The 144,179-nt window shown below is 32.4% G+C and overlaps 1 protein-coding gene and 5 non-coding genes across 11 annotated transcripts; 2 read left to right on the forward strand and 4 right to left on the reverse strand.

The window, feature by feature from the left end:
* Nucleotides 1–33,827: 33,827 nt before the first annotated feature.
* LOC126780880 (uncharacterized) lies at nt 33,828–115,485 on the reverse strand. 6 transcript variants are annotated; one of them, XM_050505567.1, is made up of 9 exons: nt 115,388–115,462; nt 114,767–114,822; nt 114,334–114,436; nt 113,238–113,315; nt 73,521–73,701; nt 42,468–42,656; nt 41,659–41,888; nt 37,026–37,835; nt 33,828–36,940 (listed from the first exon to the last, which is right to left on the reverse strand). In XM_050505567.1, exons 4-9 carry the CDS (start codon nt 113,307–113,309, stop codon nt 36,275–36,277), a joined length of 2,148 nt encoding a protein of 715 aa, XP_050361524.1. In that variant the 5' UTR covers nt 113,310–113,315; nt 114,334–114,436; nt 114,767–114,822; nt 115,388–115,462; the 3' UTR covers nt 33,828–36,274. The 6 variants fall into 6 exon arrangements, with proteins under 6 accessions (XP_050361524.1, XP_050361541.1, XP_050361548.1 ...); XM_050505584.1 differs by lacking the exons at nt 114,334–114,436; nt 114,767–114,822; nt 115,388–115,462 and adding an exon at nt 115,469–115,485; XM_050505591.1 differs by lacking the exons at nt 114,334–114,436; nt 114,767–114,822.
* A 9,258-nt stretch (nt 115,486–124,743) lies between these two features.
* On the reverse strand, nt 124,744–124,815 carry Trnap-ugg (transfer RNA proline (anticodon UGG)). The gene has a single exon. It is a non-coding gene; the product is annotated as a tRNA-Pro (tRNA).
* A 2,929-nt stretch (nt 124,816–127,744) lies between these two features.
* Nucleotides 127,745–127,816, forward strand: Trnap-ugg (transfer RNA proline (anticodon UGG)). The gene has a single exon. It is a non-coding gene; the product is annotated as a tRNA-Pro (tRNA).
* A 1,425-nt stretch (nt 127,817–129,241) lies between these two features.
* Trnap-ugg (transfer RNA proline (anticodon UGG)) lies at nt 129,242–129,313 on the forward strand. Its single transcript has one exon. It is a non-coding gene; the product is annotated as a tRNA-Pro (tRNA).
* Nucleotides 129,314–129,930: 617 nt separating this feature from the next.
* Trnap-ugg (transfer RNA proline (anticodon UGG)) lies at nt 129,931–130,002 on the reverse strand. The gene has a single exon. It is a non-coding gene; the product is annotated as a tRNA-Pro (tRNA).
* A 6,121-nt stretch (nt 130,003–136,123) lies between these two features.
* On the reverse strand, nt 136,124–136,195 carry Trnap-ugg (transfer RNA proline (anticodon UGG)). The gene has a single exon. It is a non-coding gene; the product is annotated as a tRNA-Pro (tRNA).
* Nucleotides 136,196–144,179: the final 7,984 nt, after the last annotated feature.

Below are 144,179 nucleotides of genomic sequence, written 5' to 3' on the forward strand. Positions count from 1 at the left end.
TGGATGTAATTTAGAATAGTTAGGAAAATACATTTCTATAGTTTTATATCATTGAGTTTATTATTCAAAGTGTATAGACAAACATCGTAATACTTTTGAGGATACATTTACCATACAGAAGTGTTCTTAGTAATGGTAAGTAACAGTGGTAGGGCTTTAGCAGGACTGATTGAATATCAATATCAACCGTGGAACAACAATACATTGTTATTGCTATGTTTCTGTTTGAATAACGAGTAATCCAGTGTAATTACAGATACAAGGGTCATTATATTTAAATTAATATTCAGATAAAATTTCGACATGAAACAATGTTATTTCGTTAATACGGAATTAAATTAATAATGACGTTAATTTGATAATAAAGTAAATGTAAAGTAACAGTCTGCTAATATCCCACTGCTGGGCTCAGGACTCCTCTCTTCTATAAACACAAATTAAGCTCATGAAAACCCAGAGGTGTTTGCTTGAAGCGGCATTCATCATTTAAGATTCACGTGTTCGAACCACTGGGCCATCCCGACTCTTGATATTATGTTAAAAATTAAAAGCTTTTATTTGTAAGTATCTATTTTCATTATTCGTATGTATAGATAGTTTAAACCAGCAAGCCGTTTGCCAAAGGAGGCGGAATGCAAACGAGATGCAACTGCACATTAGCACAACGAATAACCTCTGTCGGGCGACTATCGCGTGCGACATAAACTACCCCCACATTACCAGAGTGTACACACGGCCCTAAAAATATACTAGATTCATATTTACTAAATTACAAATAAAATTAAATATATATTGTATTATATATTTAAATATCTATACAAATAAAGTGTCTGAATGTGATTGCAACTTTTTTCAGTTAATATGACTATAATTATTACGCGAGTTACTAAAACATGTATGTTTTTTATATAAGACTATCGCTACTGCCTAATAATTAAATTATTTTATATCTGTAATTCAAATACGAGTAGGCTCGTGCTTTAAAATGAAATTTGAAGGTTTTTGCGTCGCGGGTTTTGCTATAATCAAGTAAAATTAATAATTAGTAAATATTCCACTACAGGACCAAGGTGTCTAGTTATTTATTAAAGATTACTAAAGATCAATGTGCTTTGACAAAGGAACATTTGATATATATTTGTATTATTTCCCCCTTTATATTAAAATACCAAGCCCACCCGAAGAGGTCATAATTCAGTCATTAGATATGAATAACTACAGAAGAAGAGTATCGGCAGAAGCCGCCAAATAGCAAGACCTAGGTATTCCGGTTTAAAGAGTTAGTGAGCCAGAAAAATAGTTCCCAATGTTGGTGACGCATTGCCGATGTTATATCATATCGGCGAAACTAATAAAGTAGGTACTTTAATAGTGTTATATTATGTAATAACTATTTCCTAAAAAAAAAACATTTTTCTTTTTTAATTATTAACTGACGTCTGTGTGTAAAAGCGCCATCAAGACCACACTATCATAAGGCTAATGTTCCATGATCGCTGCCTCGTAGCTTATAAACTTCCCTGAAATACTTTATACCATTCTATAACATTGCCGGTATATTTATATGTAGGTCAAATTTCAGTTACGACTTATGAGACTGCGCGGATCGATCGATTCAGAATGTCGGATAATACATTTTAGCTCTATATTAATGTTCTTTAAAATGACGTGACAGAGAAATGGCGAGTTTGTTTAAATTCTACACATCATAAATTAATCAAAAGCAGTGCTTTTCCAACACTTTTGTAACGTAATTTAAGAAAATTAATCAATAATACAGCTACCAGATTTGTTCTACTGACCACAGAAAGAAACTCAGTTCCAACGTTTTCAAACAGATGATTACATGGATAATAATCATAATTCCATTTTAATTTTTATTTACCGTACATACATTTACACGCTTCTTATCGCCTATATGAATTTTACTCCATATTACTACTGCTCAATTTACTTCCTTACAGATGATAATCATTTAATGTATATGATATTATTACACACATTTAAAACATAAGTACATATATAGAGAATCGTATGTAACAAAAACTTAAGTTGTTCATTATGTGGTAACGCTTTGGTTAAACATACGTCTGTAATATGGAACCCTGATAATACAATACATAGATATTATATACATTTGGTCAATTAAAAAATCTATAAATTTATAATACTTTGGTGAATAATTATTTGTAATATTTAATAATAACTGCTACTTATACTATTAATAGTAAAATCTAAAAATTTTAATCGGTAATTAAACGGTATTATGCTGTTTCTGGCATCAAAAGACCGAGAGATTGGAATCGATCTTGAAATGTGTTTGTTAAATTGCCGCTTACAAACCTAATGTCTATGGGCGTTGGTGACCACTTAGCATCATCGTACATTGTACGGGCGTACTTGTACGCCTATCTAATCTATATAAAAAAACTTTTACTGTCAGTGCGTTTCAATATTTAATAACACATTTTTTCTTATATAACCAGTTCAAATATTTGCTGATGTCTCATTATTAATCAAAATTATAATACAATTCAAGCATTATAATCATTAAAGAAAGTATAGAATTAATTTTGACAGCTAAATAAATCTTACGTTATATAAAGTATAACGTAAAAGTGTTCAAGTCTATTGACATTATAATGTATAAACATTACTTAAGCCATTTTAAAAAGGGGTTTGTAACCAAAAGATTTTCTCTCATCTCCATATTGAATATTTTTATAAATATACTACGCGTACAAAACTTTGAATAATATAACAGTCATTAGTCATTTAAAGTAACGACGATACGACTGTATCAAAATTGTTTATCGCTATACCTAAGTGTCGCGCATTGGCGACGGTCCATCTTCTGGCAATTAGGGAGGCAAGACGCCTTCAAACATTTATATTTACTCAGGCTATATACAGCTTGAAATGACGTGAGCGATTTGAACTATATCTATCTATTTCATCTATTTAGTTCTGTTTTGTTGACGTTACTCTGTTATAAATATTATTTCCAAAAGTTCATACTTTCATATATTTTATATGTTTGTTTTAATTAGAATGTGCTCGTATAAATATATGCTTAAGTTTTGCTTATAGTACAGCTTTTTCGCAGACGCATCTGGGTGTACTGGTTCATTCCGGTTTGAATGGCGAGCGCGGCAGTGTAATTACAGAATAAAATAAATTAATATTAATAATATTATATATACTGTAACATGATACGATGTAACAACGTCTGAAACGAATATGAACCTAATTCATGTTTATCGTTAAGTACTTTTTTTACCTCCACGAATCGTGGACCGTCTTGGGCAAAAATGTTCTTATCCACATTAGCGCCACTAGAAGTTATTAAAATTTAAAAGAGAAAACCATTTTTATGGTGACACGTTATGTAATATGGGTACTTCTAGTCGGTAGGGCTTATTTTGAGCCCATCTGGGTAGATACCACCGACTCATCAAATATTCTAGCGCTCAACAGCTATACTAAATATTGTTGCGTTTCAATTTGAAGGGCGAGTCAGTGCAACTGCAGGTACAAGGGACATAACATCTTAGTTCCCAAGGTTGGTAGCAAATTGGCGATGTAAGGTTAGTTAGTATTTCTTACCATGTAACCAACTACCATTAGATGGCCCATTTGCCCGTCTGCCTACCTGTAACATAAAAAAACATAATGTTATGAAATGTCTTTAAAATAATATGCAAATTTTTACGCAACACGTGCCAATTAAGAAACATGTTTTACTTAGAATTAATTAGCTTCAAAGCTACTCAAAGCATCTTAAGTCTTTTGGATAAGTAATGACTGTATTCCTGACCAATAACACGAGCAAACTTCACTGCGTAACTCATAAGACATTGAAGAAATAACATTAATCAATATTAGTTCTTTATTTGTATATCATTAAGGATGAAAATCGATTGCAGATACAGTTTTCTATAAGCAAAAGCAGTGTCGTCGATTTATGTAGGACGTTAGAGGCACAATGCACTAATTATATCAGTATCTTAGAAAGCCCCTAACCAGCCCCTTAACAGTTTTCCACAGTATCGGAGGGGCATTAGTGCATTTCCCAGTAATGCTTCTAAAGACGGTTGGTGCACGATGACCAAGGAAACCGTACGGTAGCACCGTATTTATTTAAAATATATATTTTAGATGGTGTATAAAATTTTAATGATTATATTTCATATTTAAATAAATTGTACTTTTTAATACATTAAAACTTTATCATATTATATTAAATAAGTCTTTATATTTGATTTATAAATATTTTTTAAGATAGACATTAAATGTTCCATGACAATAACTAGAATACTGAGGAAATCACTAATAAATCATTAATAATAACTTCAATCTTATTTAATTTACTGGTGTAATGGTGCAAAGGACAATTTAAAGGATTAAGCAACACGTAGCCCAGAAATTGAAATTGCGATTCAACAATAAAATGCTGTTCTCTTTCCTTTGTGGTCATAATTTTCGCAATAGCTATGTTTAACTTAATTTAACTTAATTTATATTATTACCACTTTTATTTAAATGATATGAAGTGATGTCCTTCGAAGCCTTCGTCCAGTTACATTTTAATCTACGTTTAGTTTCAGTGGGACTGGTCCCCTCAGCTAATTTAGAACCATCGGCAAGCAAAGTGCTCCGTCTTGTGTCCGAAGCGGACCGCGTGCTTCAGAGCGAACTTGCCAGAGTTTTGGTCTCCACTCAAACCGAAACTTAATATCAATATGTGATCCTTTGATGAAGTTACTTGTGGCATTAAACGACTGATAAGTAATGGAATGGTCGAGTAACAATAATAATAAAAATCTTGTGAAAAAATTATTGGTTTTAGACGATGATGAGTTTTTCAACTGATGGTAAGTATTGACATTACTTGATGTTATTTTTTTTTACTTGGTTGTATGTATGTTAACAGGGTGCCCTGAACATATTTCTTATCCATAATAATAATTAATGAATAAATAAGCTTCTCCTCAAAAAAAGGAGGCTGTTACTTACTTATCCATAAACACCAATAGCAATACAACAAATTGAACTTCAACAAACGTAACGTTAACAATGAACAACATTAAAATATCAACTTCAGCAAATTAGACATAGGAACAAAAGGTCGAATCTTACCCGTTCTCTTATCTTAATTGGTGAATATCGTCTCACAAGGGATCTCAACTAAACCGTTAAAAGGATCTGTTACTCTTAAGTGCTGGATCGGGGGTTCGATTCCCCGTTGTAATTCGATTTACCAATTAGCAGTTTAGTTGTCCTCGGTTGAACTTCGTCTTAAAGGTGCGGGGTTACTTAGATTCCATTTCGACCCTTTGTGCGAATTTAAGGTTGCCTAAGAAATATATTGGTAGGTTCAATTAATTAGTGCTTAGGCTATATTCCGCCCTGTTGTAAAGTCGTGTATTAAATTACTATAAGCCGATAAAATTAAGTAGGTCAAAGAAAAAACATGTTTTTTTAAGAATATCATTCCACGTTCAAAAATTAGAGCAAAATCATTACCAAGTTTCGTGATATAAATATGCAATTTATCGATTCAAACAATAACAAAACATACAAATGTACCATTTCTTAACATCCACAATTCTCCTTTCTCATATTACATATTTAAATTCAAATTTATTTATTCAATGTTGAAGAATTATACTTATAAGTCAAAGTAAAACAACCATCAGTATGGATTTGGATAACAAAAAATAAACCGGCGAAAGTACAACGACGAATGTTATATCTAAAATTGTTAATAATCACAATTTTGAATACGATATTGTATTTTCCAAGGTGTGCTTTCATTTATCGAACTATCCACACATAAGCGTTCCTTTACATATTATTATATATATTAAAATACCAGTAACAAATAATACAGAAAAGTCGTTTCTCTAATTCGAATTATTACTTATCATTCTAAGAAAGTTCTTATTTTTTTCGCAAAACTGTACATTGTAGGCGTGGCGATCGGATATAAGCGGCGAATCCGTATATCCGCATATAGCTATATCCGGGCATATCCGCGCGGGGGCGGATCAGCCGGATCACCAACAGGTGGGGGATGAGCCGACGTAGAACCGCCCACCGAATGCCACGTGCTAAACACTGACTTTTATTTGTAAATCCCTGTTGTACAACAAATTCAAATTTGAATACAAACTCTTTGGTTAACAAGGTTGGTACGTATATTATTTATGTTCCATTTTTAAATCTTATTTGCAGATTAATTAAATATTATTTTATTACTTATTACATACATTCATTTAAATTGTATATAAATATTGTAATGATACAATAATTAGTTAAGTTTAAAAATAGTATAAAGAGCTGTTATATATATTAAATGTGGCTATTAGGTAGGCTGTTGTTAATTTATAATTACTAAAATTGAAACAAATACTAAACACAATTTTCTTTAAGCCTCGAATAACTAAAGTTACTTATAATTTATTAAGGGTTTTCAGTAACATATAAAACAAACGGCTTCTCTGATATTGCTAGAAGATAGGGAAATTATGAGCCAATTTAATCACTAATGTGAATTTATTACACTAATTTACAATTTAATGGTTAAATTGATGAAAACATTTCGCTTAGAAAGTTTCTTGTGTCATTAATAATGAATCAATCTGTTTCGAAATAATGTAGTTGTAATACCCAGGGTACAGGTATTACTGTGGCATAGTAATATATTTATTTTATGGTAATCACTCGAATACGCACTGAGGACTTTCATTGTATTAATAAGATGTTTCAGTCTTAAATATAGTTGAATTTATGACTAAAGTTAATGTAACCCTATTGTTGCTGTTTATAAATACATTTTAGAGGTGAAACGATCGCCTTCCGGATGTTACTGTATTCTAATGAACATTGTAAACAATTACAAAATTTGGCAAGTAATACTTCGCTGAATGTAATTGATGGTAATACTTACTTTGACTATTAATAAGTCTAATGCTATCACAATTTATTATAATACAACGTCCCTCCGCCGCGTTTTTCTGTCTGTATGCCTGTACGGGTTGAACTCAAAAACCACCGAACGGTTTTCTACACGGTTTTCACCAATGGACGAACTTCATGAAGAAAGTTTAGGGGTATATGAAGATGATTATTGAAGATGTTGGAAAAAATCACACCGACTGGCGTGCGTCGCGTATATGCAGACCAATAATAATAATAATACTACCAATGCGAAGCCGGGACGATTAGCTAGTATTGAATAAAGAAATTTGAATTTATAGTTTCAGTGATAACAGTTTTACTTATTTGCATTAAAATAAATATATTTGTATTTATACTTCGCTTCATAATATACGGTAACAACGGAGATGGCCGATGGAGCCTACACGTGTTAGAGTGGAGTCCACGCTTAGGCAAACGTAGTGTAGGATGCCCCGCGGCAAGGTGGACGGACGATTTGAAAAAGGTGGCATGTACGGGATGGATGTGGGCTGCCCAAGATCGGGATAGTTAGCGTTCTATGGGGAAGGAATTCGTTCAGAAGTGGACGGCGATAAGTTGAAAAAAAAATACCAGTAGAAACACGAACCTTAACCGAAGAACAAGGGTTCAAGTCCGGGCAACCGCCTTTGAATTTTCACGTACTTGATTTGCGTTTTTAATTCATTTCGCTTCCGATGATAATGTAAATCATGGTCAAGAAACCTGAATCTGTCTGAAATTGCCATATGTAATATGTTAGTATAATTTACAGTGGAGCAGATTGTATAAGCTTATAAACTCGCTTTTTTGCCCAGCTGTGGGATAAAGGGCTATTTATGACCGGTATTAATCAAATCAATTCAGTCGACTCTTAAACATATATTTATTTAATGAATGTTTATAACATAATTGTTGTGATCGTAAATATAATTATGTATTCGACGATTTCATTTTAAACGTCTAATCTATATCTGACTTATATTAGTTACTTATAGTTTTTCGTTAAAACCTTTAATTCATTCTAATTTTCATAGATTTTTTGATTTTTTTATGATTTTTATTATATTCCAGCCTAAAAGTTTAGCAAACTGTTTACGAATACGGTTCAATGATGTATATGTATGCAATGTAACGATATCGCGAAGGCAACATTTAATTATATTCAAAATCAATATAATACACGTATCCCGGTTATTTGTCGGCATAAGAACCAAATTAATAGTCCAAACTTCGTGAATCCCGCACGCCTTACTCGCAACTTAGACGCCAATTAATTTATTGCGCGAACTTTACTTTCAGTTCTTTATACAAACATTTATACGTTATACGTAATGTTGCCAGTTTCATATGAATAACCTTAAATTCGAAAAAAATATTTATTGAATATATCGCTAAAACAATATTATATATAGTAATATTTTTTTCTTATAGTAGGAAGGCGGACAATCAAAGGTGCAACGGGATATTAAGCTTACCCTCTGGTCATAGGCGTAAACCGGATATAATTAATTATGTACCTATGCTTATAATTACATCGGCTCACTTATCTTTAAAGCAGGAACACTGAAATGTTTTAATTAATATATAATAATTGATGAGGTGGTTCCTACACAAAGCGACTTGTAAGAAGCCCTATCATTGAAATTAAGTACCTAAATAATAAAGTTAGGCAGATAATTATTAATGCATAGATACTTTTTATAATTCATGTAAATAAAATATATCGGGCAACACACATCATCCATGCGACGCTGCGATAACCACACACAAGAGATTTATTTGGCGAACTTGTTAGAACTTTATAATTTGCCCGTATTATCAGCACAGAGTGTATACCGTCTTTAGACACAACATATTTCAAATGTTTTAATATGATAAGCTGGTTTTACTTAATATTGTAACCAAAACCATAAATTAATTATTTTATTTATAAAGAAAAATAAGTGGTAAATTGTTATTTTTTGTCCTCCTGAGAGCTTACAGCTACGGCGGCCATTTTTAAGATGCTGCACGGGAAGTATTATAACGCACAATTATGTACGCAAACCCAAGTGCACTTTCTATTCGCTCACTCTTATTATCGTGGTTTTACGTACTTTCTGGGACATGGGACTGTAAACACTGCCATCATCCAGACTCTGGGTCAGTACTGAGGATTTATCGACAAAAAATCCTAAAAACTCGGGGCTTGAACCCAGGACCTCGGGGTTATTATTTGAAGGCCACGTAAATGGATTACCCGAAGCTTTACTATGGACAACAAGAAGCGTAAATCGCTTCTCATAAGATATTAAACCCTCCCTCAACAGCCTTCAGACATAAAGAATAATAATTCTCGCGAGTGATTTAGGTCGAGTGTTACAATTGTTATAAGTCTTATATATTAAACCTGGTAATATGCATTATTTTTAAATATATCATTCTTTGAATTTCCATGTTTCTAAACAATTACATAAGGATCGAAGACGAGCAGTAAGTATTTGTTGATTGTCAGGAAGAATGTTTTTTTTTAAGTTATAGGCAGGTGGACGGGCAAATGGACCTCATAGTAAGTGGTTACCACCACCCATATACATTGGTGATGAAAGAAATAATAACATCGCCAATGCCCCATTAACCTTCGGGACTAAGATGTAATGTCGCCTGTGCCTGCCTACATTTGCTCACTCGCCCGTCAAACCGGAACGCAACAGTAGTACAATTTGGCTGTAGAATATCTGATAAGTGGCTACCTACCCAGACGGGCTTGCACAAAGCCCTACAACTAGGTATGATATAGAAATTTAATTTATATTAAAATACCGATGTTATTTCTTTGCCGGAAAAGAGTACGTACCAATTGAGATTCTTCACGGTTGTGTTTTGTGGAACCTACATTTCGAACCGGTAGCTTTACTATTCATATAATCCTGTAAAATGTTGATTCAAATCCTACATTTTTACAATTTTGAATTAAAATTTATATTATTTAGTATCGCTTGACACTTTAATGGCACCAAGCATTGTGAACTTGTACTATTTGAATCCAATATAAGCTTTTACCATTATGAGCCTTCATAATAGTTAAAACATTTAAAAGCAATTATCAGACCATACAGATTTGCTTATTAAAAAAAGCAACAATCACGAAAAACGCCTTTAAAGGAAATTATAGCTAGCGTCTCGTCTACCACTAAAGTATATCACGTGCGAGTAATACTGCATGGCAATTCTAATTAGCCCTTCCTTATTTATGATTCATAAGCCAATGAACAATAAATTCTCGCGGAATCTTTCCGTCCCACATGTGCTACTAAGCCTTGGCATTAGCGAATGTTGAATGTTGGTTCTCGCCTAATAAGAGACGGGATGTAAGGAATCGCACTGATTACTATATTATTTATTACGTTACGTGCCGCCCGTGTAAACGCTTCCTAATACTCCAATCTACGCTACCATCTTGGAACCTTGTCTCTTTAATGCGCAATAACTTTCCTCGACGTCTCTAAAGTATATTTGTTGCTGGGTAATTCGAGAAGGTTCTACCATATGAGATATACGCCATCTATCAAATGGGGTAACGATTAACTGAGAGGCAGAAGCGAAGCGCTCGCGCCGCTAAAATTTTTAATTACTGCTGCATTACCTGTGATAAATGTAAGCTAATGCTTTATGTTCTTAAAGGTTCTTTATTTAAAAATATATGTTACCAAGTGTAATATTATTTAATTAAATAAAGTATTAAGCAATCTTTAATCAGATTAACATGTTTTAAGCTAATCCGTTGCAATACAAACCTTTAAACATAGCTTAGCATTTCTTTTACGAGCTATTTAAATTCCAAGGCATAAATTAAATTTATTTTCTTTTATCATCATTTCTGTATCAACTGCCAGTACTAACATTTAAGAAAATATTCAATTATTGTATAAAAAATATTTTATAATTGTTCTATTATATTCATGAAAAGTTATAAATTTGATTGATTGATTGATTGATTATTATTCAATATCAAAATAGACTTGATAAACACATAAATAGTAAAAATATAGTTCGTCTCCAATGTTAGTTGCAAAAAGAAACAATTAAAAAATACGACGCATAAGGCGTTTATTTTCTTAGATGCAATTTAAAGTATGAGAAGCAAGATAAAATAGTTGGCTACCCGACATTAATGCGCTGTTGTATTAACGAATCGTTCTTAAAAATAGCTCAATCAGTATAACCCGGCCAATATGAATTCATCATACAACATTGACAAAGCACCGTTGAATAATGACTCTCATATTTTGCCGTATCTCTTGTTATTGCCGAAGGGGATAAATGTTTAGAAGAGTGACTGTACTAGAAGTGTTATACTGTCAACTATTTTTTTTATCTAACATAAATAAATCAAAGTTTTCTGGTGCTACAGTATAGTATGTAATAATGTTATAAGTTTCATTCGAATCGGTTCAGAAGTTTTGAAATGATTGAGTTTTTTTTACGGAATAGGAAGGCGAACGAGCATATGGGCCACCTGATGGTAAGTGGTCACCAACTCCCATAGACATTGGCATTGTAAGAAATGTTAACCATCGCTTACATCACCAATGTGCCACCAGCTTTGGTAACTAAGATGTTATGTCCCTTGTGCCTTTAATTACATTGGCTCACTCGCCCTTCAAACCGAAACACAACAATACCAAGTACTGCTGTTTTGTGGTAGAATATCTGATGAATGGGTAGTACTTACCCAGACGAGCTTGCACAAAGCTCTACCACTAGTCATACATCAGAAGACATAAAATTGTAAAAGTGCTAAATATATTATGAATGTGTGATTGTGATGTTTTCCAGGCCGATTACGGTCAGAGCGGCTATCCTGAAGGCAAATAGTCGACTGTGCAGGAGACATTATAGTATATAAGTATGTATGGTACTGGTGGTAGAGCTTTGTGCAAGCTCGTCTGGGTAGGTACCACCCACCCATCAGATATTCTACCGCAAAACAGCAGTACTTGTTATTGTTGTGTTCCGGTTTGAAAGTTGAGTGAGCCAGTGTAATTACAGGCACAAGGGACGTAAAATCTTAGTTCCCAAGGTTAGTGGCGCATTGGTTATATAAGCGATTTGTTGACATTTCTTACAATACCAATGTCTAAGGGCGTTTGGTGACCACTTACCATCAGGTGGCCCATTTGCTCGTCAGCCTTCCTATTCTATAAAAAAAAATGCAAGCACAAGTGTACTCTCGACCATCTCGGCTTGACGTGCATTGACGGGGATGTAACAAAATGAAACTTCGGGCTACTGAGAATTTTGTGCCAGTTGACTCAATAAATTTTTATCGGCCCGATTTTGAGCTTGTACCAACACACGCTGGGCATCCATTAGAAATAAATGCCTGTTACCATTTTCGATAAACTTTTTTTTCTAAGTTAAGGACATAGAAATTTTGCTTTATACGCTTCCTTTGAGCTTACGCTTTCCGACCGCTTTATGCGATAATTTTAATGAATATTTATATTGTTTGTGCATTTACTTTAACTCGAGATGAAAACTGTATAAGATCGTTAACGTGTGTGTAAGTAACATAAAGTTTAAATTGGATGGCGTGACAGAGTTTAGAGTAAATCTTTATTAACTTTCAATCTAATGAAAGTTGAAGTAAATAGACATTGATTAAGTTTAAATTTTAAAAAAGGAATAATTTTTCGTATAATATTTTTTTTCTTTTTTTATGTATTTATATTTCCTAATGATGTTTTTATTGATATAATTGCTTTCGCTTACAATATTGTGAACTCTTCTCCTCAAATTCTCAATGACTCATATTGTTGTGTGTTGTTGTGCAATTTGCCTCAATAATTCTGAACGAAGATATTGGTGTTGGTAATTATCAGTGCCAGCTCGTATATATAAACACCACCCAAACAACTTTACTTTGGGATAATATCTTAGATGTCATAGTTGGGTAACCAGTGATTTCTACAACTTAAAGTGCCAGGATGCTAATGGATCGCGGTTGCAATTAGCAAAAGGGACCCTTCCTATCGAATAGCCTATTTGCTCGTCAACCTTTTTAGTATAATTTGAAAGAATAGCCAGTGCTCCCATGGTACGTTTTAGTGACATCAGTATCAGCTGTTAGCATTAAGATAATGTTTATGATAACCTAAATAATAAGATAGATAATTAATCCTTGTAATATTTAATTTAATAGTTAGCTTAAGTTAAAATATTTGCATGTTATAAATATAGTGACTAAACATGTATATTATGTTTAAATTAAATAAATGTAATTGAATTAAATAAATAACAATATCACTTATATAATAATATGTAACTGAAAATGGTGGATTGATGTTTCTTTGGAATTAAACCCGTGTCTCTGATGACTATGTATTCCATCTACACGAGCTCTTGCGTCTTTCATTCTAACAGTAATCTACGGCACAATGAATTATTATTTATAAGGTTATTACAAAAACACTCTCACGCACGCTATCGCTAATGTTATTTATGCGAGGATAAACGCCGATGGGTAATTTTTGCATATCGTCCCCCATCCCCCGTCATATCGCAGAAATTGAATGATAAGAACGTCTTGAAGAACACATTATACGGAATAAGGTTAAGGAAATGATGATAGATTTGTCTTGGGAAACATTAGCTATGAGATTTTGGCGTCTGGTCTGTAGGGCTTATTGAAATTTACTGTTATATACCTTTTAATATTTTAAAAATGTTATACCGAGAAAGAAACCATCACATCTGTTATATTTAACTAATAATAGTAATTAATTTTTGTAATTTTTTTGTAATGAATTATATTATAAGGTAATATAAAAGTAAAAAAAAATTGATGATGTTTGATTACAAAAAAAAAATCTAGATGCATTTTTATTGGTGCTTGGATGTCATAAAAATCCACATGAACTCTGTACGGAATGTTTTTTTTTCTTAATGCAAAATATTCGACCGGCGAAGGTGAATAAAAAGCAATTTAAAAAATGGAATAATCATGGAACCAGTTTGGTCAGAAATGACAAGATTCTGTTAATGTAATTAGCCCCGGATTTATGCCTAGGCCTACAAGATGCTGGCCGAGGGGTCTCGCCAGTTGAGAGGTCCCACCCAGCCAAAAATAATTTAATTTTACTGTCAAAGTGCGAAATAATCGAATAAAAATAGTAAGCAAATCGATTATTATACATACATCGCTGTCGAATAATTACGATTATATAAAAGACGCAACTTTTGAGCTGTCAATAAAATTAAAATTCATATTTCTGGCAGCATGTGAAAGTTTATTATCGGTTTTCGCTAAACGTATCCGAAGTTATTTTGCATGTAGCCGAGATAGCGTGTGTTGCAGTTCTGAAAGAAAGTCATGAATTATGGCGCCCTGCCTACATATCTGCCTTCGAACCTGGGATATAGAAAACTGGAAACGACTCATGATAATAATTCAATCTCAAAACATACGAGCTCACTTTTATGATAAAATATAAACAGCAAAAGATCCAACTTAATCTTTTGAACTTTTTATTCAACAAAATGAAACCAATGAAATATTTCAATTTGTTTTATTTATTGAATATCTTATGTCAAGTTTATTGATGAAAAATTAATTAATTATGTTCAATTGAATACAGAATGTTAATTACGTATAATACAAAACGTATTAAGCTGAAAGATTGTATTTGATAGTGATTTGGGTCCATATAAATTATAAATAGCTATAGAAGAGACACGGCATTATGCTAAAACGTTGAATATTTACTCACAAGCAAGCAAGAATAATAGCCCTTTGACACTAAATACCTCTTATGGGAACTACATCCACTCCTTGAAGAAAATCATATTCATAGAGACGATAAATTCCCATCCGAGCAACGCACACCTCTTTAACCGTATTATTTTAATATACGTAAACCAAGTATTGTATGCTGTCCTTATTCCACTCATATTAACCACAATATCTCTCACCTACTCATTTTTCGGAGGATATCTTAATAAGATTCATGAAAGGACCCCATATTTTATATCCGACTCTGTCCTCTATCTTCTTATATTATCCGGGCAAGAAGAGCGCCTTTTTGAAATATGTGCTTGCTTGAGAATTTCCGATCTTTCAATTACACCTTTGTTGGAGTTTCATTGAGATATTTTGAAAGTTGTTGCAGTAGAGACAAAATCGTTTTAATAAAATCTAAGACGTTTCACAGAATTTTCTGGTATGAACATTTTTTTTTTATTTGTTGGTGAATTTGACTACATACTAATATATGAATATAGTCTATACTTAATTGTTACATTAAACCTTAAGCAATTTTGTTATGATTTGATTTTGAGATAGTTTAAGTAATAAAATGATTATAATTTATTGATAACTTGCGAACAAAGTTTCGTAAAGATAGTATAACTATAAGTTGCCAAATTAAAAAGACGTAACTACCTAACACTATTTGTTTTAAATAAGACCTTAATATGTGGTTTATATAGTTCATATGTTTAACAGATATCCAACGGACCTTATCAATGAAAACAACGAAATATTAAATATTTAAATGTCTATAACGTAGTGTAAGTGGGTGTATATTACACGTGTATGCAATTATGATTTCTTAGAATATATAAGGTACAAATATTTTTATTAAGTTTTCATCAAGTCTTCCCATCAATATGGATATTACACGGCTAAGGCTCTGCGTAGCTTAAAAGTTTTGTACGCGAGGCGCGCAAACCCGATATTAAATAAAGTTACGGCTATAAATATTTCTTCAGTTCAGTCTGAAACAAGATACATTCGAATGTGAGAATGTCTATAATATACCAATATTATGATTACAATAAAGTGTTTTTGGAAAAACATTACGGCCTTCCTTAAAAACGATGTTTAGTTAAACATTGATTTCTCACATTCTGTCTTCATTGATTTGTCATTGTTAATAAGATACGATGTTATAAAATTATATAACTTATACTTAATTAAAGCAAGTTAGTCTCGACTATGAAGGAAATGAAGGAAAACATCCTGAGGAAACCTACTGATGCTGGAAAGGTCTTGCAATGGAGCATCATGGTAGTGCGAGTACCAAAACGTGTCACTAAAATGAGAAGGAGACCTTTGCCCAGCAGTGGGACTTTTACGGGCTGTTACCTTCATGAATGTTTAGAAAAACACATTAAAACAATTCCCCCTAACTTCATCCTAACTATATATGCATGCGAAGTTTTTTCATTGACTCCAGCTTATACCGAGGGCGCGGTAATTCCTTCGGTCGTAAATCTTAACTTTTAGAGAAACCAGGGGGGATTAAAGATCAGTAATCTTACGTTCAGATGAGTTATGGCCGTCGCACCGCGATCCTCTTTATTGTGACTTTAAGAAACTAAGAGGAGATTTTGTTAAACGTTCGAAATTAATTTAGATAATGATTAATGGTATCTCCTGTAAGCGTGAAGCTCCCGTGGAACCCTGTGTTTGCATAATTATAACTATAGATATATAATCGTGTTGAAAATTATTTACTATAGTTACTTAAAAAAATTTATTATAGAAATACAGTAAAACGAGAATAATATCTCAATTGGGTTTTTTATAAAGGATATATTTAATGAGAGTCGCTGTTTGCTTTTATCTGTATCTCAGCTTACTTCTTATAACCACGCATCGGATTTTGATACAGTTTTCACTAACAGAATGAGCGTTAAGCAAAGAATGTTTCTGTATATACTTTGTCAATATTTTGTTCAAAATGCCTGATGATTAGAAGTACATCGAAACAATCTACTAGACAATTGTAGATCTTAAAAAGGCCTAAAGAAAAGTCAACGGTAGCGTGAATTTATGTATTTTATATGATATGCTCACAATAACTACTTTTAACTCTTACAGATTAGTAAATAAATATAAGTTGTTTGTGAAGGCTGGACAAAATGTCCAATTAATTATTAATACTTATTTTAATAAATATGTTAGTTACTTTGGGCATTTAATATAGATTAAAATTGTCTTTTACATTATATAACTCGAATAAATAAGAAGAAAAAAAAGACAAATTACGTACAACAAAAAAAAAACGTTTGCAGCAATACGGATAAAATTTTAACGTTGGCAGTTAATATTACCCCAATCTATAAGCCGTAGACAAAGTTTGATCTATGTTCCACAATAAATTTACGATTCAAACCAATTTTGATATTAGTCACATTTCTCATTTATACACATACCTATTTAAACGAACAAATAAATACGTATATATATAGTTACTTCATATTTTGTTGTGTTAAAGCATAAAATTAAAATTTTAAAATCTTTGATTCAAACTTTAGTTATATTTCGATAGATCACAACCAAATATCATTTAAACTGATAAGTCTGAATATTATATTGTTATGTCAAATATTTCGATCATTTTGTAACACAAATACAAATTAGGAAGGAGCCTACACAAATTAAGTGTACCAAGAAATTTGTCATAGAATGCTTTATCACAACAATCATCCAAACAGAGGCGCTTATTCATAAATCTCGCGGCATTATTCCGAAGGTGAAACAACAAACATTACCGGTATAAATCTGCAACGTATCTCAGTTGAGAGTAATGCGCCTTACACACCTTACTTTAAAATGATAAACAATATTTGTGTTCTATTTTTAAATAATGTCTTGTGATAAATCTAATTTACTTAAGGAAATTCAGGCTTTTGAAGAACAGTTCCCGAGCTATCTGAATCTGGAATACTGTCCACCCTGGGCACTGTCCTCTCGTCCCAAAGACGCTCCTGAACCACATCTTATCGTCGTGTCGAGATCGCTGTACTATTGACTGCGGGCGTAGGCTCCCTGCGCCCCGTTACGGACTGCTTCGTATATCCAGCCAGCTCTTTCGCGCCCGTCACGTAGCAGCTGCTACTAATGCTATGTAAAACAGGTATATATTACGTGAAATTACACTACAAAATAAAAGCCAAAAGGGTTGCAGCTATGGTTCATTTATAAAAGTGCACATTATAATACAAGTTGATTATGCAGTGAATTATATTATCTAAAATATATTTAATAAAAATAGTACTAAGATATATTTAATAAAAAAAATATTTGTGAGTCCATATTAAAGAACCGTGTGTCGCCGCCGTTATCTGCCACCGTCGCGCCATAAGACAATAGTAACGCAATAATAAAAATGTTGAATAGCCCCCGTAATGATATTGTTACTGGCAATGCATTGTCCGTGATAACGGATAAACTGTACCCAGAAGACTATATACTATCTCTTTGCTTAAATTATGGCGGTTTTATCTTGAAATATTTGTGGATATGCCAAAGATTATATTTATTTCTTTTTAAATGTGCCAATATAATTTTATAAATAATATAATTTCATAACATTATAGATATCACTCACTCACCAGTAATTCTACCGCCAAACAGCAATATTTGGAATTTATTTATTTATTTGTAAAAGCACACTTCATGTAAAGCATTGAAAAAATGAATTTATAAAACAATAATATTATAACTAACTGCACAAATGCACGTCAATTACAAGTGTACACAGTACTTCCAGATTCAATTTAATCAAATTAAAATTATTATTTAATTGTATAGTTGTGTTCTGGTTTGACGGTTAAATGAGCCATCATAATTGCGTAGAGGCACAAAACACATTACATAGTAGTACAAAGTTAGAGGCGCATTAGCAATGTAAACTATGGTTGATATTTTTTTAGTGCACATATTTATGGGCAGTAGTCACTTACCATCCCTGTGGTCCATTTGCCCGTCCATCTATCTATATCACATTAAAAAAAAAAACATTTTTAATACAATCGGTAATAATAATAAAATCAAAATAAAATGAAATACAAACTTGTATTTTTTTACTATACAAATAAATATATATTATGTATACACCTCTTCATTTTAAAACATAAATTAAAACAATGAATTGATAGCTATCTGTGTTGCCAGTTTATTTCCAAATATAATAATAACAAATCAATCAATGTTAGTATTTAATTAAATGAACATTATTAGTTAATAGTATTTTGGTAATAACTCTCCACATATTCTCTTTAAAATAGTCCATTGACAAGCTATTACAACTTAATTACTGCATAAGTAAAATAAAATACAAGTGTCTTTATTTAAAGATGATTAGGTAGCAAATTTATACCGATGGCAATGAAGAAAATAAATTAATTCAATTAAAATATCACTTTTGTAATTTAAAAAATGTAAAAAAATATAAGGCTGATAAAGTTTTGGTCTTTATGACGTTTGACGTTAAGATCTTTGACGTTTCCTCGAAAAAAAAACACATATTTTCATCGTTTATTATCCACACCGACCTTACTTATCTCGTGGTATTGTTAAAGAGCGTGATGACTTAGGAACTGAAAGTCCCATTAAGCGCGTCTCTATTCATGTGGTAACTCGAGGGTGGTGGGGGTAGATACAAATAAAAAGGAGTTGTTTAAAAAAATATAACAAGCGAGTATTCACAGAGATAAGGCTGCGTTTCCGGCGTCTTCCCCGTCATGGAATTATTTCAACGATTCGACGAAACACGACGTCGTGTCTCTCTCGCATTCAACACTCTATCTTTAAAAATGTTTAGTGATGTGCTCGATGTTTAAATGTGTTCTTTTTTTAAATTACTCAAATGAAATTTAATTAAAATATTAAATACTAAATAATCATTCGTAACATATTTCTTCTATACTCATCCAAAGTAAACTTATGCTGATTCATGAGCCGATATTATAAAACGTATTTTACGCTTATGTCGATTCAATACAATATGAATAAGTAAAAATCAACAATTGATTTCTATAATTTTGTGAATAAATTACTAAATCTGAATATTCAAAAACCAATAGTAAAGTAATAACCAGTTATTAACCCACTGTTGGGCCTGTCTGTCGATGTCTTCCTCTCCTTGAGAAGGTATAGAACTTTTTCCACTATGCTGCTTTAATGCAGATTGGTAAATGTGGGAGGTTTTAACATAAATGATGACATGAAAACTGTGATTCTTCCCCGGATTGGAATCCTAACCTTCTCTTTTACTTATAGCTTTAGTTAATACCCGATAGTATCGTGTGTACAATATACGTACGACGTAAAAAGAGGGGTGTTAAAAGTTTAAACTATGTATGTCTGGGGCATCGTAGCTCCTAAACGATTGGACCGATTTGTTATTTTTTAAACCTAATGTGATCGATGGTTCTTAGCTATAAATTATTATTTGTTCTGGCGTTTGAAGATCATCAGCTCATTTCCTAGCTGACAAAAGGTGATCAACTTCCACAGGTCCTATTGATTTGAAATTGCGGACGCGACAACGTTTGTATTAAAATATTACTCGGTACTTACTTACTAAGTTAAAGGACTGACAAACAAGTGATTTTTTACATTTTTAGTTCGTGATGATAAATACATTCTATCGACACATTTTCAACAACAAGAGTGCTGTAACTATACACAGATCTGTAAAGAGCGACCGTGTCAGATGCCCGTCGCTGTTTCTTAATTTCCTTTCGCCGAGATAAGATTGGCTTTTAGCTTTTTATTGAATTTTCTATGTTATAGGAAGACTTTACAACTCACTTCGAAACGGCACTTATTTCTTAACAGATAGGCGACAGAAGTTTTTCACTTAAATTATTTACGGAGAGTACATATAAGAGTATTTATAATTAATTTTGAATCACAGTATTCATACTCAAATTTATAGATCTGTCCTATTAGGTTCTAGAAAGTTTTTTTATTATCATTAAGTTGCCTTGTATCTTATTGCTAATATTAATGTTTTTACTTGTGGGTCGATTTCTCGCCACCAAACGGGCAGTTAAGGCACTTATGTGGGCAATGGTTGAGACGGGACATCGGGATAACATGGCTCCTATCATAATAATAACTGATCCAGAGTGGAGATACTAGTGCAGGACTAGTCTGCTGCTGGTACTGGACATATTAATTGGTTAATAAATGATTTCATACATAATTTAATTTAATAATTGAATACAATTAATTAGTTTTCTTTTTCGTTCACAATATAATAGTGATAATAACTTTATAGAGATTTTTTTATCTGTGCACGAGCAAAATAATATCGAATATATTTACGTTATCTATGGCATAAACCGTCTTAGCTACGACTCTACATTTCCGTAGACTGTATTTTCGTATTTGACATGATAACGCTTTTTTCCGTTGCACTTTTATCTTGAATTTAGTGATCTTTGCCGGATATTCTTATATTATAAGTACATTTTACTGTACATAGTGTATTTTGATATACTTATCTCTTACAATCGTTACTTAATAACATGAAAAAAAAAATTGAAGCTATAAAGACATTTTTACTTTACTACTCAAAATCATATTCATATTTGTTGTCAGTCATATTTGTTTTTTTATCTTTGTATTTTAAAAAATATAATAATATTTATGAATGCTATGATATTGAAAATAGAAGATGGTTAGAATATATCAACCTTACCCGTAGAGTGTGGGTTCAATTTTCGAAGGATTAGTGAGATTTAATGAGCTCAAATATCCAGATTGTGAAGGAAATATTCACATGACTATATGTACATCCACCAGCCAGTAGTGTAATAGAGCGGTGGAATAAGCTCCAAACAATATAGAAGAGTATTTATGGACTACATTAAACTAATAATTATATGAAAATAATAAAATATAACAATAAAAAAAATCCGTTAATTACTATATTTCGTTAAGGGTACATATCACTTTTTATATTATAAATGAATAAACAAAAGAGGATGCCCCGTCTCCGTCTTCCAAATCCTGGAACAATCGAGTAAATTCAAGACAGACGTTTTAATTTAGAAAAAGTTCCTAAAAATTATCTTTTAATTGTTCAATGCGGTGTGGTGAGAGACGTCGAATTAGAAACGATAATCGTGTTACAGTTGACACCTCACTGTTAAAATTGCGAGGGGATGGAATTAGGGTTCCGTAAATATATTACAAACTTTTTTTTTTAAATATTTTTAAAGAGATACTGTACGATAGAATTGACATCGTATGCAAGTGATGCCAATAGACTGCTAACTAAATCATTATCCCATGCTTCTCATTTGTTATATAAACTTTTAAAACTTTGCAAATTAAATATACAAATAAATGAAACGGTATATGCACCCGTAGCCTCTATATTCAAGGTCTTGATGATTTTATTTTTATGTTATGGGTAGGTGGACTAAGGGGCCGCCTGATGGTAAGTGGTCATCACCGTCCTTAGAAATTGGCAATGTAAGAAATATTAACCATCCCTCACATTGCCAATGCGCCACCAACTTTTGGAACTAAGATGTTACGTTCCTTGTGCCTTTAGTTACTCTGGCTCACTCACCCTTCGAACCAGAACGCAACAATACTAAACAAGTATTGCTGATAAGCGTTAGAATATCTGATGAGTGACGTAGTACCAACTCAGACGGTTTTGCTCAAAGTAGGCTTTGTGCAAACCCGTCTGAGGTTAGTAGAGTATGTTTGTATTTGGTATATTTTCCTAAGACATATTTTAGGAATATTTTATTATTTACTAATATTCTTTACATTCTAGTAACACTTATGTTATTTTATAGGTGCTAATATACAAATACAACTATGTCAAAAGAGAACTAAGATTAAAATGGAAAAATATGTTCAGAAAATTGACAGAAAATAAGGTATTATAGTATCAAAAGGATTTCATTTATAATATAGGTAACAATAATAATATAAATTTATATATATTTTAACAATAATAATATAAATTTACATATTTTTTATACATAAATTTATATTATTATTGTTACCTATATTATAAATGAATTCCTTTTGATACCATGACCGATTCGCACTTGACAATTTTTTAAAGAAGTAATTTCCTGACGTGGTCGTTTCCTATTAATGATTCTAGCTGTTATCTGTGTAAGCGTCCATTTTAACACAGTTGATTAGCCTTCCCTCTACGCTTAGTCTTCCTGAGGGATGTAATTAAACAATTTTGACGAGTGCTCGTTAAGTATTAACTTGTTTGTGCTTAAAGGGATCACTCATTATAACAATGGGTGTTTTATTTTTCATTTTATTCTTCATTGAGATTTTGATAATTAATTATATTTATTATTACGTTAATTTTTAATGATAAAATTAAATTTTAAATATTGTTTTTAAGGATTTATGCACTTTATATAATAGATATAGATCATGTTATATATACAGGATATAGAAATTATTTATGAAATTAAATTCAACAATTGAATCGCAATCTAAATAATATTCATAGCACAAAATAAAAGGATAAAATTGAAAACTTACTTTATCTATTATTATATAATAAAATACAATTAAACATATAATTAAATACTTTATTTTATTACCAATTATTCGGTTTCTTATCAAGATAATGTATTATGTCGACCTTAAATTTATAAAGTCAAGTGTATGAAATATTTATGCAACCCAACCAGCGAAAATAGCAACCACAGGCCGTCACGAACTCAACATTTCATTGTTGTTTTTCAAATTTAAAACTTTTATGTTTTATATAAGCATGCAATTTCGTAAGTAAAATTTAAAAACCAAGAAAATATCCGTAACAGTCTGTGAATGTCTCACTACTGGGTTAAAGGCCTCCTCTCCTCTTTTGAGAAGGTTTGGAGCTTATTCCACCATGCTGCTCCAATGCGGGTTGGTGGAATATAGATGTGGCAGAATTTCAGTGAAATTAGACACATGCAGGTTTCCTCTCGATGTTTTCCTTCACCGTAAAGCACGAGATGAATTATAATCACAAATTAAGCACATGAAAATTGAGTGGTGCTTGCCCGGGTTTGAACCCACGATCATCGGTTAAGATTCACACGTTCTTACCACTGGGCCATCTCGGCTCTCAATAAAATATACACAAATCGAATCTCTTTCTTCTAACATAGTTAATTCATCATATAAATAAATTTTCATATTAATGTCATTGACTTTTAAATTTTAATGGACCAATGGTGATACGTTTTATACCTTATTGTATATTTTTTACTGCGTTATAAATTTTCTTGCGTTATGAAAACTATCCTTACATTTAATGCCCGGTGATCCCTTCAGCTCAGACAATACAGTATACATGTCAGAGGTAGGAAGAGTAAACTGCTAAGCTAGCGGCGCAGACGGTGGGTGAGCGTGGGATCTTTTCACCTGAGGCCGCGGTGAGCACCATGTGAGGAAATTATTTATATATATATAGAGCTGTTGATTTTTATTTTAATATTTGCCAGCTGTTTCTCTACAACGAGGCAAATAATATTTGTCTCTTATTATTAATTAACATATATGGAAATCTAAATAAATTATACATATTAAGGTAATATCATAATTTAAAATTAAAAATAATGAATTAAAAAATTAAGACAAACTTCCGGGAATGGGGCATTCAATAAAGAATATTGAAGAACCTATATGCTTCATTATTAAAAATTTTGATTCATTTTACATATAGTTCAAAGGAATTAATATAGCTTTAACATTGAATATATATATATATATATATATATATATATATATATATATATATATATATATATATATATATATAAGGATATATATATATATATATATTTAATAAATTATAAATTACAACATGAAATCTATATTGTAATGTAATTTTGGTAATATCATCTCTATATAAACACGTGAATGCATAAGCGTGATTTAGCGAGATGTCAGGGTGTGCGGCGTTACTCATGCGTTAATTTCGCGTCGCAACAAATTAATTCGAACACAGATTTAGATGCGAATAAAATGCACGTGCCTTTGTCCCGTTTGCGATAACGTCACATGTTTCATATTTGCTTTGAGTGCAAAATAGTTTTGATATTTTGTATTTAATGTAATAAATTTGATCTGTATAACTTAAATTCATTTCTTAAGTGTTGTCTATTCGCAGTCTTAAATTAATGTAAATCAATTTATAGACAATATATAACAAAGACACAGACTTTGATATTTTGGGTTACATTATTGCAATTTTCGTAAAAATCTCTAATTTTTTTGAAAATAAAATGTAGCCTATCTTACTCGCCGATAATGAATCTTTCTGTAGGTGAAAGAATTTTTAATATCGGTTTATTAGTTGTTGTGTTAATCCTATCGTAGTAAAAACTTATGTCTAGAATATTAGTATAGATAAAAAATATACTATTTAGAGAGCGAGTACAGTCTAATGACTGCCTCGTTGGTCTAGTGGCTATATGTAACGCCGCTGATCCGGTGGTCCTGGGTTCCCAAGTCGGGCATTCAAAATGTTATTATAAGATTATCTGTCGAAAATTCTCAGTAGCAGCCCGGAGTCTGGAAGTTGGAATTATCAGAAAGCACGTAAAGTCGTCGTGTCAGATTGCCGCCCCATCGGGTTATGAGAGTTAGGAAATAGAGAGTGCACCTGTGTTTGCACACACACTTGTGTACTATAATATGTCCTGCGCAGTTGGCTTATCTCTCTTGAGATTGGTCGCCGTGGCCGAAATCCGTCTGGAGGACATTATATGTTATTATTACAGTCTAATGAGATAGATCTACTAGCGCGTTTGGGTAGGACCGACTCTTATGCCGTGACGGCAAACGGAATGACGCTGTCTTACGCTGTGCCCTCTCGGCGCCTCCGATCTTTTTTTCTTGTGTGTGCTTGTCATGTATACTATTACATATCGTTGCTTCATTGGTACAGTAATAAGAAAATTAATATTAGTAACGTAAAGTAAGTTAAGTAAGTATAAGTAAATTCTTTGTTTTTAATTACTTTACTCCATATTTATTTACAAGTTTTCTTTAATCATAATTTCTCTCGACATTTTTTTAATATTATTTTACTTTCCTTCACAATGTTACATAATAAGAAGTTTAAAATAATTTCCAAGTTCCTTCAGTCGACGTGATGTTTTATTTTTGTTTACCGTAGCGGTAAAAATGACAAACCGAATTTCATCTTGATTAAGCTCCGATCACTCTCGAATAAATGATAAAGACGGATAATTGAATATCCCCGATTGGCTCCCAACGCAATGAATAAAAAATAAGCCGAGGTCGAACCTCACAAAAAGAGGGGGAGTAAAAAAATAATATTATCCCATGGAAATGAATTAAGCATCTCGCAGATACTGCGGTTCGGATGAGGTGAGGAGAGAATGAGAGTATGGAGATGGCTTCCGTTGAGATTTTATTTTTTATATACATTTTAAATTCAACTTTGAATTCAATGAGTAAGTATCTATTGAGTTGTAAATCATTTCGCATGACACAATTACTGTATTTTTTTTTTCTTAATTGTGTTAGTAATATTTTTATCTTTAATTATAAGCTTGTTTTGTTTTGTGTTAATTTTATGGGTTGGCAATTTACTCTAAGACTTTTAATGTTAATCACACATTGTGTGGTACCATTTTTTTCATTTTGTGTAGAATGCCATTTGCATAATAACAATACTTGTAAACGAATATCGTACTTATAAATATTTAATAAATGAATACCAGCATATTAACAAATACTTATAAACGAATATCTATTGTTATAAAAATAAATATTTATAGTTAATTACAAAAAAGTAAGTAAGCCAATGATAAATTAATTACCGAAACGGCAGCCATTTCCATCGTAACGTAACCCGAAATCTTCCGATCCTCCGGGTAAGTAGGGAATAAAATTAACCGAGGATGATCGCTAATGAAAATAAATTGGCGGCGGGAGATTTGAGATTACACCGACCGGCGGCTGAGCACCGAACGACCCGCGACAAACAACGTACGTACTACGGGCACCGAGGAAAGTAGCTTGCGGTTCAACTTGAAACGATTTTTTTTTTTGTAAATAGAATAGGATATTAGAAGGAGATTTCATGTAGACATATATTTTTTAATTTATTATAAAATATTGAAAAGTAAAATAAAAAAATAAAAAATTTAAAATTGAAAGAGAAGACATTTTATATATTAACGTATGATTTGTGTCAAATTATCGGTTTTGCGTTTCTATTTTATTTTAAATCGAAAGAGTTTTTATTCTCAAACAGTTTATCAACAAATTAAATACTTCTATTTTATTTTTTGAATCGTATAATTTTTCAAATGGCAAAAAAAATGATTTGTTTTTTTTTTTCCAAAACGTGATTGTGACATGTGATGGATGATAAATTCCTTTTTGATTCGGTACACCTTTGTAATAACTTTGATTATCTGTAAAATATGCGTAGACGGTTAAAATCTTGTACGTAACAGCCGCTTAATACGCTACGTAATCAACGCGTGCAGTAAAGTAGCTAACTTTAGTTCTATAATTTATTATATAATTAAAAAATGTATAATTATGTATGAGTATATATAGTATACATTAGGACAAGTTTCAAGTCTACCGGGCGGATAGTTTAGGAGATCACGTGATGAGGGGTATTTCGCATTATCATCTCTAATGCAGACTTTGTAATAAAAAAACTTTATTTTAATTCTAATTATAAATGTAATTAAAAATAAAATCCTTTACGTACTACTGCTGGGCTATCAAGATTTTTGCTCCTTTTAAGGTTAATAATAATCTTATTATTAATGTAATTAGTTCTAATTATATAATGGTTTTGCGTAGCCTTGTCTAGGTTGCCATGTTTTACTTTACCTTACTGTTCTGCAATTAAAAAAAAAAAAACGTTTAAATGACGTTTATTCGAAATTCAAAAAAAGATAAAAATCGTAAATCACAATCTCAGTCACGTTTCATAATATTTTTTTTTCTATATGTTTAAATTTGGAATCATCTTTTTAACAAATAGGCACACGCAGTTATAGCAGGGTCGGAATATCTCCACTCATTCTCGGCGGTACATCTTCTTAAGTCAATGTGAGATCAAGTCTGAGTTATGGCCGCCTGCATTGCCTTATTAAAGGAAGTAGCTGTGTTTTTATATGACATACAATATATATAATAATCTCTTCGGTTGTATACATACCAGTATAGATTACATTATAGATATATTACTATAGTTTTTTGTTTACATATTGTCTTGCGGTATATTAAACTAATTAACGATTATAAAGTTACAAAGCTCGTCAATAGTTAACAAAACGAAAATTAGTTTATAAAAAGAGGAGAAAATTTATTCAATTGTTTTGTCTTTGCCCATTTATGTATATATAGACAAGAGAAGCGACACGTGAACGCATAGATAACGACCAAGGACAAGTATTATTTTTTTATTTATGATATAACCTAAACACAAAAATTTATCCTACCAAACAAATTTACACCAAGTTAGACAATAATTTGATTCAATTGGATTATTATCATTACATTATATGACAGACACATGTAAATATCATATTATTATACTTATTAATAGCAAAAGTAATTTCACATCTAACTTCTAAGAATATTAGTTACACACAACCTGTGTGACAGATCGGATATCCCATACGACTTCTCAAATGTTAGGTTTTATAAGAAACCTATTTCGACTTAGACCTATTTCGTTTCAGCGATAAAAGCTGTGCGTAAGCAAATAAATATAAAAACCACGGAAAGACTACGGAACTTCCACGATTCTTAATTCAAAAGTAACGAAGCTTAGGAAACAATTGTTCAATAATCCTGTTTAAAAGCGATTGCTGTGCAGAATTGTTTGCCTCTAGATCCACACTGACTTGGATTGTGATATGTGGCAATCAATCGGTGTATGACTTTTATTGAGTAAACTTTATTAAATATTTTAGAATTCATTTATTTTCATAAAAATATTCTCATATACAAACTCTCATTTTTTATAATTTTGTATAAACATCCCTTGTTGCTTTAAATCGAGGATAAAAATGTCATGTCAATTAATAAAGTCTCCTGTAAGACTCGGCTTAGCCGATTCCTTGTTATATCATAACTAAGGTTTGGGCCGGCCGACAGATAGCACAAAGGCTTTACCTTCACATCTCTCTAGCGACTTCATAATATTATAAGATATTATATAATTATTGTAGATAAGATCCATGCCTGCTAATATTCATTCGAATTTATAATTGTTTCCTATATATTTGTTTCTGATAGTCTAATGGATAAAACGCTTGTATAAATAAAAAACAGGTTCATATCCAGGCTGCGAGTGAGTTATTACATGCTTAACATGAGTATGTACTCGTAATCCATATTGTGATATGTGGTGATGAGAACCGACACGTATTGTTTATAAAAATCCAAAATATTAAATAATACTTTAAACAAAAAAAATATTTTTGATTTATCGTGTGTAGCATTTAATTTCGGTATAACTCGAACTCGTTATACTAAATAACTCGAACGCCATATACTATTTGTTCCTTTGATTTCGATGTACAGATATTATTTATGATTTATATACATATACTTTTTGGTAGGGTTTTCTACATCTGTCCATCTGTGTAGGTTAGCCCACTCACCACATGCTCTACCGCCAAACAAAAATACAGCAATACTTCGTATTATTGTGTCCGGTTTGAAAGGAGAGCGAGCTTTGTAACTAGAGGCAAGAGACATGACCTAGTTCCAAAAGTTGATGGCGCATTGGCGATGGAATTTTTAACATTTTAACATTAACATACTATCAAATGGCTTATAAAAATAACTCTCATCTGTCGTTCGCTCTTGACAGAGTGGTCGTGGTTGACGTTGACGCATCGTTTTTGACTAATGTAGCCCCCGCTATGTGTCTCCATTTGATGCGGTCTTCAGCATCTCTAGAACATTGGACTATGGAGGTCTGTGTTGCAGCTTTTATAATTTCTGTCCAACGCTTGGGTACTCGACCGTGCGACCGCTTGCCTTCCACTTGCCCTTGGACTACGAGTCATTCCATGGAGTCTTCATTTCGAACAATGTCTCCGAAATATTTGAGAATTCGTTTGCACAGTCGACGATAGTCTTTTTTTGATTTTTAGTTCAAAAAATAACATTATATAATATATTTTGATTTTAAAGATATATCTTCAATTTTACGCAGCAGTATAGTGAGACAGTTGCTTTACACGATACGACGGTGTATTAAGTCGCTTGAGTAAATCTCCCAAGCAGGCGGGCTTAAGAGTTTTATTGTGCACTGTACGGAACACAGACCACTTGGACGTCCGCTGGCTAGATGACACTTTGTTTAATAACTCTGTTTAAATGTAATTCCTTTAATAATGTAAATAGTTTTAACTAGTAACTAGCATTGTGAACTTGATATGAGTTACTTTTAAAACAATTTAAATTAATTTAATTAAGTCAAAATCAAAATATTTATTCATATATACTTTTATAAGTACTTATGAATAATGATATTTATAAGTACATCGCAATGTGGATTCTACCGAGAAGAACCGGCAAGAAACTCAGTAGTTACACTTTTTTTTACAAAAATACTTTGTATAAATTACATACCTACTACTTACTTATTTCCTGCAAGAGTTCCAGAATTCAATCATTCAGACATGTATTTAATAACAGAGTAATAGATTATACTAATAAGAGTTTTTTTTTAATTTTTATTTAACTATTTGAAGGATGAATCATTTTTTTACTTCAATTTTCATAATAATACTAATAATATAAAAAAACATGTTCTGTACAATGAGTACAATGAATAAACTTTATTTTTGAGGGTTCAGTTACGATTTTGTAAGTTTATTTCCGCAATGGTTTCGGTTACGGAAATCCAAAGCAATTCTATTTTTTTTCACACCTAGCAAGAGTCGAATTATAAACACAGTCTAAACACAATAAAATTCATTGCCACTTACCGGGTGCTAACTCATAGATAAAAAAAAATAGAGACATATATGCACAAAAACAAATTGATACTTAGTTTGAATTGGAACTTCAATCAAACATATTAAATTATATATATCTTCAAGTATTTTCAATAAACAAAATTTAAATAATTTATACAGTATTCCGTCTCTATAAGATCTATGAAGACGTTAATATTTATATTACTTAGCGTATAATAAATTACTTCATTACGGAACATCATAATCCTTGGTTAACTAACATAAATACGCGGCTCCTCTCGCCGCGGCAGTTTGTTTAGATTAAAACTTAATGCCTCCACAATATTAATATATGGTAACAACAATCTGTACCTCCAATTATGTATACATATATTATGTCATATAAATTAAATAACAAACAAACACAATAATATGGAATCCAATTAATAACATGTTTTGAAATCAATCTTTTATTTGTATTATTCTTTGATCGATAAGATGATGTTAATTAATTACGTACATTGTGTTGCAGTTTTTTTTTTATGTCATTGCTTAATAAAACTATTATGTTATTTTGTGATAATATTTTTCATTTACCCACACAGCAATGTAGTAAGTACCTTCTAAATAACAAAATAAAAGTATTTGTTCTTCATTTGTGATTTAATACACTCTGTTAGAAGTAACTTAACTAAATATATTTATAAAAAACAATGTTTGAATAAAATAACGCAGCCTTATATAATAAAATAGCACTAACGCGTATTGAAGGAATTTTTTAAAACGCCTGTTGTTATTTAATACCGAAAGTTTAAAAGGTAATTAATTGAAAAGAAAATGTTTTAGGCGTTTAATAATAATAAGTACACTATATTTATATAATTGTTAGTAATATCTACACGTGTAATTTATATCTGAAGATAAATTAATGAGTTAGAAGAGAGTAAATATCACTAATGCTAAATATTGGTTGATGTTAAGCAGGTAGCAGTGGCGCACAGAGCGTTGCGCATGTTGCGCAAGCGATCCCGTGGCGCTCCTCGTTAAGTCGGAAAGGGTACCGCTGGTTTTTTAGTGGGTATTTCGATGTTGGGGGCACAATCGGCGCTTTGGACATCGGCGAGCCCCACATACAAAACCCACTGTTCCCTTGGGGGAAACGCGTCATGCGTTTTTCCAGCGTTAAAAAAAAAGGTAGCAGTGGCGAAGATAAGAAACGGGGCGGCTTTGTATTAATTGGTACAGATGTCGTTAAATGTGGTATTATGATTTTTTTTCTCTTCAGACTTACTTTCATAATTATTATTTTTAATGGACCTACGCATCACCATACCGTATCAGTTATCGGTTTTCAAAATTCCACAAATGAAATACCTAAATACGCTGACTCCTTATTCTACTCAATAATTATTGTTTAATTGTATGACAACGATAAGGTTCTTTATATCCAAAAAAACTCCTTAAAAGAATATATGTGAGATTCTTAATACTAATTATTGACACCAAAAGTAAGTTTATTGTGAATAATCGATTTATTAAATTTCGCTTTCGATTCTTGGGAGCCATCACCTAATTTTGGTCTATTCCTGCCGAAGTAAGACATCTCAATCCAAACTTAAACCGAAATACCGAGACGTGATAAAGGCGGTCATTCACTGGCGACAAAGACGTCTGCAGATATCGGTTGCGATTACGAATACTTGCAGTTTGACAGGTGATTTGGGTTCCCGTCGCCTCTTCCGCTGTCTGCTGTTGCAGATTCGATAACTATTGGGACATGTTATGTTATTTGTACATCGATATATACTATAATATTTATATATTACAATGTATATTGTATAAAACTTAAAGGAATCGAGAAAGCAATTATTTAATTATTCTTTAAAGCTTGATAGGGTTTTTTTCCATGTTTATGTGATAACATAAATACTTATCACACAGAAAAAAAAATATTCGTAGATTATTCAGTAGATAGCAGTATACACCTTGTGCTTGGCAAAGAAAATTATGGTGAGAAACTGTAAGTCACAGATGACAACAGATGAAATTTTGCCATATGCTTTACCAGCAACCCACAACCCCGCTGCTGGCGTAGCAGAAATGCCATTACTAAATAGCAGTTGCTCACTAGTAAACATTTATGGGTTAGTACTTTTCTTTTCCATGTTATTGTTATTGTATTTTTTAGCTGCAATATTTTCTTATAAAACTGATGAATTAATATCATCGAAGCCTCGTAACAAATATATTTGGATGACTGTGACTATTCTTAAAGTATTTTTTTTAGTATAGTTTATGATTTTTATATCATTTTCATTTATTAACATAATAATAATAAAAAAAAACAAATAATAGTTTAACCTATAAATAAAAATACGTTTCATTATTGAGTTAACATATTATAATATTAGTCGTCTATTATATTATCACAAAAAAATGTAACATAGTTAATAATTATTGCAAACAAATCACAATAAAAAGCGAGAAACGATAATTATTAATTAAGGCTAAACACTAGTAGGCTAAAAACTATTTAATCTTCATTCATGCACTGTAGTGTTCATTTCGTTTTCTAAGGATTTTATTTTAGTTTTAATATATATTTTAATATTATATCTTATATAAATTTTAAAAAAAATGTATTGTAATGAAAAATATATGATACAAGAAAGATGTGAAATAGCGTCAATTACATGTAAGAATTTAGTTTAATTTAGTTTTTGCACTTTTAGTATTTATAAGATTCGTTAACCAAGAAAATTATAATAACTGTGCCGTAGGAATATTTTATTGGCGGGCCGGTTGGCGTGGTTGGTAGATACTTGCCTTTCATGCTGAAGGTTCGATTCCCACCCAGGATAGACATTTGTGTGCATGAACATGTCTGTTTGTCCTTAGACTGGGTATAATTATCTATATAAGTATGTATTTACAAAAGAAAAATAGTATATGTAGAGTATCAGATGTCTGGTTTCCATAGAACAACTCTGCTTAGTTTGGGATCAGATGGCCGTGTGTGAATAATGTCCCAGGGTATTATTATTATTATTTATGATTTGGGATAGATGCATAATAAAAGACATATTAAATATCGTAGATACTATATTCATTAAATTTTTGTTTATATAATCGAATGGAATAAACATTTAGCCAATTATTTTCAATATCTAAGCAATAAATGCTTAATTTTCATGTGAGCCTAGTGACGTAGCTTTATGATAAAAACCTTAATTTAACATTAATAAAATATTTACATTATTTGGATATATCATCACAGCTTCACAAAACAAGCATAACATCGAAACAACAAAACATTTTATAGCGGTTACCACTAGTGATGTGTTTAAAAACTATAAAACAATACAAATTAGAAACCGTAAGAAAAACAGCCTCAATGTGTAAATGCGTAAATACTGTAACATTGTATTTTTATATATATCTAACTAATTTCCGGCATGAGTTGCCTCTGAAAATGTTTCTTTAAACAATTATACCATAGGAGTTGCTCCATCTATTGTATGTTGATAGAACTAAGCGTGAAATGTTTACGCTAGAACAACAATGTACAGAGTTCCAATTCAATCCGATAAATGAAACGCGAACGTATTGAATACAAACAAAAATACGCATTAGTTTTTGTATAAGATCAACTAGTCAGAGAAAGCGGTTACGCAAGATCAAATCAATCATAAATTGTTAATGCAAATAAAAGCAAATGGGTGTGTTTTTACACGACTGTCCGTTAAAGAAGTGTAGTGTATGTAAGACCTAAAATGTGGAGTCAAAATAAATGGCCGGTATATTAACAACATCAGATACGCTGACGATACAGTCCTAATAGCATCATCTCCTGAAGAGTTACAATTAATTATAAGCCGTGTTAATTAGTGCAGTGAAAACGCTGGTCTGCGGATGAACACATCAAAAACGAAGATCATGGTAATATTTAAACATACCTTCGATGACGTTGCTATAATTGTAGCGGGCCAAAAAATTGATAAGGTGCGCAAGTACAAAGGAGCTGTGAACAGGAGATGAAAACTCGCATAGAAATAACTCGAAGTTCCTTCTGCACGTTAAAAAAAGTACTCTGCAATCGAAGACTTAAGATCCCTGTGCGCATACGATTCCTATATTGTTACATCTAGCCTATACTTCTTTACGGATGCGAGGACAATTAAAGAAGACCTCAAGAAAAGTATAGAAGCTTTCGAGGTATGGGCATATAGACGTATGTTGGCCATTAGTTGGACTCAAAAGGTCTCGAGCGTGGAAGTTCTGCGACGTCAAGAAGACTGTCAAGAAGAGAAAAGTTGCATATATCGGACACGTGCTTAGGCATGAAAAATATGAACTTTTGCAACTCATTATGATGGGAAAAGTTGCGGGAAGGAGAGCTGTTGGTCGCAGAAAAAATCTTGGCTGTGCAACATCCGAGAATGGACGGGAATCGCAAGTGCTGGCGAACTCTTTCGCCTCGCGAAGAACAAGAAGGAGTATTCAAAGCTGACTGCTAACCTTCGCTAGTCGAAGTGGCACTCGAAGAAGAAGAAGACTATATATGTATGTTTTTAATGTTAGAACAGATTTGAATGAAAGGGGTTTCGTTAGAATCCTTTCATCATCCCGTGTGACATTGGCTGTAAGTTTTTAAATTTTTTGTTTTTTTTTATGGCAGAAAGTCGTGTTTTTTTTTTAATTTTGGCGTCATCAATTATTCTAATTAAAATATTGGTAGTTATTCTTGCATCACTTTGTTAAACAACTTATCAGACAATACTATTGTACTATGACAATAATTTTGGTAATATCCTATTATTATTTTATATATTCAATCTTTGGATTGAGTACTACATAATCATGTGATAGAGGAATGTGCGTTATCATTATACATTGTAATATCACTTACATTATAATAACATCTACGTAAATACATACAATAAACCTTTAGAGCCCCTATGAGCAAAAAAGTTAGAATATCATATTAATGTATATGTGCAATATTTTATTATCTATATAACTTAATGACTCATATCAATCTATAAGAACGTTGCTTTATTTTAATTAAATTTTTACATGTTATGTAATAACCAATGGAAACTTTGGTATCTCCATTTTATTGTTTGCTAAAATTTACAGCTCATACGTAATAATATCGTAATATTTAATAAATAAAACATAAAGATTATATTAATAATGTACAAAACAACTGTACTAAAAGTACATTTGAGATTCAACTACTACATTGTGAAATTATTCGAAGCGAAGAATAATTATATTTATAATGTATTTATCGGCTTATTTATATAGCTTTAAAGTTTATAAAGCGAATCTATTTTTATTACGTCTTGGAAGAATTATTCTTAAAACTTTTTTTAGACCCTCTATAATGCTCGGTCGCGCTCTTACTGCCATAATATACACTAGAATGGCACTTTTTATACCATAAACGATTCATATTCAGTCTTTCGTCTTAAAATTTCCTTCCAAACACACACATAATTTGAACCCAAACGAAGACAGCAGGTTCGAACTGTTTCGTTTAGTATCTACTTAAGATACAATTAATTGTTCAAACCAATTTCCTCTCGGCAATAGCATGGGGATGTCCAGGATGCGAATAATGTCCAGGAGATGTCGGTTCATAAAGGGACATCTTCAGTCGCTTACACTTTGCTCGACGATTTTTGAACCAGAACTGTACATTTTTCGACTCGAGTCTTGGAAATTTCTGCCTGTAAGGCATTCTGTTTAATTCTTCGGTATATTTGAGAATTAAGTTGTGCGAAGGATGTGTATTCATTGAGAACCATTGTTCAAGAACCGGAACCTCAGAGACTGGATCGATAAATGTACGGTTGCGTTTGCGACGCTCATCAGATGCTCCAGCTAATGCCAAGTTTAAACCACTGGCACCTTCTCCAGGGACACCTCCAACACCAGGAAAACCGCTCATATATTGACTCATGTACATTATGCCATGACCAAACATTGGATGATTTGGTACCATGGGAAAAGGTAAGCGATCGAGGTGAGGGGAAGAGGGTCTGTAATGGCGTTCTTGAACAACTTCATCATCAGAAGCGATGTCTGGATCATCACCAACGCCATTTTCTTCTTCGGTATTGTTATTATTGTTGTTGTGTGAACTATCACTGTTTTTAGTTGGAGATCGTTGTGGAGAAGGCATATGATCAGATTTGCTCAGATCCCTCGGTTCTTGCTTAATATCATGAACCTGTAAGACGAAAACAAATATAGAATATTGAATTACAAACCTTTACACAGGATTTTAGGATAATTAAGTAAATTTGCATCAATACCTTGATTATATCCGGTGGCTTAGGGGATTCCTTAGTAATTTCCTCCCCGTCGTGATGATTATTCTTCCTAGTGGTAATGAGAGAAAGTGGTGCATCTGGACTCTCGGGTCTATCATCTGGATTTAAATCACCACCTTCGTCTTCTAAATCAGAGCCAGCGTTGGATAAATTGTCCTCTGACATTACTGACATTGGATACCTTCCAGGACTTCCTGTCAGTTGCATTGGACTCTTCATAGAATTATGATCTTGAGAACTGTAATTGTCATTGCCAACCATTATTGATCCATTTGTTGGACTGTGGCTTCTACTGTTAAAACCATTTACGCCAAGATGTCCCAGACCACCAATATTGCGCAGTTCTGCCCGTTTTTGAGCTGCTCTAGCATTCTTAAACCAATAAACAACATTATTAACATCTAAGGGTTTACGCCCTCGCCTCGACTCTAAATTATTTAATTCTCGTACATATTGCTGAATTTGCTGTCTGCTTGGATGCTGATTGTCGGAAAACCAGCGCTGTAGCTTTGGTAGTTCTAGTTCTGGGTCAAAGCTAGTCCTCATCCTCGTTTTTTGGGTTGGATACTGATTTTGAACAGTTTGTAATGCTGGGTGTAAATGGTCGGGAAGAGGATTTAAGGTAGGTGAACGGTTTTTTGGGCCAGGAGATGGGTAGCGTCTGGGAGGACGTGGTGAAACTTGTGCGCTCCACCAGGACTCAAATTTACGGCGAGTTTCTTCGCTCGGTTCATGAAAATTATGCGGACCAGAAGATCTATCTTGTCCACGGCAAATCTGGGCAAGTGTCACCTGCAACAAAATATAATAATATTAAACTTCAAACAATATTTACTAACATAAAATAATATATCGAACAAAACAAAAATAAACAATTTTAGTCGATTTTAAAGAGGCCAGTCTAACCAGTAACAGATACAGAGATAATTATTTGAATAAACGAACGGAGCATTGTTTCACAGAACATCGCCATTAGATTATGAAAATATTAGACCGGTAAGGTTGTTAATGTATGTGTCATGAGCGAGCGACCGACGCGATTCTGATGCGAGGAGGTGTTTACACGGTGGTTAGTGCACATCACTCCTTCGCTGCCGCCGAAACTTCAATCATGGCTTGCTCTAAAACAATGAGCGGGAAGGGCGTCTTTGCAATTAGCATCCACCCACAAGCCTTAACAAAGAGCCGGCACACCAATATGGGCTAAGTGGTTGTACTATAATGTTTCGACAGACTTGATGAGAAGAAATCTTTTCTTTTCTGTTCAAAGAAATGATGTTTGTACTTGTTTTTCTTTTATTTTTTCTCTAATTTCACTGTTCAGCGCTAAATTACAAATCTTAATAAAATATAGCGATTAGTAACGAAGTTATTGGAAAATAATTTAATTAAGAAATTAGATATCAGATTATAACTATCGCGTGGTTTGTTTATACTGCAGTTATGCAAGTGACTGCTCATATCACGAGATTACATAGAACAATGCCAGTGATTACATCGTCAAGTGAGATGTCAGCTCCAGCCATTGCCAAATCAAAAGCAAGTAAACTGTAAGTATTACACATCCAGATTGTGCTTATAAATCATGTCAACGCAGAGGCATTAGCGCCTAGCCCGTGTGATACGTTAATCCAGTTCTTTGTTTTATTTTTTTAAATAGTGCGGTCATATTTGTTTTCAGATATTGTCTGCTTCAGTTGCGCGCACGATTTACGAGAGCTGGCATCTGTGTGATAAGTTTGTCACGTGTAATCTGCCTGCGTAATTCAGTATATTATTGCGAACATAGCTCGTTATAAATATAGTTACTAAGGACAAATGAAAAGACAATGTACTTAGTGTTATCTGATATTAACAGTATAGTATTTGTTTACGCTATTTTATGTTACGCTGTTTTTGAAACAATAAAAAGTGGGGGCGATTTTTCTTAAATAAAATTACACTTTAGTAAAAATACTAAAAGTCCATAAGTAGATTTATGGTTCAAAAGTGATCTCTTATTGGCATCTTTATACCCCTTCCGTGAAGTATTTCTCGAATGTCTTAAAAGTTTATTCGGAATTAAAATCGAAGTGGCGCAAGTTGAAGCGCAATAAATTACCATAATATCATAGAAGCGAGTTCATCTGCCGTTTAACCTAACTTCGATGTTCGAGATGTTTGATTATCTAGTCCCAGTGGGACTTCTTTTGATCATTTACTCAAGACTTTACTCACTGTTACTTCGTTTATATCTTTTAAATTGTGTACAATGGAAAAGTTTGTATATATATTTATTGTATTTTTTTTTTTTTATTGTTTAATGTGCTTGAAGATTATTAGGTAAGAGATAACCTAAAACGAATTAAAATATATAACGCCCATTGAGCGCTAACCTCGCGTTTAATAAGATTATACGGCATTATTTTATAGCGATAATAAGATCAAAAGCAGTTCGTACATCTAAAACTCCTTTTAACCCTCTTCAAGTTAGTAAGACGGGGGCAACACAACGAAGCGCTTTTATTTAATGGCGGTAGCGATTTACAATATTACGCTCAAAAAATATTTGATTAATGTACAATAAACTAATACTTCAAAATAATATATGAAAAGTGATATAATATTGAATAGAAAGAATAGCTCTTCGTATTTTTTTTCTAAGAACAGAAAAGTAAAGTTTTCTACATGATAAACTGTTTTATTTACTATAGATCAAAGAAACAAAGTTTTTTATAATACTTTTAGATTATTTATATAATTTATGCTTATCTGCCGTTCTATACGCCTCCGCATTTAATATGATTCCGTACCAACCCTTTCCAACAAGGTGGATATTTAGAAAATATAATAAGATTCTCGAGAGCGGATGAGTCTGAGATTCAATTAAATTTATTATGTATGAAGATCCCGCGTGTGAGGAAGGTGCTCATCGCGTCGACAAATTGCTCTTTCTTACGATACTGATAGGGACGTAGAAATACTATCATTCTATTATTTAGTGAAAAATATAGAAAGTAAAATAAAGAACACGAAGAGTAATTTAAATAACCTGAAATCTGTAATATTGCAATTGCAATACGTGTACAAAAAAAGTAAGTTATAATAATAATATTTAAGTATAAGTACACAATGATTTAGTTTTGGTAACTTACACAGCACATTTCTAGATGCAAACATATGATACAATAAGCCCAGTAATAGTCACACAAATTATCTATATGTCCGTTTATTAATTGGATCATTTAAATAACACTTTTATCAAAATAGCAAGACCTCGAAGCAAAGAAACGAAAATGAATTTCGTCATTGTCAAGAAAATTTCTATTAAACATAATTTCGTAAAGACGCAAATACCTAAACATGAAAACAAATGCTTCCTTAATTCTTCCCTCGTTTGATGATCCTTATTAACAGGGACTTAGACGTAACCTCGCAAATTGTAACGACCTCCTAAATTGTATGTCTACTTAGTGGGAGTTTGATAATCTGTCTTCATCGCGAGTTCTTCAAATCCGACCTGATGAGCACGTTTATGTGATGTTTTGAGAAATACTTAAAAGTCGAAGTGAAGCTTATAAGATGTTTGGCTAATGAATGGAAACGTATAAATAATTCATCCTCTTAAAGGCAAATCTCTTTATAATATACAAATAATATTACATTCATTTGTATTTTTAATTCGTAGGCGTCATAAAACATAATAAAAATAAAATCTATTAAAATTCAAAATAACAATACAAAATAAAGTAAGCTGCTTTTATATAATATATAATATTTAACAACTAGAGATATTAAATGATTTTAGATTATAATAGTTTGTGTAATATTTATAAAATATTTTTATATTTTAATAATAACAATTACACAGTTATTATAAAATAAAATAGCAATAATAGTAATCCCATAGCCAGTGTAAATATTTCAATTGGTAACATTCAGTTAGCAGTTCAGGAGCTTAAATATTGAAAACAATGAGTTCCCGGTAATAAGGGGGGAGGTTTAGTAGGGGTGTATTGTGTACGGGTCGGGGTTACATTCAGGTATTAAAGAACGTAACATTGCCGGGACAGTGGGAATCTGGCTCAGCTCAGTGTACCGAACGCGCTTTGTCACCAAGAATTTAGTTTTAACGCTTCATACCGCGTTACTCGCAAATATTTGTTTTAGTATTACGATTGCGTAGATATATTCAAAGTTATGGGGTATAGCATACAAGGTAATATGTTTTGGGCCCTTGCTTATTCTAAATATGTCTATGAGTTTTCAATTAATTGCTCACGATCGTAAGATGGTACACTTTGCATTCGACTGACATTGATACGAATTGAGCAAAAATAGCACACGTTTTTGATACACTTTTGGAGATTACCGATTTCGTACAAAATAGCTGCTAATTATAAATATATGATACTGTTTTCGAGTCGTATAAATTTTAATTGAAACTAATTCCATTTTCAAATTTTGCTTTGCATTCATTGTTTTTTTATTATTATTAATAATATCCCTACAGAGTTTTGTCCTTTTTGAGTTAAATTCTAATACAAACAGAACCAGAATTTAACTCCCAACTTTTCTTACATACTTTATTATAATTATGTGGCGTTAATTATTGACATATTTTTTATTAAATTACCTCATCTAAAGGGCATCCCGTGGACATTAATAGAGGTCTACTCTGTACCAGCAGCAGTCTGAGCAGCTTGTCTTTGATGTCCTGTAGCGGAGTCAGTCTAGGTCTTAGTAACTGGATTCGAAGAGTTGCTACCGTTGTCAGCTCTCCCAGTACTTCGCCGACGGTCGCTAGTGGTCCATCTGATATACGCTCGAATGGGAGTGGCTTCCAATTGTTTATTACCACTGATCCTGATAACAATGAAATGATATATATACATGGATATATACATTGGTTTTATATAATAAATACACGAATACTGAAATATGAAATTCTTAAAATAATTAACTATTGGGTTTCTTATCGGGCTCTTTTTTTGGACATTTACATATAAAAACGATTATAGATTTGCAGTTATGTTGAAAAAATTATAATTGAAACGTGCTTTTATGAGCTTCCGGGTTTACTGGTGGTAGGGCATTGTGCAAGCTCGTCTGGGTAGATACCACCCACTCATCAGATATTCTACCGCAAAACAGCAGTACTTGGTATTGTTAGGTTCCGGTTTGCAGGGTGAGTGAGCTAGTGTAATTATAGGCACAAGGGAGATAACATCTTAATTCCCAAGGTTGGAGGCGTATTGGCTATGTAAGCGATGGTTAAAATTTCTTACAATTCCAATGTCAATGGGCGTTGGTGGCCACTTACCATCAGGTGGCCCATGTGCCTTTCTATTCTATAAAAAAAAAGTTATAGATCAAGTTATTTTTAAGAAGTTATTTTGTATAAGATTATTTTAACAATGTTTTAATTATTAAGCCTGTATATACCTTTGGCAGAGGCAGCCAATTCATGAGGATATCCCAACCTCATCATAGCAGCTGGTACGAGTTCGTGAAAAGCTGTGGCAGCGGGGATGATCACATAGCTGTCCGTCTCCACGACAGCTCGCCTTCTCCAGGCGCCCTCTTCGAGAGACGCTACACCTTCCACTACACAGTGAACTGGCAGAGTTTTACCTGAAGAAAAATAATAAATATAGTTTTGATTCATAGCAATAATTAATGTCTCCTAAAAATAGTTGTTTTTTATATCAAATATAACTACGCTATGAATTTATATTATAATGTACCTACATATTTGTTCAGTTTTTATATTTTATCACCTTTTAATGATCTAAAACACATCGTTTCCTATTGAAATAGACTTATAAGCTGTATAGATCCAAGTCGAACTGACGGTTGCTGCTCTGGCAAGCCGACTTTTTTTTAAAAAGAAACCATCACATTTTTAAATGTCTTTTAAAATAAATTGATTGTATTTTAAAAGGCCTTTTCTGTTGAGTTTAAAAATAATATGAAGGAAAAACTTCCTCCCTTAGTAGCTGACTGAAAAATCAGAAAATTAAGCGGTAGACGACGAAACGTTGTCGTTAAGAAGGCGTCTTAATTATTTAGCAACTTTTCAAGCGAAAAAGCAATGCTTTTGACTTGCTTGCGAGCGCGGCAAAAAACCGAGGGAAATGTTAAAATAATAATTAATCCTTGTTCTATGTCGGCGCGGCCGTTCCGAGATTGCTTTGTGTCGATGCTTTTACCATCCGTCTTTGTGAGACGCTTCTTTAACACGATATTAAATAGTTTTTGCCTCACTGCTCTTTTTACTCACTGGAGTTAAAGTGTACTATAAAATTAATGAGAAACCCTTTACCTATGATTCTTTTTACAATTCTGTTAAAGGAATTGTTATTATGTTCATTCTAGGTAATTAACTAAAACAATGAAACCCGAAACACCCCAACGTGCTGTAACAATAAGTCATCAAAAGTTTATATAATATGAACAATAGTAATTCGAATATCGAATCTGCATAAGACTATCCGGGCGGTTCAGTAAAACGGTGGCTTTGGAATATTATATATTTCTGCCGCATTAATCTCTTAAATACGTGCGCTTAGTCGGGAAAGTTGTAACCCTTTTAAATAGTCTAAATTTCTCTAGCATAGTAATCGTGTAATGTAACTTTCAATAGTTTTAGTCGGTAAGTTGTTTAGGCGAGATTTCAAGGGTTGTTCGAGGTTAGCACCTATGTTTTAGTTTTGCGCTCGGATCAGTTGAGATTTTGTCGTGGACTCTCCGACGCGGTCCGTGGCCTCTTTAAGCCCAGGCTTTGGTGCTCTGGACTTTATTAATAACCGGAGATACATATCGAATCGGACAAAAGCGAATAATAGCTTAATTAAATTTTAGTTTAACGATGTAAAAGTTTAATCGAAAGAAATATTTTAAAAATATTTTTCATATTTCGGAATACTTTTTTGAGTCGATTGATAAAATAGTAATATAGACTTAAAAAAATTTAATTGGTCTCATAAAAAATTCAGCAACTAGTTCGAACTTGAATTCAGTATTAATTAAATATATTTTAACTGGTTTAGCGAATTAACATAACATTTTATCTCGTGCTTGATTCGTATTTGAATTAATCATGTTTATAAAATATTTGCAGATTATAATATTCTCGAAACGGACTTAAAGGCTAAATATAAAATTTCGTCATTATAACGGATTTGTGGCTATTAATATTCAACATAATTATTCTTTAATGTTTCATTATAAATATATGAACACATCCATATGTATGTATATATATATAAAAGTATACAATTAATACATTAATTTATATGTATGTTAATGCATATAAGTGATATATATATATATATATATATTACATTAATCTTAAAAATATCTTAAATTATATCTTAACTGTTTTATTGGCCTTATAAAAGGTTGCAGATCCCGCGGTCCTAGCTTCATGCCCAGGTCAGGCCAATAAAATGTTATTAAATATTTTACGTAAAAATTCTCAGAAGTAGCCATTTGTTTGGAAGTTGGTTGAGTTACCACTCCCGTAACTCGGAAAGCTGTTAGCCGTTGTATCGAAATGTATTGACATAGCTACGTATCTTTAATTAACTCTATTGGTTTACACCTAAAGCTTCCTCATGACGCTCCGTCCATTGGCGAAAACCGTATAAAAATCCTTACGACAGTTTATGAGTTTTTTGCAGATAGACGGACTGGCGCGGCGGAAGAACTTTGATTTATAATATGTAGTGAAAATGAAAAATCGTCTTGCTCGATAAACATCCAGTCATTTTCTAATAGACAAGATTAGACACTTCTAACTAGGACGCTAATCGCCTGAAGAACTTGTTCTGTAAATTGCGAAGCCGAGTACGATGTTCATTAGCTAACATAAAATAGCAATTAGGTTGATAGAGAGAGAACGATAGATACTTAGCTCCGCTCGAGAGAGGGAGAGGGGGTGAAAGCTTAGCCGATCTAAGCGCTCTTGAAAAGAGTTCAGTTAACAAAGGGTACGATGTCAAGAAGCGTACGAGTAGTGTGAATTTTAACTGTAGACTTTGGGAATTAAGTTTGCTAAGTACGTTGACGGCTTGACGGGGAGATAGTCTTAAGTACATAAAGGTTAAATAGATATGTAGGATTATATTTAAATTTATTTATTGAAATAGTATTCTCGAAATCAAAATAATTGACATAAGACAATATGATTGATGTTATTTAACAGGTCAAAAATATTAATAATATGATTTGACCGACAATACCGACGTCACAGATGAATACGTAAAGTAAATATAAGCCTACATATATATATCAATAAATATAATTAAAATACGTTTTATTTAAATAGGGTCTCTTTAAGAGTCATTATTAAAAAACGACATATCTTGTCAATTATATTATAACCTCGAAAATGAGCACTATGGGATGACCCGGCATGAATCTTCTTGGTAGTAGAGAATGCTCTAGCTACCACCACCGCTATAATAATATATTTTACCGCCAAGCAGCAATACTTACAATAGTTGTGTTCCGGTTTGAAGGATGAGAGTGTAACTACAGGCACAAGGGACATAACATCTCATTACCCAAGGTTGGCGACGTATTTGCGATGTAAGTTTGTTATATAATAAATATTTACGACACCAATGTCTATAGGTGGTGTTGAATACTTATCATTAGATGGCCCACTTGCCAGTTAGCCTATAAAGGCAACTGTATTTGAAAGAAATCAAAATAAAACATCTGAATATCAGTAGTTAAATAAATAATAATTTATAGTTAATATTATAATGTTTTTGTTTTACCTGATTTTTTTTTTTTCAATTTACGTTATTTTACGTTTATGTACACTCTTCTATTCAACTTGGACTAATCAACCCGTTTATGCTGTCGTTCTAAGCACAAACGTCTAGTCTGACTATTAATGCTATCATTACTAAGATGAAAGAATGTAAATAAAGATATAGAACAAAATAAAAAAAGTTAAATAAAAAAATAGGTACATAAATAAAAATATTAATTTCTATTTTATTGTGCGTATAAATTACGATAGTAACAGCCTGTGAATGTCCCACTGCTGGGCTAAAGGCATCCTCTCCTCTTTTTGATGAGAAGGTTTGGAGCTTATTCCACCACGCTGCTCCAATGCGGGTTGGTAGAATTCACATGTGGCAGAATTTCAGTGAAATTAGACACATGCAGGTTTCCTCACGATGTTTTCCTTCACCGTAAAGCACGAGATGAATTATAATCACAAATTAAGCACATGAAAATTCAGTGGTGCTTGCCCGGGTTTGAACCCACGACCATCGGTTAAGATTCACGCGTTCTTACCACTGGGCCATCTCGGCTTTTTTTGTACAATTACGATAGTACAAAACTATATTTCAACTTTAGCAATAAATCAAAATAGATAATTTATACAAATAAAAAATACTAACTTCTTAATTACAGCCACGTCAATCTGCAATTGATTGCGCGTCCGTTAATTAACGATAAATATTAAATTGTAATTATCCTAATATAAGTAGATAATTATAAGACTAACTACTTTTATGTTGAATTAATCTCGGAACGAACACTCAATGGATTTACTACGGTGAGCTTACCGAGTGGTCGGTGGCAATTTCAATCCAAGATATGTGCTTGTCTATGTTTTAGGTATCGAATTCGCTACCGTTTCATAAATTTTATATTTAATTAATGAAAAATCGATAAAACTATAGTGTTAGAATTTCGTTAATAAATATTACATTTATATTTAATATTAACGCTTTATTTATATTTAAAAATTGTGTTCATAATTTTTGCATTTTCGATTTTAGATCGCATGTTAAATATATTTAAGAGTATTCTACATACGCATACCAACTTAATTATTAATGAAATCATACAACACCATACATGTCGTTACGTTAACAAGATTAAAAAAATAGATATGGGTGTATGACACAGCAAGGGATTCAATAGGATTCGCGTGAGTCGCTTTCGTGAGCGATGATCTACTTAGCGGATAAATCGTGGCGTGCCGGATGCTGAAACCTAGCAAATACGAGTAATCGCGTGCGTTCGTGTCTAACTGAACGTGTTGTTCGTGTAAATTATGTGTTATACAAGCATAATAGGAATGTCACATTTGTGTCGACTTTTTGACAAGTCGGACTATGATAAAATAATTGGGTTTATATAATTCACGTTATTAATAGAAAATAAAATATTAATCGACTCTTGATAATTTGAATCCGGAACTGAAATGCAATTGTACGTCTAAACGCCAGACTTGTGATCAAAAATTTGTATTATTAAAATTACATAATAAAGTATATTTTAAAAACTGGAAACACTATTCATATTATTACAAAGTATTCTTAAAGAATAGCTCTACTTTTTTTGTAAGAACAAATTAGAAACACCCCAGAACATCGTAAATAGAAAAAAGTGATATGCGACATTGACAATAATAATTATAACATTTGAATGATACATGAATTAAAATACCGTTATTCAATTTTCAACATATAACCATTAGATAAATAAATGATATCGTAGGTTGATAATATATAATTTACTATACAAATTGTATGGCGTTAAGCTTTCATAGGGCAAGAACAAATTTCGTTATTAAATTCAGTAAGGAAGCACAGAGTGACGTATGGCTAATGTCTAAGCTCGTCCAATAATCCCCTTTCAGAGCCCCAAACTTTCACCTGACCCTCAGACGGACTAAATCTCAACTAAACAATGCGATATACAAGTATAATATATATCAGAAACGGACATTGGTATGGTCGCAAAATGATGTGCGGCGCGAAGCGGAACTACTGGCAGCATCGCAATGTCATCACGCTCGAAAAATGAATAAAAAAAGATAGACTGTCCGTCAACGCTAAGAATGGTCGTACGTTTTTCCATATTTTAATAATAGTGATTGTTTAACACCTGATAGCAAGTGGTCACCAACGCCCATAGACATTGGCATTGTAAGAAATGTTAACCATCGCTTACATAGCCAATGCGCCACCAACCTTGGGACCTAAGATTTTATGTTCTTTGTGCCTGTAATGACACTGGCTCACTCACCCTTCAAACCGAAACACAACAATACCAAGTACTGCTGTTTTGCGGTAGAATATCTGATGAGTGGGTGGTACCTACCCAGATGAGCTTGCACAAAGCTCTACTACCAGTATATATATGTACATGTGTGTTAAAGAGTATACCTGATGTGTTAAAGAGGAAGACACTGAATGGATCGATTGGATTAAGTCGAACATTGAGGGAAGCAGATCCCCATTAAAATCAAAATTTCTCAGTGTCCATTATTAATCGAAGCTTTGAATTTTAAATCATTATAGTTTAAGCTGTGCGTAGATTGGCTGTCATGCATTATTTGCAATCTTATACAGATGTACCTACTAAAATCTGTTTTTTTTAATTCTATAAAACTAGTTTTCGCCTGTGGCTTCGAATGTGTGTTAGGTCCAGTAGTAAGGACTATGGCCTTTTCTATATCCCTGATAACGTGTTTGCAAAACTTCATATATTATTCGTATTTCTTATACATATATCTACGTACATTTTAGACAGCTGTTTACGAATATTAAATTCATTAAACTAATTTATCTCAATTTTTTAGCGAAATATCAGTCTAATTTGAGAAGTACATGTGTACGTAATGCTTGAACAGGTAACATAGCGCTTTCAAAGCGCTTTAATTTTTTTAAATTAATACATTAAATTTCACAAGAATTGGTCATTACTATATGGTACTTTATATTTAATATTATAACAAAGTAAATTCAACAATTAACAGGCTTAAAGAAACTTTAATGACTAGAACATAAGCCGTAATATTTACATATATTCGAGTTAATAGTCCTTCAACATTTTGGAATTTTTTTGTATATTTTTATTTATTTAAAACGACTATTTAGTATGTGACGGAATAATTTATATTAAATTTTTAATAGCGTCCACGTGCCGTTACATGGATAAACATTATACATTATTAAGAAGTGGTCACATTGACTTGATATTTGTTTAATTAATGACATGATTTCGCCGCTGACGTCACACATCGAATTCTTTTTGAAGAAACATTTTGTATAATAAAATTTATAATATTAAGGCGTTAATCTTTTCCTATTTGACGTAAATATAATCGATGGAATGATTTAATTTATTTCGTTTGATAATTTTATTTCTTATTTTAATAAATATATAATACGCTAAATATACTTTTTTGTATAGGCATTTTAATTGTAAAATAGTATTCCATTTCAAAATGCATTTATTTATATTAAGAACTTAAGGGTTCGAATTTATTTCATGAACATTTTACGTATATTTTTAATACGTTTATTTTTGATGGCATAGATGCCCAATTTATATTATTTTATGTATATTTTATACCTATGATAATGTTCTCCTGGGCGACTGCCAATTGCACAAATGTGTGCGCAATTCATTCGCTCTTTTAATCCAATGGTATGTTGGAAAATCAAACTATTAGAAAATCAATCCTGAGGAAGGCTTTCATTTTCACCTACTCCAAATATTCCAAATATTCGAATCACTGAAATAATTTGCACATATTTAACATATTTATTTATATAACTCATTATAAAAAAATACCACTCATAAATAATTGATCAGAAATGAACGCAGGTTACCGCGTGGGCGATTGGCGCCTAAACTAGATATATATCGAAGTCTAGCATATATATTCAATATAATTATATGTCTATACTAATAAAAATCTCGTCTTTATAACCAGTTTTTTTCCAAGAAAATAAAGCTAGTTAATAATTTAATGTCCTATATTTTGACTTTAAAATTAATTTTATGATATGATGTTAAAAAAAAACCACTCACTGCCAGCACTTGTTTTAGCCAATTGGTGTCTCATTACTAGGCTCAAAACCTCCAAATGGAGAAGATTTTGAGGAGGAGCATGCAGTATATTTTCATCTGATATAAGCACGAGACGATAATAAACACAAATTAAGCACATGAAAATTCACTGGTTTTTTGACCACAACATTTGTTCAAATTCACATGCTCTTACCGATGGAGTATCTAGTCTTTACTTATATTTAAGCAAATTATCTGTGTGGTCTTGGCAAAAATAATAGTTATATAAAAAAAAATTAACATATCAAGTAACATAAAATTATATACAGATATGTGACAAGCAGATTATTATTAACGAAATAAAAAAACCTCGCGAGCGGAATCATGACAACAGCTACGACATTTACTTACATTAAAATAAGTATATTAAGTGACATTGGGAATATTCAAAATCAAAACATCAGGGGGATGAAAATAATTCATCTCCGTTACAAAAGTAGCCTATCAATTTATCTGATGCCATGACAACTGGATCTTGTATCACCCCTCGAGATAACCGTAACAATTATTACGGAGGCGTTACAAGCTGTCAAGCGTTTGTGGTTTTAATTAAGAAACATTTCATCTTTTGTTGAATGACCTATTTGCGTATAACTTAATCATTGTTCTGTGTACATTTGTATGTGTGTGTACCTACACAACATTAGTTTAACAAAAGATCAATACGTATAAAAAGACATATAATTAAAGGTTTCGGTGTGTAACTGAAAATTTTCAAAAACCGAACGCCTGATCCGGTGACGAAATGAGCATTGACACTAACATTTTAGATAAGATAATTGGAGTTTCATACAACTGACAATTTCTACTTTTCTTGCCACTATAATAGGTATTTATGATTAAATTGACGCAATTATTATATTTTCATATATTTTATATTATGGATACGTTTTATTAAAGGCTGAAAATATACACTAGATTTTAAAAAAAAATGCCCTCGTACTATTCTTGTCAATAATTGAATTGGCCCACACGAAGCAAATGACGGGCTTCTTACAGAAAACAATCTGTCAATACTTAATTGCTGGGCTAAGACGTCATCTCGTTTTGAGGTGAAGTGTTTAGACTTCATTCAACCACGTTGCTTTATTGAATACACATTTGACAGAATTTCAATCGACGCATAAATATTCCCTCACTATATTTTTTAGGACGTAATACATCACAGGCAAACATTGAGCAAATGAAAATTTAGATAATTAATTTCTATAAAATCGAAACATAGAATATAATAGAATAGAATATGCTATATTGTACACCAAAATAGTTACTAAAAAAACATACTTAATTTAATATGCCTTCGCCGACCTGGTTAGATTGTAGTGTTATTTTAATTCATCATTTCGAAAACCTGCTATGCAAAATTAAATAAATTTATTATACGTCGTCTTTAATTAATATATTAGCAATGTACCAAGCGTCGCGAGATTGGAATTCAAAATAAGAAAACGCTATTCCTATCTAATATCGCTGCAAGCAGCCTAATTAATTTATGGTTAGCAATGAACAGGGGTTGGTAGAAGGAAACGTCATCATTATCTTAGCTGTTCTTGCGGTAAGTTACAGTGAACGCGTCGTGTCGTTCAGCCTTTTGTTCCGTCCCTCGTCAATCGGTAACACATTTACCCACTTACGACTGGGTGAAAACTCGCGAAACGAACGCTATTGTTAATATCGCTACAGTCACAATACGCCACGGTACGCTTATCGACTTCTACCCGTCAAAGAAGTTCAAAAGCTCGGTTTAGACGTTCGCTATCGTAACATCGTTTGTCAGTTTTCACCCGGAGCGACGATTGTCTTCGTTTTACAAATAACCTTTTTGGAGGGAAACCGTTTCCATTTTAATTGACATGGTAAAAGTATCATACGCTCCTTGGAGCAACGGAAAATCTTACAATACACCGCGTATCCGACACGAATGTATTCGACTTTGACTTGTCCTTGTTTAACGAACGAAGCGAACATATTTAAGAGTATATTTACGTTACGTCGTGTTCGTTCGTATATTAATCTCATTTGTGTAATAAAATCTGTGTCTTAGCCGAGCCCATGGTGACGAGTGATCCGGCCCTGAAATGCGTGCCTCTGCACGATAATCCTGTTAGGTTAAGAAGGTTTCTACATATTACGTGCTTTGCTACGCCTTAAGGATTAAAACGTCACATAACTCGATACCTAGCGGAGGGCTGCGTAAACCTTTCATCGATTTTCCGGTAACATAAGTAGAACCAAGACAATATTTAATCAACGCTACTATGAATAGATTTTCATTATTCGGCAGCCCCGGCGAGCCGGGCTTAAGCGATTACCTAAGGCAAAGATGCAACGTAGATTTAAAGCGAAGCTCGCCATGACAAGGTGGTCATCGCAAACCCTGGGATCTTTACGCCGGACAATGAAGACAAAGGACGTTTAAATTATTCAGATAAAGGAAAAGCGACTTTAATAACCATACATAAATACTATTTGCAAATACTTAACTTTGTCCGTCAATTTTGGTTTAAGACGAGTACTTTGCATGAGAGAAATCGCAGAACGTCTGGGAGCTAAATCTACCCTGCGGGCAGTGGGGGGCCTGCCATAAATAATTAATCTGGAACGATGTGCGTCGGGCGGTTTACTAAATCCTACGGCGGTTAGGCCTTTGGGGAGAAGGAATCTAAACGCAAAATTTTTAAACTACAAATTTTAGAATCACAATTGCATAATATTTAACTTATACACAAAATATATAACTATGTTAAATAATATATATTTAGTGCTCTTTCTGTCTCAGAAAGACTGATACGGTAATGTGATAAATCCCTTCTTTGTGCTGATACATTTTTATTACTTTGAAATACTACCTGGACTTTGCTCAGATCTTTTCTTGCGAAGAATTACTGAAGACAAATATATAGATAAGTTTAGAAAGCAAAACATTATCTTAATACAAAACTTGAACTAAATCTTTAAAGCCGTTTCCAATTTACACAAATTATGTATTTTTATATATACAAGAATTACTCAATAAATATAATTTTAATAACAATACAATAATTTCACATTATCAAATTTTTACTCGTTTGATTTGTTCAATCCATTCGCAATTTGTAATTTTTCAAATTCTACATTTATTATGCTTCTACCTTTATTAATTGTCGGTAAAAAGTAAAGAGGTCTTAATATATCATTGTGACAATTTTTCTACATTGCAAGGTTTATAGTTCGTGAAGCCCCACCGGCGAGCAACAAGCGGCGTCTTACGGCTCTACGGATCGGACATGGATTAGGCCGGCTTTACCCTCAAGACACTGTTAGATAACTACACCTATCCATAATACCGGCCATGTCTTCGTCGCTTACATTGTTTTATGTTAGTATTAGTTTGCTGTGCGTCTAGTGTGACTTTTTTTTTACTTATTCGATAACTTTATTCGAAAGTTTTAACGTTTTACCGCGATTGTATGGAATATAAATAGCGCCATCTAGTGACAATGATCGGAATTCCATACAAATCGAAGTAAAAAAACTCGCACTAGGCAGTTTGCCTATGTGTAGTGTTTTTATTGCAATTCGAATTTATATATTGTTTATAAAAATTACTTATGAGAAGGTTACTACAACTCATAAGTCATAAATGTCCCACTGCTGGGAAGAGGCCTTGTTAAGGAGAAGGTTCGCAGGTTATTACACTACGCTGCGCGATGCATGCTCTTAGATACACGTGTTATAGTTTTGCTATAATGAGCAACTGATGAATTACAAACACGGGTCAAGCACATCAAAACTAGTTGTATTTGATTAAGACGTGTTCTAAGTTCTACTTCTAATATTTAAGATAATTTTGATTAGAATCAATAATACTTATCATGTATTCATATTTTAACTTGTTTGTTGTTAGCAATGACCCTGTTTTTTTAATTCAAATGGAACTTTAAAATTTATAGCACAAAGCATAAAATGCATTCACTCAGTCAAGGTTTTCTTATAGTTTTATATCAATAACAGTTATATAAAATACATTTTAATTATTTTTATTTTTTGATAATCCAAATAATAAATCTAATCCAAAAAAATAATAATTTGTACCTCCTCGAAATAGTTTGAAAATACTCCTCGACGTAATAGTTTGAAAAATACACGTATTTACATAATATTCATGATATTAATAAAATATATTGAATTTAATATATATAATCGATTTTATCAAGTTAAATATTCATGCAAATTGTGTTAGTTAAATACAACCAGGGCTTTTAGCAAAAAGTTGAGTCAACTCTGTAATCGAGAGGTAACTCGATTGTGAGACAAGCTTACGACTGGATATTGGATTAGAAACAATTTTGTGCCGAACTTTGTCTTCACGGACTGTATACAATAGTTTATACTGTACATAATACATATATGTAGTATGTATATGATTTTTGTACATAAAATTATATGACTGATTATTACAAAACTTTAGCTTGAAATTTGGAAAAATATTAAAAACGAATTCTGCAAAATGTTGATCAGTAGGTGACATCTTTTGACTGAACTGCTGATATAGTCAAAATCTATCAATCAAAATTACCTTGGTGTCAGGTAAACCTATTGGGCACAAGATGCACTACTACATACAAATATATGTATATTCAACATGAAATTTGATGAAATAATAAGAATGAAACATATATTTCTAAGATCGATAAGCGAATGGACCACCTGAGTAAGTTGTCACTTTCGCCCTAGACTGAACTGTCAAACATACAAAGGAGCCCCTACACTGTAAATTTTATCACCTTTAAATCTGATCAGCAATACACTTTGTATTGTTTGTCAGTTCATTTTTTTATATTCCACATGCAAAGATCCGGGGGACAACGCCGGTGACAATATAGATAATTATAAAAAAGTTGTTATATAAGCTTACATTAAATTAAAATTTATGATAGAATAAGCATTAAAGTCATCAACTATTCTGGATATTATTTTTAAATGAAATGCCAAAGAAAATCTTCGTACGATATATGATACATGAATATGTCGAAATTAGCATATTAACGAATTAATCCTAAAGTTGTGATTTACATAAAAAAGAAAAAAGTTGCGTAATGGCCGACCAAAACACATTAAATAGCACCCATCAACACGGATTAGCATTCGCCATTCGTTGCTGTCGAAACATTTAATAATTTAGTAGATAAACGTATAGACTGGAACATCAGTGAAACCACACAATTCTAAATCGATATCGGTTGAAATGGCAACCAAATAATCTCTATGCACTTAATGAACGCATTTGAAAAGTTAAAAGCCTGTTAGGTCGCGGGCACGCAGAGCGACTAATTAACATCGCGCGGTAATACCGCCCAGTGTAGGAGCGGACTTAGCGGCATTATCGCCTAAATTGTCCTAATGTTTAGTTGCGAGCGCAGGTCATTAGTGATTTTGGATACAAATTTGAATGTATACTTTGATCTCGGTGCGAACCAATGAACGGTTCGATAATTGGCAGATTATAATTTACGGCCGATAATTATGTTGCTGTTTTACCGTATGCAGTATGACGCGTTGATATATTATTGCAAATATTTAAAAAAAAAAAACATACATAAATTTACTCGGTTATTAACTCCAATGAATTTGTCATTATAATTATTATAATGACAAATTAAGAAGTACAGCTAAGTCAAATATACGAATTACGAAATTGTAATCTTGAATGAGATCCAACTATTTCATTATAAAAGACATCGAACTATTAAGTTTATAGTGACAGTTAGTAAAAAGTTGCACTGAAAAATAATAATAATTTGAAACATTAAGGGGATATAAGCTTTATGAGAGGAATAGAGGATTAGATTAGCGAACAGGCAAATTGCGTGCAAATGTGAGAGTGGAGCTTTGAATCGCGCTGTATTTAGACGCGGGCGGGCGGCGCGACGCAGACAGACTCGATTTAGTAATTAATTTTACCGCGCGAAGTGCTCTAAATGCACTAGAAACTATAATCCTCATTAAAATGGGAATAGGCGACTATTCACTTTACCATCAAATATAATTTTGGCTTCTAAACACGGAATATTATTATGAATTTCCTGAATCCCGTGTGTGTGCGGCTCGCCTCGCAAATGTACCTATCATTTAATATCAACCCGTGCATCTTTTCAATTATTCATTTGTCTATAGAAGCACCGTAATTGAAGTAATGATTTTCTATTTTAATACTTAAAAGTTATACAATAAGAAATTAAATTGAATAATGTTGGCGGGGTTGTTACGTTTGTTTAGTGTTCTTATTTTAAATATATTTTAGGAAGGCGGATCTTGTACCTTATTAATGTTTTCCTTGATGGTAAGTGATTATGATAACCGAGACATTGGCAATGTAAGAAGTAAAAACAACTCCTATAACTAGACTATATATACCTTCAATGCGCCGCTATGGTGTAGATTTAAAATCTTACTCACCCAGCCATAGAAATTATTGGTGTTCAACTATAGAATAAATAAGAAGGTCATTCCCGCCCATATGGGCCTGCACAAAGCCCTACCACTGTTGTTAGTTTATATTCCATGTATATAGCGATGGTAACTGTCAAAACATTTAACTCACTACTATACTTACTGTGTTATAAGATAATAAATTAAATTTTAAACGTTGATATTGAAAAGAATTATTTAATTTATGAATGACAATCGAACAATATAAAGTAACGAAACGATCATTTTCATTTGTACGCTGGGCACTCAATTTTTCGCATAACGAACCACCCAATGAAAACACAAATTAATCTGCTCATTTTTTGCATACAATTTTATTATCATTGAGCTCAAATATCCGAAAGCGATGCATTTCACGACGCGTAATCCCGTGACACAATGATACTAACGGATTACTTGTGACGGGATTGAATTATTTCATCATAATAAAACTGCATTATTACTTTATGATACCGAAATTGAAAACGAAAAAGCGATTCGTTGTTTACACAGTTATATGTGAGTACAGCGTAGGTGGAAATAAAATCCAGAATCGATATATAACACGAGTGTGGAGAGCGCCTGTGTCGACGCGATATCCGACATGGGTTCGGATTAAGCGACGTCAAATCCGGGATTAAACAGGACCGGGATAAAGCGGAGCCGGGTTCGAGCGGAGTCCGGGTCATCGGGATTTCGCTCGAGCAATAAAAGTGTCTGCAGCCGATTTAGACTGAGCCCGTAGGCAATTCAACTCGGTTACCAATTGCTAGGTAATTTCGGCGTGCGAGCGTGATCTGTCTGCACAAAGCCGTTCTAATGCCCGCCAATGGGATTAGCCTACTGTCGTCCAGCCCTTACAATTTATTAGATCGAATGAGATTTTCAAATTAAGATAAGACTCCGATAACAACTAAATAGTCGCTCTACGTTTATCGATTTCAAAAAGCGAACTACACTTCGCGAATTAATGAACTATAAATATATATAAATGTTGGTACATTAACAAAGTGGCCTCGTTCATTTTATACATTCTCTTAATTGTAAATAATGTATGACATCAATGGTGTTTTTGAAATTGAAAATATATATTATTCAATTGAATTAGAAATCGTAACATGTTACGATTTGTTAAAAGTCTTATAGGAAAGTTTTCCTTTACTAATAAAACAGTTACGGCAACTACGATTGCATCTAGTCCAGTTTCCATCTTGTACACGAGAACCCTTCAGCAGATAATAAATTGTTTGCCCTCTGATGCATCAGAATAATTGGAGTTTTTCTAAGCTTTATCCGCTCGTTTGCAGCGGCCGACGTTCAGCCATTATAGGGGTACACTAATCCGGATTGGAGATTCATTAGGGCGAGATTATACTCTATTGAAATCTGGCTTAAGCGCGCGGGCATGGAGGGTAAGGGGGGTACAATGATTATTTTATTTAAACACGTAATACAATCTGAGCAATTTCCACATATGAATGACTTGAAAGTTTAGTTTTGTAATGAAAGTTATTTGTTCTTCCTGAAAGTTCCAATTAATTAAAAAATATCAAATTAACTGTAAAACAAAGTGAAACATTTAATATAATTTAATAACAATATATAACAAATAGATGTGTAACGCGACAAGAATAGTCAAGATATGGTAATGTACTCAATATTAGAGGGAGATTGAAAATGGTATCAATAATAAACAAGTTGAGAGGAAATTATTTATGCTTTGGGATTTAGGGTTTGTGCTGAGAAGAATGAATAGCAAGATACTTAAAGACTAATGAATATGAGTACTGATAGATGAGAGTAGTAGGGATGAGAGGAAGACCGTAGAAAAGTTGGATAGATTTTGTAAAGGTTATATGCATACAATAAGTGTTAATTTGAAGGTGGTCGAGGACAAGAGCATACTGCACCGATCCCAAGTATATTGGGAAGATTATGACGATGATGATAGAAAATAGATCAATCTAATAATTTTCTGCTTGATCAACCTTACATTTGTAGAATAGTATTCGAAATTAACCACTAATTTTGTTACAAATAAAAGCTAGATCAAAGGCAAAAATCGTCCCGTATTTTCCTTCCACATTATAAGTAACACACGACCCCCAAAAATAGCTAAAGCCAATTTATCACATATGATAATATTGGTTCGACTAATACCTTGAAAGAAACCAAAGGTAGGGAAAATCAATGGTGGCATTAAGTTATTGGATAAGTCGATGTGAGATACATCAAACGATTTCGAGCGAAGATGTAAACAAAACGCAAACATTTCACCGATGAAAAGGCTGTGTAATTACCTTGATAAGTGAACTCTATACCGCTTTGGTATAAGAAATATTTGAGCATTAATCTTTGATATTTGTATACTTCGTATTTATATATTTGTATACCTATGTGATACACTTACGTCGTACGTATGACTACCTTGTTGATTTAGTAGCTTTAAAGGCTGTAAACGCCGATAAACTGGGTTGAAACCACGCGTCGGACCAATAAAAACTTAGTGAGTTTTCTATCGAGAAATTCTTAATAGCAGCTCGTTTACAAGTTGACAGTGTTTACCTATACTCATGTGCTTCTAAAAGCACGTAAAGCCTATAGTTTTACGCCCATTAAACTTGAGGCGGGTTATTGATATATAGAAGCAGATATAGTTATTTTCATCGCGATCCAACAACGATACTAACACAATTCAACAATTTCTAAGAGTGGATCTTAGTACAATTTTACTATACGTCTATACACTAAAAATTAACACACTACACACTAAAAAAATTCTTAAATAAGTTTAAAGTTAATTAAACAGATCATAATCCAGATATTAAATCTGAAATTTTTATCGTACTATGACAGCTTATTTTTTTATATTGTAATTGAGGATTATATTTTATGCCTGGATTTATTTACAGATAAGATTATAACAAGTGAGAATAATAGTCAGTTAGTCAGGACATTTCTCAACAAAACACCAACACGAGAGGGGACACGTTAGTTTGATGACAGAATAAATATATACAGACAGAATAAATACTACAACAAAAAAAACATTGTAAATCACAATCACTCATAACTCAAATGAGAAAGACGAATAAGGCTAATCCAAAAAACGCACTAATTGGTATTTATAAACCAAATGATGAAATTGAATTTAGCTGGTTTTGTACGATGAGAGACGGTATCTATCATCTACTAGGTACTAGTTAGTATAAGTGGACTGCGTATTATTATATTTGAAAAATTATGTTTATCTTAATTTCAAAAGTCTCAAAAAGATATTAACATAATAAAAAATATTATTTTTTTTAAGAAATTGTAAATAATTTACGTATAATTAGCAAGTTTAGGAAAAAACACGAGAAACTCCAATATTTAGACAGTAGTAAAAGAAAAACAATTGTGCACTCTTCGACAATACGTCTAACCCTACGGTAGGTCGCGGTTAGGGTAACCCATTGCGAGGTTCATTGACTATTCGCACCCCCAAATAACCCATACGCCCTAAAGTATATCTTATACTCATCGAAATAGAATACATTTTTATACGTGCAAAATTTTTTTTTGGTTTACAACTGGAAACCGAAGATAAGCCGCTGGATTAGTTCGGCGGAACGTAAAAAAGCATAAAAAGAATTAGCCCGGATTGAGTTTAAAATTTTACAAGCAAGAACGCGCTTCCATATTTAAATTATCGATTATCGTTTTTTTTATTTGAATTCTATTCGAAATTTCTACATTGACGATTAATTCGTTCGATAAAAAGAAGCTTTGATAGGAGAAATTAAATTTAATAATTAGGGCAATTAATTAAGGATTTGCTTTAATATAAATGTATTATTATTTTGGATTTAACATATACATTTCGAATTCACCAACGAATTTCGATATCACTCTTACAGAATAGTTCAAGGATATTAAATATTAATAATGAATTTGATTATATTGATACTCTTTTATACAAGCATCCGAGCGATGAGCGTATTTTGTTACATCTGATATTTCTAGGTATTATACGTATTGTTATTTATAACCTTTTAAATTTTATTCGATTGCTATTATCCTGTTAACATGTTTTATCAGGATAAAGATCTTAAAACCGAATTTGTTATTAATAAAAATAACGTGTTTTTTTCAGTTAATGTTGATTATTTAGTTATATGTTAAACTATATAGACTAATTAATGTTATATTATATATTTAAATCGCATACATATATTTAATAGAATAACTTTATAGGTATTTGCATGTGAAATTAATATTCTTATTCTCTGGACTTTGTTTTAATCCCAAATGCTGTTCAAACTTGAATTTTTATTAAAACCATTAACAAATAATTTAATAATTAACTCTGTTACATCCTTCTATGTATATAAATAAGATATGACGTCAGTTTAAGGAGTTTATTTACAAAATACATTTGTTTTATCAGATTTAAACATTAAAATGTTCCTTGGAAACGTACCTTTAAATGAATTCTCTGGACATTCAAAAAGTACGTTATTTATAAACACACGTACACATATATATATATGTTACGGCCACTTGGCGCGGTGTGTAGGGAGATAATCCCATCGTGCATCTCACTCACACACGCAGGTGTTGTCCGCAAATCCTATCCCTGTCCCTCTCTAATCCCTTATTTGAATCTTATCAGATCTCAGGAGATACACCGGTAGTGGTCGTACTCCGATGTGTGCATGTTACTTGTGGGTTTATCTCATAGGGTTGATACTAATAAATCGTATTAATTTGATTAATATTTTATATCCATTAAATCTTTATCAGTGACACATATCGTATCCATTAATATATAATTATATGCATACATATATGAGATACAAGTGCCGAAACATATGGACTTATTTTTACGACTGTATTTTTTATAGACTCGTTAAATATTTAGTCATTTTATGGGCATTTGATTAAAAATAGTGTATCGACATGAATTGAAAAGATAGTAAAATTTTAATCGGACCGTTTCATCGCATCTTAGCTAATACGATTTCCTTTTACGTAATAATATTCAAATAATTTATCTCGAAATCGATCTTTTAAATTATGTTTAGTTAAATTGGGCCGAAGATTCCATCAATCAAATATTAAGATCGTAAGAGAATCTATTTTTAATAATATTATATTTATTATAACATGATAGAGTTAATTATATTGTGACGATATTAGCCAAGATGGCCCAGCGGTTAGAATACGTGAATATTAAACGAAAATTGCGAGATCGACGGTGTAAAAAATATCGTTAGGTAACCTGCATTTGTTGGAAGAAATTCAACAACATGTGTATCCAACCCGCGTTGGATCAGCGTGATGGAATAAGCTGTTATTTTTTTTTATAATTTGATGTTATCTATAGTTTATAGCATAAAATGTACAGCCCTGTAGTTCAGGAATACATTTAAGGTGCGTCCACACTGAATCCGCGATTAATGGGCTTTGGATGGCGCGATTGAAGCTAAATTTATGTTTCTGCATGTCACCGGATTACACTGACGGAGGGACATAAGCAGCTGCGCTAATCTGCTACTGAACCATCTCTGCTATCCATGTGAGATATCGGCGACACCTGTCCAATATTAATAGCGTCGAAGTGTCAAATTAATTCATATATTTTCTCAATGTCTATCATTCGAATATGAAATTTGAAGAAATTACAGCAGATAATTATTAAGGAGACTTTTCTACTGCATGTGTACACATACCAGCTGTGGCAAGCTGATCTGTCTACATATTAGCGACAACTTTGGAAATTACCCAATGGGACCTATGTCCAGGCGTCGTAGTGCATTCACATTGCATCAGTTTAAATCAAAATATACTTTATCCGAGTGGGCTCTTGATAGAATTTTTAAATAATTTTACAAGATTAAATTAATTTCAAATCTACTGCCAGTTCAGAATATAGATTCTACCGAGAAGAACCGACACGAAACTCAGTAGTTTCTCTTTTTCAACAATTACATAGATAATTGAATACAATTGCATTATTATTTATCCTGCATAGTAAGAAACAAATCATTCCTGATGTTGCCAGTATAATTTGATTCCATGAAATCTTGGAATATATGGCATTTTTTTTAAATTTCAGTACTGTTTTTTATACTAGGGTACGAAAAATTGTTAAAATTCAGCAAAACTTGCCAACTCAATGTTGGAAACACTGAGGATTTATCAAAGGTTTGTCTTTTCTTTTAAATAATTATTAGTAAAGTGTTGGTTTATTTAATGTATAAAAAATGTAAATCTGAGCATTTCATACATCCATTTACCGAATTATATAATTATACCGTTTGTATTTAAAAAAAACATGTCCATTTCCACTATTTTACATAATCATGATATGTATAATATCTATTTCATTATTTTTATATTCTATAGCATCTTTATCCGACAGTGATTTAAACGGACGGCAATATTTTAGCGCGAATTAAGGGTTTATGTATTTCTTGTGAGTATAATAAGATAATATTCGTAACCCTTTGTAGGGATTAAGATTTTGTTAAGGGCGGCTTTTAAGCCTCACGAGCCAGACGGGTTGCCGTCAATCGCCCCTTCGTTTACTTCTATGGTCTTTTTATGTCTTCAAAAGTTTATTATACATAAAAATAATTAATCGAATTAGATTTTATCTTTTATGTGTATATAGATTTAAAATAATTACGTGTAAAGTATTAAGTAAAGTGTAAAGTATTAATGTTTGGCGATAGTAAAATTGAAAAGAAGAGTGGGTGGCAGGTAAAACCTACCACCAGTAAAATATATATATAAATATATACTTTATTATTCTAATGAATAAAAACTTGTAAAAAATATCTATCAAATCAAAATATAAAAAATTTATATCAAATAAATAATTATTCAAGTATATTTTGCGAACGAATACATATTTCGTCAAAAATCGAATACGTCGTTAAAATCAAAACAAGTTTTCATTTTATTCCCTGAGCACCTCACCGTATAAGCCTGATCTTGACAAATGGTTCGGATGATCCGAACGAGCGGTCTCGGTTAAGCGTCCACATGACTCTTTATTTTTTATCGATTGATCAGAAGCTCAACTGATTGCGTCTCTGTTGTTGCCGCTGCTTTAAACTGATATATTCCGTACATCATATTATAAATTAAAACGTAAAATTATAGCCATAGAGACGATAATCAAATATCTTCAATTGGAATTATCATTAATCGTAATTATAGGAACTCGCAAATAATTTTTAATCTTCGAGTTACGATAGTATGGATCATGGGCTTACAAAACTCTACACGATCGTAATGTTTTTTGTGTATGTGTAAGGTTTTCTTTTCAGGAAATAAATAACAAAAAAATAATTTAAAAAAAATCATAATACCACGGCAAATACAACTTACATAAATTGAACAGCTTTGTCTATAATCAAATGGATCATCGTTGATAATATTTATATCGTAGTCATTTGTATTGGACATTTATTGTTACTCGTGAAGATACTGCTTATAGGCTGTACCGCGTGGTATAATCCTTTGAGAGTGTGTGCGTTAAGCTGAATGCATGCCTCAAATTGGGCTGTGCAAGAGATAATCTCACAATGATTGATGAAGGAGCTACCCTTCGTGCCTTTTAAGATATTATTCTTAACCTTTAACCTCGTTTCAATTGAGTTAATACTAAAATATATTAATATGCGAACATTTTATATGATTTTTAGGAATTGTGTCCTTGAAATAAAAACATTTGCAAACGACTTACTGGTGGTAGGGCTTTGTGCAAGCTCGTCTGGGTAGGTACCACCCACTCATCAGATATTCTACCGCAAAACAGCAGTACTTGGTATTGTTGTGTTGCGGTTTGAAGGGTGAGTGAGCCAGTGTAATTACAGGCACAAGGGACATAAAATCTTAGTTCCCAAGGTTGGTGGTGCATTGGCTGTGTAAGCGATAGTTGACATTTCTTACAATACCAATGTCTAAGGGCGTTGGTGACCCCTTACAATCAGGTGGTCCATATGTACGTCCGCCTTCCCATTCTATAAAAAAAGACACCGGTTGTAATGAATTCGTCTCACTCTTGGATTATTATTTGTACGATTTATTGTATAATATTTAAACTTCAACAATATTTTCATACAATATTTATCTTATCGTAGATGTAGTAACGTTTGACATTAATTTCACAATATCACGGTTAATTTAATATACATAATGATATTTTAAACGAGAGGGAGAGACATATTTTTATATTATTTCACTTTTTACCTCCAACATTGAATGTAATTTTTTTGTTTAAAAAAAATCTAACCAATTTAATTCTCTTGGCCAGCTTTAGCAACGTTCGTTATCCTCAATTATAATAGACCATAACATATGAGATATTAAGGTTACAAGTCGATCAGGAGTTCAGCCTTGAGACGCAGTGCCAACGGCTTTAAGTGTTTTTTGAGGCACGGGTGGAACTACGCCAAATTGTTTCTGATTCAGATCAGAACAGTTATTGAGGATTTCAATAAAAAAAAATCAATATTTTACCGACTCGGGATTTAAACCCCGAAACATATGATCTGCAACCGTATAGTCTAAACTCCTTTACCAATTTATGAATGAATTTAAAAAAATGTTGCGCAATGTTTTTTGCGTGAAAAACAAAATATGATTCGCATTTTTAATGCGGTAAGCCTGCTTATCCTTCTGGCATTACCGAAGGGTTGATCCACGGGGATTATCCTTTATTTGACTAACACTGTCCGTATAGAAAAGACAGGATCTACATACGGTTTAAGACTTTAACATAATTCAATAGAGCTTTTATTGGCCTAGAGTACTGGAAACTAACACATTTAGAAAAAAAACATCACATATCTTTATATAAGTAGTTTTATCAAATGGTTGTTAAGTAAATATAATATTCATTTTCCTTTCATAACAGTAAAATTTTCTTTGTTATTCTGAACATCGAAATTTGATAATTTTCATGTTTATATCTAATTAACAGATACGAGAAACATAAATAGAAATTTTGAAATAAAACACAAAATTCTTGATAATTCTGGTTTTAACCGCTTATTTCTAGTACTGGCCGCGAAATAAAACCTCATACCTAACAAAGGAGAGCTCGACATAAACTAAGTAAAGCATAGAGCACACATGTGGGCACGGCCGAGAAAAGGATAGAACACACGAGCTAAGTAGAGCTCTTGATCCGGATCAGAGGATTAGACGCCAACCGCTGCCCACCGGCCGGGGATACATCTCCGACGGGATTACTCAAATCCGGATTTAGTTGAATAACTTGCCTTGGATTTATCGTAATCGCCTTTCTAGATAATAGAATCCCGAATATCATATCATTTATTTGTCGAAGGCGCATGACCTCGATTTTTAATCTTAATTTTTTTATGATCTTATTTCATATTTAACTTCATAGCCATTAAATACGTCACATTGAACTCTTTATTATTGTCGAAACTAGTTAAATTCGTCCGAGGCAAATATTAATAGCCATTCCTGCGGGTCAATGTAAGGAAGGATTTATATATACATAATGACGTCCGTCTTAAGGTCTTATCCTGTGAGATCGCACCTCGGCACAGGACATCGTTGGTAGAGGTGAGCTGCTTCTACTCATACCTCTTGGTTATCAGTGCTCTAATAAAGCACAGTAGTAGGGTGGGCAGTTAGATGTATCAAATACAGTAACACGATGTCAATAGTGATGGTGTCATATAAAGGAAAATGACGTATGGAACTGTGTATCATAAGTGCTATAAACGAAGGAACGAAATTAGACTGAACTCAAATTATTTAAATAAATTTAAAAAACAAAAAAACATTCGATTAAAATTAAATTAAAAAATATGAAGTAACAACATTTAAACCCCAGCGTGAGGCATGTTACATCTTCAATTACAGTAAAATGGAAATCAACTGAAAAATAATAACACGAAATTTCATTTATTTATACATATTAAACAGAATTTCAATTTTTTCTAAATAACTACAACATGAAAATTAAAAATAGAATCAAAAAATTCTTCATACTTAATGTAAAAATTTCTATCGGAGCTTAAAAAGAACAAAAATATATCAGATTTGATGCACAGATGTCTTTGTCAACACCCGTATAACATAAATGTAGCACACATCGACATTACTCGTGCTACATGTATTGAACAGACAAGTACACGCACACGAACACAGTATACGCAGCTCAGTATGTGACGCACACATACATCGCTCGGATCAGGCCTAAGCCGGATTACTCGACCGTCGGATCTGGATTGTATCCCGGGGTCGAGAATATTACGGATATTCGCATACAACGGTTTAAAATATATAAAAAAAATAATAACCGGTAGATTAAAATGTATGTTCAATACTTTATAAGAATAAACTTAGTAGTATACTTCGTTATTTACAAGCATAACTCACAAAATCGTCTCCTAGTTATGGAACGATTGTCCTCTCCCATAATTTTTGCTTCAGTTTTATACTTTCAAGTAAATAACGTAAAGAATGTTTATAACAGTAATGGGTTATATGTTTTTGATAAGTAATGAGCGGAAACGGCATCATTTTTAAAAAAACCGCCGAATTGAATAACAAAAGGGTCTGAGAAGGTGTGGAATAAATCGATACACGTACTGGAACGGGAAGCACGATTATCCGGATCATCCGGGCCGGATCAACCTCGTGTCGCCCGGAGATAAAACAGAACTACCCTTACCCCAGCTCACTGCATTCAAAATCCACCCCAATATATGATAAATTAGCACGATTTTGGACTATACTTTGATTGCAATGGCCTCTTGTTTATAGATCGTTATTGTTCCTTTATTAGCAATTTTTTTTAACAATTAGCAAGTCAATAAAAGCCTTCTCCATATTTTAAGAGGTTTCTATTTTTTCATTAATGTCATTAAATAAACATAAAAAGCAAGATAAATTAACATTATGAATATAGACAAAAAAGTAATTAAGACTACGAACGTTTTTTAATCTATGTTAATAAAAATTATCTGAGTTGGAGTAATAATAAAATTAAAGTAATAAAACCAACGAATAATTTGATATCCCTAAAGGAAAATTAAAATACTTCTTATAAAATTTAACACGAGCCTGTCCCGACTTCGTACGGTAAAGTGAAGATTTTCATCCCGAAATTTTTACCAATGAGAGATACTAAATACTTCATAAATAGAAAAAAAAATTGAGACAAACTGGAAGACTCAAAATTAAGGATTAAATTATTTTTTTGTAAGATATCCAAATAACTAAAAAAAATTGTCGAGAAAAAAAAATTAGTTGGCAACAGCACCACCACTGGGCTAATTGTAGCTAAGAAACATTCAGATGCCTATATTAGCCTAAGAGGAGTAGAATTACGAATACACGCACAACGGAATTGAATAATATATTATATGTATATACAGTAACAGCCTGTTAATGTCCCACAGCTGGGCTAAGGCCTCCTCTCCATTTTGAAGAGAAGGTTTGGAGCTTATTCCACCACGCTGCTCCATTGCGGGTTGGTAGAATACACATGTGGCAGAAGTTCAATGAAATTAGACACATGCAGGTTTCCTCACGATGTTTTCCTTTACCGTCAAGCACGAGATGAATTATAAACACAAATTAAGCACATGAATATTCAGTGGTGCTTGCCCGGGTTTGAAACCACGATCATCGGTTAAGATTCACGCGTTCTTACCACTAGGCCATATCGGCTATTATATGTATATAAATGAGAAATATTCCGAATCTGAGGATCAACAACATTAGTATAATTAAATCGATTATTAATTCTATACGAACTGAATGTCACGAAATAATATCAAAATTAAAAACATTTTAATGTTGTTAAAAATTTAATAACAAAAATAAATTAAAAAATATTTTAATAATCTAATATCATTTATTCCAAGTAATTATAATAAAAATATGTATTTATGAAGCTGGATACAAAATGTATAAGCCCAGTTTAAGTTTAGAAGAAAAAACGACACATTACGGATTAATTTATTTTATGTAACACTTCCCGGTGTATGTTTTGGGAAATAAATAAAACTTTAGAGTTGATTTCTAATAATTCAAATTGCTGTAATATTTTATTTTATTTGTTTCGATTAAATCATGTTAACGAGTTTATTATTAGAATATGTTACTTTTTTAAATTACATTTTAGATCCGCGTGTATTTATTCGCGGAATGTAAAATCTTAAACATGTATAAATAACAACTAAATAAATTTCTAAATTTAAAAAATAGCAATATTTTACTTATTCATAGGTATGTTAACTAAAACGAGACGTTAAGGAAATAAATCGGCTTATCTTTATTAAACCGGCTTTATAATGTAGAGTCAGCGGATAAATTAAAAAAAAAAAAAACTAGGATGTCACATTGAGAAATGAAATACGATTATACTAATTTAGCAATGAATAAAATACATTATTCAACAGCCCGTGGCCCGTGCTAAGTTGTTAATCCTAACTAAATATAAAATATAAATATATTTATATATGTATATACAAAAACACAATTTTTTATCATCGAAACGATTATTATGCTAATTAAATCATAGTTAAGGCAGAAACGTGAGGTCAGTATAACAATTAATACATATGCCAAATTTTTATTTAGCCATCAATTTTATACAGTAATACGATAACATTACAACTAGGTAGATATTTATGGTTACAAATAATCTGGCTGAATTAAGAATCTATCTAATTTGCATTATATATCATAATAAACTTTAACTTAAATGGTAATTATTAATTAGAGAGATAACACACAAATACTAAGATTACGGGTTTATTTGAATTTTTTTTTTGTTAATTATTCTGACGGTACTCAGACATGAATTGACAAAAGATATATCTCCGACGTATAATCCGAGGGCATTGTGCAATAGTTAATCGCGGATCGGCCAGAGACTTGAAATTAATAATGATTTATAACACCCGATTAGAGCCGTTCGGCATTAAGTCGCCACCGTTTCTTTGACGTTCACGATGTTTTACACACAATATCGTTGATACGATTCGATTTCAGCCCTTATTCCTGAGGCATAAGAGATAAAGTCATGTGTTCAATTAGCCAGGTGATGATAATACCTGTGTGAGGATATATTTAATGATATTAACTCGCGTTATTCAGGACAAATGGGGCTATACATAGCGCTAAGAAGATGACAAGCGTAGAATGTTTATTTTTAAATGTAAAAAAAAAAATGATATCAAAAAATCTACATCGGAATGCGTCTGAAGAACACCATTGCGTGTGACTAAATGCAATTATAATTATGTGAGAAAACACTATACTTTTTGCATATGCATTTTCTCAATGGAAATGATGATCTTGATAAGACACAAAAAGCGTGTTCCAATGGAAGGGATTTGCTGTGAAAGGCTACGGTAAAATCTTCTTGAAATCTTGAGTTCGAACAAATGCAATTTCATTTTTTACTATCATAATCTATGAACTAATACTTTAATATATATGCTTTTATCTGTGATAAAAATTCAATCAATGATTACACATTAAAATTAAATGATAACGATTAATTTTTAATCAACGAACGCATTATTATAATATCTATATTATTTTCGCATTATTTAGTTGCTAAACGGATTATGTTTCAGGCATCTTTTAAATAAATATTATTAAAAATTTTGACATTTGATTTTATATAAATTAATATGAATATAAATCGATATCCATTTGACATAGAAGTAATTAATCAAACATTATAAAATAAACTTAACGTCATTGTCAAAGGTATGTGAACCGCGAATGAATTGATGTATAATGCAACGAGTGCCTACTGCGTGTGTTTGCCGGCTTACGCTTTGAGCGCCTTACCGGGCAGACGGGATGTCCCGGATTAGATTTAAGGGGTAAAAGAACTGGAGCGAGACAACACTAGTTGGATTTACATTTAAAAGACAAGGACGCTGTATTGACGGAGATTTAGAGATTATGATTCATAAAGAGAGGAGAATGAAAGGAAAATTATTACGTAGGGGATAAACGGGAATTAAAGGGCACTGTTCTATGGAAGTTGATAGATTCATGTCATTTTGAATTTCACGCGCGATGCGACGCTAAAACTGGTTGTGAAATATGAATGTGTCCATAAACCGCCTTACTTATAAACTTTGTTTGTTAAATTAAATACTGATTTGATTTTTGCTGCATGTACAGCATTATTTAACTAAGCAACATTTATATATATATATCTCTATAAGTTTTATTTCAGACATCTGCTGTAACTGGAAACCAGTTTATGTGGCTGAGCGGTAACAAATATTCTCTCTGTACTAAATAGAGATAACTAATTTCTAGGTAATGCGACAATCAATAATTAAATTAAATCCTTATGATTTTAAAAGTTGTTTTAAATTGTGTGTTTTTGTTAATGTCTTAATAAATTAGAATATATTAAAAAGCCGTCTTGAAGACGGACTGATCGCGTTTCCGGTCTCCACGTCGATAACAATGATACATAAGCATATATTTACTAAACGCTATGGAGAATGAAACAGGAAAATCGTTTGCTTAATATGAGTATACTAACCAACACTGCGACGTTGTCTTGGCTTGTTATGTATATTGTATGTTCATATACCAATTTTCACGCCATCTAGCATTAAGTTAATAAGAATAATAATGTCTTCCAGACCGATTTCGGCCACGGCGGCCAATCTCAAGAGATATTAGCCAACTGCGCAGGAGATATTATATTGCATAAGTGTGTGCGCAAACACAGGTGTACTCTCTCTTCCCTAGCTTTCATAATCCAATGGGACAGCAATCCGACACGACCGGAAAGAGTTCAGGCGCAGGACCAACGGCTTTACGTGCTTTCAGAGGCACGGGAGTGTACACACTTCCAACTTCCAGACTCCGGGCTGCTACTTGGCGAGGGCACTGCCTTGCCCCTAGATACAAGTAGACACGTTTCAAAATGGTCGGTGTAGCAGTGTTGCAGTAAATTAATCTCAAATATGTATACTAACATCCAATTATAAATATATGCGAAGTAAGTATACTCTTTTATACTTCATTGAAACCAAGATTAACCGTTACATATTTCTATTCCGCCAAAAAATAAATACATTCTCGAATTCCAAGTACCATCTGTATATACAATGAAATCGTTTATTCGAAGTCACGCGCGGACCCCTTTGTCGGCCTCAAGCTCATCTCAGCGTTAATCTGATGTTGTAATTGATTCACGGATAACTTTCGTAGTCGCATCTCGTGCTGTAAAAATTATTTAGTGTAGTAACTATTGATATTTCTTTAATTAAAAACAACATTCAAGAAAATGTTTTGTATTTGTACATTAAATACTAAATATATATATTGAAATATATTTATTTTGTTACACTTTGTTAGTGTGTCCATAATTATTATGTAAGAGGAATGCAGGTTACTTTGCCTGAAAAATTCTCCGGAAAAAAGCAGCGATACGATTGATATAAATTTAATAATAGCAGTTGGCTAAAAATACCTACTTATAATTCAATCTAAAAACGTTTTTATTTTATTCAGTCGAATAAAACAAGTGACCGGAAGCTACAAAACCGGCACTGAACTGTATACCTTTTTGTGGCTCGTTACGTGTACCGATTGTGATATTAATTTCAGCACCTTCAAGTTATGAATTCCAGTCATCTACAGAAAGGTTATTTTTAATCGAAACATGTAATCATTTATAAAGGTCTTAAAACGAATCGATTGTGAAGGAAATTCACCACCAAATATATCTGCAGAGCAAAGCTTAATTTTTTACTTAAAGGGAAAGTTTAGTACTTATTCCATAACATAGTTACAATGCGATTTGGTTATAGAAGAAATTCATCCGACACATACTGTTTTTCTTACTTGTTTACAAATTAGGAGTATGGATTGTAAGTACTGATTCTTCGTTCATTTCGATGATTCTTTCAATAATTAAACAATAAATCATATTTACCTAAGATGTTTTAAACACATTTAACAGTTTTAAACACATTTTTCAAAGTAAACATTAATTTAATTTAAAATAGAGAATTTTGCTTTCGCACGGTATAAATTACAGCTTTAGGAAAACATTAGTTGTGAGCAAAAATGTTGAAATCCGACATGTAATAAAATATATTATCATTTAATTGGAATTGATGAAATATATTTATAAGAAACATATTGTGGACATCGTAATGTATATATGTCTATATACGAGCTACCCGTCCCATATTCCTATGCAGGCGCGGATCCACTGTTGTAGGGACGGTGGGCATGCCCACAACCCTACTCTAGACCTCGAGGTCAATAGAATGGCCTATAGGCCTTTGCAGGAAAAGCTTGGGCAGGGTATCCGCGGGAGCGTCATACATTTCTTAAGCTTCTCTTTGTAGGAATGCAATGTATCGATGATAAGGGATTCTGTAGTCCAGCCGCATTTGGCTGATTTTCGGGTGACTATGACCACAATATTTTTTGAGGGCTGGTTCCGCGCCTGTTTCTTTTGGTAAAAAGGTTCTTCCCCTTAATTTTTGTATTAAATAAGATAAATATTATATTAAAAACAATGTTGAGCCAAACGTCAATTCAAAGTATTTTTTTTTCATGCGTTCATTTTATTTTATCTTATAAGTAGAAGCTATAAATTCAAAGTTTAATTTATGTTCGAAAAGTGTGGCTCGTACATTGTACATTTATCGTTTATTTTTTCCTAGTGTTATAAACATAAAAATGGTAATCGACTTATCTATATTAGATGAATAAATTCTGTTTTGTCTTGACATTATGAAGATCTATAAAAGCTTAATAGAGTATTCGTGTAAATTTCGTGTGTATAATATTGACAGTGTATGGTTTGAAAACGCTCCGACTCATAAATTTATCTTCAATTTTAGTAAGCTAAGCTACTAGCTTAGCTACCCAAGACAATATACATTATACGTGCAATTTTTAATCAATTTTATTAAACTATTAGCACGATATTAAGTAGCTAATATCTTGTTTTTTCAATCGAAATGAATTGAAACTTAACGTTAAAATTAACTGTTTCGCGTCATGCGTCATTGTAATGAATTTAGCAACGTTGTAAAAATATCAACTAGCATAGTAGGAAAAAAACGTTGCATAAGAAAATTCATAATCGTATCCTAAACTCACCTGAAATTCCTTTATTAAGAAGATTGTTAAAGGCTTCTTTTTTAGGTGACAGGTGAGGATTGTGTGGTGTGAGGGAGGGCCGCTCGTGGTGCACCGGGGCGGAGGGCGGGCGAGGCACTGCACGCTCTTCGGGCGATCGCCGCGGTGGCGTCTTACTACGTCGTAAGTCTGATGACAAAGTCTGAAAAAAAGTTTTTTTTTTAATTTGACTGAATATATTAAGCGTGGAAAAGTTATAGGTATTTCAAAAACAATTTTAAACGTTCATCAATGAATTATTATTAAAACTACGTTTTCCAATTAATTTAATCGAATTCTAAAATCAATACATTTGACATCCAAACTAAATATTTAACCTCAAAGTTAAAGCTATCTTAATTATAAATATTAAGTGTGTGCTTTGTTAAGCAATGATTTCTCTATTTCTGTAATAATTTAACATTCGAAAGGAGAAGACACGGCGTTTAGTACAACTCATAATAAATTTATGATTATGCTCATATTATAATATTTATAATCTTAATTATGTATAACGTCAAATATAAGAATAAATGAAACAAATCATGATCATCAATATCGTTCACAGGATCTAATCTAACAAAAGTCGAACCACTTAAAACAAATGGAGATCAAATGGAGATTCAGATTGGACACTTGTTCATTGCGTCAGTGTAGCAAACCGCTCACGAGTCGCACTGATTACGCTTGTTGGCCTACGTCTTGACCGCTACATGGCGAATCTTCGCATTTAATAAGGTTAACATGCAAACACTGACATAAATAAAAAACTTTATGACGATGATGATGTATTAAAAAATAAAAATACAGATAACACAGCATTTAATTGGTATTTAATTTGCTTTTGTAACTATAATCTGTACTTGTACAGAATATATTGTTCTGTAATTAAATTAAATAGTATTACGTGTTTCTTTAATATATAATTGTAATTTAAACATTAACATTATTACATATTTTTAACATTAACATTAACATTTTTAATTTTTAGTACTTAAAATAGGGCTTATAGGCTATTTAAATAAAGATTTACATAAATATATGTTTTTTATTGATTTTAATTTTTACTTGGGTTAATTTTTTTCCACTCTATTTCTATTACAATATAACATATAATTATTGCATGTAAAAATAACCCTTCGTACAAGTATAGCGACGAGGAAGCCAATAAGCATCATAGAATTGTCGATTCGCGCCACAGATCTGTCTAATATGGTATTGGAATTTGTGATGCCGTTTGACCCCTGTTAACCCAGATTACTGCTCGGCGCCTGATTCGTCCCCGAGCCTGATTGTGTTGTGACACAAACTGTAATGTATTATGTGTTAACTCTGCTGCAATCACGGCTGCTGGACACAATTACAGGGGACATGTTCGCCGAACTTAAGATTTATTTCGAGCGATTCGTATACTGTTATTGACTAATTAATGGTAAGGAAAACGTGCAACAGATTATAATTTACACATTTTAATTCAAACATTTATTATACTAAACTGTTTTGATTTAATACTTTATTAAAAAAAAGTTTTTCATTTTTTTATACCTTCAGATAAAAGCTACTGTGACAAATATAAGCCCTTTTACATTGTCAATGCGTAGCCATCTTTGGGATCTAACATATAATATTGCTTGTGCGTTATCACATGGGTTTCTTTACTGTTTACAACAAAATTACCTTTTACTAGCTGCAGCGGCTATTCTCTAGCAAGTCCAGCCAACTGCGCAGACTATATTATAACGTTCAGATGCAATTACTACTTCATCACTCTCATAAACGGGAAGGGACAGCTTTTTTTCTCGCAGTGAAAATCTTTAGAAAGATACCCATGTGAGGGATCCGGGTTATGTGGGATTCTTACCCACTAAAACCACTGCGATGGCCGGCACGGATCGGAGAGGCTGCGGGAGAGGTTTTGACATAACGCATCCGCGGCCTCGGTATGGCTAAACTAACATTAACACAGAAAGTTCAGAAACAGATTGAATTTTATATGAAGAATAGTAACACAAAGTGTAAATATCTAGCGATCTATAATAACAGGCAAGTGGGAAGGGTAGACAACACCCTTTGTTTACTATTAACCAAATTAAGAATTATCGTCAACGATTCTAAGAATTTAATCTCAATATTTACAACATGTTTATATTCCCACGATAATTCGTAACTTATGGTAAGTTTTCTAATAATTCGATGTAATTACAATTATCCTTTATTTAACAATAAAATATGACAACATAAATAGTAGATAATAAATTTCCGGCAATCTGGATTTGTTCTAGAATATGTAACGTGGGAATTATTGACATAGTATTATTTATTTTTAATTTATCATTATTGCTTTAATTTGACGAAGGGTCATAACTACAATTACTTTAATATGGAAATTAAATAATTTCGGCTTTATCTGTAAATATTGTTTATCGAGTGATTAGTTAAACGATGTTGTGTCTTCTTCTTTCGAATGTAAAATCAATGATGACAGAAAAGGAGAAACTGTTGATGATGATGGACTTTTAATTGTTATGCATATTAATCTTAAGTTCGATGTAGTTGAGAGATATATATGCGGATATTTAATGTCAGACATATCTATTTTGGAAGACATTATATGCATATGAATGAGTTGTTCATAAATTAGTCATTTAACAATCATTATCAAGATCAAATTAATTATTTAATCAATTAATATTATGATAATTTATAGAATTAAAAATTTCAAAACATAATATTTGTATAGTGTTATATGATTATCGTTATATGAAATAAATAAAAATGTGTTGAATATAATATTGTTTTTTTTTTTATTGTATAGGTAGGCGGACGAGCATATGGGCCACCTGATGACAAGTGGTCACCAACGCCCATAGACATTGGCATTATAAGAAATGTTAACCATCCCTTACATCGCCAATGTGCCACCAACCTTGGGAACTAAGATGTTATGTCCCTTGTGCATGTATTTACACTGGCTCACTCACCTCACCGGAACACAACAATGCCAAGTACTGCTGTTTTTCGGTAGATTATCTGATGAGTGGGTGGTACCTACCCAGACGAGCTTGCACAAAGCCCAACCACCAGTAATAATTGTATAACATTAACACTAATAATCCTGATTACACTGCTCTTTTTTGTGAGTACAATAGGTAGCGCCCATAGGCTCATAGACATTGGCGCCTCAAGAAAATATTAACCATTCCATACATTGCCAATATGCCTTGGGAACTAAGATGATATATCCCTTGTGACTCTAGTAAAGTTGGCTCACTCACCCTTCTCCACAACAATACTAAGTATTGCTGTATTAAATTTTAGTATATATGAAAAATTATAAATACCAAAACAATAAAAAAAAACTATAAATAATAATTAAGTACGTAAAACTGCATATAAATTGTTAAAATAGTACCGTAAATTTAATTTTTTTGTATAAAGCTTATACAAAATTTTTATACGTATTTTTAGTACTTATTTTATACACAAAATATAAATCTACTAAGTCAATAACACGCATGGTGTTTGGGTTATCTTAACTTGCTAGGATTTATAAATTTATGTTATACTTAACTGATTATTTATGTATAAAATGACAGTTTGTTACAAAGCTGATTAGCAATCATTTTAAAAACCATGGTGTCGCGCCGCCGTCGTTAAGAGTTAAATATTATAGATATGCTGGCAGTGTTTACATTATGACCATATTTATTTGTCTTAATGTGTCTATAATAATGACATTTTGAATATTTAGAATACAATTATTTCACCGCTACAACAAACAAAGAACTCTAAATGGTCTAATATGCTTGTTTTATATGTATCTTAAGGTGGCGCCCCACGGTAATTCTGCGGATTATTCAAGCACAGCCGACGACCACAGATAGCTGAGCACCGCACCAAGGCGTTTAACGGTGCGTGTAGTAGGTCTTGAGATTCGAAACTCTTTTTTCATAATAAAATTTGCACCGCACCTTTGAAGTTATCGACTTGCGGCGGATCCTACGCACAGCAATAGACTTGCCTGCGATTTCAGACTTAACTCTTCTCAAGGTCCGTCGGTGCAGGCCGGTACGCGTCCGTCCGTAAAATCACGCACTCCGGGAAGTCATCATTACAGTTAGAACTCTATCCCGGTCAAAATTAATTTTGAAATTTAAAGCATAAGCTTTACGAAGTATCTTTCATTAGGTATAAGGAAATAGACGCACATAAAAATAACAATAAAACGTACCTAATATATTTCATAAGTCAAAAACATAGTTGCCCGTGTAGTCGAAGGTAATTTTGACCGGGAAAGAGATCTGACTGCAACATGTTTATAGGTATTTAAACAAAGTCTTCCTAACAGTTGCTAGACAAATAGAGCTCAACTACTGTCAGTTACCATAATCTATGAATGTCACGTAAGATCACATTAAGAATAATACATGTTTAATTATTTGTCAACTTATCTTCGAATGATTATATTTAGATATTATTATTATATTATAAAGTTAATTTTACACTGCGTTTTAAATATCTTTTTAATAGTTTTTAGAATATCTTGAATTTAAACTTTTTATATGACGACTAAAACTACTATATTTATTTTACTTTATTATAGACAAATAATAAACTGCGGTAACCTCGCCCATAGATAACTCAAGACGTATAAACTATGACCCTTATGGAATTTTAGTAATTATATCTTATTACAAACTATAGGTGCAGATACACTCGCTTATTGGTTCATTAAAATGGAATCACAGTAGAAAATATTGGTATTTCGCAGTACAATAAATAATGAAGGAATGATAATCCAAATGGACCTGCATTAAAGCGTTATATATGTACATTATTTATTAAAAAACGCGAATCTTAGTCTAAGAACAAGTCTATTTTAGACTGTTTAAAAATATCAATAACAGATTAAAAATACGTATTCATAACAACAATAACAATCTATTTTCCTCTTGTCTCTCATTCCTCTATCATCTCTTTAATATGCAAATAGAAAAAAAAGAACGTACAAACGAGATAATATGACTTCTAAGTAGCTTAATTACTTTATTGTCATTAATACCAGTCGCAGTAACTGAAGCAAATCTCAAGACATACAGATCAAAACATTTCCAGCTTATCTGATGAACATAAGCAACGTAATGGTGACATACAAGACACCAAAACACGATAGTAACATTTACTATGGCATTAGGCGTTTTGTCTATCTGTGAGCCGCGATTAATTTATGTCCCATTTATTTGTACGAGATAACGTTTAGAAATACCTCGTATTTGTATATCATGTAAGCTTATCTTTTAATTCTTGAGCTGTCAACGTACGGGACTCGAGATTTTTCCACGTTTTAAAACGCTCATAAATAATCTATACATATTATTATACAATAAGATGTCGTGTTATATATTTTATTCATTATCATTATTGAAAATTTGAGTTATATACGTGTAAAGATACGTGGAAGGATAGGGACTTAAAGGAAGTCAAAAAATTTATCTCTGGAACCAAAGTCCACGCGAACGGAATTGTAAGAGCATCACATATCCATTAATAATTTAATCGTTAATTTGTTTACACAACAACAGGATAATATAATTGATCAAAGGATACTGTTTCGTGTACTTGTATAACATTTTTCGCCTGCGCTTCATCAGCGTGTTGGGTCAAGTGTTGCAGCTACCTAACACGTATGTCTATGTCGTTTTCTGTACCCCCAGAAATATTTACATAAAAATAACATGATGATCAGTGGAATAGTTAAAATGTTAAAACAACTAACAATCGTCAATTTCGTATTTATAACATTAGTTACGATTTTTGTATTGGTTTAAGTCAAGCAATATATTATCAAGTCACATCATTAAGGTTTGTACTCGTATTGAGGGATTTTTGAAATAATATTATATTCTGACATATATTATAATGTGCTAATATATTTTTATTAAAATATAACATACTTAATGTTCTGTTATTGGTGGAAAAGAAACTAATGAATATTTTGTCGATTCTCTCGAACGTAAATTCCGATCTGATTATAGATATAATTATATTAAATATAATATTGTAAAATGACGTTTCGAAGATGTTCGTAATTTGATTACATTTTATTATATTCATTTTCTTTTATAATAAGAACATTTACGATATTCATTATGTAGTTATAAAATAAGAATCTCTCTGCGTGTGTGTGTGTGGGGGGGGGGGTGTGGGTGTGTGTGTGTGTGTAAATTTTAATATCCGTCTTCTAAATGTGGTGTAACATCGAATGGAAGTTTTCAACATGATTTGAATTCATACAGTTCCCAGATAGCGATAAGAAAAACAAATCAGTTGTACAACTAAAGATACAAAGTATCGTTTCAACGAACACATTTTTACTCGACGACGCTGTCGAGGAGTGTAATTAATTTGCTGTTTGTATATTTAGTAGCACATAAAGCTTAGCCTCATTTGTTACTGATAAAAGATATTTTATACTCTTAGAATTATGCCGAATGGTGAATGACTGAAAAAATCTAATTGAACAACCTTTTTTTGATAAAGTTTAATAATATTAACAAATATAATATATAAAACAGTGTTTTCAATATATTGAACAGTAAAAATATTTCAAACAATTTAAACACATTATTGCTCTCGCTAATGAAAAAACCAGATCTGTGCTTTCTTAATTAAAAAAAAAAAACTAGCCATAATAAAGTACTACACCAGATAATTTATTTACTTTATAAATATATAGAATATTTATTTTTATTAAGTCCTAGAGAAATTGACATATTACATGCCTCGAACCTTGGCTCTCTGAACGCGATGTACATATGTACGTGTGCGAAACAGTTCTAAATCAGGATTTATGTTTTTATTAGTGAACGATTTAATAGTTTACATAAGTAAGTTATCTCTATTGAGCTCTCGTCGTCACAAGTGCCATGGACGTGACCCCATTTTTTTTTCCATCAAAGATCGCGGCTTTACGGATAATATTCGATAAACTCAATGGTTATATTAAAATCATTATTTTTTTTATGAAATATTACGCAATTCTTGAACTAATAGAAATAAAAATGATAACCTGTCAAATCGCATAATATTTCGAGTAAATAACTAAATATTAGTTACATATATGTATATATGTATAGATTATCGTAATGTCATTGATATAGTTGCTTTTTGTTTATTTTATAATAAGAATGGAAAGAAATATTAGGTGTATACATATTGTGTAAGCTTCATTATAATATTATACTAATCGTATACTACGTTAAATTGTAAATAAAGAAATTATACTTTAAATACGATTTATAAAGCATGTATATAGTAATTTATAATATAAGTTTAAATTATATACATTGATTTTGGTATATAATTTTGATATGAGATTATTTTCTTACCGTTTGATCGCTATCAAAGTTGGCTAATATTTCTGACTGCATCGTTATCCTTAGGAGATGGCGACCACTTACCCACAGATGGTAAGATTGGACGTCTGCTTTACTATTTTTAATTTAAAAAATCTCGATATGTGTGTCAAGCTCTCGTCGAATAAAATTATTTGATATTTATTCACATATACTTAGTTAAACTTGTAGGGCTTTTTATTTGAATACAAATACGAATAAACATTATTGAATTTACTTAAAAATATCTATCTGTTTTACTAGTGATGGGGCTTTGTGCAAGCTCGTCTAGGTAGTACCACCCACTCATCAGATATTCTACCGCAAAACAGCAGTACTTGGTATTATTATGTTTCGGTGTGAGTGAGGTTAAAATTTCTTACAATGCCAATGTCTTTGGGTTGGTGACCACTTACCATCAGGTGGCCCATATTCTCGTCCGCCTACCTATACTACAAAAAAAAATTGAAGTTGCTAGGGGAGTGATTAATTAAACAATCATGTGTCTCCTTCTTTCGAATGTCAAAGCAATGATGAAAATAAATGTTAGTCTTGAACTAAACGCCGCTAAACCAGATTTACAAGCAGGGCCTTATATCATCAAATTAATATAATATTTGATTAATAATTACTCTTTTTTATAATTAGTCAAAGAACGAAACATCGAATTCTTATTGGAAACAATAAAATATTTAATCATACAATAATATCGATGAGGAAAATTTGCTAGTTGGAATATGTATGTTGGTGTATTGTATTGTGTGCTGAAGTTCCCAACAAGATAGACATGCTAACATGTTTACACCAAGAGGTTAGTAAGTGATTTCGTCAACTTGTCCAAATCAATTTCGGAACTGTGTTTGATAGTTAAAGGAAGCAAGCATTATTCTTTAGGTAAACCACCTTGGTATATTTATCATTATTTATCTCCTTATGTAAATTCATTAGGTTTTTCTTGTATCTTGTAGTAATAATAAAACTAAAAAGTGACATGATGATTGGTGTTTTCTTGGCCGATTCCGCCACGGCGACCAATCTCAAGAGAGTTAAGCTAACTGCGCAGAATATATTATAGTGCACAGGTATGTGCGCCAACACAAGTGGACTCTCTCACTCAAACTCTGACCGGAGAGACTCCAGGCTGCAACTAAGAATTTTTCGACAGAAAACCCAATAACTTTTTATCGGTCCGACCTGAACCCAAAACCTCTAGACCTGTGGCATTATATCTAGCCACTAGACCAATGAGTCGGTCAATGGTCAATGACCTTTCATTTTGAAGTTCAGTGTTTTCTTAATATGAAATGTTTCTAATGTCACACACACTACATATGTATAATGTTAAAAGTCATGTTTACTGAGGCTTCCGATGCGGTAGTCGGGATCACGTTATTTAATCTAAGAAAGAGTAAAGATTTACTTTACGTTGTCGATTTAAAGATTTCATATAACGTACTAGCTCTTGTTAGCGTTGCGGCATTTTGTTTTTTGTAGGATTAATGTCCTTCTACTGTGTTTTTTATATATATGTAAGTAAGAGCCCGAAGTTATATTGGTACATATTTTGAATTTAGAATTATTATCTGAGAATTAATTATTTTAAAAAACTAAAATCAAATGTAAGCATCTGAAAACTTTCTCACAAAACAACAGTTACGTATTCCGAATGTCTATTCCTATGCGAATCGTACCGTGTTCTGGGCTTCCCTCATTATTCCAAGGGCATACTTAGAACGGCTTGTCAAACATCCGTCGTAGTACGAGTAGGTAGCGAGTAGAATACTATAAGGCAGTGGGACAAAATAACCGACAAACGGCCAGATTTTATTTCGCGTACAACGATTGACTGTTAATTAAATTATATAATTTGAGATCGATGATAATACTTAGTTTTTTAATTGAACGATATAGTACACACGTTATGAAGCAACTTAAAGGGATATATATGTGTTACAGATTAATCTAATAAGCTAAAATAATATTCTTATTTGATGTTAAACATCTATTGGCGCGCCCTGGTAGTAACTTCGACTCGTATGCTCTCTTATGCCGCCATGTCGGCCTCATGACATATGGCAACTCTTATGCCGATGAGGGATGCAGCCGATGCTGTAGTTAAGCAAATTTTTAGATTGATTGCTAGTGTCTCTTCGCCTACTACGACACTGGCAATGGAATAAGTATTATTCAATCTTTACAAAGCCAATGTGACTATATTACTGTACTGTATATTACGTTTTACCTCAGGAAGTATGAAGTGACTCTGCGAAGTCGAAAATTGTATGTAATATGATTGAAATAACATATGTCATTAGCAACGTTAAGGATGCCTATGTCCACAGATAATTCTGATTAATTAGTTAATCAGTTGTTATTTTTTATTAAACAAAATATAATAATAAAACTTCAGAATTGGATTTTAAAGTTATTTTACAATAAAAATTATTACTAGGATTAGAAACCTTTATATGTTTATTTGTTTCATTATCGTCGGTATGTTCCCAATTCCCACATTCAATATATTAAAACAAATATTTACTACGGAAATGACCTTATCACGGTTTAGGTACTTATTTCATCACTTTAAATCGCTTTATTTTGGTATACTTATTGTAACTAAATAAGCAATTAAAGAGTACAAACACAATTAAAGAAATTTTTAAAATATTAATTTATACTATTTATTTATTAGGTTTTAAATATTCGTTATGCACATGAATAATGAAATAATTTTTGTATAATCATTTCCGGATTATAAATAATGGTCGGTTGAATGGTAATTTATTTTGCCAGTTATGTTAATCTTGAATTAAGAGAGCAAGTAGCCAACTTACGATCCTGATGTGCTTCCTTCGAACAATATATAGTATATACAACATTTTTTTTTTATATATTTGCCGGGAAGACAAATGACTCCACTCTACCTACTCGATGGTAAGTGGTAGTAGAATCCAAACGCGACGACGGCCAGTACTGTGGGGAAGAATATTCTGCACTAGCCGCCCCCACTTGGCCGGCCCGCAAGGTGCCTCTTCACGCCTCGTTTAAACCCGGGTTGTAAGAGAAGGGACACGTGAGCTGGTAAAGAATTCCATTTCTTACATTACATTACTTATAAACGTTATTAGCGGGTAATTAATTACACTACAACTCAATTCTACCAACAAATTGTCAGTTTATCGCAATCGATTCGAAGCTGATCGATGCCGTTTATCCGTTTTCCTATTCCTTAATTTAATTATCGACTATTTGTATAAAAGTTAACAATTAAGTTTGGTTTTGACTTATCATAATCGTTATATATTAGTAGAATTGGTCTCCTGTGTCTTCTTCTTTCGAATATCAAATCAAATATGACAGAAAGAGATAAATCGATGTTTAACTCAACAGTTGCTAAGCAACATTTATACGTATCCAATAACATTTAAGTATATTACACTTCGACAGAAGTAAATAAACGAGTAAATGAATAGATGAAGTATTTCTATCCGTAACTGTTGTCATAATTAAAAGCCTTAAACTCGATTCAAGGTTTGCTCTAAGCTTTATTCGAAATCGGAGCGGTGTGAGCAATGCATTAGCACGGGCTCGCTACATGGGCGTAATTAGTGTCATTTGCACTATTTTTGGACGGGATAAACACAGGCGAGTATATTGTCGAACGGCCCTCTAAATTGGAAACAAATGGTTGAGGCCTGGAAGTGCTAACTCAATTTGTTCGGCTTTCGCTAACGTGTGAGCAATAAATATTAGATCTCTTGCTTTGTTGCATCACTCTGCATGATTTGACCAAGTTTACAGTTATCATTGGAGTATTCCAAATTACTTAATGTATTTAGCTGTGACGTGTACGTTAGTTGGTGCGATTGTTTAACTTTTTATTATCAGATCAGCGAGCTGAGACAAAGTTGCCGAATTGACGAATTCGTTTGTAAGAAAAATATATGTAAATGAAATGAGCGCTTGGTACATCACGTGATGAACGATTGAGGAATGGAAAATACCTTCGACAATTGTTTATTTTTAAGCGATCAGTTCTAACAGGATTTTACGACAGGTTTCTAATATAATCTAGTCAATTAATCATTTTGACTTCGATTTTCTATTATTATTTTTCAATTTGATGTCGAACCAACTAATTCAATTGTCTTTGTTAAGCCCATAGACGCGCTGTTTTGTAAAAAAAACAAGTGCCCTTTAGAATACAAAATAAAAATAAAAAAATTGTAAGTATAGAGTTTTTAAGGTTTTTGGCACTAGTACCCTTTGTATTTCAATAACGCTGACGTACTTAAATTTCAATTTCAAATAACGTTTAATTTCATCAAGAAACATTTTTTTTTAAACAACTGACGCATCAGATTCTGAATTATCATTTCAGTAGATACTAGCCATCGGACACAATTTTTGATTATCACACAAATACATACACATTTTTTTCCACACATTAATCTGTCATTTCAACGCATAGGATTTGCATTTTCAAATTTATAATATTAACCTGTCACATAACATGGCGAAACTTGTCTACATTAAATTTTTTTTATATTTTATCGAAATTTATATTAAACAACATTATGTAATAACAACAACAAATAATGTGTTCAATGGTGATGTCAACACCGCTAGAAAAACGAATTTATTAGCTGAAATAATACTACAATAATATATAAATACATTGCATATAAAAATTGACTTGCCGATAGCTGCGTGCGCATCACTCAAATAAATTATCGTTGAAGCAATCTAATCGTATATCGGTTCGAAAATAACGAAACTCTAATCACATAATCTGTTTGAACAATGCACGAATACCGACAATAAACGTTAAATCTCTGCTGCAATCAAAGTAATCCGCGGCTCAGCTGATAGCGCTTTTAATTAAGACATTATCGGCCGTTTATCTGTCAGGCGGATAATCTAACCGTGCCTTATCACATACTTCCTTTCATATGTTTTTAATACGAAATTTCAGATTAAGTATAAAACAATTTATATCATGTACCTTTTCTAAGGAATAAAATATGCTTAGAAGTATTTATTATCTGTTGCTATGTATATCAAATTGTTTTCTTTAGAAATTGTATAAAAATGTAAGTATTATAAGTTGTTATTTTATTCTTAATAAAACCTTGAACTGCAATTGTTTTTCAACAGTTTCCTGAAAATTTGAAGTTCAACGTAGCTACCATTTTTCGTCAAAAAACTTGGATTTTTTTATATATAATATAAGAAGTAAATTTTTTGCTGCATTGATACTTCTGAACTATCAAAAGTACTAATCAAATTGTTCTTAGTGGTTGTAAGATAATTTTAAACTTTATTATTTTATTAACGGCTTTTGTTTGTTTATATTTCAAAAAATTCTACTAAAATTGTACTTATATAATTTTTTCACACTGGATTAGCACAACTACTCAAATGTGTGCTGTATTGCGAGTATCGCATTTCCGAACGTACCATCAAAATATCTCGTTTCAAACATTATCTGCATATAATTATTAAAAATATAAGAAAAATACAAAATGTCGAATTTAATTTTTTTTATATAGATAGATGATATTTATTTATTGGAACGATTTTTAATTATTTATTATTATAAATTTGAAACTATTAAATAAGAATCTTTTACACAATTGCTGGTGTTTTTCGAAAACTATTATAATTTTATAATTTAAAAATTGACGAGATAAGTATTTGTGCCGAAATCAATTTTTCTATTTCTTTTACTACTAATTACTTTAAAATTATGTATGTTTCACTCTCTGGCTTTGCCATTATAAATTATTTATCATTGTTTTTCATTATCAATGTTTTTTTATCACTATTATTAACACACGTCAAACATTACAAAATAAGCCGTTTACGTTCTATGTCTCTTTCCTACATTACAATTAACCATTTCAAGAAAAGTAGAGACAAGGCTCTTCAAAAAAAAAAAATTTATTACTCTGGCACAAGTCAGTAATATATATCATATCGCTAAATCAAAATCTCCAAATACCTCATATACATAATTGCAAATATTTTCAAGGTAATTCAGACAGTAATTCTAATCTCATGTGATATAGTTTGATGTTACACGTGCCGAATTAAAGACGAAATTTTAACATAAAAATTAATAATACATGCGACCAATAAAAAATAACAAATCTCGTTCATAGAGGCCGTTTTATGAGGATAAATATTAATCGGAAATGAATATTAACAAGCGTGATTATTTAAATGGTTTTATACGATATTATGCTCATTTTTTACTTATTATTGTATACAAAGATAAGTTTATCTAATTCAAGCTGTTTTTTGTCTTTGCAATCGTTCATAATTTGCAAAACATATTGTTTTAGTGATAAATATACTATTTGTATTCAACAATAATAAGCATAATGAAAGTTGAAGTTAAATAAAATATCTAATCGAGTATTTGAATATAAATATCATTTATCTTATTTCTAAAGATAGAATAAATAAGAATAGAAATTTTAAAAATGTATCCATTTTGACTTTTTTATTTAAAATTTAATGCTAACTTGTTCCAAATTCAGAAATATCCAAAATATTTTATCAACGTCTAGCTTTGTTTTACTATTTTATGCGTTTAAAATAATGTCGGCAAAAAATGTCGGTAAAACAGGAGTTAGTGCCCAAAAAACAATAAAATAAGATTAGTTTGTGAGTGTTTGTATTATATCAAGCTAAAAATTTAATGAAATTAGATATAAACAACAGTAGTATTATTTAAAGTTCTAAGCCACTTAAATTTAGTTGAAAATATTTTATTATTGTATATACGACAAAAAAAATGTTGACTAAATATTTATAAGCGTGACGATCCGATCGAAATGAAAGACTTATGGATCACTGTCACTCACTGTAAATCACTAAACATCGAAATTTTGAATCTGGGTTAAAATTTTAGGAGCCTAATTCAAGTATAATTATAAATATCAAATATCGTGAGGCAACCTACATGCATCGGGTGCAATTCTGACACACGTTCGAATATATTTCCACTGAATCACAGTAGAACAATTTTAAAAAAATCCAAACCTTCTAACATGAGCAAATGCCCAGCGCTGGGATGTTAAAACGCTGTTACTATAAATATAGCGAAAGAATAAAATATGTAAAGATTTTAAAAAAAGTGATAAACGTGATAAAAAAATATTGCGTGACACGCAAACATAAATACAAAAACGTGTTTGAAACGGAAGCTACTTTAAATTTGCTAAGCATGAGTACAAAATTAAAAGGTTTTATTTTAATTTATTTAATAAAACCTCTTTAAAATTACGAATCAATGATTGATAGATTGATAAACCAAACCATTTTATTTAAAGTACTTAAAATAACTTTTAAATACACTAACGATGCAATAATTTAACATTTAAAAATAACAAAGGACTAATTACAATATCTTTTGACGTAGAATTTCAGCCATCATTTATAATATGTGACATATGGCAATTAAGATTAATATATGTACGTATAAATGTTAGTTTCGTATCGTAAAAATCAAACAGTTGATTATATATATATCTATAATTATTTTACCAAATTTATTCATTGTTAAAATCATTTATATATTTTAATATTTAATGTATTAAGGCTGATTTCATTGTTATTCAACAACAAAGTTCTAAAATATATGTTTTCGAGTTTATATATCTAACTAAAAAATAACATTATTATTCTGTTGCGTGATTATACTAGCGATATTTTAATGTAAGTTTGGTATATAATTTAAAAAAAGTAAGTATACAGATAATTGAATTACAACCTGGAGAAATATTTCATTTTTAATGTTTCAATTAAAAGCAAATTAAGTAAAAAATTTAAAAATAAAAAGAATGACTTACATTTATTTTCAATTAAAATGCAATTTGCAATCATCGATTATATTTTACATTAAATATATCTAATGACGTAAAATTATATTCCATTATAAAATTATATTCAATTTTAATGCATTTAACATTAATCTATTATCGTAATGATAATCAAAACTTTCCTTATCATAAATACATTTATAAAAAAAAACTGGACCATTCGTCACATGACCTAGTATTATTAAAGAATCGATTGCAACAAAAGAACCTAGTGACATAGGTTAATTCAAAAAACATAAACTATGTAATCGCAAATTAATTAATAATCTATTTACGTGTAAACAAGGAACGGTCGACCTCGACTTAATACGTACTTGGATATCGTGGAAAGATGATATCAATTCATGGATTTAATAGATATCTAGATATGAACCACTCTAGATATCTCCACTCAAAGCATTAACTGTCCATAATCTATGAGAAGATTATTTATGCGCCCGATGATTATCTCCAATTAGCACTCGAGTGGCATCCGATTAAATGAAATAACCCAGTTAAACCGTACCGTACAAACAAGTAACGACAGATACGATGGAGCGAACCGATGCATTGAATAATCATTCTGATTGTTTTCACGACGTATGTCATAAATTATGCAATATTGCAATATTTTATAAGGACCGTCTCGATGACGGCAAAGGAACTTTTGAAACGCAACGAGAACAAAAAAGCTATCAATGGGGCCGCGGTCGAACCGCTGAACACATTAGATATTGTTGACAAAACTTCCTCCTCAATTAATATGCATCGACAGGTAATGTCGCGTACGTGCGCCTGCGCCGCTGCGCCCCGCCGCGGCGGCCGAGCGCCGCAGACTACATTTTCGCATGCGCGACACATCCATGCAAAATTTTAGGCGGGATGCGTTTGCTGATGTACGAAGCGTCCAGTAAAAGTAGCCATACTTTCCATTAGCGCCTCTTTGTCCACGCAGTTCATTGGCTCCGGGTTAGACAGAGAAGGAGATGTCAGCAGTGATGCGTTTGGACAACGCACATCGCATTCGGTAAAAGCGAGTTTTGACGACCGCCAGTGCGCATTCCCATGCAAGGTATGCCCGCAGGAGCTATGTCGGCAATTTAAATATTACGGCTACTCAAAAACGTGAGATGTAAGTAACAAGAAAGCCCGTGTGGGCTTCGAGCTTGCCGAAATTTGGATGCAGCGAATCCGGCCAAAAAAATATCATTTTTAATTATAAGACGACATTTTTTCGTAACGAAATTGCAACTTTTTATACAGAAAGCATCGAGTTATGCAATTAATATTGTCATGCACGGTTTTCAAAACCATAAAGTTGCCTTAAAGCGAATCGAGATTACGTGGTATGAAATTCTCAAGATTTTCATCCCATTATTATTAACTCGTAAATGAAACAGTGTTGCGACAAATTTTGCGTGCGATCACGTTAGACATTTCGTACAGTACCCATTCCCATGTCGGCACGAAAAAATAATATTCAAATGGATTCACGCGCGCGCGCCTCCGTCCGAATTTTGCAACCTCTTTTGATGCGCCCGCGCCGATTCCGGCAAATCCGTCGCGTCGGAAGTGCGTGGCGTGCGCTCCGCCGCCGCTGTCGATGTGTCGATATGCTCACATGGAGTCGTTGACCTCGATCAGGACCCCGATAATAGGTATCATAGACCGTTATTGGGCAGATTAAGGAGCCGCCGAGATGATCAACTCTACAATTACGACCAATAACAAGACAATAGAACGAACACGTGTATAATAGTGTCTATAACGCGTGGTATAAATTTATATACAATTGTATTTTATCAACACAATCATGACAAGTAATTAAATTTAAATTTAACGATACATACGAATATATTTTATTGGTGCAAATTATCGATATTAAGTATTCCCCTCACTAATCCGTGTGATACGTATACGGTCACACAATGCACTTATTATTCGACAGTTCAGTTTCTAAGTAAAGTGCATACGGATTGAATACGGCGTTGAAATGACGTGTGCGTCTGCCCTTCAAATGACGGAATATTAGGTTCAAAGAAATTCGTAACAAGCTACGGCTTGAAACTAAGTTGCACCACATTCTATAATCCGCTACAATGATAACAATTACGCGACATGAAATATTCATAACAAAAATAAAAATAGAAAACATTGATTCTCTTGCTTATTTTAATCATCGTGTCATTTAAAAATGAAACCAAAACCACTCATAATTTGGTACCGACAGTAATTGTCTTACAGCAATTCAAAATATCTGGTTTTAAGATGGAAACCATACAATCAGGGTTTTTGTTTCAAGCTTCAAACGTGTCGGGGAATCAAAACAGAGGTATTCTGTTAAGGCAATTAAGGGAATCTTTCCTGTAAGTGAGGTAGCGCATACCTGGACTTTATAACCGTAACAATGGTTACATCTTCGGGCGGTATTGTTTATCGCATTACGTCAAATATATGTGGACAATGTGCTAGCAAACAGGATCATCAGTTTAACGGTAATATGTCGGAACAATTTGTAAAGAATCTACCTGATCTTTAATTTATGGCTTAACTTGAGATATAAATTCGTGTTAAACCTGACGCTTTAAAATATAAACAATTGAAATTTGTATTGTTATTAAAAATTTTAACATTAGAAAGTTACATTTTTTTCTATTGTTTGTTTAAGGTTTTTCTCTTTTGTTAATGTTCATATTTAGTAATAATCTATATCTGAATGTAATAGTGGAATTTTCGTGTTAATTAATATCAGAGGAAAAAAATAATAATGAAGATTCGACTACTTTATGTATAGTTTAGGTAATAAATTCCTATTTTATAGTTTTAAATAAATTAAAATATTTATATACAAATAAAATTTACACATTTCTAATAAAATCACAAAGTTGTTTCATAATAATATTATTAATATGTGAGTTTTGTTTGTGTTTTTCGAATTCCTGATCGTATTTATATGAAACTTTCACATTATGATAATACACAATAAACAGTCGCTATTAAATATCAATATAGCCCGAGCAATTTTGGGTCAGAGCGACATATATATACATATATATATATAAGACGCACAGGAAAAATGCGTCGGACGTAAAATAAGATAATACTACACGTCATGGCATTGATTACATTACAATATTGGTATAAATAAATTATCTCATAACTTATAAGCACATCCTTTATTTTAGCGTACGTCTTCGCGACGGGTAGCTAGTCGGTTTCAAGTTACCAAATATTTGAATATATAGTAATATATTATAATAGCGAGGTAAAAAATAGAAAATTAACAATTTAAATAACGAACACTTTTAAATAAACAGGTAGGATTTAATAATCCTTACACTCTAACGCTCGATTCCGTGAAACAATTTGAATATCGAATATATACTATGTATAAGGTTAATTCTATTGATTTTCCAGTCAGTTGATAAAATAATTGTCAACGCTTATATTATTAGTATTGGATATTTAAATGTACATAAAAATACCGATACGACACAAAGTAACTTTTACATAGTTATTATTGCTAAACGTTTTTCTGTATTATATTCATCATATAAATGAACTGAAAAAAAATATATTTAAAAATCGAATGTTATTTTTTTAATTAGAAATGGAACTATGATAACAGCTATCTTATGGCAGACGTAGGCGACTATTATATGTAAGTATATTGTTGTTATATTGTTCATTATATCGTATTGTTTCTAAATAACGTCTGTCACTAGGATCGTCGTGATTCATTGACGATCTATCAGTGCGTGCGCATCTCGGGTCTGGATGCTGCCACAAAACAGAGATTAGAGTTCGTTCACACAGGATTTTATTCCTCTGCATCGTATCGATGCGCGCACGCATATCGGTGCACTCTTACTCATTTGTTGTTGTAATTGTAAAAGGGATGGCGGATGAGATAAATGGGTCGATGACATTTGGCTCCGGCCGATTACTACGATTATGCACTTTGAGCGTTGAACTTTCCTACGAGCTTTGATACGCAGTTGAATTGTTGTCTTTAGGTTTTACTATAAATGATCGTTTAAACCAACACTTAACAATACTCACTTAATTTAATAAGGAATATAGAATCAATAAATAATGTGATCCATTTGATACTTCATTGTATTTTAAACATTCACAACCGTATATTATGAATTCAAGTTTTTATAATAGCGAGGCAATCACATCCGCATCATATTAATTAAATCAATTGACTAATAAACTTTATTTCGAAACGAGACTTATTTAAAATCATAATGTCTATGAAAAATGCAAGCGCTATCAAGCCAAGCTGTGACCGCAACGTATTCAATACGTATAAATTCCCATGTAGAGGCGATAACAGAATCTATCCTGCGATACACCGCTATTACCGCTATCGCTTCCGCTACGATAGCTGTCCGGCGTAAGCTATTGTCCTAAACGAGACAGGACAAAGATAGCTTCATTACTACATAGTATAACATAAAGGCACAAAGCACGTCTGGTACCCTGACTTACAGAATAATCGGACTCAAAACTAAATTCACATCAACAATTGACAAAAACACAACGAGTTATGTTTTTATTTAGCAAATTTATTATATATATATAAAAAAAAGGTAGGCGGACGACCATATTAGGCACCTGATGATAAGTGGTCAACAACGCCCATGGACATTGGCATTGTAAGAAAGAACTACGGTGTTATGTCCCATGTGCTTGTAATTACATTGCCTCACTCAAATTCAAACCGGAACACAATAATACCAAGTAGTGATGTTTTGCGATAGAATATCTATATATTCATTAATTTTATTCTTTTTTTTTATAGTATAGGAAGGCGGACGAGCATATGGGCCACCTGATGGTAAGTGGTCACCAAACGCCCTTAGACATTGGCAATGTAAGAAATGTTAACCATCGCTTACATCACCAATGCGCCACCAACCTTGGGAACTAAGATGTTATGTCCCTTGTGCCTGTAATTACACTGGCTCACTCACCCTTCAAACTGGAACACAACAATACCAAGTACTTCTGTTTTGCGGTAGAATATCTGATGAGTGGGTGGTACCTACCCAGACGAGCTTGCACAAAGCTCTACCACCAGTATATATTCATATACATATAAGAAAAGTACGGTAAGCGGCTCAGCGCACCGAAATTATGAAGTATATTTAACTACCACACTCGAGGCTTCACCCGCGTTTGTGAAGGGAAACTAAAATTGCTTGGCCCTGTATTTTTTTTATTATATTTTAGGATGGCCGACGAGGAAATTGTCACCTTAGCACATAATCATAAGACCTGCTTTTTAAACCGTCGATGCGCTGTCACTACGATAACTATAGATATGCAATAACACTGGCTCACTCTCCCTTCAAAAGAGAATACAACAATAATACAAATGATTAATGCACAATAACAGCTCAATGGCTACACAGTCGTACAAAGCCCTTCAATACTACGAATAAAACAATACCTTTTAGCTACAAAACATATTTTAAAACAAAGCAAACATAACAATTCCTATTAACATTTAAAATTTTTGATGGAACACAAATGACTTGACAAAACACATTACAATAACAGAGAGAGATAAATTTCTAGGCTGGGGTTACAATGTCAATTGGCTCGCCTTAGCCATAGCCAGTTCTAAAACATTCATTAATCAGTCGCAGAGATTCTAAATATAGGCACTTATGCTATCGGCTATACCGGTGCTGATGTCAGGGAATTAGCAGTTAAATTGGTGTGTCAAAGGGCTGGACAATAGACGCGGCTGAGATTACTACGAGTATGATAATATCATGATCTTTTAGGATTAATAGGAATTAATTATTATATGTGTCATGCTACATAACTACAGCCACGTTAAAAATTAGAGATTTATTTAAAACAACAGTGAATAGATCTTTTAAGCAAGCGCACTCCAGAAGAACCTAAACTACGTCATTGTTTGTAGACATATGATAGTCGCTGATAGTCGCCTCTTGGTGAATAAAAAAAAATAACGATGCCAAGGAAATCACATGCTTATTTGATTGGTCCGGCGAAAACATGTATAAATGATCAAATTTTAAGATAAATCTCATAGATTTTAACGATAAATCATAAAAAGTAAACTGAAATAAAACTACTAATTCGAAATTCATAGGAGATGGAGATAAAATGTCAATAATCAATGATTAAATGTGTATTATTCTCAAACACATTAATAATGGTCATTATTTCTTCTACGTACAAATAGGTAAAAGAACGGCGGACTTTTTAGTTGTATTATTTCGTTCACACTTTTAAATCGACCCATTTTTTCCTTTAAAGTATCTCTCATAAATGAAGTAGGTTAGACATCAATGGATTTCACAAGAAGGCTCAGTTTTATTTCCTTTTTAAATAAGAAAACAGATCATTACGTGTTTTGTCATAAAAAACACTTTTAAAACTGATCTATTCAGAGCATTGCTTACTAACTTGTTGATAAAATTGAGCGTCAATAGAGATAGTAAGGCAATTTTTATGATCTGATTTGACCGCTCTTTCATGTGGATGCTGGATATGGTAATATAGTTTGATAATATCTTCGAATCGTATCGTTTAGTTTATCGTTAAGCCGAGATGGCCCAGTGGTAAGAACATGTGAATCTTAACCGATGATCGTGGGTTCAAACCCGGGCAAGCACCACTGAATTTTCATGTGCTTAATTTGTGATTATAATTCATCTCGTGCTTTACGGTGAAGGAAAACATCGTGAGGAAACCTGCATGTGTCTAATTTCACTGAAATTCTGCCACATGTGTATTCCACCAACCCGCATTGGAGCAGCGTGGTGGAATAAGCTCCAAACCTTCTCCTCAAAAAGAGGAGAGGAGGCCTTTAGCCCAGCAGTGGGACATTCACAGGCTGTTACGGTACGGTTACGGTATCGTTTATTTTGATAAAAAATACATTTACGCATGTAAATAAACCGTGATCATGCTAAGTTTCAATAAACGTCATCCAGCACACAAATACACTTATCAAATATCTTTATCGATGGTAATATGAAAAACATTAACGATGTTTTGTACAAACAATCATATATATAATATTTTTTTTATCTCAATAAAATATGAATAAATATGCTACATTACATAACTAAACAATCTAATTAAACGGCTACTGTTGCACGATAATGTACTCATAAGTGAAAATTAGCTGTGAATAAACTGTTATTATACTAATATCGATGACGGTCGCCAATTATGCGCACCTTGCAAGTGCATAGATGCGTGTACAATTACACCTTGTCGCTTTGACCGTGAGTAAATTTAATATTATACGAGTTTTTTCACCTATTTATTACAATATTGCGTACCAGACATTGTAGCGATTAATAAAAATTATATCGTAACGTATTTTGATGATCAGTCAACTTTTTATTTTTATTTGGTAACCTACTTATTTCAGACATAAAGGAACAGAAGTGTTCTGTCCAGCGGTGAGACATTTAAAAACTGTCACTTTATTACAGACGCACCTTAAGTAGCCGTTTAGAAGTTAGTCACGAATAGCACACTATAGTTTTGAGGAACAAATTCCAGGGACGAGGAGAGTAACTTAAGGCAAACGCGCATGTATACATATGGCTCGGTTGTTTTGTACTCTTTTACTTACGTGAAAGCGTTGCTTAACTTATTTCAGGCTGACCAACGGGTTGCGCGTATTGCGCGTTTAGCAAAAACCACTTGGTTGTAGGGATTTGTGCAAACCTTCTGGGTAGGTTCCATTCACCAGATATTCTACTGCCAAACGGCAATACTTATTATTGTTATGTTCCGGTTTAAAAGGTGAGCAAACCAGCAAGCAAATTACTTGCACAACGGACATAACATCTGAATTTCCAAGGTTGTTGGCGCATTGGTATGTAAGGAATAGTTAATACTTCTTACAGTGTCAATGTTTACAGGCAACGTTGCCCATGTAGCATCAGCAAAATCTCAATGATACACAATTTCACGCAAATATTCCTATTACTATTTTTGGGCAAAATAATCAATCACAATTTTTTCTGTTTGTTTACATATAATACAGAAATTAAGCCTTAATTACTAATTATTGTATAAATAAAACAATGGTACTGTAAATGTTCTTTTACCATCAAATTATAATTCAATTTTGCTAAATATATTATTTGTTGCGCGTTGTGACATACTGTGGCATTGTTTCTTACATTTATATTTGTAATTTCCCATCGTTTTCAATATATTTAATTAATAATAAGATTAAAAAAATCTTCAAACATTAGGTCAATATATACACAAATTCACGTTGACCATGTTTTCGGAGTGAAGTGTATCCTAGTTTGATTATTTATTAAACTTGCGACACAGGATAACTTTATCCCCTTGTGTGTCGCATTATAAGTGCACTTCACAAGGTGGTCCGCTAATTAGGTTATATGTCAGACTGTCTAGTTGCAATAATACGATGTGTATTCCGTAAATGACGATAACTGATCTTACAAATATGGGGATTAACACCAAATACTAAACGCAAAATGCGGGCAGCGCAAGATCGGCCAACGTGGAAATCCTTGGGGGAGGCCTTTGTCCAGCAGTGGACGTCTTTCGGCTGATATGATGATGATGATGATGACTAAACGCATATTTTTGCAGATATAAGCTGTGGACCTGTTACCTTTGATAAGTAGCTATTGACCACATCCTGTTAACTCTTTAATCATGACATTTTTTGGATAATAATGACCCTCTATACGCACAGAATATGACGATAATGCCAAAATTCCCACGTGATTTAAGTATAGATAATCAAGAGAAAATATTCAATATAACATGCAACGTTTCGACGCGTATATTATAATTTATAAGCTCACAATTACTTTTTTCTAAAAAAATCGTTGATAAGAACATGACCTCGTGACGTGACGTGACTGAATCCCTTTGTTACATTTTACGACTCATTTGGTGACCCAAGAGCTGGTGCATTCTCAGTTCATAGACTGAATCTCGCTATTCAGAGCAACAATAGTGACAGCGTCTTGGGTACATACAATGCCACAATTTCGGAATAGCTTTTAGTTCATTTTGAATATGACTGCCTTATACTTTTATTTATTATTATTTTAAAATGTTAAAATCGAAAAAGTTCTCATTGTTAGTAAATAAATTTATAATTAATTGATCAGTTATTTCTTAATAAAATTCTCATATATTTGTAAACATTAAAACGAATTATGAAAACTCGTAGCCCGCATACGATTATTGGGAGCTTTAGTGCTTTACCTCACTGTCCACCGTGTGTATCCGTCTGTGTCGCCACTCGCCGTACAGGGCGGAACTTACATCCTTAATATTTATTAAATATTTTTTTAGATAACTTTTTTTTAATCTTTAATACGTATCTAATTAACCTTAACTATAGCCTAGGTTGTCTAGTGGCTTCAGATCTAATATCAGATACGATACAAGGTATATTTATAATCAAACTGCCATTATTCAAGTAATTCGGTCATCAAACACAAGTGCACTTGATGGAACTAACCTTGATCGAGGCTATTTCAAATGAGAAGGCATTAAAACCACGTTGATGAATGACTGACAATAATAATCGCAATTATGATGACGATTCTTTAAAGAAACATAATTCTAATAAAATATATACTTTACTATCTATAACGCAATAAAAAGCAAAGTAGCCGTCTGCTAGTTTCAAACTAATAAATTACGTACACAGAATTCCGCAATATTTTCAATAATTCTTTTGATTGCGTCAATTGAAATGATTATAAAAAATATAAATTTGACAAGTGTCAACCCTAAGGCACCGTTTAAAAATGAAGAAAAAAAAGTTGCGCCTAATCCGTCCCCACGCACACAAGTACATTTCGCGTAAACAAAGCGTTTGCATGTGGGGGTGCGTACATGTGGGTAGGTTAATGATAGTGGGTTTCCGTCCGTCACACCTGAGAGCCCCTAACCGCCATCGGGTTATAGATACCTAACCCCTCACCCCTTAATTCAGTTCGGAACGCACTTTGCGTACTAAATTTATAAAGAGCTGTTATTATTATTTTTTTTTTTTTTCATTTAAATAAATGAAACGTCTCAGAAATATTTTTTTAGTCATTAAAATATGTGAACTTGATATACAAATATTATTTACATAACCGATAACAAACAATAATCATAATTTAAATTTATGTCAATATTTGTCAAAATTTCACTAACCAAACTAAGTCAATATAAAATCATATAAAAAATCTATTTATTTTAAATTATTGACATTTGTAGCTGTCTTTTTACAAGCTAACAAATAACAACCTGTAGTCTTTAAATATTAATGGAAATGAAACTTGAATCTAGTGGTCTCTTGAATCTATTCAGTCAATCAGGCATTTGACGATAAAATAAATAATTTTAAATTATGTAAGATTAATTATAATATAATGCTAATGTTAGATCAATATCAATAACCAAATCGTGCTAATGGAGGTTGCCAAATTGAATAGTCATATTATCAAGGATGGCGCCACGATGTTATTAGCATTTAATATATGCTTTATGAATTCACATTATACGATATATTTGTTTAAAAAAAACAATAAGATCGTTGTAACATCTCCATAAAATTCCTCGAGTGACATGTTGAACGAATTACGCGCGAAGCATAAAGACTCTCAGAATTAAAAGGAAAAAGTTCAATTAATCCTAATTTGCTCGCTAAGATTAAGCTGGCGATATGGCATTCTGTTGAACCCTTTACTTCAATTCCCTGCCCTATTCTCTTTTAAGCCGCTTTCAAAAGGAGTTCGACAAACAAGGGACTTATAATGCGTAACGAACTAAGAACTTTATAAAGGAACATCAAGATCTGAGGAATTATATTATTCATTTCATCGATATCGAAATAACAGCTTTTTTCTATCAGCTAGTAAATCAGTGATAATAGACTATTCTAGATTCCCAACCGTCAATAGATCAGTCAACCTTGCCAATTACGTATTCCAATGACAACGAACTGAGCCCCCATCGGGAATCAACCGCGTCGTTTTTTCCGAACACAACAACATGCAAACTACAATGAAAATTATTTCCTTCTTAATTAGTGCGATTATTTGCATAAACAAGTCAGTATCCCATACTAGGACGACCATTATTATAATTGTGCTTTTTTTACGCGAAAAACTTACGCCGTGTAACGGTCAGCTCGGCGATGGTAATCACGGACGCATCCGCCGATAGATCGATAAACAAGGGCGCGAGTGTGACGAGTTTCACAACGATCTGGCCACAAATTATAATAATCGCGGCTACTGTTTTCACAGCTAACGGAGTTTTGATTGCTGATTGTTATACATTCGATGAGAGCGCACCGCAGATCGTCGGCCGATATGTCCAGGGCAGCATTAATTACTTAATACCGATGCGTGCGTAAACATGTGCGATTTCTAACGCAATACCGCAATTACGTATTTTTTTTACGTACTAGATAATATTTTTTGAAAGCTTATCGCTCCGTGCTCACAGCTCGTGACGCTATTTACACGTTCACTTGAAATTACATTAACGCTTTGGAAGACCGATATCGGATGGCCGTTCGACGGAACACTGTTTTGATTCTGTCTCTTATTAAATATAAACGCGGTTAAGTAAAACATAAATTAGGTAAATACATCGTGCGTGCGTCGAAACAGTCGTTATGCCGAATATGAATTCACGACTTCCTTTACGAAGCGATTATTTAATGTTCGAAAGTAATTCTTTACAATGAGTGCGTGACAAGCTTACAGACGCATAACAGTCGCAGAATATATTTTTTATCAGCACACATGCCGTCCACTTTCGCGTAGATTTTATCGGGATTCAAAATAATTCATAGTCGAATACCGAAAAATTCTTCGAACATGTTACGTATATGATTTACGTATTTTCATTAACGACAATTACGATGCCGACTGTACACGTCGTTATCTACGCGTATGTACAATGACGGATCCTGACTGACTCAATATCAGCACAGGTTACACTATAACACATATAAACATACTTGAAATTTTGATTTGACCTATGCTTTATAATGATAAACTCACTAAGCAGCTTATGAAATTGATTTTAGATTTGGGGTTGGGAATATCCTCTAATTTGAAAATTGAAAACCCCCTAAATTGAAGGAATCATCACCTAACCGACCAGTTCAAAATATCATTATTTTATGATTACCAAAACCAATAAACAAAGTTATGTGCTTTTTCGAGATTAAAAAAACGTGTCTTTGACTTGTGAGTGTAAAGGTATTATTATCTTTATGGTGTCCAACGATATAAGCATGGGAACCATTATCTGTCTGTACGTCGATACGAACGATAGTCATATTCTATTACAATATGAATAAAAATAAAAACACAACAGCTTTAACATAAATAATCCATTGGCCTATTACTGACTATTATATACTATATATAATAAGTGCCATGAAAGAATTAAACGATAATAATTCTTAATAACGTACATTTATATCAAGATATTACATGTACTTATTTTATATTTAAACATATATAGTACTTTAAAAAATCGAAATATCATATCTGAATTAAATCAAACGATGTCGTGAATTAAATATATTTTATATATGTATATAAAATAACTAAATATTACTTAGTAGTAACCGAAGTCATTGCATATATTGCCCGTCTTAATGAAGTGGAACAAAAACTCAAAAACGCTAGTAGAATGCGAATCGTTAGTGATGTATAAATTTATTTGCATAGAAATGTTTTTAACAATGGATTAATAATATCGGCTTTAACTTATCGCTAGCTGTAGCGTGTGTGCGCACGCTATGTCTGCGCGTGTGTGCGTTTCCGTCATTTCCCTGCGCAGGAGTCGTCGATCGCAATGATTGCTCACGCGTTTCGCATCACTCACCCCTACCCTCGGGATAACTCGTTTACTCACAATTTACATACTTATACATGCACTTTATATTTTTTATTAAAACGTTAATCTATAAAAATATTTTCTGCAATCCATTAATAATTATTGCCATTAAAATATGCGCGTTCCTATATTAACACTACACATTGTATCTCTGACTGTTACTGATTATTTGATTATATTATATTATTTATTCAATCATTGTTTAATTAATAATATTATAAATTTTAAAAAAATATTAGCAATGATTATTAATATAATAACGGTTAAAATAATTATTTTTGTATTTGAAATTGAAAAATTATTAAAGCATACTGCTAGACAATTAAGCATTACACCCGTATTCAATTATACTTAAATTCTAAATTTAATTTTACAATACAAATTAATTCAACGAGCGGTAACGGCGCAGGCGCACATGGGCTGGGCGTCGCCGACTCCCCATTGTTTATCCCACGATTAAAACCAATTCAAATACTAACTCGCACTCAAAAATTAAGCTGAAGCACCACTGAGGACCTATTGTTTTAGCCACAATACACACTTGGTGTGCCACCGCGAAAACTATGAACGAAACAAATGTTGATCCCTCGTTCTATAACGTGCCTTTATTATTAAATACTACGTAATAATTATATTTCACGAAAAATCCATGCATATACTACGAATAATTGTTACTAAAATTAATATTATTAATAAATATATTTAAAATTAATAACGATTACCAAAGTAACAAAAAAATATTCATTTGCATATACGCAATTATACATTTAGTTCCATTAAAAAATAACAATATAATAAATTAATAAAGTTTTAAGATCTTATTATGAAAATGTATATTACGCAATATGCAACTACAACAACTTGATACAATTTTACTTGCATGAAATTCAATAAGTTCGAAGCGACTGTGGTTAGCTTTAGAAATTTTTGCTAAATATGGATTAAATAGGGCGTTGAAGTGTACGTACTCTTCAGGCTGCGCTGGCGCAGACGACAGCTGACGGTGAGCTCTTATGAGAGGCGATTTTTAGCAATTAACCACCCTGCCGTGCCATTGTGTGTCTCTTACAGATGTTTATCAAAACCTTTTGTATTTATAAAAAAACACTATATTAGTACCTTATTGCTATCATAAAAACAAATTTAAAACAAAAACAAATTCAAACTCTAATACTCTCACGCTCACCAACACGCCGTATCATGTTGCCTCGTAATGGAAAAAGTGGTTTATAATCATAGCCAGTATACAATATTTACGCATACTTTATCGTCAATCAATAATTAATATCTGAAGGCTGGCTGTTCAGACGCTCCCGAATTTCGCGGAGAATGATGCGGAGATCGCGTTCGAGTAATCGAACCGGCAAAAAATAAAAAATGAAACAAATACGAAATACTCCATTACTGGCACGCGGACAGCTATGGAGACGTTTCAGAACGAGATATATTGTTCAGTTAGTATACAGTGGCCGTTCAAAGATGATTGGGGCGACGTCTGTCAGGTGGTCGGTTCACATTTTGATGGAAGTCGAGAAAAACTTGCCGTGTAATATAATTTACAAATGAAAAGTATATTAAACGCTTGCTTAGATATGTGTGCAAAACAAGAAATGTTATCAAAAATATTTTAATGGTGTTATTATTAAAATGCTCATACAAAAACTAGCTTTCGGCCGCGGACCTCCTCTCCCGAACGACACGTGTGGGATGTTTAATTTTGTGACGAGACTTGTATCATACGATACGACAAAAATTCTGAGGAACAGTCTGTGGTAAGTCACCTTAATTTATTGTGTTCGTTAATAAATTATGCTGTATAGTCTAGGTCTTGTAGAAAAGAATAAAGAAGCTACTATCTCTCATTCCTGCTATCGAAAGAGCAGATTAACAGGGATTGCGCTTACGCAATTACGTAAGCGCATCAACCATCCGTATTATGGTGGGATCACTAAAAAAAGACTAAAACCGTAAAAAACACTAAAATCGTTGTAAAAATAATGATGATACTGTTTTTAATTTGGCTCACTTTCTTCACCAACGAAAAAAAAAACATTTACAACCATCCACCAGGGAAGAACAATGTAATGAGTAATACTTAATCAAAGAATATCTAATATTTTTCTAACCTTACTTAATGTTATAAATGCGAAAGTTTGTTTCTTTGTTATGCTTTCACGTCAACAACTCAACCGATCATCATGAAATTTTGTCAAGTTGTACATTAAGGGACATATACTTAAGACCCCCCCACACACACACACAAACGGGTGATACCACGGGCGGAAACTAGTGAAAAATAAATACATACATTACACTATATTATTATTGATTGACCTTAGACTAAATTATTTTATTGGCAATTACACGTATTTATTACTTTAGTTAACAGTTTATTTTATAGTTAATATTTTACACAAATAATAGATACGATATTACTAGTTAAAACATCGTGTACATATAAATCCTTACTGATATTATAAATGCGATAGTGAGTTTGTTTGTTTCTTTGTTACGCTTTCACGTCAAAACTATTCAACCGGCTATTGATACTCGGGGAATCCACGGGCCGAAACTTGTTTAATAACAAAATTAGTATAACATGTAATGATTTTTTTATAACTTTTTCAGAAATTAGTAACTACCTCAATATCTTTGGAACTATATTTCTTTCACAAGGAACAGTTAATTACGGCACTACCAATGATGTCAAATTTACTTCTTTAACAAATGTATAGCTTGAAATGTATTTGGTATTTAAATAGATTTTCAAGTTTATTATCAATAACGACAGTTAAACTTTTCGAAACGACTCCATAACGTTCTAGTTCTTATGCGTACACATTATGTATGCAGGGCGCGGCTGGCCGCGGGCCACGTCAGCTATTTGCTCGTGACCAGAGGGCTAAGCCATTCAAGGCTAAGACACGGGGGCCAGTTTTTGGTCGACTTGATCCACGACACCCCTGCGCCCGCGACGTGCCAACGCGCCTCACACGTTCGTCTCCCAGATTCAAGAGTGGTTGACAAAACCAATCGAACCTGTGTAACATACCACGCTTGCTCTTCGAAAATAAATGGCGTTCTTTCGCAGCTCCCCAAGGAGTTCGAACGCGGTTGGTAAAATTAACTTCGATTCATTAATTACTTTTTAATGAATTGAGTTATTTTAAATACCGAATCGATAAAATATGATACGAATAAAGACACGAAATATGCTTTAAATGAATACATTAACAATTAACCGAGGTAGCTCGAGAACATGTACCTACCCATTAGATTCCGCAAACGTTGTAATTCCTTCACCCTTATGATAATCTTAACAGTATTTGCGCAGATCTTGAGTACGTAAGCTCGTCCATTATTAATTGCACTTCTCAGGTGCGAAGATTATCCTTATTATGGTACCGCAGGGCTGACACATGCATCTCCTTACGATCCGGAACTTATCGAAGGGGTAGACTAAGTATCTGAACAGTAGTTAAATAAGCCGATTGAGAAAATCCCAAATTAGGTATGCTTAGACGATCTTCATCTCATCATTCTCTCTCAACTTCTATAAACTTTTATGTAAATGTTACGTAGATTGAATCAATTCGTTCCGATAGAATATATAATTTATATTATTTTATAATTTAATGTCACTTAAGCAATGTTGATATTAACTGAAAGTGTGCCATTCAAATTAACAACTCGGTCTATATTTTTCCTAACCGACTGACAAATAAGTTTTACTATTACAACGGAATTTAATAGAGCGGATTAAGTAATAAGTATTTAAGTGAACAAAGATTGCAAAACTGCTAGGAATTGCGAAAGGTAAATTAAAAATCGAATTGGCTTTTGGTTCGCCGCACTGTGTTCAGGCGTTCCCCCCTCCCTCCCACTGTAATTGCGGGCGGCGCGCGCGCAGATTATCAGAAGCAAGTGCGTTCGATAACGCATGCGCACGAATGCATGTTATTAAATTTATTCCTTTTTCGCCAGAATCTGCATAATGAGGGGGGCAAAAAAGGCACGTAATCGCTAGATTGCACGTCGCCTTCCCCTGGAGAAAGGCAATATATTACTGCTGTAGGTACCTGTCTACATTTTGATGAATATTTTAAGAAGTGTTACACATTTTATTTTTAGGTTAATGCGAAGCCAGACGATTACATGTGATTATTTCTTGTCATAGCGAGGCATCGACCCTCTTATAGGTGATGTGTTATCGTTATACTGAAAGTCCGTCGTGGGTATTTTTTTAAATAACGAAGATATCATGATCGCCTAAAGCTGGGGATCCACTCACGTCGACATGTTAAAAGTTTGCACGCACCCTTAACTTTAATATAGCTTACATCTGGACGAACTCTGCATGATTGATATCATATCATCCTCAGATGATAAAAAATATATAAAATACGATCATATTAAATTACATGTATGAATAAAATGAAAATATATTTAATGAATATGTGATGTTTCACCTACGGAGACATTTTAGTAAAATGTTTTCAATTTACGTATGACAATATTCCATATTTCATCATACATATCTTATGTTATTCTAATTTTACATTATAATCAAGATATTTACATTTAACTGATAAAAATTTTTTTTGTTTTAGTCCAACCCTGGTTTGCCGTGGGCTACCGAAATTCCACATCCGCGCAACACACCGTTTTTTTCAACTCCTTATCTTTCGTCATTATTTAAAAAGCCTTATACTCCTCATATTTAACATAAATTTTACAAGAGGTAACAGAGTTCAAGATCGTTCGGAAAATCGACAATACTTAAGGCAAATTTGCTCGAAAATTTATCGGTAACGAATCGTGGTTGCTCTTAATTTTCGAACATCATTAACGCGCAATTCCTCAAAGATGTGCTTCTGATGTTCGTGAGAAATTTACTTTGTAACAGGATCAGGGTACAGTAAAAAAGTTCCGCGCGTGTCGTCGGCAGCCGTCCAGCAAGTAGTCCGTAAATTATGGTTAGTTTTTGGGCACGCTCGCGCAATGCAGCCTCACGGCTTTTCGCTTCGCCCTCCCCCGCCCCGCTGTGCAGCCTCACCCGGTCACAGACCTCGCATCATTTCGTCAATCTCGACTACTTATCCGTCCGCACCGATCCCTTATATTAATCATTTTTCCAAAAAACGAGGCGCAATAAAGATCGTATCGGCTCAGCTGGGACCTCTGTACGAATACTTTCGAAACTTTAGAATTGACAAACCAATATCGCAACTTATATTTATCGAAGCATGTATTTTAACTATGAACCGTTCATTGTACCGCCAAAATTAATCTCGAGGGTTTAGCTGCGTCACAAAGGCGGCATGCCGGCGCGTACGGTGGCTATTACGGACACCACTTTATAATTACCTTTTTAAATAGTTTTTTCAGTCACTCAACATATTAAAACGTCAATGTAAATAACTTGTTAGCCGCAATCTCATTTCTGGCCGATTGGATATTACAATAGTGTACGTGATTTGAGAAAGGTAACGGTGTCGCCGCTTTATCCGCGAGATGGAGCCCATTAGCGGCGACGCAAGTGGCCAGGCCGGCCCAGCGCAGCCGCCGAGCGCAGCGCGTGTCTAACGACAAGGCTACTCGACCGACAAATAGATAATACCTATAATGTAATCGATTTGTTAATCAAAATATAGATTAATCTTTTCATGTCTATTACACAGTTCAATTCAAATATTCGTGCCAGTCTTAACTGATGATTTTGGCCATGTCTGCAAAAACAGCATATTACAATATTTTAAGTCAATCGACTTCGAAGCAACAAGACCAAGACAAAACTTATTGCTGTCTGAGGGGCAAAAAATATGATACTTCACTTGAAACTAATGAAAAAATGATCCGCGTCAAATATAGATCGATTATATTATCACAAAGAAACTGGCGCGCGTGGCGCGTAATTAGATCTGAACCCGTGCATTGTGCCCGAATCCAAGGCAAATTGAACCACGCAATATTTCACCTGACAGTGTCGTACGTGTGTAATTGCACGGATTTATCCACTGTAAACTCGAGTTTTTGTAGTACTAGTCTGGCACGCGCCCACTTTCTATGTTACTACCTGGAGATGTAATTTGACGAGTTTTTTTCTCGGTTAAAATCATCCGAGTCATCGTCAAACTTCCGTAACGGCGTTCAATAAGTATGGTTCAGTTGAAACGATCATACATATATATACATACATATATATTGTGCAGACATAATTATATCCACCTTACGTATAAAGTGATCGCCCCTCGTCATTTGTTTTTTTTTTTAATAATTTAAGTATTTGAAATTTATTAAATCCATATTTGAAATAGGAACCCACATTAGGAATATCTATACTAACATTATAAATCCGAAAGTAACGTTGTCTGTCTGTCGTCTCGTCTTTAACGGCTTAATCACTGAATTGATTTTTATGAAAAAAAAAATATGAAATAGGCTTGAACCCCACTGGTGGTAGGGCTTTGTGCAAGCTCGTCTGGGTAGGTACCACCCACTCATCAGATATTCTACCGCAAAACAGCAATACTTGATATTGTTGTGTTCCGGTTTGAAGGGTGAGTGAGCCAGTGTAATTACAGGCACAAGGGACATAAAATCTTAGTTCCCAAGGTTGGTGGCGCATTGGATATGTAAGCGATGGTTGACATTTCTTACAATGCCAATGTCTAAGAGCGTTGGTGACCACTTACCATCAGGTGGCCCATATGCTCGTCCGCCTTCCTTTTCTATAAAAAAAAAAAAAAAAAGGATATAGGCTAAAGGCTACCTAATAAAATACCTGCTCCCTCCCCTAAAACGTGGGTGAAAGCGCGGGTGAAATCATAAAATACATAACAAAATGTTATCCTTCGATATTCCAACATTTAATATGAATGCATTTTATTATTTCAGACTATACGTACCGGGTGCTCACTATCAGCAATACGTAGTTCTGAGTTATCGCTCGGAACCATAATCCGCGATAATGGATTAGCGCAATGGTGAATATTTATAAACACAAAGTATCGCCAAATCGAGTCGAACGGAATTATGTTTTTTTTTTTTTTTTTCATTTTAAGTTATTGCAATTGACGTCAGAATCCGTAAGTATTACCAACTAAACTATTAACTTGGGCATACATTGATTTAAATGCGCTGCGCCGAGAATTCAATTTTTATGCCTCTTATATAATGTTATTGTTGTCTATGGGTAGACAGACGTAACATTACAATGACAAGGTCCGTCGAAATCTGCACCTTCATTTTGTTAAAAAATAAAACGTAATATGAATTACGCCTTAGTTATTTTTCTATTAATCTAGAATAAGAAATCATGAAACGCTGCCATTACCTATCATTAGCCACGCAGCCATGACTGTATTTCTTTTTATTTGATCTAAATTCCATTCGTTTGCTTAATGTCAAAATTTCCAAATTAACAATTAATTAAGTAATATATAAAAATAATTATCATTACTATTAAAAATTGGATTTAGAAATAATTCCTAGTATTTGTATTACACATAAATATATTACTAATGCCATAAACCATTTACTTCCGACGCCGTTTCTCAGATAAAAGCTAATTAATGTTATTGTCATATTTCTTTGGTTGAAGAATATGGCTTTAATAACCTTTAACTATTTACGAAAAAATAGTAAGTAGTTATATTTCCAAAACAAAGACAGCTCTATTAAAACCGTATTAAAAGTTATTCATTAACGATATTTAATTAAGTTTTATAAAAGAAGTTTATACTCGGTAATGAGAAATAATTAAAAATAAATAGTTATGAAAAATAACTTTAGAGCAACGGAATATATAGTAGCAAAATACACCTGGAATGGAGATATATCTAAAAAAAATCGTTTTGATTTATGACTTTATCCGTGTACTAAAACTAATAAACTGTTTTGTACTTAAACTAGATTGTTTTGTCATCAGCGAAATTTACCGAATTTGTACAATAACTTGTGATGAACTGGTTTAAAGTTCAGTTGCAGGACACACTAGCAGGTAATATTAAATAAAGTAAATAAATTAAATAATATTACGTAAATATATCATCAACTGAAAATATGAAGCTATTTTAAACAAACTATATTTTTCACATTGATTCGTTATCGCCTTAACATATAGAGAGCGATAACGTTCAGAAATCGCAAAAGAAATATCTACATAAATAAAAATGTTCGATTATAATAAAATCTGAAGCTCCACTTTTGTACAAAAAATATTTAAAACTTAGAATCATGACTGGCTGGAAATAAAATTAAAAATAAATAGTTTAAAAAAGTTTTCATTATTAATTTTAATATAAATTCGAAAAGGCTTTCAATATACGCGGACATGTATCTAATTCAATTCACGCAAAACAACAGCGAAACTAGTATTGATTAAAAAATAAGTTAGTAGTTCATTGAATAATAGTTTATCTATAAAAAATACTGTTAAGTTTAATTATCTCTAATCGAATTATGTGTCGTATACAAATTTGTATTTCATTTTGCTTGGCGTTGTACTTATATAATTTGCAAATAAATTAACTATATTTAATTACAATGTAACAAAATTTCATATTGTCTTTATCCAACATAAATATATATAATATTAGTATTTTATGTTTTTATAGTAGAGGTAGGCGGACGGCTGGCCACCTGATGGTAAGTGGTCACCAACGCCCATAGACATTGGCATCGTAAGAAATGTTGGCGCATTGTAAACGATGGTTAACATCGCCAATGCGCCACCAACCTTGGGAACTAATAAGATGTCCCTTGTGCCTGTTATTACACTGGCTCCCTTACCCTTCAAACCGGAACACAACAATATCAAGTACTGCTGCTTCGCAACAGAATATCTAAAGAGTAGGTGGTACCGACCCAGATGAGCTTGGACAAAGTCCTACCACCAGTCAAGTCAAGTAAGTAAGTAAGTAAATCCTTCTAAGCATAGATAAAATCGATACCCATGTAGGTATAATAGTGATACTTTGTTTATAATAGGTATATTTTATTTGTTAATTATATATATCAATTCAAAGAAGGCAAATAAAAAATGTCCACGGTTTTATAGAACCTTGTCCCATAAAGTTTGTACTTTGTAGGTGAAATTAGTATTAAGTGTTACTACTGTTAAAAAAATTGTATCGAATCTTATTAAGACCAGAATGAGGCATTTCTCTCATGGTAGGTGTATGATTATGATATCGGAATTTCAGCCATAGAGTTCAATCACAAGGCCAAGCTAACTATCAAAAACATAGTAGACAATTGTATCCGCAAACATCACTCTAATCCCTCACTATTGTAATCTGATGAAACGGTAAGCCGACACGATCGAAGAGGACGCAGGACGGCTTTATGCACAACGCAACTTCTTACCACTATAATATAATATAATATCTTGGGACAGTTTTTCACACACGTCCAATCCCAAATTAAGCTTGTACAAAGATTGTGCTATGGAAACCAGACAACTGATATACTACATATACTACTTGTCTTTTGTAAATACATACTTATATAGATAATTACACCCAGACTCGGGACAAACAGACATGTTCATGCACACAAATGTCTGTCCTGGGTGGGAATCAAACCCACAACCTTCGGCGTGAAAAGGCATCTACAGGTATCTGACCTAACACGCCAACCGGCTCGTCATTGTCATGTAATAAAAAAATGTCAGCTGCACTTTGGCCAAAAAATAATTTCATTCAAAATGTACATATTACATTGATTTTTTGTTTACTATTTACATTATGTATTTTTATATTTTCCGGTTAAAGAAACTTTATTGCTCATTTAGAATCATATTCACTGAGATGAGAACATAATATTATTATAATAATTATATAATATAGAAAAATACAATTTCGAAGAGGGTATCTGTGAAAACCTTGCATTATTGTCGATAGACTGGTCTTATCGCACATACACGGAGTACGGAGAAGTGGTATGAGTGAGTGAGAATTTATGTATTTATTATTATTTATTCAATTAAATTTAATAAATTATTTTACATTATTATACAGTTTGTTTCATATTATATATTTGTGTTATTTTATATTGCTTTGAACATATATTTTTAATAGTCTCCTAAACAGATGCATACTTTTTTGCTTCTTTAATATTTTTTATTAAATCGTTTTGCTCTGTCAAACATGATATTTTTCTTCCCATAGATAATAATACGAGGTTTTGATAGTATTGTATTTTGTATATTTGTATTTATATTTGTATATTTGACTCTAATTCATTTTGTTAAGATAAACTGACAATATGGCATAGATAATTGCAAATAATTTATCATTAAGTAATAAATGAATGAATTATTTTTATATAATGTGTAATTATCAAGTGCTATATTTTTTAAATATTGTGTTTTTAAATAATTGATGATCTTTGAATTCAATAAAATATTTTCATATCAATTACATAGCAATTAAAATCACATATCTTAATCGCTATGTAATTCAAGAAATCATCAGTCCACCGCTAAAAATTGAATTTGGAATTAACAAATTTTAAGTTTTTTATTTTATTATTATATTATTTTTTCTTGTAAGCGTTGTTAATGTATTTCGCCATACAGCCTTGTCTTCAGTATTTATTGACTTGGCTTTAAAAATTTTGAAGTTTTGCCCTGCTCATCAATGGCATTTTTCTCACAAATATTTTCAAATGACACTGATTATAAATTCGAATATTATAATGAAATTACCGCCAGTTCCTTTGATTTTAGGAAATAACAATTCATTAACATTTTTGACCATTTTAAAATATCAAACTAAATATGTGAATAATATTTAAATTTAAGTATCGCAATATTAAAAAAAAAATCAAAACGTATTGCCATTTTAAGTTTATCGCTTTTAAGATAATAATTATTAGCTATTCCGTCGTTTTCTAAAATGCTTAAAATGGATTACCCAACGACATCCGATGGTAAACTATTTAAAAGTATAAAACAAAATATATCCATATCTACATTGCCGACAGTTAAAATAAAAATGTTAATGTTAAATACCTACTTTTTTTATTGAATTTGACTATAGAACAATTTTGAATTATTTTGTTAATAACCGTTAATTTAACGCGACTAAAGTTATACGTCACTTTTTATAAATATTCAAGTGTCACATTTTAGTCCGATTATATTTATTGATGTGACCTTGCCAAAAAATCGATCAATACTGTTCAAATTAATAATTCAATTATGTATGTAAGTGTTTCATTATATTTATGCTAATTTTGGTTATCAAGATGAACTTGGCAATAGGACTTATTGTCCGTGTAGAACAATTAGACAAACTGTATCTATAATATACATCTTATTACTGCATTGTTTATAATTCCTAATTACGAACAAATCAACTTATTCAATATAAATATGAAATTTAATTAATAACATTTTTCGGTGTTACCTTATGAATATTTTTATTAGTTGCCTTAACAGAGAGATTTTAGTATTATTAAACGACCGGCGACAATAATTAGAAATTAATAATAAGGATTTTTTTTAAACTAACCTGTGAAAGATCACTCGGAGCTTCCGACTTGGCGGTGTTGGCCGCTGCCCATGCCTCCGCGAACGTCTCCATAGCACTCTGAAAGTCCATCTTGTTACGATTCACGACATCAACATACCGAAAATTCACACATGTGCCCGACACGGCGAGCAAAGTCAACAACTCAACACGTTCGCTCCAGCCGGCCGGCGGCGCGCTACTGGCGCTCGGCCCCGCCCAGCGAACCGCCCGCGTCGAGAAAAACCGATACCACCCGAGCCTCCCGTTTCAGCGCTTTTCTTTTTAAGCCGCTATTTTAACGAGTTTTTTTTTTCACCCAAAGCCCAGCCCACGGTGGTGGTTGGGCGTCCTTCGGATTATTTACACTTGTAATTCAGAGATTGCTACACTGATATTTAATTTGTTGTGCCGGGAGGGTGTTAGGCGTTATCTTGTTACGTGATTATGCTCCAAGATAGGCGTCTTTACGTCGGATCTCGTTACGTATGAGACAATACGCTCATTGTTATGATTTATCGCGTTATCGGTGATCATTAAAATTTTCTTAACGCATTGACTGCGGGTACTTTCGACAGTTAATTAGTTCGTGAATATAGTCCCAATTTAGCAATTTAAAAAGCTATAAAAGTAGCTAATTGCAATATCCTAGCGAATGGCCGATGTTAGAAGGCATTTTTATTCATTAAATAAATCACGACGGCTTTCAGACTCTGCGATGTAAGAAAAAATTGTCACGGCTTCCTATAATTTTGTACGTGGCCGTTTAAGCAGAATTACCTTCCGGCAAGCAGCATTTTATCTTAATTTCTATAGCTTTCACGATATTAACTGCTGGCTTTGACAAATTGTAATGTTCGACTTAGACACTCCAACGAATTTTATTAAAATATATCTATTCGCTTTATGTGATACTTACACAAAAATAAAATATTTTAAAATAAGAATACGTTTACCGAAATTGCCTTATGTTTCTTATTTGAGAATATATTTATGCGAAAGGGTTCTTTTTATAAAAATCATTTCATCATATTTAAACGTTAACAAAACTTTATTAAGCGTTTTTAATAATAAATATATATAGAACCTAGATACCTACCTAACTATCCAAGGTTCATCTATGTATTGATCCAGTAAGTAGGGCATTGGAGCTTTGTATCGACCGACATTCTTTGTGGATAAAACAATGTACAACTTCGGTCCTGTAAAGTATCGGAGCGATTCAATGATGAACGAGTGAATGTACGAGTATCTACTTGATATTCAGCCGCCCTTTGTGTGCTTTCCTTACTTTAACTATTTGAAACATATTACGAAATTTATTTATATATCCAAGTTATATAGTATATTGCATGTATATCTACTACCTAGTTCCGTTATATGTTTAAATTATATAATATTTAAAAAATAACTGACAAGATTTGAAACGCCTTTTTTTAAAAAAATAGGCAGACTGATAATTGGCTACCACCGTCAATGGACAATGACTACAAAATTTAGACCATCTCTTACATAGTCAAGGTGCCACCAACCTTGTTTGTTAACTAGTCCAGACAGGCTTGCACAAAGCCCTACCACCAAATATGTACTGAAAAGTAAGGCAATATAAAAGCTTGATTAATAAATATACTTATATATAAATCTATAATGTTTTGACAAATGTTATCGAATAATTCAAACAAAACTAATCCGAACAATATTTCTGATGCCTACTATAATATATGGATATACCTACTATATTATTTATACTAAATACAATCTACGTAATTTGAAAGGAAAAAAATGCTATATCTTCCTTATGTGTATGAGTAAGAAGGATAACAAATCGTTTTGTCTTGTAAAATTAGTTTTAATAGTTCTAAATCAACGCCAATTTAATCGCCTTTAATTTTAATTGTGCTAAACTTCAAGATTCTTTATACGAAATTCTTCCCCACAACATTAGTCTATTACACATGAAATTACCGGCACACATTGGTTTACACTCGATTAATTAAATAAATTAGTATTATAGTTAGTAATTATTATTTCATTATTTAATTTGTATAACTATTACTTGATATGATTACATCGTTTTATGTTATCCACCGTCGTATTGCTTTAGTTCTACTTCAATTAAAATTAACAAACATACGAATCGAGCAATCTCTTACTTGTCATTGGCTGAATATTTTCCGTTCAACAACATGAATCGCAAAATTCATATAAAATCACAATTGAAAAACACATGTCACCTAATTGTATGAACACACCACGTATAACTGTACACAATTATCACTTGAACGAAATCTTTTATCTATTTAGCGACACCCGATTTCTATTTTAGTAAAATATTTACCTACCCACTTAGTATTGCTATTATTTTTTATTTGAACATGCAAATCTATGTCTTATGTCATGGGTATAAGGTGCTTAGTGAACATTCTAAGAATAGCCCGCTTAGCTCCCTTAAGCAGTATATCAGTGCTCACGCGCATCCTCCGGTTTTCCCAGTGTCAGTTTTTTGTACGTGAAACAAAATGTTTTATATAATAGTTGACACGCAGGCCAATGATATAAATACGCAAATCAGTTTCGTTGACACGTGGATTGAAATTTGAACTTTAAACATGATTAATGCTGTGAGTTTAGCTACTCGTTAACTTGATATTTAAAAAAAAATTATTTAAATGTTATCAAAAACAAATAATCAAAAAGTTGTTAAATAAATAGATATATAACTAAATTATAATAGCTACCATTATAGCACATAAATTTATCAATCAATAGTTATACTAAATGTTAGTATGTATACATACATACAGCTGTCTCGTTTATCTTGCCGCTAGCTTGTACTGGACAATAAAAAATATTGGGTTGTTCTATCAAGTAATCCTTAATAGCAGAGTTAAGAAGTTGATCCTGCCTGTTCTCTGTTTCCATTCGCGTCCTTTTATATCTCCTCCGCAGTTGGCTAGTCTTAATTAATAATGGAATTCAATGGTGATATCATAAGATGATGATTGAGCCTAGGTAAATACTAGCTACCCAGTGGGCTCATTTTGTACTGCTGCGTTACCTTCTCCAAATGCTTGTAATTTCGGAAGCAATAATCTTAAATACTCGCATAAATAAAGTCCACACCACCAGTCAATCAATAAAGTCAATTTACATGATAATGATAGTAACAATAAGATTATACATTTATTTACTTAACACGTTATTGCACGTACAAAACGTATTTCATTCATTCACTCTTGCATTCTTTACCATCTAACTTTATAAAGTGGAGGAAAGTATGTATGTGGGTAGAAAATTTAATGAATTTAAAAAGAAAATAACAAATTGATCATATTTTAACATGCAAATATACATATATACATATATGAATACATATTTTACTGGTGGTAGAGCTTTGTGCAAGCTCGTCTGGGTAGGTACCACCCACTCATCAGATATTCTACCGCAAAACAGCAGTACTTGGTATTGTTGTGTTCCGGTTTGAAGGGTGAGTGAGCCAGTGTAATTACAGGCACAAGGGACATAAAATCTTAGTTCCCAAGGTTGGTGGCGCATTGGTGATGTAAGTGATGGTTAACATTTCTTACAATGCCAATGTCTAAGAGCGTTTGGTGACCACTTACCATCAGGTGGCCCATATGCTCGTCCGCCTTCCTATTCTATAAAAAAAAAAACATACACATAAAAATATGCATTTTTTATATGAAGAAACAATTGATATCGTGGTAAATTATAGTGTAGATAAATATAATTATTGCTTAACTTGACGTTTAAAAGTGTCGCGATAGAGCTTTCCTTATAATTTACAATAAAAAAGGATGTACGTAATTGTTAAGGTAATCATGAATATATTTTGATGTAATATTTTTTATCAATGATATATTTTTGCGATTGATTCCAGTAGCCAGTCTTATATAAAAACAAATAAAAGAGACCTAATTATTATCTGATAAGTAGTATTGACCAGATCACATAAAACCTCATAATTTTTTTACTTACTTTCAATAGCCAAACGCATGATAGATACTGCACTAAAATACAAAGAATAAAAAAGTGCTACATTTGTATTATAATTTTAATTAATTGATAAAAACTTGTTAATTGAAATATCAAGATCAATTTGTAACCTACTACTACGTTTAACATAAACGTTGAAGTTCCTTATAAAACTTAAGTGCTGGAAAATTCGAATACGAACCCACCTCTCACCTCCTGAAGCGCTGAAAGCGGATTTTACATAAAATTTTCTTACATATCCTAATCCGCCTATATCCGAGATACCAATAGCGATCGCTAGGCGTCGGCATTCGGCAAAGCCTCCTCCAATACGGGTGTGTTCGGGTTAGGTTTATCCTTTATCCGGTAGATTAGGTGCTCTCTGTCTGGCGGGGGGCGGGGTCGCGCCACGCCCACCGGTCGATGCGGCGACCACCGGCAGACTTGGCTCATTGTGCCGTTATCTATCAGAGACGCAGCACGCTCATCCGGCCGTCACAGATAAGCACCGGTAACTCTGGTTTGTGACGTCACATAATGCCAACACTACTAAATGATGTTTGATACACAGCTTAGAATTTAACTTGAAACTAAATTTAAAATGTAACCCTTAATAAAATAGTAAGATATTCATTATAACGACAATCTTAACTGTAAATACATATTAAGACGCATATTATAATAAACAAATACGAAACAAAACTTTTTAAGTAATTTGTCCATGAATCGACTAACGAATGAGAACATTTTAGATTGCTTAAAGAAAACTTATTAAATTATCTCATTTATTTTTCTTATAAACTTATTAATAATGTAAAAGAAAAATACATTACCTTAGCTAGTTACTGAACAGACTTATTCTAATCTCCACGTAAGGAGAGCGCTTTACCGTGAGACAACGTAGTGGGGGGTGAACACCCTCTCTCGAATATGAAGCTACCACGCGGTACAGTTTGCTTTAAATTACAACTCATAATATATATGGTACTAATTATTACATTAATTATTAAAAGTATTCATAAATGAATCTAAATTAGAGAAATTGATACGTAATATATGTATATAAATAATTTATTAAAACATTTCAAGCCCATGCATTAATTATCAGCGATCTGCTCTTAACAGGTGCGGGTTCGATCTTGTTCATTACATTAGCTTATAATTTTTAATCATTGACTATATCAATGCATATCGGCTGAGGTGTTTTGACAGAAATATAAGACGCCAATTACCAGCCATGGGATTTTAACGTTATCACTCCGTTAAACCGGAACACGCGTTGTGCTAAATACGAAAACTACTCACACAAGTTTGTGGAGCCAATGAGTGTTCGATTTCTCCGTTTTTTAATAACTTAAGTAATAATACGTTACATGGCATATAAATAATTTTCAACAAAAAAAAACTAAGTGCCTTGTATTATATATATTTTATAAGAGGCACGTAGGTTATCATATACACAATTTGTTTTTCCTTAAAAAATAATAATTAAATATAGTATTTTTTTAACGATTTCTAATGTGACCCTGCCTTAATGAGGAGGCGAAGTGGGAGGCAGGAGGCCTCCCTCCGATAGGAATTTGTTATCTTGGCAAAGTAATACGATGGAAGATTAATTCTCACGACATGATAGACGCTCTCGACTGATCTGAAAATTGACTATTTATGAAACACGACGAATGTAAATAGGACCCTTTCACTGTTTTGTATTTTATATCATAAAGCACAAAACTATTAGATACTTTATTTAATATATGGTATTTAACAAATGAAGGTATTATATAATCTTACTATATATAACTAATTATATGCATCTCAATTCTAAATGCAGCGCTCCTGTTATGCTACATCCATACTAATATTATAAAATATACTTAAATCAATAATATTATAAATGCGGATATAACTTTACCTCTGTTACGCTTTCACGGCTAAACCTTTTTGTGGTAGGGCTTTGTGGAAGCTCGTCTGGGTAGGTACCATCCACTCAGATATTCTACCGCAAAACAGCAGTACTTGGTATTGTTGTGTTTCGGTTGAAAGGGTAAGTAAGTCAGTGTAATTACAGGCACAAAAGACATTTTAGTTCCGAAGGTTGCATTGGCGCATTGGCGATATAAGCGATGGTTAACATTTCTTACAATGCCAATGTCTATGAGCGTTGGTGACCACTTACCATCAGGTAGCCCATATGCTTGTCCGCCTACCTATACTATAAAAATTAAAAAAGTCCAACCTGTCCCAGTTTCGCACGGGTAGAATAAAGGTTTACATAAAAAACCTCTTCTTTTTTTTAATTTAGGAACTAGTCTACCTACACTGTAAAAAAAAAAACGTTTTTGATGAAATTTGGTATAAAACAAGCTTAAACCTCAAGGAAGGATTGTATAAGTGAGTATATAAATTCACATGGGAGGAATATGAAGTAATAAGCTTCAAACCTTCAACCGTGGAGCATTTACGATCTGATATTTGACTTTTATTATTAAGTCTTAACTATTTATCATTTGAATGTGTATATTCTATGCAACTGTAACTTGCAGTCACTTATTGGACGGTGTCTTTTTTTTAATTTTGTGTTTTTATTATTCTACATTTTTTCTTATTTCAAATTTAAATGGTTCTAATTTAATTTTGTTCATGCTTCATACTTAACACCGCGTCTTTTTACATACGATTATTGTATTAATAATTCCAAATGTAAACATACTTATTTTTTTATATTCAATTCTTAGTTACGGATATCATCTTTTCCAGTTAATTCCAATTTTGAAATTAGAATTAAAAAAACATGAATCCTCTACAATGCGGGCAAGGCTTGCATTGAGAACGAAAGCAAAAACGAATATAACGTCAAGTAATCGTATAATCATCAATAATCCAAAAAACGCCAAAACGGATAACTATCGCTGGTATTCATACTGATCTGCAATTATGCAATGTATTTTCGACCTTATCACAGGTGAATAAAGTTTAAAGCTTTGATGGAATAGATAAGGTTTGTCTATATCGCAACCCGCTGTGAACTGGAGATCATCGACGTTGAGATTTTGGGATTATTATTAATGTTACGTCACTCAACTTCGATCTTTACCTGTGTTGGTGGTTCTATAATTTCCAAACGAATTATTTAACCGGTAATATAACCGACAGTATGTATGATATTATTAAATCAAGTCATTTACTTGAATTATGAATTTATATTTTAGTCGATGGTACGATGCCAAGGCTGTTTGAATAAGAACCTGTGCCATTATCCATATCAGTAATATATTTTTTGAAAATAAGTATGTTTTTCAATGTTATTGTATGAAGGCAGAGCTAAATTTTTATTCGTTGGCTTATTATATTATTATATAATTCAATATATTGTTTGGCTACAATCTTATAAATACCCTTAAATGATTGGGAAATTTTAATATCTATTAATATTTAAAGATTATTTTTTCAAACACTGACATATCTTTAATATAAAACATAGGATATTATATGGATATGTACTAAAAACGTAGAACATATACTATATTAAGAATTATTTTCTCAAAATTATCTGTTGAAAGTAAACTTCTAAATTACAATAAGTGTACAACAATCACAATAAATATCGAATACAAAAATATGTATTATAATTCATTATCTTATAACATATTATTAAACAAGTATCATTTGAAGTACCATTTATATTAAATAAATATCAAAAAGATTTCGCTCTTACCACGTCTCGATAGCCGCTTTTACCTTAAACAGGCTAATCTCTTTATGTTGTTTGTAAACAATTTCAAAGATTATCTCTTTTAAATATACAAATCCAATGAACGACAATTGAATCTTTGTAGAAGAAACGTCGCTACCTTTTATAATCGGCAACAATGTTTTACTTGATCTTACCTGAACAATATAACTTGTTTTATTTTACAACAATAGAGTTTTAAAGCAATAATATTCAAATTTCGAACACAAGATCGTTTTAAAATTAGTAAGTCACTTTACGCGTAAGAATTTGTAACGAACATCGACGCCTAAACTAAAAATCAAATTTAGAATGCGACGAATTTGACAAGTCATTGATTTTTTCATACCAGATTATCTAGTCGTCTTACCCCACTCGATCAATCTTATCGAGGTAACTATGATTTTCTAAAAATATAAATGTTATATCTCCTAAATAAATTACAATTAATTTGAAGCCTTATTACTTTGTGTTAAAATATTAATTCGGGTTTGATTTTCAAAACTTAAACGGTAGAGCGATGGCTGTATACTTGGGATCATCACCGGATTCCGGGAAATTCGCCCCGCGTGAATACCTGCCTTTACAGGTAAATATTGCGAGATAAAAAAAGTTATAGAGAAGTCTATCTATTAAAAATAGTTACATAAGCAAATTAAATAAAATTTATTCGTAAAACTAAAGTGAATGCCTCTAAATATCTCAATGACGGGAAAAGAATTCTTCTCCTCTTAAGGTTGAAAGTTTGAAGATTTTTTTTTTCAAAATTTATCTGACTCATACAAGTGTCATTACATTAAACGCTGAATTGTCTAAACATAAATCAAACACATAAAAAACCGTTGAATATATCCGTGAATATATATACATACGTGTCCCTTGTATATACAAACGTATAAACAAACCTAAGCATCTTTGACTTTTATTAAATGAAAAAAATATTTTTATTCATTTTCAAAAGAAAATAAATATAGTTACTTATGATGTTAATAAATAAAAAATAAAAACTAATACAAAAAAAAATTGGTAGGTATTTCTATTGTTTTTTTATGTCTATGGAAATATGACTTGCTTTTTGACCGTAGCCGAGTTATATTCACTGCTGATCCCAACCCAACTCACCCTTAAGCAAATAAGAAATGACCGCGCGAATATAAAATTAATACGACTTCGTAATGTTTGCGTTTGACGAGGGATTACGAGTTCGCGGAACAGTGTAGCCTTCGCCTATCATCCTATCTGAGCCCACGCAATGTTGGCACTGGAGAGTATTTTGAAGATATCCTTATGTAAAAGCTTAACATGAAATTGTTACTCGTAAAGAAGATTTATATTTCGTACTTAAAAAACCCACGACTTCGCCAGCGTGGAATTTAGTTTCGGAAACTTACAAAAGAAATTTGGTTTTTGTTTTGGTAACTCGCAAATAGCAATATTAACTTTAAAAACAGGCAGTTATTTTGAAATCACAGACAGACACTTCAATTTTATTTATTTGTATACATGTATAGATTTAATTTCGGAATTAATTTTGATATTATTCGTTAATCGTCAAAAAAAATAATATCATCTGAGATGTATAATTATATAAATTATATACACTTTTTGCTTAACGTCCAAAGGAATTATCACAACGCTGCATTTTTCAATTAAATAAAATCGTTAAGACCGATGAAAAATATATTAATTACTGCAAGAATATTTAGATTTTAACAATTTGTTTCTTTGTTCAAAACTATAATGTGTTAAATCCTCACTTGATCGATTGTTATAGTTTTCTTTTCTATTTTAATTATATGTATATATATGTAAAACTAGTAACTTCAACTTTAAATTAATACTATTTACACATTTCTGTCAATACAGCTTGTCATAATGGCTAACGATTATGGTTAATGCTACGCTCATTAAAGTCGTAGCGTAAATTGTTTATATTTCTAGCCTAAATACATTCTTTAATAAACAGTTTATCTAACGCAAACATAATTGTTTAATCAATCTTACCTTTTGAGATTATCGCGTTTATACCCATTACGTAGTCAAAGCCCTTTTCAATACACTACGCAACTTACATCGTAACATACCATATTACGGTAAGCCGTGCCCTTGATACTAAACGTCCCTAATAACTAAGGGACGTGAGACAGGTGCGGATCGCGCATCCTAACCAAATACGAACCAAAAGGATCGACTTACAAGACAGTGGTGATTATGCGATCTGTAGTTACAAAACTACAATAGTTTAGCAGCGTGCGAATTACTATGACTATGTAGTCTAACACAGCGTAGACGCCTTACAAATAATATATATGTATATATATAATCAGAGACTTATCAAAATAGCAACACGTGACAGAGACTGCTCCGTAATGGAAGCGCTGAAGAAGCTCGCTGAAGATAGAAACGGTCAATCTGGACAGAGATGTAACGGTGTAGCCTCCATATTGAAAATCATTACATCAATAAGGAGGCGAAGAATATATATGCAGATAATTATTATATAAGTTTTTACTTACAAAGTACCTACATTTATATAAAAAAAACAATCACTTTTTTTATTGTAAGGGAGCAAATCAAAGAAAATTTACAAAGATTAAAAAATACGATAATCAAAAAAACACAAACGGTCTTACTTTTTTAACGTTGGTTAGCGGATGATTTGTTTAAAAACGCTGTCTTTTTCTTTCAAATGTAATATCAATAATGATAGAACGAGAGAAATCACTGTTTAACTAAAAATCCGTTAAACAGCGTTTTTAAGTAAGGCTAGAACTTTACAGCTCTATAATATTAATCGTCAGTGATAAATTATTTGTTTTTGTAATTTATAAATTATAAATATTTAAAAAAAAAATAATTATTTGTTTACCGATACTAAAATATAAAATAAAATTACTATTAGGTTCACCAAGTTTAGATTCCACAATTACATAAGAAGTAACATTAAAAAATACAAATTTTTCATAAAATTTAAATATAAAAATTAGACAGTAAAAATGTAACATAAATAATTAAATTTTCTACTATACAGCCCTCATTGAATATTCAATTATATTACAAAAAAAATATATCCTACTTCTCAATAAATAAAACTTAACATAAATTACAAATAACATACTTGAATTATCTCAAACGACGAACATATTCGTCAGAGCGTATATTTCTACACGCGATACGTTTCCTAATACATTTTATTACGCCTCATTCGTTGTATCTCATACGAATTGCGTTTAAACGGGACTTTATTATTTTCAAAAGCGAAGCGGGCGCAGATGTGAACCTCAAATAATTTCCATATACGACGCTATGAACCGATACACTCGCAATAAGAATTTTCTCGTTTAAATCTAAATATGAACATTGATGATGGCCCACTGGTTAGAACACGTGAATATCGACCGAAAATTGCGGATTCATTTCCATGCAAGTATCATTGAACTTTCATGTGCTTGATTTGTGTTGAGAATTCACCTCGCGTTCAGTTAATGATACCATCGTACATGAATGAATTTCTGCGACGTGTGTTAACAAATCCTAGAGCAATATGGTGGAGTAAGGGTCTAAAACTCTAAACCTGCTCACGGAGAGGAGACATTCGCCCAAACTTGGAACATTATCAAACAGTTACGTTACTGCTTTGTATTATGCATATTAAATGCAAAAGTAATTAATATTAAGTTATATTATTATATACTAAGAAATTGAAAAATAAAGGATTGATACGTAATGAACGACTACATAGTAAAATTTAGTGATACAGATCTAGAGAAGATCATAAAAAAGGGGCTCGTCCGGGATTTGAACCCGGGACCTCTCGCACCCAAAGCGAGAATCATACCCCTAGACCAACGAGCCGATTGTTTACTGCACAAAAATTACCTTTAATATTGCTAATAAAAAATATTTTAAAAACTACTTATTTAATTTAAATCTTATCGTCAAAGAATAGGTATTACTTTTTATTATATATAAATATGTACATAAAATAATTCAATAAAATATATTTATTACATACATTAACACGTAATTTTATTAATATTCTTCGTACTTAATCTATATTATCTATACAAATAAAAATTTATGTTTGTATGTTTGTCCTCTATGCTTAGCCATTGATATCTGATCAATGGCTAAGGAAAGTGATGGCTTTGTTGAGTTATTCTGCGTACACCCAAGAAGGTTACTAATTTCAGTTCCTGAGTTCCAAAAAAAAATCAGGTTTTGTATTTCCTTCAATATGAACGTCTTATGCAAACTTTTATTATAGCCGTACGAAAATGGAACAAGCAATGCAATGCAAATGCAAACAGAGCAATATCTGCTTAAGATTAATTTTTAAGATTAATTTACTGGTGGTAGAGCTTTGTGCAAGCTCGTCTGGGTAGGTACCACCTACTCATCAGATACTCTACCGCAAAACAGCAGTACTTGGTATTGTTTTGTTTCGGTTGAAAGGGTGAGTAAGTCAATGTAATTACAGGCACAAAAGACATAACATCTTAGTTCCCAAGGTTGGTGGCACATTGGTGATGTTAGCGATGGTTAACATTTCTTACAATATCAATTTATCAATCAATTTATGGGCGTTGGTGGCCCATATGCTCATCCGCCTTCCGACTCTATAAAAAAATAATTGATAGACTTCGACACTGTTTGAGATGTTGCTATGAAAGTTTCCCTTATGTATTTAAATATTCTGAATTTTCATTTCTCTTACATATAATAATACAACACATATAATAATAATCGAATAATTTTTTTATGCATCCTGTATGAAAACTATTATCAACGAATAACGAAAACGAAACTCCAAGCTCTTTTATCATAGCTATAAAAAAGGTTTATGCTGTAGATATTTTGGAGACCAACAAATTTCTCAAATTATACATTTTATAGTTTTGAAGCGTTCACGTTGTCTGGACTAACGATTTACTCTCCGATTTCGTCAGTATGTTTAAAAATATATGCAACACCTGATGGAAAGTGATGATAGAGTCTAAGATGGAGCGCGCTTGCTTACAAGATGCCTTTTCACTCTAGACTTAAAGGTACTCATATTGTAGCTTGTGGAGAAAACGAGGGTTGGGATCTAGATCTTAGCGGTGCGTTTCAGAAACGAGGAAGCAAAACGTTTCGTACGTGTCATCAACTACGTACGGGTGCAGATCTTTACGATGCCTCGCAGTTCTGTGGTAAAAAGGTGACAGAGGGACCAAATGAAATAGTTCCTGGGCACGCTCTCCGCAATATATTCTGTGGAAAACCGACAGACAGGCAACCTTACAACGGTGTTCCAAGGTCTGGAGTTTTGCAACCAGTATCTGGTCGCCAATGAGCCTTCTAGCACGATGATCCACTGAATTCAAAGCTTCAAGCTGGTACTATAAATAGCTGCAGTACTCCATGGACGATCTAACTTGGGCTTGATATAAGGTCAGAAGCTGTTCCGGTGTGAAGTACTGTGTAACCTTATTGAGGATAACAAGTTTTTTGCCAGCAGTTTTAGCTTTGAATTCAATGCATTGCCCAAAGTTGAGTTTGGATGTTAAAGTAACTCCTAGAACCTCAATACTGTCGGTGATGGGTACATATCAATTTGATAAATATTTTATGCGCAAATCGGAAAAGAAAAAGAAACAAAACTTACCTTTTATATTATTAGTATGTTTACTTGAATAACAGAAGCAAGATAGAATTCTTATTTTACCCGTGCGAAGACAATTAACTGATCTATTTAATATTCTACAGGATAATATGCCTTATATAATTAAAACTTAGGGTTTAAATTTGTTTAGTGTTATTAATAAAAACAGTAAAAAATCTAAAACACAAGAAAATATAGCATTATATGATCTGCACAAAAAGTAAAGATAGACTCGAAGCAAAAAGCTTCCGACTCCGCAAACTGCAAAGTCAATACATCTCTCCGCGTTCGCTCGTTCACGCAGATACTTTTACATTAATTGGCATTAATAATTTGAAAATTAATGTTAAAATAATTTTAACATGAATTAATATTAATAAATAAAATATTTAATAAGTACACTCTTATTACTTACTTACTTTTTCTTTATTGTAGGACTTTGTGCAAGCACGTCTGGTAGGTCCACTCATCATAACTTCTACATCCAAAAAACAATATTAGTATATATGTATATAACAGAGCCAATGTACATTGGCCGATCTACGTACGATGGATGTACAATGGCCCATATGTCAGTCATAAATTTAAAAAAATGGTTTTGTAAATATTTAAATAATAGTAATTTTATCGGTTTGTTTTCGATGATATTTTATTTTTCATATTTTTAGTCGTGAGTATATATATATACACCATTCATAATGCAACTTTAACACATAAATACTTAAACACAAGAGGATCGGAATTGCGATTCAAAGGGGAAATGCTGCTAGCATTCTAACCACCATTCCACGAGGCCATGTTTTGTACAGAAGTTATTTCAATTTTTATTTATATATTTAAAATAAAAACTATTATGTCAAAAATAACGGGATAAAAATAATAAAAATCATTACAATTTCAGCGACAAAATAAACTGCTGACGCTGGCTAATCATTTAATTCAGCAACTGACATTGTCATTTATCAAAACACACGTACATTATAAAACAACTGTTCAAACAGCCACTAATAATTAATTAATAATTTACGCGAAATTAGTTCGTATCTTTTTACAATACAAGCCAGATTTCATTATTTTAAATCTTAACTTATATTAACTTGACTAATAACTGCTTAGCTACTTTATCATAATCAGTCAGCCGGCTCGTTGGTCTAGGGGTATGATTCTCGCTTTGGGTGCGAGAGGTCCCGGGTTCAAATCCCGGACGAGCCCGACTTTTTATTCAGTAAACACTGATAATATAGTATTACAAAACAGTTTTTATACAATATATTTGTCGTCATTTTGATTACAAAAGTCGCATTATCAGGAATGATTTTAATTTTACGACGTTTCCATTTTATTACACATCGGTATACATATATAAATAATCATACATAATAAAAAGTTACGATCGAAAATGGTAGCCATATTAATTACAACATATTATACTAAAGTCTAAGATCTCATACAATTACATATATACAAACGTAGTGTAAATCATTTTTCCCGTCTGTACTGGCCGTCGTCGCGTTTGGACTCTACTGCCACTTACCATAAGGTGGAATGGAGTCATTTGCCTTCCCGGCAAATATACAAAAAAAACTGATTTTATAATAATGTCGAACAACGGGAACTCCTTTTTTTAACGCTCGAAAAACGCGTTACGCGTTTCCCCCACGGGAACAGTGGGCGCCCCAGACATTGGAATACCCACTGAAAACCAGCGGTACCTTTTCCGTCTTAACGAGGAGCGCCACGGGATCGCTTTCGCAAGCTACCGTGAAACAACTAGAACTCCTGGCGCAGGTCAAAACGCTCTCCAGTTGAATATATTGCCTTGGCATGAATAAAAAATAATAATTAAATTTTGTGATGTAACTATTCCGTTATGGATCAGTGGGCAGAACACGTGGAACGTAACTGAAGATCGCGGGTACAAGTTCAGGTAAGCAACAATGAATTCGCTTGAAAATTTGCTTTTATTGTTTATATCGTAATCGGCGAAAAGAAAACATTATGAGCTAACATGCATATGTATGACAAAATTTTTATATATTTGTGTACGCATCGGGTTGGTAGCCATTAGACTAGTTTGATAGAATAAGTTGCCAACCTTCTCGATAGTAATCGGTCGGTCAGTAAAAAGCTATTGAGTTTTTCTGTCCAAAATTCTCAGTAGCAGCCCGGAGTCTGGAAATTATAAGTGTGTACACTCCCGTGCCTCGGAAAGCATGTAAAGCCGTTGGTCCAGCGCCTGAACTCTTTCTGGTCGTGTCGGATTGCCGTCTCATCGGGTTATGAGAGTTAGGTACATATTATAGTGCATAAATGTGTTTGCGCACACAGTCCAGCGCAGTTGTATAGTCTCTCTTGAGATTGGCCACCGTAGACAAAATCGATCCGGAGGATCTTATTATTTCTACTTTATTGTTTTTAATCTTGAACTGATTTATACCTAATATTAGAATATAAAATACAGTTCACAAGTAATTAAGCAGATGTCTAAACAGACGTTAATAAAATTACAAATCAGATATGTTGAAGCTAATTTGAACCTTATGTATAAGAAACATACATGTCAAATTTTTATACATATATGAGAATGTATACTTTAGGAAACCGTTATAAAGCCTTATTTCTTGAAGATTGTCAAGCGGCTCGTTGGTCTAGGGGTATGATTCTCGCTTTGGGTGCGAGAGGTCCCGGGTTCAAATCCCGGACGAGCCCTCTTTTGTAAGTTATACAGATGGAGAAGAACTTCGTTAATTTCTAAAGCCTCAACTTATATACATATAAGAGTACATAAGAGCTCTAAAAACGGTGGACAAATCACCTAAACCCGTATTCGTTCGCGTTGAATGACTACTTATTTAAACACCAATCTCAAAGCAGTTGTTTATTTTGAAAGAAACTATATATAATATAAAATAGCACCTTCAAAGGGCTGCTTGCAAATTTTCAGTATTTTAGTTTTAAAAACTTAACAGACAGATAAACAGATGCAGTTACTTTTTATATAAAAATCATTAAAATAGATAAATTTTTATTCCCGTCATGTTTTACGCTTGGAGGTTTAGATGTGGAATTAATTTTCATTAATTTGCTGTTATATAAACGTGCTAAATAATAAATCATACTAAGCTAAGCTCTTACAATAGCAAGTTTACGCTTTAGCCACGCACAGAAAAATTGACTGACGTATTGACAATACATAGACGGATAAAAAAACTTTTTCTTAAAATAAAATTGTATAAACGTATTCTTTATTACATTATATATATATCTTCATATAACGCGAGACTAGAGTGACAAAGTTATTCCTAGCCTGTATAACTTTCAAAAGAGGGCTCGTCCGGGATTTGAACCCGGGACCTCTCGCACCCAAAGCGAGAATCATACCCCTAGACCAACGAGCCGCCTGTCTATATACTAGAAATAAGGCTTAATAATGTCATTTATCAACATTGTCATATTAAATTAATTTGATATGTAAGTAACATATTAATAAAAGTTAAATTATCTTTAACATTTCTGATTTATAATTCATTAACAAGTGTTTAGATAGGTGCTTAATTTATTTCCCTGCAGCAAAATATAAAACAAAGTACCCCCACAGCTTCAATCTGTATGTTTGTCTGATCGCGATAAACTCAAAAACTATCGAACGGACTCTCATATGGTTTCACCAATAGACAAAGTGAATCATTAAGAAGGCTTAGGTGTATTATTGATTGTTAAAGATGTCGGAATAAATCATGAAGACTGGGAGCTTTACTAGCGTGAGCCAAACCAATAGAATCATATTTATAATATTAACATATAAATTTCATGTAAACCATTGTTCACCACGTGCGAAGCCGGGAAGCTAGTAAAACTGACTTAAAGTTTGGTTCAGAACAGTTTGGGATTAAGAAATAGGGAAGATTATGTAATCTCAATCTAGCTAGAATTAACAGTGACAACCCGTAAATTGCGCACTGTTGGACAAGAGCCTCCTCTTCTGTTATAAAGAAGGACTATAGCTTATTCGACCACGCTGCTCTAATAAGTTATGTAATTAGCTTAAAATAACATTGCAATTTCTGAAATCAGTATTTTTTTTTTCATCAAAAATGTTATTAAATATAATTATAATTACTTTAGAGCTCAATTGTTACAAAACGACAAAATACATTTAATTCATTTACAATTTTCAAGACATTGCATAGTACACAGCGAATCATAATACATAGCGATATAACTTTAAAACACAAAAAAATACATATAAAGTTATACACAAGTATTTTTTTTTTTCAATAACAACAAGTACTTAAAATATTTTAGGTCCTTAAAATGTATTTAAAAAAACGTCTGTATTTTATAAATGGAACGCGACGACCCGAACGAATCCTGTAACATCTCGATGAAAACCCTCAAAGGAAATAATCTGTGCCCTCGATGCATTAAAATACGAGTATAACCATCGTCGTTAGCAAATCATTAGCCAGTACATTTTTTCCTCTGAAGGATCGCTTCACTTCCTATCAATCGTAAACAATTTCGTTCAACTAATGTCGGTAACTTGGAGAAGGTCTTAAATATAATGATTTGGTTGGAATTAATTTGAAACTTAGCTCGATTTTTTTTTTTTGAATTAACAAATATGTATTTATGGCTATAATTTACGATAAAACTGTAATGCTATTCGCTTATTAGGTCGAGAGTATTCATTTTTATTGTCAGAAATTTTTATAAACGTTTAGAGTTCAAATTACAATTAGATACGTTTGCATAGAATTTACTAAAAGCAGCAGCTTAACAATTTCCCACTATTGACACAAAGAGCCTTCGAGTTATAGTTGATTTGGCGCTTAATCGAATCGACTACGCTCAATTAAGAGAATGTATTCTCGTGAAATTAATGATGAAAAATAATAATTTAATTCGAAAAACGAACTTCTAGAATTATGATATGTTATATTGTTCATAGGTTACGATGCTCGAAGGATTGATAACCGAATGGAAAAAAAAATCCTCGGAAAAAGAGAACTAGGCGCCACCGGACTAGGTGGACTGCCAGCTTAAAGAAAGCGAGAAACTGCTGGATTATAAATAAAAATTAAGAACATGAAAATTCAGTGTTGATTTTTAGGTTTGAACCCGCGATTATCACGTTCTAACCCAGTGATTATGTTTACATTTACCTTAATGTAAGCTTGGATAGAATTTGTTCATAGGTTTAAATAGATGTTTAGCGGAAGAATAACTGATGATTAGATTAGCAGAGTACTTTGGCACTACCATTGATATACTATGCTATTCCTAACATATTTCGTTCGCATAAAAACACATTACAATATACCATAAACAAAATTAAATTATTCGCAAAGTTGTGTATAAAATATAGACCAGAGTTCTCTTAAAATTTCGAAAGGAACCTCTTAATGACAGACCTAAACACAATTTACAGCCACTTTCAAACTCGACTTTACATTCGGACATTTGAATGTTTTAACATTACCTACTTAAAATACCTAAGTTGGCATGCCTTTTGTTCGGGGGAACAGAATCATCTTAATGCCAGTAATTATACGGATTCAACGAATTACTCGGCCATAAGTAAACAAATGAAATGCCCTATTTACAATCGTAAATTTCGCGGGCGTATCTCCGAGAAACTCGGCGTAGCTCTTGGCTTTCTATTCCCCCTCTTTATTTCGAAACTGAAAATACAATTACTATAATATTGTAATTATTATTAAGATTAAATATTTATACTAACTTGATGATCTGTCTTTATTTCATCAACTTCAGTCATACCAAGAATACTTTTAAATCTTACGGCCTTACGATGCTTAGCTGCTGATTAATTTAAGAATGATTTCTCCCTTTCTGTCATTATTGATTTGACATTCGAAAGAAGAAGACACGCAGTTGTTTAATTAATTACCCGCTAAACAACGTGTCATATACAAAGCCGTTAATGCTCTAACTTTTAACACTTCTGAATCCGTTTTAGGAAGATGTTTGTCTTGGAATTAAAATAAGTTATCTTTATAGAAGAAAAATAAAATTAAAACAGTGTTGAAATATTTACAATATATTTTCTCATCTCAGTATGAATATAGCCCTTAAAATACCTATAAATCACGAAAATAGACCAAACTTTGATTAATTAATTAATTTTACATATTCTTATGCGTACCTATACATGCGACCTCGAAACAAGCGAAACGATGTTTTAAGAGCACTTTTCTATTACGCCTCGTAATAATAAGATAATTCTTCCATCCGTAAGCAAATTCAATCGCTTCTTGAATCTTGAAACCGGATATAAATAAACAATTGAATATTCGCAAGACATATTCGTAAATATTTTGATTTTTTATTAGTTATATTATGAAATCAAAGTCTATCGAATAAGGGTAAAGGAACTTAGGAATTTTATTTCGCAGAACAAAAAAATAGTTTTGGCGGTTAGAATTTACATTTATGTATAGTTAGTATTACTATGTGCGTGGGTAATTTATTATATAAATTATTTTTAGTTGCACTGTCGTTTGTAGGCGCCAGTTGTTGCAAGACACTAATCTATCCTCTATGTGACGTCACATTTCTTTGCCAGTTACAGTTGTCTTTGATTATTACTAATTGTTTTTTAATTGATGCAAAGTAATAATTGATGCCCAGTAATGTTTATATTGTGGTTTCCTTCCGTCATATTAGCGCTAACGCCGTTTAATGAGTGATCATTAAGTATATGTTGTAACACGAATATAAATAACATTCACAAATTGATGCATTAATTCCTTATTTCGTAACTTTGCAATTAATCATAAAAAATAGATGAGATATCGGGTATCAAAGCTTCAAATCCAAGCGAGTACCGCCGACTTTAAATCGTATTGATTAATCGTGCCGTGCTTAGTGGTAAGGTAGCAAGGTAGACGAGCAAATGACCCACCTGAAGGTATGTGATCACCGCCGCCCATGCATATAAATATTAAACATTAATTGCATCGGCAATTCGCCAACTTAGAGAACTACGATGCTATGTCATTGGAGCCAATGTGGCTCACTCACTTTTTAAATCGGAACACAACAATACTAATCATTGCTTTCTGACCATAGAATATGTGATCAATAATTGTATCTTCTCAGAAAGGCTTTTTTTTTATAAAATAGGAAGACGGACGAGCATATGGGCCATCTGATGGTAAGTGGTCACCAAACGCCCTTAGACATTGGCATTGTAAGAAATGTCAACCATCGCTTACATAGCCAATGCGCCACCAACCTTGGGAACTAAGATTTTATGTCCCTTGTGCCTGTAATTACACTGGCTCACTCACCCTTCAAACCGGAACACAACAATAATAAGTACTGCTGTTTTGCGGTAGAATATCTGATGAGTGGGTGGTACCTACCCAGACGAGCTTGCACAAAGCCCTACCACAAAGCAATTGTATTTAAAAACTGAAAGAAAATCGGGACCATTTTTGACCGTCGATATTCGATTCGCGAATATTAATTGGAACACCGGCGTCTTTTATTGAAATCGAAGCAAGTTAGCTAAAGTTTCTATGACCTTAAATGATTGGTTTACAAATTATCACGTACTCTGCGGTGAATGGCAACGTGAGGAAACCTGCATGCCTTTGAAGAAATCTAATTGGATATATTGCAATCGTTTTTTTTAAACCATTGGTTTTATATAAATATATAATTGTATGAGGATCAGGTTTTTACATGAAATATTTAAAGATAAAGACACCATTAGCTTAGTGGCTAAGTTATACAGTTGAGATCAAGGGTTCAAATCTATAAAAGGCTTTTTTTCGTCAAGAAGTACTCGGTGGCACGAAGTTCAAATTCATAGATGTGTTGTGTATGTGTGTACAATTTTGTTTTACATTTGTCTCATATTGAGTTTTCTATATTAGAGCCGCATAATCGATCTTGTCAAGTTTGTAAATATAATTTAAAAAAAAATGATTTGAAATAATTTCAACAAAAAATATTCTAAGCGACCAGATGGTCGCTTTATATAAATACACAAAGACAAAACAGTTCAGTACCATTTTTTCCTATGTTTGTCAAACGGGTTTCTTTTTTTTTTTAGTTTGGTAGCTAGAGAAGAGCATTAATGATATCAATAAAAAATATATTTGAAAATAAGTGCAGTTACGAAATATATACAAATTCAAATATGCTTTCTCCAAGCTTTCAATAATGATTAGGTACAGTTGAATTTCGAACACTAGATGACATCTAGTTAAATAAAATAAGTATAGTATAATTACTGATACAACATTAAATTTTGTCTAATATACTGGCGTCATTATTATTAGAAATATGATTAAAAAACTTTACGCCTCCTTTGAACATTATAGTTATAAAGTTTTTGTTTTAACCTTTTTGTTGACAAAGCTTACAGCGCTCCGTCGAATTCTGTAGTAAATGTTTTTTACCTTTTAAATTAAATATAAAAATTGTATACCTCACTAATAGGCTGAATGCATAGAAAAAAAAATAGGATATTCTTTGTAAGTAACCGTTTAAAAAAAACAAAAATACGTAAACAAAAAAGAGTAGCTATTTATAAATGTTTGGAACAATAAAATGTTATTGGGTGTTTCTCTTTTTGACTCTTTCCGGACGTTTCGTTTTTGCCGCCGGATTACGAGAATGATCTCTCACTTATCATAATAATATCTCCAATTTACATTGGACATCATATTCTATCATCTAATATAATTTGTAGATTGTATTTAATACTATTTACAACTCAATACGGGTCATGCTTAGAAATAAACAAACAGCTTAGACTTGTGTCAAGACTTAATTGAGCACGTGTATACGTGTATATAGATAACAATACAACATTAATATCATTTTAAAATTAAGAATTATTATGATATTAAAATAAAACATCATAGCAACAATAATTTAAAAAAAAACTTTTGGAGAACGACTTGAGCGGAAGAGACACCCGTCGTACAACGTCATCGTATTTTTAGTTACAGTAATATAAGGGTATTGTCTTAGTAAGTAATCTTTAAAAGTTAAAGGTTCGGTTTTTAGTATAAAAAATGTATTTTTGTAACAAGTCATAAAATTTCTACCGCTAAACAATAATACTTATCGCTAGTATTATTGTGTACCGTCCGCTTAAACATTTTATTAAAAAAATATCATACATAAATACAATTTTCAAGTTAAAGTTGCGATTTATAAGTTAAACTCTCCTAATAAAATTAATGTAGTTTTTAATTATAAATAATAATAAGGTTTCTGATCGTGAAATTAATTTTATTTAATTATTTGCTTACACGCTATGCGAGTAAACATTCATAGACACACGTACAGTGAAACGTATCAATACACAGGTTGCACGAACACATTCTCATATTTTTCTAACTCACGCGCTCGATGCAAAACGTGTTGCGCGCAGTAGTTACAGAATTACTTGCAATGTAAATGTTCAGAATAATAATAATTAATTTTAAAGTTGGCGTTGTGAACTAAATATTAATATAATTTAAAAATAAAAAAGTCGGGCTCGTCCGGGATTTGAACCCGGGACCTCTCGCACCCAAAGCGAGAATCATACCCCTAGACCAACGAGCCGGCTGACGTAAATAGAGAAAATATAATTTACATACATATCAAGTTTATTTCGATCACCTTAAATTATTGACGTAATAAAATTTTATTTATGTTTACTTTGTAAATATTTTATTAACAAGATTCATTTTAATTCAAAATAAAAAACAGTATTGTTTTAAGATCCGGTATAGACTATAACATTAATAATTTTATAGCTAGTATTTAAAATAAAATCTATATTATTGCCTTGTCAAACTGAGAACATCACATTAATTTTCATATAAAAATTTAAATTTATACTGATTAAACCAATATCGTAAAAAAGCCTTGGTATTTAAATACACGAAGCACAGACCTATTAAATCCAGTCGCATAATTTTAATTTCTTTAATAATCGGATTTACGCAGATGTATTGTTTGTTTTTTATTTACTATTCATATCCGTGTATTACACCATATTAACTAAATAAATAGTTAGTTATTCTTATTCAAAAAGCACGTATATTCTTACCACTAAATAGAACCAAAATCACAAATTATTGGGTATTTTTTGCATCGGCATTTGTTCATCAGCATGACGAAATCATTTATTTATTCATTACAATATATTTGTAAAAGATACAAATCTAAGTATAGTTCCTGTCGCGTTTTTAACCAATGAGGTTACATCCTTACTGTTAGCTTTCTAGCTAAATGACTAGCACAGTCGCGGCCAGCTAATGAAATAAGATCCCAGCTCGCTAAGGAATGGTGGAATTAAAACTACATAAATGAACCCGCGCCAAACGGAAAACTCCGAAGCTTAAATGATACTTCGGTCTCTTCGTCTTTGTGGCGTTCATAATTTTGCAACATTTCTGAACTGATATTTGGAATTGTCTTAGTACTTTGTGATATCAAAGCCTCAGTTTTATAAAGACTTTTTAATATATTACTAATTAATACTTTTGATATATATAATGGCACTCTTAGATACAGTCTGCTTGTATTATTATATAAGAATTTTGCATTATTATAAAAAAAATTGGCATTTATATACTCAAATATCCATATCAAAGTAACTGTAAGTAATTTCACAGAAAATATTGACGTAACAGAAATTGATAATCTGTTTTATCAGGCGTTTTATTATAAAACTATAGTATTATTATTTTATGAGTATTCCATTATATATGCATATTTATATACCATTTATGTGTGTATTTTACCTAAGTTTTATTTTATTAGTTGTAGTACTGCTTTCATGTATTTTTGATTACCCTAACAGTTGACTATCAAAGAATGGTTTCAGGTATCACTTCCGCCGTTTATACCAATAACAATAAGGTCAATAAAAAAAAACGATGTAATTATTTTTGGTATAGCAACGCCAAATAAAATTAATTATCTGTTATTCAAAATTTGATTAAATAATTTTAGTTTTTTAAAAATTCTGCTGCCGTAGTTTCGTGATATATTTGGTCTTTGATAATTTAAGATCATATATCTTGACATACCGTGTGAATATTTTTGTTTACAGAAGAATCAGTATCATTATCAAACAATAATAACAACAATTCTTTTTTCAAAACAATAATACCATTATCTGTGTTCTTTTAGGGTATTCCTTAATATAATAATAATAATGTCCTCCAGACCGATTTCGGCCACGGCAGCTAATCTCAAGAGAGATTAGGCAACTGCGCAGGAGATATTATAGTGCACAAGTGTGTATATAACAACAGGTGCATTCTGTTTTCCCTAGCCCACATAATGTCCGATAGGACGGCAATCCGTCACGACTGGAAAGAGTTCAGGCCAACAGCTTTACGTGCTTTCCGAAGCACGGGAGTGTATACACTTCCAACTTTCAGACTCCAGGCTGCTACTGAAAATTTTCTGACAGAAAAACCCAATAACTTTTTACTGGCCCGACGTGGGAATTAAAGTCTGGACCTCAGGGTCTGCGGCCTTACATCTAGCCACTAGACCTATGAACCAGTGAATTATATAATATACCGTTATTGTGTGAGCGTACACTGTTGTCCTCCGACATAGTCCACATAGTATCATGTTTTAATTTTAGGGTAACGATATAGATATTAAAATTGTTTATATTACACAAAAAAGAGCTATACGATCTCTTTTTAATCTTGGCATAAGACTTCCTTCGTTATTATTAACAAAATAAGTAAACTTACGGTTATAAAATATTTACAACAACATTATGTTAATACCCTATATAGGCCTTTTTGAAAGAAGAAGCGACAATCACAGTATAAAGATGAGAAGCAAAGGTTAAGTAATAACAAATGGTTCTTATTTTAAAAGTATTTAGTTCGCAGAACACACTTTTTAACACGACGATCAAAAGGTAATTATACCTTATATTTTGAGAACTGGTATCAACATATCCTTCGACCATAGTTTTCCATCAAAGCATCTATCAGTCTATCATGAGTTATATGTCATCCATCGACCACTCCAAAAATCAATCATATTACGATAATTTCGATAAACTTAAGAACACATCGCTATTTTAACAAGAAAAGAAAGCACAATAATAAAACAAACATTCTCAAATGAAGAAGAAAATGTCTACACGGAGATTGTTATGTACGGTGCAGCGTGAAAAAGTCTTCCAACATTGTACTTAAGTGACTTTTTAGTGATCGCTTTTCTTGCATTAATGCTAAGTTCCAAGCCTTACAAACCTAGCGTTGAAGAGCTTAAAAATAAAATCACTGCGTCGGAGACGAACAGGTTATCAGCAGAACCAGGTTAATAATAACAGTAATGTCCTCTGGACCGATTTCGGCCACGGCAACCAATCTTAAGAGTTTAGGCAATCTAAGAGTTCAGGCGTTCAGATGTTTCCGTCACAAAATACGAAAATTCTTTGGTCATACTGCTGATCTCTATCCATCGTATCGGATTGCCGTCCCATCGGATTATGAGAGTAAGGTTCTATGTCCCTTTTGCCTATAATTACACTGGCTCACTCTCCCTTTGAACTGGAACACAAAAATACTAAGCATTGCTAGCAGTGAAATATGTGTTGTGGTTAGGTCCTTCCATAAAGCATGAAATTCCCAATATTCGCTGATTTTCGTACATATTTATTAAATGTTGATGAAAAATAATAACTATGGAAATTCTTGCCAGTCCCGCGCGGTAGAATCTCATTCGGAACCGTTGGTGACTTTAAATTGTATGTAAAATGTTATGTTTCTATGTTTTATAATGGCTATTCAAAAGTGCTTGTAAGAAAGCTGTCCTATTTTGCCAAAGCACGTCTGTTTAGTTATGAACACTAACTCGAAAAGATAATGAAAAGATATGATTATTTATGCATATGCAGGCAAATTTGAAATCGATTTTTTTATTATATTTATGTTCTTTTTTTAAATGTCAAGCAAACAATATACCTTCGTCTAACCAAAGCAAACCTGAAGTATATCATTAGTTAATCTTACCTAACTCATATCGAGGACAATGTAATAATTGCGTCTTTCGAAAAGTACAGATGAAAGTGAGGGCTTATGAAGCCCTTTAAAAGAAGTCATCTGACCCGCTTGATTGATGGGACCGCAGATTTATTATGTTAATTCTTTGACGTCTGCTAAGTATACTTTTAATGAATTTTGCATTATATTTAACGAATAAAAGAAATCATTGTTGTGCAAACAATAGTGAATTTTCATTCCGTTTCTGAACGTCTTTTTTAAGTTTTAATAATACTTATTAATGATTATGAAATTCCTTTTTTATATGAAAATGTGTAATATAATCAATTTTAACTATTTAAAATGTAAAGTACATTTTAAATAGTTAAATTATGATATATGTTTTATTTCGACCAATAATTTAAAACAAGAACAAAAATAAATCAATAAATGTATACATATAATAAATAATGTATCAATTATACGATATTTTAATCACGTAAGCTCTTACAAATACTGTTTAATCGTCATTTTATAAGATTTAATCTAAAGTAATGTTACCAGGGGCTTTGGAATGTGGTTCTTAACATCAAGAAATTCAGCAGGTACTCTTTTTTATCATATGTACATGTAATAATCATAAACAGTCCAAATTATTTACCCTATGTGAATATCAATGCATACTAACTACTAGCTCTTTTATTATGTACGTAGTCTTGTATGGTATAATTATGCCTTATTTATTAATGACATGATCTTAAAATTAATCTATTAGTAAATATGGCGTGAAGGATTTTATTATTATACATAAATAAATAAACATTAATGTTATTATTACCAGTCCAAGTCGCGTTCCTTCACGTCAGCGTCTCGCGAAACGCCAGCATCCTGCATTCAAAAATTCATTATGTAACATTATTATCGGAACAGTAGCGCCTGATTGAATCATCTATCAACCCTCATGGCGCCCACCTGATTTACCGAACGTTCCTTTCATATAATTTTAACCCTTGCCCGTCGTAGATAAGTTTATTTTGAGCCAGTCGAGTGCCGTTGTTCGTTTTAAGTGCTTCTTTTATAACGACATTCCGCTATCCCAATTAACCCTGGCTGGAAGCTCAAAAATTAAGTTAAATACTCCGACTTTGCCAGTGTTTACTTATTGGCAATTGACGATCATAACTTCGTAAATTAAAACTCCCCTGGGACTGATACAGGGTAAGTTTTATGCGAGAGGAGTTCGTTTTTTTTTTGTCTTCGTGTCGACCGTGTAAATCAATACGGTTCGTGTTGCTCAACGAATGTATTGAGAACGATCGTTTTCCTAGAAGTTGTTCCGTTCTCTTGCTTGAAGAACATTTATTTTTATTAAATTGTACTGCAATCAATGAAAATATAATAAAATAGCTACTTTCTTAAGTATGATAACGTATCTTTTAAGTTAATGCTAGACAAAGAATGACTGAAGTGAGATTAATTAAAAAAATATTGTAATGATATTATTCATAAATCAATTGTTCTTTATTAATATCGAAAAAAATAATTTTTAAAACAAGCCAGAGATCCATGGTAGTTGCAAATATCAAAATTGAAAGAAAACATTTTTTAATATGTTATTTATTTTTTACATAAATCATACATTACACAGTCGAGTAATAATAAACCAATTACTACCGAAACCGTACGTACTAAAAATTACTATAAAATTTAAAAATGATAACAACAAGTACTACTTAAATCGTCATTTTACGCAAACAACAAACTCACTTTTGCATTAATAAGGGCATAAAGCTATCACCGGTTCGGAATGTAGATTCTAATAAGAAGAATCGGCAAGATACTCAGTGGTTACCATTTTCCAACATACACAAACATAAACAGTAACAGCCTGTTAATGTCCCACTGCTGGGCTAAGGCCTCCTCTCCCTTTTGAGGAGAAGGTTTGGAGCTTATTCCACCACGCTGCTCCAATGCGTGTTGGTAGAATACACATGTGGCAGAATTTCAATGAAATTAGACACATGCAGGTTTCCTCACGATGTTTTCTTTCACCGTTAAGTACGAGATGAATTATAAACACAAATTAAGCACATGAAAATTCAGTGGTGCTTGCCCGGGTTTGAACCCACGATCATCGGTTAAGATTCACGCGTTCTTACCACTAGGCCATCTCGGCTTCACATGCAATATCGTTGATATAAAATTCGTTTTACATCATATAATTTGATTTTAAACGACATAAAAACTAAGTGTGTGTTTACCCAATGGTCTTACATTTTACGTTTTGAGATTATTTTAGATAAAGAAAAATTAAATACTAATAGTTAATACTATTGGGAATTATTTTAGAATATTTATATATATATATATATATATATATATATATATATATATATATATATATATATAAAATTGGTAGGCAGACGAAGAATTAGGCCACCTGGTGTTAAGTGGTCACCGTCGCCAAACATAAAACATCAATCAAATACAACAACATCCTTGTTGTATGTACGATAAATTTCTTGATGATTTTTTATTGAATTTTACGAGAAATAAATCAGCTCAGATACTAACACACTGTTACCAAATAGTTCACGACACACACGTTTCCAAGTAGTAAAACTTAAGCTCACGAGTGTAAACTCGGCTTAAGTAAGTAGCGACATATTTCACACGGGCTTTGCTACCTGCGCCTAAAACAATCAAACAACCACTTGAGGCAAACAACTTAGCGGGGCTTAGATTTAACTAAATACTAAGTTCAGCTTAAAATAAGATAAGTTACAAACAAGCTCGTAAAAGTTAATACTGGGTTCATTACCGATTACAAACAAATAACGACTTAATAAAAGATAAAAAGCGTGTCGGTATTTGTTGATTTCCATGCAGAGTATATGAATATTAATTATATGTTATTAATACACATATGTTTTTTTATAGAATAGGAAGGCGGACGAGCATATGGGCCGCCTGATAGTAAGTGGTCAACCCTTAAGCATTTGCATTGTAACAAATGTCAACCATCGCTTACATAGCCAATGCGCCACCAATCTTGGGAACTAAGATTTTATGTCCCTTGTGCTTGTAGTTACACTGGCTCACTCACCCTTCAAACCGGAACACAACAATATCAAGTACTGCTGTTTTGCGGTAGAATATCTGATGAGTGGGTGGTACCTACCCAGACGAGCTTGCACAAAGCCCTACCACCATACAGTAAGAATGAATTTGTACAAGAAAAATGTAATTTAACTGATAGTTTTCGGTTATCTTCGCTAGAATTTACTAAACCGTTGGCAATATTAAATTTTTATTTTATTCTATTAAATGTCGATTCAAAAATTTTATTATCAGATGTATATATATATATATGAGTTAAGAGAAAAAATTATAGAGTAAACCTTATTTTTTTTAATATGAGACAAACTTATTGATAGACAAAGGTATTTAAATAGTTGTCAATTATAAAATAAAATAAAAAAAAACTAATCACTTTTAATCAATACTTCATAAACAATTTATTACCCAAGAAAATTTGTTCACTAATTAAGAAACGTCATTATATCAGTATTAATAAACACAAAGTCTCCTCCAATGTTTCTTAACTTGAATGATTAATTAAGGTATTGACAAAATATTTCTTTGTTTAAAATATAATTAGTACATCAATCCCAAGATCGAATAATATAAAAGCTTTCTAATTATAAATTATTCGTCTATCTTGTTATTTTTTCTACGCGACTACAAGCATGAATGCCATGTTTCGCGCTAACATTCGTGTAATCCTCAGAATAAATTAATAGTACATTACCCATCAATCGCGGTATTCGCATTAATAAGTTTATACACCGGGCGATTCGTGTTAAATTGCGCCACCCCAACCTCCCCGCAATTTATTTAAGAATGTTATGTAAATTTGAACACAAGTCTTTGATCGTCCGCATCAAAAGTCCAAGCAAAAAACTTCCACTAGAGCGGAGAAAAAACGAGAGGAGCTTAAGAAAAATAATGATTTAATCTTACTTTTCGCCGTCTCGCATATAAAAGCAGTGAGGTGGGGGTAGACTGGGGCGAGAATCGTTTTTAATCTTTGCTTTGTAAAGGTGATTATGAGGGATTATAGGTTTGGAAGTATGGCTGAAATTTCGCGGCTGAGGAGGCGGGCCCTTCTGCTCGTTTATGCGATATTTTTTGAGACCCAGGTGGGGTTGTGGTCGCGTCCCCCTGGATACTTCTCAACTTTTCCTTATTCTGCGACTGTTCAAAGGAAAGCTTTCGTTTAGTTCGTCTCCGCGATCGACTAGGTTCAACGTTTTTGAAGGATGAGCTGTGGTCCAAAACCTGTAACAATGTCCAGAAAAGTTAAATTTTCAACAAAAAATAGTACACTACTACAGGAGAGGAAAAATGACATTTCTCAGTATTGGCATTTTAAAACCTTACTTGTTTCCAGTAATGTCCTGATTGGATCGTTATTCGTTATAAAAAAATAATGTTATCATGGAAAAAAAGAATAAAGTTCTATGTGTAATGACAAGACTTAAAATTCAAATAAAGTTAATTAAAATAGACGCACATAT

This window comes from Nymphalis io, chromosome 1 (genome assembly GCF_905147045.1).
Source record: "Nymphalis io chromosome 1, ilAglIoxx1.1, whole genome shotgun sequence".
Classification (NCBI taxonomy): domain Eukaryota; kingdom Metazoa; phylum Arthropoda; class Insecta; order Lepidoptera; family Nymphalidae; genus Nymphalis; species Nymphalis io.

Excerpts from the sequence above, each read along its gene's own strand:
- LOC126780880 (XM_050505558.1), bottom strand. The coding sequence starts at position 113,327 with ATGGACTTTCAGAGTGCTATGGAGACGTTCGCGGAGGCATGGGCAGCG. Across the intron at positions 42,657-73,520 it reads TCTTAATAAAGGAATTTCAG|GTAAAACTCTGCCAGTTCAC; the intron begins GTGAGTTTAGGA and ends ATTTTTCTTCAG. Across the intron at positions 41,889-42,467 it reads ATTGGCTGCCTCTGCCAAAG|GATCAGTGGTAATAAACAAT; the intron begins GTATATACAGGC and ends CATTGTTATCAG.